We start from the raw sequence: 144179 nt of genomic DNA on the forward strand, positions 1-144179 counted from the left end.
CATTAAATTGGAACATCAAATTAGTAGTACCTCTGTAAATTTTTTGGATGTGACGATTATCAGGGAGGGAGATGCACTAATAACAAAAGTATTTTTTAAGCCAACTGATCGTAACAGTTTTTTATCTATAAGAAGTGGCCACCATCCGGCTTGGATAAAAAACATCCCCAAAGGACAGTTGCTACGTGTTCGACGTAATTGCACTAAATTAGACGACTACTATGAGCAGGCTGAAGTCCTTAATAATAAATTTTTACAAAAAGGGTATAGAGTGGAAACACTCAGCAGGGTCACTGAAGAGGTGGCTTCAACCTCCAGGGACCTGTGTCTAAATAAGCCCTCAATGGTGTCAGAGGATACTCGACACCAATATGGATTCATTTCAGGGTTTCACTGCCAATATAAAGAGGTCGAGAATATTTTTAAAAAACACTGGCACATCCTATGTAAGGATAGGCACTTGGGTGGGATACTTCCGAACCAACCGAGGTTCATATATAGGAGGGCTCCTAATTTCGGAGACCACGTGGTAAGGAAGATATTGGACCCACCAAGACGGAATGTGTTTGGTTTTGATTTCAAGGGCTTCTATTGCCGTAGGAGGTGCATCTGCTGCCGAACAACAAGAGTGAACCACAGAGGTGTCACCAGCATAACCAATAGGGAAGGGGAATCCTTTGAAATTAGAGAATTCAGTACATGCAACTCTACGCATGTGGTCTATTTAATGTGGTGTCCGTGTGGCTTGCTATATGTAGGGAGAACCAAGAGACTCTTGAGGATTAGGATCTCAGAGCATATGACCAACATAAAAAATGGATATAGGTTCCACAGTGTCTCCCTACATTTTAAAGAAAAACACCAAAAGGACCCCACACTTTTGCAATTCTGTGGGATAGATGTGGTCCACCCCTCTTGGAGAGGGTCCAATAGAGTTAGGGACCTATCCCGTAGGGAAACCAGATGGATATATCTTTTGAAGAGTCTGGCCCCGAAAGGATTGAACATAGAACTGGATCTTAACTGCTTTATTAATGATTTTTAATGTAAAGTTATCTCAGTTTTGTAGGGTTCCGATTTTCTGTAGTCTCTTTTAGTCCCACCTTTTTTAGGAACTTTTAAAGATTTTTAGTAGTTTTTATCAAAAAAAAAAAAAAAAAAAAAAATTTTTTTAGGGATCTCTTAGGGTTTGATTAGAGGAGACATCATCGTCATGATAATAGCTTGATGTGATGCCCCCATGTGGGTATGAGTGAGGGGGGGTGGTGAGGTTATATCATCATCAGCCCCCGACCCTGTTCACTCGACCTACATAGAAATTTAATAATAGATCAAATAGAGATATATAATATGGCTCTTGTTATATCCCTTGACATATTTTTGACTTTATCATATAATATGCAGGGGCAGCCAATTATAGAGACAGTTTAGCCTGTTTAGTTCACTATGTTTGTAATATATCGTTATGAGGGTATATTTCATTTTAGACCCATTCCTGAAAGGGTTGATATATTGGAATAAGATAATCTCTGAGCATGAACACTCAGAGTTTATATTCAATAGTTTTATAATATAGAGTCCATGTGATCTTATTTTTAAAAAAAGAGATCTGTAAAGATGGATAAATTTGATTGAGAGAGGTTCCCACCATGAATACTTTCACGCATGCTGAAAAATCTGCAATATGGACACTGGACACTAGGGGGCCGTTTGCCTTTTGATCACCATCCAGCATTTGATAAGGTTGGATGGGATAGGGTATGCAGTTACCACTCTTGTCCAGCGGGGGAGCCCGTGCAGGATCCCTCTATCCAACTCACCATAATTGATCTAAGGTTTGAAACAACCATTGGGAATGATATGCATATTTATCAATTAAGTGTGATTTATGTGTAATGTCCAAAAGATTTTCAATGATTTTGTTTTATGAGTGTTTTAAATGAGATATCCCATGCATAATCAGCGGAACGGGGACGCGAGGTGTGTGCATGCGCAATGCGCGGCCGAATGGGCGTCAATTAGAAGCAAATATAAGGGGTGAATGACAGCCTGCACAGCCAATCCCATGATTAAGTCTACCTATGACGAAACATGTCGGGGGCGTGGCTGTGAGACGTGACACACAGCGCAGTTGAACTACACAGGAATCAGGAAGTTTTAGCGGACGGAGGAGCGGAGGAGAGCTGAAGGGAGGGTGAGATTGCAGTGATACTGCAGCCCAGAGAAAGCACACCTCGGGTCCGCCGTGACCACCAGTTGTTTATTATTTGAGTTACACCTGTTTGAAGATTGCTTGAAGATTGATGTGACCCACAAATGATTTCTGCTGTTTTATCTTTTGTACAATGTGAGTGCATCAGTTGAAGGTTGCAGTGGTTTTAATAAATAGTTTTGCTGGTTTACACTATTGGAGCATTTTATTTTCTTACATGTGGATCCATATAACAACTATCCTCCTGGACACTTATCTTGCCATTTTTTACACCTGAGTGTGGTAAAACTTGCGTTTTTTGCCTTGCATGAAAGTGCTGGCATTGTAACTCGGTGAGTGCATTTCTGGAGGGTGTGATTCACTGAGCACAGGGGTGAGGTGGAAGACACACGAAGACACTTAAATGTATGCAGCTGATTTACACTGGATGTGATCACAAGCAGTTCCTCTTGGATGGATCTGATTCATATGGACTGTCATTTAATGTTTTGAGATGTCACAGCATGGAATGCAGTGATTTCACAGAGTGTTTCACGTGAATGTCACAATTATTCATTTAATGTGTGTTATTTGTTACGTGCAGCTCAAAGCACAGTAGGAGGGTTCCACCACTATTGTGCTATACACAAATTTTTTTGGTTACACTTTTTACGTGCAGCACTAAACACAGTAGGAGGGTTCCACCACTATTGTGCTATATACAGTTTTTTGGTTACACTTGTTACGTGCAGCACAAAACACAGTAGGAGGGTTCCACCACTATTGTGCTATACACAGTTTTTTGGTTACACTCGTTACGTGCAGCACTAAACACAGTAGGAGGGTTCCACCACTATTGTGCTATATACAGTTTTTTGGTTACACTTGTTACGTGCAGCACAAAACACAGTAGGAGGGTTCCACCACTATTGTGCTATACACAGTTTTTTGGTTACACTTGTTACGTGCAGCACAAAACACAGTAGGAGGGTTCCACCACTATTGTGCTATATACAGTTTTTTGGTTACACTTGTTACGTGCAGCACAAAACACAGTAGGAGGGTTCCACCACTATTGTGCTATACACAGTTTTTTGGTTACACTTATTTATATTTGAAGCGCCCCATATTTATTCCATGTGCCTCTAGGGGAGTATTGGGCTAGCAGTGGCATGGTGGAGTAAATATTTTGCCTGTATACTTTATAATTTAAAGGGGCAGCTGTTCCTATTTTCGCTTGTTTTTATCGATTCTCACGTTTTCATTACATTTTATACACACCATTTAACACTGGTCAACACTATTTGTGAGAGTAAGGAATTGGATGTTTTGGGTGTTCACCACCTAATATTGGTTCACACCACTATTTGAGTTTATTTGAAGGCATTGGCGCGGTGGGGGTGTCTGTTTGGTGGAAGGGCGCTCTAGTGAGGATACCCAGTGTTTATAATTTTAGCAGTAGACCTTCTCTGTAAATCAAAAGTGGTAACCTGTAAAGGCTTTTAAAAATGTATGTAGTTTGTCACCGCTGCACGTTTGTGCGCAATTTTAAAGCGTGTCGTGTTTGGTATCCATGTACTCGGCCTAAGATCATCTTTTTTATTTCATCAAACATTTGGGCAATATAGTGTGTTTTAGTGCATTAAAATTTAAAAAAGTGTGTTTTTTTTTGTTTTTTTTAAAAATGCGTTTTTGGAAAATCTCTGTGCAAATACTGTGTGAAAAAAAAATGAAACACCCACCATTTTAATCTGTAGGGCCTTTGCTTTAAAAAAAATATATAATGTTTGGGGGTTCAAAGTAATTTTCTTGCAAAAAAAAATATTTCATGTAAACAAAAAGTGTCAGAAAGGTCTTTGTCTTCAAGTGATTAGAAGAGTGGGTGATGTGTGACATAAGCTTCTAAATGTTGTGCATAAAATGCCAGGACAGTTCAAACCCCCCCCCCCCAAATGACCCCATTTTAAAAAGTAGACACCCTAAGCTATTTGCTGAGAGGCATGTCAAGTCCATGGAATATTTTATATTTTCACACAAGTTGCGGGAAAAAGACAATTTTTTTTCACAAAGTTGTCACTAAATGATATATTGCTCAAACATGCCATTGGCATATGTGAAATTACACCCCAAAATACATTCTGTTTCTTCTCCTGAGTACGGGGATACCACATGTGTGAGACTTTTTGGGAGCCTAGCCGCGTACGGGACCCCGAAAACCAAGCACTGCCTTCAGGCTTTCTAATGCCGTGTACACACAGGCGGACTTTTCAGCATCAAACGTCCGACGGTCTTTCCGACGGACTTTCAACGGAGTTACGACGGACTTTTGAACTACCGGACTTGCCCACACATGAACGGAATAAAGGCCATTTGAAAGTCCGTTCCTTTGAACGTGATGACGTACGAAGGGACTAGAATAAGGAAGTTCACAGCCAGTAACCAATAGCTGCCCTTGTGTAAATGAAGAATTAGAAGTTAACACCATCATATAACCTTCTAGCCATTATCTCCTTGTTCCCTTCCCAGTATGGATCTGTGTATATGTATTTTTGATATATTCTTTTATATATACATCTCTATAGAATTACCTGTATTTCATAAGTATATATGTATGTTGTTTAGTGCATACACATACATTATATTTTTTACATTTATTTTTATTTAGCCATTATTCCCAGTATACATAATTGTCACTAATGCCCCGTACACACGGTCGGATTTTCCAATGGAAAATGTGTGATAGGACCTTGTTGTCGGAAATTCCGACCGTGTGTAGGCTCCATCACACATTTTCCATCGGATTTTCCGACACACAAAGTTTGAGAGCAGGATATAAAATTTTCCAACAACAAAATCCGTTGTCGGAAATTCCGATCGTGTGTACACAAATCCGACGGACAAAGTGCCACGCATGCTCAGAATAAATAAAGAGATGAAAGCTATTGGCCACTGCCCCGTTTATAGTCCCGACGTATGTGTTTTACGTCACCGCGTTTAGAACGATCGGATTTTCCGACAACTTTGTGTGACCGTGTGTATGCAAGACAAGTTTGAGCCAACATCCGTCGGAAAAAATCCTAGGATTTTGTTGTCGGAATGTCCGAACAAAGTCCGACCGTGTGTACAGGGCATAAGAGTTCCTATTACCTTTAGTTATTTATCAGCTTAGCTGCAATGTACCCTTAGTTTACTGTTTTAAAATATTTCTAATAGCTAATGTCTTATCCCCATCCACCCACCATCCATCTTCAGATAGAAGTCACTGTCACGTGACATATTATCATTCTTGGTTCATTTCTGGTTTCCCTTCAGTAATATAATCATTTTTGGTTCCCCTTTAGCCATATAATTGTTATCATATATACATGTGGTTTTTTTTCATGATATATGTATATATAATTTTTATTGTAATCATACTCCCCACAACACTGTTTCATTTTTTTTCCCCCCTCTCTTTCACCTTTTATATATATATATATATATATATATATATATATATATAATTTCATATATTTTTCATTCTTTAATATTTACCATTAGGTCCACCCCCCCTTTCCCCCTCCTTCCCTGTCAGCGGTCTTTGTTTTTAATCTTATTTTTGTTTTTCAACACGTCCCTTTAATACTCTGTTTCAGTTAATTGTGTTTCCTCCATTAGCTGTTAGTGTTTTTTCCTTCTATGCGGAGCTATATAAGGTAGTGTTATTCCCCATCTGCCCTACACTTGATAAAGGAGCGCGCATGCCCAGTGGGAACTTTGCGCATGCTCAGAAACGCATTGTGGTTCTCTTCACTCCGGTGACATCACACGCCCTCGTCTTGGATTACGGGACTCCCATCCAGCGCAGCGGTCTGTCTGCTACCACCTGTGGGGGATCGAGGTCATCTCTTCTGCTCATCACTGCCGTATCCACGCCATGGATGCTGGGACCGTTACTGGAGCCGTACCCAGTTTGTAGCCGGTTTTCTCCTTACTAAGCTGTAAGTGTGGATAACCTGTTGTCAGAAATAAATACCTGCACTCAGAGGCGGTTTTCTCTTTTTTTTTTTTTTTTTTTCTCTTCCATGTTTACTAGAGAGCTGACTTTGCTCACTTAGAAAGCTTGCCCTCAGCACTGGTCACAAATTAGAGACATTTTAGCTGTTCTTAGACATTTCAACCTTTTTTTTTACCCCTTTTTGTACAAGTTTACTGCCATTCATTGGCTGTTGCCATGGACTATTGATTATATTACCCTGCAGTTGCTTTGTCCTTATTTTTTTTTTTTAGCTTATTGATTGATTTTACTCCTATCTATTTAATAGTGCATTTTCTAATCTTGTCCTGAGCGCTCGAACATATCTGTATATATACTTGCGTCTTTTTTTGTCCGTCAGACTAGCATACAGACGAACAGACTCGAGTCCGATGGAAAGATTTGAAACATGTTCCAAATCTGAAGTCCGTCTGTTTTTCAACAGAAAAAGTCTGCTGAAGGTCCGATGAAGCCCACACACGGTTGGATTTTCCGACGGATTCGTTCCGTCGGACCAGTCTGGTTGAAAAGTCCACCCGTGTGTGTGTGTACACGGCATTAGGGTGTAAATTTTTGATTTCACTACTCACTGCCTATCACAGTTTCGGAGGCCATGGAATGCCCAGATGGCACAAACCCCCCCCCCCAAATGACCCCATTTTGGAAACTAGACACCCCAAGCTATTTGCTCAGGAGAAGCAGCAGAATGTATTTTTGGGTGTAATTCCACATATGCCCATGGCATGTTTGAGCAATATATTATTTAATGACAACTTTGTGCAAAAAAAAAAAAAAGTTTGTCATTTTCCCGCAACTTGTGGCAAAATATAAAATATTCCATGGACTCAATATGCCTCTCAGCAAATAGCTTGGGGTGTCTACTTTCCAAAATGGGTTCATTTGGGGGGGGGGGGGGGGTTGTGCCATCTTGGCACTTTATGGCCTTCAAAACTGTGATCTGTAGTGAGGAGTGAAATCAAAAATTTACGCCTTTACAGTATCTCACAAAAGTGAGTACACCCCTCACATTTTTGTAAATATTTTATTGTATCTTTTCATGTGAAAACACTAAAGAAATGACAATTTGCTACAATGTAAAGTAGTGAGTGTACAGCTTGTATAACAGTGTAAATTTACTGTCCCCAACTCAACACACAGCCATTAATGTATAAACTGCTGGCAACAAAAGTGAGTACAACCCTAAATGAAAATGTCCAAATCGGGCCCAAAGTGTCAATATTTTGTATGGCCACCATTATTTCCAGCACTGCCTTAACCAGCTTGGGCATAGAGTTCACCAGAGCTTCACAGGTTGCCACTGGAGTCCTTTTCCACTCCTCCATGATGACATCACAGGGCTGGTGGATGTTAGAGACCTCCTTCACCTTTCATTTGAGGATACCCCACAGATGCTCAATAGGGTTTAGGTCAGGAGACATGCTTGGCCAGTCCATCACCTTTACCCTTGGCTTCTTTAGCAAGGCAGTGGTCATCTTGGAGGTGTGTTTGGGGTTCTTATCATGTGGGCATACTGCCATGCAGCCCACTCTCTGAAGGGAGGGAATCATGCTCTGCTTCAATGTGTCACAGTACATGTTGGCATTCATGGTTCCCTTAATGAACTGTAGCTCCCCAGTGCAGACAGTACTCATGCAGCCCCAGGCCATGACACTCCCACCACCATGCTTGACTGTAGGCAAAACACACTTGTCTTTGTACTCCTCCCCTGGTTGCCGCCACACACGCTTGACACCATCTGAACCAAATAAATGTATCTTGGTCTCATCAGACCACAGGATATGGTTCCAGTAATCCATGTCCTTAGTCTGCTTGTCTTCAGCAAACTGTTTGCAGGCTTTCTTGTGCATCATCTTTAAAAGAGGCTTCCTTCTGGGACAACAGCCATGCAGACCAATTTGATGCAGTGTGCGGCGTATGGTCTGAGCACTGACAGGCTGACTCCCCACCCCTTCAACCTCTGCAGTAATGCTGGCAGCACTCATGCGTCTATTTTACAAAGACAGCCTCTGGATATGATGCTGAGCATGTGCACTCAACTTCTTTGTTCGACCATGGCGAGGCATGTTCTGAGTGGAACCTGTCCTGTTAAACCACTGTATGGTCTTGGCCAACATGCTGCAGCTCAGTTTCAGAGTCTAGGCAATCTTCTTATAGCCTAGGCCATCTTTATGTAGAGCAACAATTTTTTTTTTTCAGATCCCCAGAGAGTTCTTTGCCATGAGGTGCCATGTTGAACTTCCAGTGACCAGTATGAGAGAGTGAGAGCGATAAAACCAAATTTAACACACCTGCTCCCCATTCACACCTGAGACTTTGTAACACTAACGAGTCACATGACATCGGGGAGGGAAAATGGCTAATTGGGCCCAATTTGGACATTTTCACTTAGGGGTGTACTGACTTTTGTTGCCAGCGGTTTAGACATTAATGGCTGTGTGAGTTATTTTGAGGGGACACCAAAGTTACACTGTTGTATGAGCGGTTCACTCACTACTTTATATTGTTGCAAAGTGTCATTTCCTCAGTGTTGTCACATGAAAAGATATAATAAAATATTTACAAAAATGTGAGGGGTGTACTCACTTTTGTGAGATACTGTAGAAACCGTGAAGGCGGTGCTTGGTTTTCGGGGCCCTGTACGCGGCTAGGCTCCCAAAAAGTCCCACAGATGTGGTATCCCCGTACTCAGGAGAAGCAGAAAAAATGTATTTTGGGGTGCAATTCCACATATAACCATGGCATGTGTGAGCAATATATCATTTAGTGACAACTTTTTGTACATTTTTTTTTTGTCATTATTCAATCACTTGGGACAAAAAATTAATTTTCAATGGGCTCAATATGCCTCTCAGCAATTTCCTTGGGGTATCTACTTTCCAAAATAGGGGCATGGGGGGGGTTGTATTGCCCTGCCATTTTAGCACCTCAAGAAATGAGATAGGCAGTCATAAACTAAAAGCTATGTAAATTCCAGAAAATGTACCCTAATTTGTAGACGCTATAATTTTTGCGCAAACCAATAAACATACGCTTATTAACTTTTTTTTTTTTTTACCAAAGACATGTGGCTGAATACATTTTGGTGTAAATTTATGACTAAAATTGAGTTTATTGGATTTTTCTTATAACAAAAGTAGAAAATATCATTTTTTTTTCAAACTTTTTTCCGTTTTATATCGCAAAAAATAAAAATCGCAGAGGCAATCAAATACCATCAAAAGAAAGCTCTATTTGTGTGAACAAAAGTACGCAAATTTCGTTTGGGTACAGCACTGCATGACTGCGCAATTACCAGTTAAAGCAGTGCAGTGCCAAATTGTAAAAAGTCCTCTGGTCTTTAGGCAGCCAAATGGTCCGGGGCTTAAGTGGTTAAAGACTGCTCTGTTACTGTCTCAACCTGTAAATTAACATTTCTAACATGTCATATTTTTTGCGTTTTTACTTTCTTTTAAAATAAGACTTGGAATAAAGAATCCACAAATCAAAGATATTATTACAAAGGGGAAGATGAAATCTGCACAAGAATTAGAGATAATATTTGGTGGGAAGTTGCGTGAGTGGGAATTTTTTCAATTGAATCACTTAGTTAACACATCATCACACATGTTTAGAGACGGGGAGGGACTAAATCAGTTGGAAAAGCTTTTTGTATAACATCAACTCCATTGAAAAAGGGTATTTTGAAAGTTTATGAAATATTGACAGACTTTGAAGGACAGGGAAGACCCTCCTTTATAGGAAAGTGGCAAAAAGAACTGGAAGTAAAACTAGAAGATCAGCAAGTTGATAGGATGATAGAAGCAGGATATAACCAAGCTTGGGATATGAATACCATCGAGATGAACTATAAATTCCTGGTAAGGTGGTACTTAACCCTGGAGAGAATCCACAAAATCAAGCAAGATGGATCGCCATGGTGCTGGAGAAACTGTGGACAAAAAGCCACAATGACACATATATGGTGGGATTGCCCGAAAATAAAAGAATTCTGGCAGGAAATAATCAGTTGTATAAAGGATATAACGGGCGAGAAGATTACTAATAACATACTGACATGTTTGTTTCACGACTCCAACATTACTAAAAAGCAATACATGAAAACAGTAATGCCAAAACTTTTGAACGCTGCAAAGGGACTGAGCCCAAAAAAGTGGTTGAATAGTGAAAGACCAGACTTAAGAGATTGGTTTAAACAAGTGGATTATTATAGTAAAATGGAATTCCTAAGCAGCAAGGACAAAGGGCAATTAGTTAAATATAATAGTATTTGGGGAGGGTGGGGAAATTATAAAACCTTGGACAATTACTGGCAGAAGATATTGGAAGTCATAGGATCTTAAGATAGAAAAGAGGGGGGGTGGGAGGAGGGAGGAGAGGTGGGATAGTAGGTGGGTAGGGTAGAAAGGGGAAAAGGGGAAAATTCTTGTAGTTTTTGTATAAATATAAATAACATTTTCTAAATAAATTCTTTTTTATCAATGATATGAAACTGAGAAGGGACAAAATTTAAACGGCAAGTTAAAATGAGTCTCTCAAAAGTGTTCACTGAAGTGGAGAAAAAAAAAAAAAAAAAAGCAGTGCAGTGCCAAACTGTAAAAAGTCCTCTGGTCTTTAGGCAGCCAAATGGTCCGGGGCTTAAGTGGTTAAAGACTGCTCTGTAACTGTCTCAACATGTAAATTAACATTTCTAACATGTCATTTTTTTTGCGCTTTTACTTTCTTTAAAAATAGACACCCCCCAGGTATGAACTTTAAAGGAATATTTCACTTTTATTGTTTCACTTTAAGCATTATTAAAATCGCTGCTCCCGAAAAAACGGCCGTTTTTTTAAAACTTTTTTGCATTGATACATGTCCCCTGGGGCAAGGCCCAGGTCCCCAAACACTTTTTATGACAATACCATGTATATAAGACTTTAAAATTAGTACTTTTGCGTTCTCCCATAGACAATTCATTATAGCGGCTAGTAGTTTTAAATGACCTTTTTTTCCTTTTGAAATGTCATTTTGTGCAGGGACTAAACACGGTAAAAATGCGCCACTTTACAGGCATACTATAGACACCCCCCAGGTACAAAATTTAAAGGAATATTTCACTTTTATTGTTTCACTTTAAGAATTATTAAAATCACTGCTCCCGAAAAAACGTCCGTTTTTAAAAAAAAAAATTTAATTGATACATGTCCCATTGGGCAGTACCCAGGTCCCCAAACACTTTTTATGACAAGAACTTTCATATAAGCCTTTAAAATGAACTGTTTTGATTTTTCATGTTAATGTCCCATAGACTTTAACGGTGTTCCGAATTTTCCCCCGAACACGGCATATTGTTCGGTGTTCGCAGAACATCCGAACAACCAAAGTTCGGCCTGAACTTATGCTCGGGCCGAACCATTCGCCCAACCCTATAAAGTGGGGCCCGGAACGGAAGAGACTGTAAGGAGGGATAGTGTAGGGCCGGGCATGACAGTGTGTCTAAGGGAGACACGTAAGGGGTTGACATGGAGAGGAGGTAATGGGAGTGTAGAGAGAGGAGGGTAAGAGAGAAGTTTAGTTCAGGGGGGAGTGGCTATATTTAAGGGAGAGGCAGAGCCAGGCTGGGCAGTGTGAGGAAGAAGCTGAAGGAGGAGGCAGTTTTTCCACTGCTCCTCCACAATTGCCGACATTGATGCAACACTAGCAAAACTGAGAGCTGCAGCGGCGAGTAAGGGACTGGAATGGCTACACAGCCAGGTCAAGGATGAAGCGGGCTGGTAAGGCGTCACATCGCGTGAGGAGGTCGCGGCCTCCGGTGCGCTTCTCCCCAGGAGCCCGCTGGAGGACCACCGGCCTAACTCGGTGGGCATGGCCAAGGGCCGTCATGGTGCCGCTTCCCCACCCGGGAATTGATGGACACCAAGAATGGCGGCATCCCCCACAGAGATCCGAGGGAGAGATGAGGAGGGACAGAGCGCTGGGCAAAGCCACAGTAGTGGAGATAAGAAAGGCCGGCAGCGCCGCAAGTGGGCGGGGCCTATCAGTGGCATGCAGCGGGTCAAGATGGCAGAGGAGGACACAAGCAGGTCGGCCAGGCGGCATTCAGCTCAGCACGGCGAGGCCATGCAGCTGGGGTCAGAGCTTCGGGGGAGAGACGTGCCACACAACGCCAGAGTGCCACAAACTCCGGGGCCACTTCACCTGGGGGGCTAACAACACCACCCGTCATGGAACGAGATGAGAGGTCGGAAGGGGAGGTGTCGGAGGATGAGGAACCGCAAGAACCAGCGAGGGAGACCAGCGCGGCAGCTGTTGGGAGAGCTCCCGGTAAGTCCACTAGTAATTTGTCATTGTCTGATGCATTGAATGATTTGTTAGGGGTTGTAAAAGCGTGTGCAGCAGGGTCAGTTGCCCCTCCGGTGCGGTCAACAGTAGAGGCGCTGGACCAACTGGCGGAGAATAGGCCCGCCAGTTCAGGGTCCAGGGCACAGTTCAAAGATTTGTTGGAGGGCCTGCGGGCCTTAGTAGGATTTGAAGGAGGGCAGGGGCAGCCGCCACAAGTGGCCCCATGGGCAGTACCGGCGAACGGGATAGGGGAGGGGGGTTATCCGGTGCCGCGGCATTCCTGATGACACCACCCCTGGGGCGACAGGGGCAGGAGCAGGGGAAAAAGGGGCCACGGTGATGGCGGGCAGGACCGTTGTGGTAAGGATTGCGGACGAGGCAAAGTGCAAGGTGTACGTGTGTTTTGAGGGCCCGTTGGGAGCACAGTTAAAACAGGAGGTACGGGATAAGATTTGCAAGGGCGAGTATGTGGAGATTTTCTCGCTACTGCCATTGGAAAAATTTAACTTGGACAGGGTGAAACCGGATGACTCCAAGAAGGAGGATGAGGAGAAGAGGAGGTATAGGTTGATCCCACGTACATTTGTCAATTGGCTATAAGCGTTCGCCATTATGGCAAGCGTTATTGGCAAGAAGAACCCTGAGCATTGCCCGGCGTTGTTCTGTTACATGGACGCTATCGGAGAGGCACCCAGGGTATATGGGGGTTCTGCTTGGCTTGGATATGAAGAGCAATTCTGACAGTGCAGATTGGTTCGTCCATCTCTTCGGTGGGACCACAAAGATATTAGCCTCTGGATGAAGCTTATGTCTTCGGCGAGGGCCCCGCCTCAGTTTTTTCAGGGGGGGCCAGGGCTACACATTCCTCAGGACTGCCAGCCGGAAAAAAGTGGGGGGTGTGCTGGCAGTACAATGAGGGCTCCTGTAAGTTCGGGGGTCCTGCAAGTTTAAGCACAAATGTTCAGGGTATGGGGGAGCCCGTACATTGTCCTGCTTTAATAGATGGAAGCGTACCGAAGAGCCTGCTCACAAAAGGGGCCATGCCGGTGAGGGGGGAAAGGATGCAGCCTTTTCGAAGTAGGTATACGGACAGGGAAGCGGCTATGCTGCTGGTTTTGGGGTTTCGGACGGTTTTAAGATCTCGTGTTCATTGGCGGTAGTTCCACCAGTATCCAGGGGTGGTGGGGGAGAAGTTGGCAAAAGAGGTGGCCATGGGTCGCATGGGGGGGCCGTTTTCAAAAAAGCCTTTGCAGGATCTGATGTTTTCACCATTAGGGGTGGTGCCAAAGAAAGAACCAAACAAGTTCTGCCTTATTCATCACTTATCATTTCCAAAAGGGGGTTCTGTCAATGATTTCATTGACCCTGAAGCGTGCACAGTGTCCTACACTTCATTTGATGCGGCACTCAGGTGGGTTAGGCGCTATGGATGGGGGGGGGGGGGGCGCTTATTGCAAAGGCAGACATAGAATCTGCATTCCGCTTGCTGCCGGTGCACCCGGATAGTTTCCGGCTGCTGGGATGCTGCTGGCAAGAGCAGTTTTATGTGGATAGATGCTTACCCATGGGTTGCTCCATTTCCTGTGCCATGTTTGAGGCGTTCAGTTCATTTCTGGAGTGGGTGGTTAGGGATGTGTCAGGCCTGGATTCAGTCATACATTATTTGGATGACTTCCTTTGCATGGGCCTCCCATGTGCGATTCTACTCTCTACATTGCAGCACATCGCAGGCAGGTTTGGAGTGCCATTGGCAGCCAAGAAAACTGAAGGCCCGACGACTGAACTTCGTTTTTTGGGAATTGTGATAGATTCAGTGGCGATGGAGTGCCGCCTGCCAAGAGGTAAGTTAGAGGACCTACAGAAAGAAATTCGGGAGATCCACGGACTGCGGAAAGTACAGTTGAGGACTTTGCAGTCATTGCTGGGTAAGTTGAATTTCGCCTGTAGGATCATCCTGATGGGGAGGGTTTTTGCCGACTCATTTTATTCGACTTACTAGGGAACACCGGGAGGATTTGAAGGTATGGTATGAGTTTCTGGCCTCATACAATGGTAGATCGGTGTGGATGTCTGGCCCGGTGAGTAATTCTAATGTGGAATTGGTCACGGATGCGGCGGGCTCCACGGGCAACAGACGTAAGGCTTTTGCGCCAGTTGGTGTTGAGGTGCTTGCGATTGAACATTTATTTATGTGGTGCATATCCCGGGGGTATAACTCGCTGGCTGACTCCTTGTCTCGATTTTAGTGGGACAAGTTCAGGGAGCTGGCTCTGGGCGCAGAGAAGGAAGGAGTTCCTTGCAGGGATTGGATTTGGGAGCTGCCCTTGGAGTCGCCGCAGGATGGATCCGGCAGTCAGTAAGTGAGTCCACATGGGCAGCTTATGCGAAGGTATGGAAAGAATGGTTGTTCCTGGTGCAGGAAGCAGTGGTTGGCACAGAGGGGTCAGAGGTAAGGTTATTGGTGTTGTATTTCATGTTTAGGAACATGGAAAGCGGGGGTTCTGTCTCTTCCATCGAGCGGAAGATGGGCGGGCCTCTCAATCCTTTTTAAATTACTGGGGGGGGAGATTGGACAAAAGATTTTTGGGTGAGGCAGGCAATAAAAAGTTATCGTAAAGGGCACAAGAAAAAAGATGCGAGACGGCCTGTCCCTTTTGTGAATCTAAGGTCCATATGTGGGATGTTGAGTTCAGTGTGCACATCCAGTTTTGAGGTTTTGCTTTTTACTGCAGCGTTCTCGCTGGCATTTTATGGGGCATTTCGTATTGGGGAATTGGTGAGCCCATCGCGGTGTTTGGCGGGTGCGCTGTTGGAGCAAGACGTTCAAGTGGATGTGGACAGGGTGTGTTTACGGCTACGTAGGTCAAAAACGGATCAGCTGGGTAAGGGGGTGGATGTGTCGTTGTTCACATTGCCGGGGTCCAAGGTATGCCCGGTGGAAGCGGTGCATGAATTTCTGCAGGTTAGAGCAGCTGGGGAAGGGCCATTCCTGAGGCATGAGGACGGGTCCTATTTGTCGAAGTTCCAGTTCATATCAGTATTCAGAAAATGTCTTACAAAGGCTGGGTTGGATGGGGCGGAATATGCTTAACACTCCTTCCGCATTGGGGCAGCTACTGAAGCTGCCAGATGTGGGTTGGATGAAGCAGCGAAGGATTGGGAGGTGGGAATCGAGGAGATTCCGTACCTACATAAGGCCTCAACTGGCGGTAGACTAAAAAAAAAGGGGGGTGGGGTAGACTGGATTCGCTGGCTGTGAGGTGGTTGTTGTTAAAAGTATGTTGTTCTGGATGATGTTACCTTAATTTTGTCATCTTTTGGTTTCAGATGGAGGTTCCGTAAGCCTCGTCTGGATCCTAGGTCACTCCTATGTTTGTTGGGGGGCCAGGAGAGGAGATGTAAGACCAGATGGCAGGCAATTGGGTATTTCAAGGAGGGAGGCTTATTTGCGCTGGTTAGGAATGCCCGGGATGCTGTGGGGCAGAGTAGTAGCGGAGGTGGAGAGGTACGCAAGGTTGGATAAACCACCTGATGTTTTAGTGATCCATGCGGGGGGGAATGATTTGGGGGTCCGACTGGTCAGGGACCTGATCGCGGACATAAAGTCCAATTTTGCACAGTTGCGCACGGATTTCCCTAGCACTCTGCTGCTGTGGTCTGACATCGCTGCTCGGACGACATGGCGCAGGGCTAGGTCCGTGGCATGAATTAATAAGACCCGCATCCAGATAAATAAAAGTTGTGGGGAGGTTTGTTGCTCAGAATGGGGGTATGGTGATCAGGCACAGAGAGTTAGAGACGAATGTTGGTCTCTATTTGAGGAGGGATGGAGTTCACCTCTCTGATGTGGGAATTGACTTATGGTCTCTGGGGTTACAGGAGGGGATCCAACTGGCCCTGCGGGTGTGGAGGTGCCCTCAAGTGTAAGGGGTCACCCTTTCGGGCTGTGGCTGTGTTTTCTGTTGGTCTTTGACGGTGGCAGTAAACGGAGGTGATGAAAAAGGGGTGGGGGGCTCATCGGTAGTATGTGCCCCTCCAGTGTATTCCAGCAAATAGGTTGATGGAATACTGTAATGGTTGCACTGTGGGAAGGGGGTTGCCTCCGTGCATTTACAGCTGGAGGCCTATCAGGTTGGAAAAGGTCCCGCAGTGCATTGGTGGTATATGTGGTGGAATGTGGGTCGCTGTCAGAGACCATCAGACTGGGGTTAACAAGTTGTGTTATGGTTGTTATATATATTTGTTATATACAGTGCCTTGCAAAAGTATTCACCCCCCTTGGCATTTTTCATGTTTTGTTGCCTCACAACCTGGAATTAACATGGATTGTTTGAGGTTTTGCATCATTTAATTTACAGAACATGCCCACAACTTTGAAGGATTTTTTTTTTTTTTTTTTATTGCGAAGCAAACAACAAATAGGACAAAATAACAGAAAAAGTCAATGTGCATAACTATTCACCCCCCTAAAGTCAATACTTTGTAGAGCCACCTGTTGCGGCTATCACAGCTCGAAGTCTCTTTGGATAAGTCTCTATGAGGTGCCACATCTTACCACTGGGATTTTTGCCCATTCCTCCTTGCAAAACGGCTCCAGCTCCTTCACGTTGGATGGTTTGCGCTTGTGAATAGCAATCTTTAAGTCTGACCACAGATTTTCTATTGGATTGAGGTCTGGGCTTTGACTAGGCCATTCCAACACATTTACATGTTTCCCCTTAAACCACTCAAGTGTTGCTTTAGCAGTGTGTTTGGGGTCATTGTCCTGCTGGTAGGTGGACCTCCATCCTAGCCTCAAATCACACACAGAGTGCTACAGGTTTTGCTCAAGAATATCCCTGTATTTAGCACCATCCATCTTTCCCTCAACTCTGACCCGTTTCCCAGTCCTGACTGGTGAAAAACATCCCCACAGCATGATGCTGCCACCACCATGTTTCACAGTGGGGATGGTGTTCTTTGGGTGATGTGATGTGTTGGGTTTGTGCCAGACATAGCGTTTTCTTTGATGGCCAAAAAGTTCAATTTTAGTCTCATCAGACCAGAGCACCTTCCTCCATACATTTTGGGAGTCTCCCACATGCCTTTTCGCAAAATCAGAACGTGCCATTTTGTTGTTTGCTGAAAGTAATGGCTTTCTTCTGGCCGCTTTGCCATAAAGCCCAACTCTATGGAGCGTACGGCTTATTGTCGTCCTATGTACAGATACTCCAGTCTCTGCTGTGGAACTCTGCAGCTCCTCCAGGGTTACCTTAGGTCTCTGTGCTGCCTCTCTGATTAATGCCCTCCTTGCCCGGTCCCTGAGTTTTGGTGTGCGGCCGTCTCTTGGCAGGTTTGCTGTTGTGCCATGTTCTTTCCATTTGGTTATGATAGATTTGATTGGGCTCCTAGGGATCATCAAAGATTTGGATGTTTTTTTTTTATAACCTAACCCTGACTTGTACTTCTCAACAACATTGTCCCTTACTTGTTTGGAGAGTTCCTTGGTCTTCATGGCAGTGTTTGGTTAGTGGTGCCTCTTGCTTAGGTGCTGCCGCCTCTGGGGCCTTTCAAAAAGGTGTGTATATGTAATGACAGATCATGTGACACTTAGATTGCAAACAGGTGAACATCATTTCACTAATTATGTGACTTCTGAAGGTAATTGGTTGCACCAGAGCTTTTTATGGGCTTCTTAACAAAGGGGGGTGAATACATACGCACATGCCAATTATCAGTTTTTTTATTTCTGAAAAATAGTTTTATGTATATATTTTACTAATTTTACTACACCAACTTAGACTATTGTGTTCTGATCCATCGCATATAATTCAGATTAAAGAAACATTGAACTAAAGGCTGTAATGTAACAAAATAGGTAAAAAGCCAAGGGGGGTGAATACTTTTGCAAGGCACTGTATATATATTTTTGATTGGAGTTATTTATTTGGATTGTTTAATAAAAGGCTGTTAATATATAAATATATATATATATATAACATTGAGCAGACTTGTAATGTTGTGTGCAGGGAGAGAGAGGAGCTTTCAGAATTCATCGGATGTCAGGGGTGGGCGGGACCGAGCAGCTATCGAACACCAGCCAATAGGATGGGGTCAGGGCGGGCCACTACGTGCATGTGGCTCTGCCCCCTTTCTTAAGAAGCCCAATAATTGGCTGGTGTTCGATAGCTGCTCGGTCCCTCCCACCCCCGACATCACTGATAAATTCTGACAGCTCCTCTCTCTCCCTGCACACATTACAAGTCTACTCAATGTTATAGGGTCTCAGCGCGGGCTACACATTATCACTATATCAAGTATATACATATAGTGATAATGTTTAGCCCGCGCTCAGACAGTATAACATTGAGCAGACTTGTAATGTGTGCAGGGAGAGAGAGGAGCTGTCAGAATTCATTGGTGATGTCGGGGGTGGGCAGGACTGAGCAGCTATTGCACAGCAGCCAATTATTGGGGTTCTTAAGAAAGGGGGCGAGCCGCATACACGTAGCGGCCCACCCTGACCCCATTCTATTAGCTGGTATTCGATAGCTGCCCGGTCCCGCTCACCCCCGACATCACCAATGAATTCTGACAGCTACTCTCCCTCCCTGCATATGGGTGATTTATGCGAATCGCCTACTGACGCAATCACCTAGGCGATCGCAAGGAGTAAGTAATGTTAAAATACAAAAAACAGGTATTTAACAAAAAAATGGCCAAAAAAATTGTGAAAACTATGAGCTAAGGGCATGCAGCACAGCCAAAGAGAAAAAATGGGTGGAACTCCGCTTTAAGGACTGGAAGGATTTTCCCCCTTAATGACCAGGCCATTTTTTGCTATACCGCACTGCTTCGCTTTAACTGAGAATCGTGCGATGCTGTACCCAAACAAAATGTATGTCTTTTTTTTTCCACAAATAGAGCTTTCTTTTGGTGGTATTTGATCACCTCTGCAGTTTTTATTTTTTTCGCTATTAACAAAAAAAGAGTTACAATTTAAAAAAAAAAGTTATATTTTTTAGTTTTTGCTATAATTAATATCCCCCCAAAAATATATCTAAAAAAGTCTTCCTCAGTTTAGGCCGATATATATTCTTCTACATATTTTTGGTTAAAAAAATTGCAATAAGCGTATATTGATTGGTTTGTGCAAAAGTTCTAGCATCTACAAAATAGGGGATTTATTTATGGCATTTTTATTATTTTTTTTTTTTACTGGTAATGGCAGCGATCTGCGATTTTTAGTGGTATTGCGGTAGACAGATCGGACACTTTTGAAACTTTTTTGGGACCATTGACATTTATACAGTGATCAGGGCTAAACATAGCCACTGATTACTGTATAAATATCACTGGCAGGGAAGGGTTTAACACTAGGGGGCCGTTTCTACTGTGGATGGATGGGACTGCCTGGGAGAGGAGACCGATCGCTGTTCCAAAACAGTAGGAACAGGAGATCGGTCCCCCCCCCCCCTCCTGACAAAGAAATCTGTCTCTTTACATTGACAGATCTTTTTGTTTCTGTCAGGAGCGATCACGGGTGGCTGGCGGGCATCGCGCCTGGCAGCCACGCACATCAGATCCGGCGCAGTGCCGTGGGCGCACGCCCCCTTCAGGTCTTAAAGCAGCCAACGTACAGTTACAGTGCTTCAGCCAACCTGCCACAGTATAACTGCAGTGGCTGGTTCTTAAGTGGTTAAGGGGAGCGTGGCAGGGGGTGTATCCTACATACTTTTGCTAATAGATGTCCGTCGTTCCCATCGAAAAAAGTTGGGAGGTATGAAACCGTAATCTGTGAAATGAGGCCTTTTGTAACTCTGGCATTTAAATTTGTACAGAAATAAATCAATAGGGTTGTTTGTATGTGTGCAATAATGGCAAAAAAAGTGGTTGTTTGTTTCTCCATCTAGTGATGTGTACGAGAGCCAAGGCTCTCTCCCTCCTCACTAGCTTAGATACACTTTTAATCAGACAGTGACAAGGGAGCAGAAGGTGGAGCTGAACACCCCTTTGTGTTTTATGGACACATAGAATGGGGCTTAGGAATAAGCATGCACAAGTGCCCCCATCGCAAGCAGCTTGCGATGGGGGCATTCAGCAGAGAAAGGAGCCAGGAGCATGGGGGACCCTAGAAAAGGAGGATCCAGGCTGCTTTGTACAAAACCATTGCACAGAGCAGGTGAGTATGACATGTTTGTTATTTTTAAAATATAACCTTTACAATCACTTTAAGATCCTAGTAAAATCCTCTGGTTTAAATAATCCTTCAAACCCTCTGCCTATAATTTGGTGTTTTATTCTCTTTAATGCCTCAAACACATGTGTGCTGAGGCCCGTACACCATGAATCAACCACTTGTTTATGCGGCTGGAGCTGCCAGGTGCTGCATTCAGGCAGCTCATGTTAAGCCTAGTTCACACTATCAGGTTCTTGGTTGAACGAAGAAAACCTGGCAGCTCAGGTTTTCACTGCTGTACTAACAATCCAATGTTAGTACAGTGATCTCCCCCTGCTGAGCTGTTGTGTTCTGACAGGGGGATGCCCCCCCTTGCCAGAACACTTCAGTCAGTACTCTCTGCCATTGGCTGAGAGCACTGATTGGGAGCCGGTTGGCTGCCGGTTTTCCAGCATGCTCATCTGACAGAAGCCGGCCAAATGGCTGGCTTCTATCTGACCAGCTGCTATGCACACCGGTCAAATGTTGTCCCTTTTTTATTGAACCTGCCCGACATTCAGCCTGTGTGTACTAGGCTTAACTCCATGGGAAGGCATTAGCCGCACAGACCCAGCCACTCATCCTAATTTGACACCTGCCGGTTGCATTTAAATGAATGACTGTGTCCATGAGGATGCGGAATCCCTGTATATTTACATGGGCTACCTGCACATAGGGTTGCCACCTTTTCTTCAAGCCAAACCCGAACACTTTAGCAGTGGCATTTTTTTGGGGGGTATACGCTACAAAAAATTGTAAAAAAAAAATTGTGGCCTGAAAGAGAGTAGTAATGTGGCACATAGCGTGCTGCGGCAAACAGTGCACGTGGCTGAACTGTGAGTGTAATGCACGGAATGCAGAGGTCAGATATGTTCTGGGGAGAGGGCTAGTGCTAGCGGGGGGGGTTGGGGAAGTTAGATATATGCTGGGGGAGTCTTTGGGAGGGGAGAGGGCTAGTGGTTACGGGGGGTTGGATGTGTGCTGGGGGGATGCTTTGGGAGGGGAGAGTGCTAGAGCTAGCAAGGGGGGCTCGGATATGTGCTGGGAGGGGAGAGGACTTGTACTAGCGGGGGGGGCAGATATGTGCTAGGGGGACACTTTGGAAGGGGAGAGAGCCAGAGATAGCAAGGGGGGTGGGTGGGGGCTTGGATATGTGCTAGGGGGACACTTTAGAGGGAAGAGGACTTGTGCTAGCGGAGGGGTCAGATATGTGCTAGGGGGATGCTTTGGGAAGGGAGAAAGCTGGCAAGGGGGGTCAGATATGTGCTGGGGGGCGCTTTGGGAGTGGAGAGGGCTAGTGCAAGATGAGGGTGGGGTTGGATTTTATTCATTAGGGGGGCACTTTGAGAGGGGTAGTGCAAGCAGGGGTAGGATATGTGCTGGGGGGCGCTTGGGGGGTCAGATATGTGCTGGGGGGTGCTTTGTAAGGGGAGAGTGTTAGTGTAAAGGGGTAGGAGGTCTGATATGTGCTGGGGGTGCTTGGAGGTTGGATATGTGCTGGGGGGTGCTTTGTGAGGGAAGAGGGCTAGTGCAAGGAGGGGTTGGGGGTCGGATATGTGCTGGGGGGGTGCTTTGTGAGGGGAGAGGGCTAGTGCAAGTGGGTGGGGGGGTTGGATATGTGCTGGGGGGTACTTTGTGAGAGGAAAGGGCTAGTGCAAGGGGGTAGGGGGGTTGGATATATGGGGGATTTGTGAGGGGAGAGGGCTAGTGCAAGGGAGGTAGGGGGTTAGATATGTACTGGGGGGTGTTTTGGGAAGGGAGAGAGATGGTGTCATGGGGGTTGTCAGATTATAAATCCGACCCACACTTCTAGCATGTCTTCCCCTGCCAAAGCCCCCCCTGCACATATCCTCCTAACCCCTCAATCACTCCATCTATTTTCTAAGTTGTTCTCATTTCCAGTCGCTCTCTCCCCCACCCGTCCATCTACAGAGCATAGAAAACTTTGTACAGACCTCGATCAGGGCTTCCCTGCTCCCCCTCCTCCTCCTGTGTGTGTATACAGAGCAGAGAAGGAGGAGGAGGGAGGAGCTTTGATTCACTGACACTCTGTTGAACCAGGCTGCCATCGGTGAGGGGAGACATATCAGATGTCACTCTCGGTGCAGTCCATGTAAATGATGTGTCCGGGTCTGAGACCGATGAAAACCCAAACACATCATTCAAAAACCAGACTGTCCAGGAGGAAACCGGACAGGTGGCAACCCTACCTGCATGCAGCACCTGGCGGCTCTAGAAGCATAAACATAGACTGATTAACACGTGTACGGGCCTCAATGCCCATGTGAATAAGGCCTAAGATTATTTTTTTAGAGTTGGAATATAAAGAGTATATATTCTGAAGCTGATAAACTATTGTCTTACAGGCAGCATTTGTATAAAATTCTTATTTTATAAATAAACTTTTAAAGTGATTGTAAAGTGTTTATTTTGAAAAAAAAACAAAAAACTTACTTGATACTTACCTGCTCTGTGCAAAGGTTTTGCACAGAGCGACCCCGATCCTCCTTTTCTGGGGTTCCCCGGTGGCACTCTTGGCTCCTCCTCTTCTGAAGTGCTCCAAAAGAAAGCCGCTTTCCATGGAGGCACTCCCGAGTCCTGCTGCTGTGTCCTTTGACACAGACAGCAAGGCTCAGCCCTGTCCCTGACTCCCGTGTCACTGGATTTGATTGACAGCAGCGGGAGTCAATGGCTCCCGCTCCTATCAATCTATCCAATGAGGACTTGAGACAGCGGCTGGAGCTGGTGTGCTCGTCCCCGTCGCTGGAATTATCAGGCTCAGGTAAGAAAAAGGGGGGCTCTGGGGGGGCAGCTGCAGCACAAAAGGTTTTTCACCTTAATGCATAGAATGCATTAAGGTGAAAAACCGTGAGGGTTTACAACTCCTTTAAAATATGCAGCTCTCATGCTTCAAAATGTGCAGGCATGCTGGGCTGACTAAGGAGGAAGATCAGAACTAACTCTGCATCTGTTGACTTCTGCAAGATTTAGAAGGTCTCGCCAAGGGAGAAGGACTGTCTGTCCGCTGAAATATTTAGCTGACTCATTCAGCTGTTTGTCTAACTCTAACCTAAATTGTGATCTTAGATCTGTAGTGGCAGCTCAGTGGTAATCCAGAAATCTGCAGGCTGAGAATACCATACTCAAACTTGTCACCTGCTGGATGAAGCCATTCATATTTTCAAATAAAAATGTTTTTTGTTTTGTGAATTATGCAATCTGTTTAGCATGATAATATGTTGAAGTGTAGGTTTAGCCAAATCCTTTGTTGTTTTGGATAGAGGAGGGAAGAGTTAAAACCACTCCCACTTTATTTTTTTTCCCCATTTGAGAAATTTCCATTAATTTCCTTTCCCAGAGATGCAGTTGCAAAGTTAGTGCAAAGTTAGTGAAATCACCCAAAGGCTCCATTCACACTAGCGCGTTTTTTGATGCATTTTGCATTTTGCAGAAATGCACGGGAATTTTTTAACATGGGTTCCTATGGAACATGTTCACATCAATGCCTTTTTGTTTCTCTGCATTTTTGGAAAGGGTCAGGGACTTTTTTTCATGCAAAATGCAGCGTTTTGCATGTAATAGAATTCAATAGACAAGCATCAAAAATGCAAGTGCACCGTTTTTGCAGCGTTTTTGGTGCGTTTTTGATGCGTTTTTGCCGTTTTTTTTTTTTTTTTTAATTTTTTTTAAGACTGTAAAAAAAAACTGTAAAAAAAAAAAAAAAAAAAAAACGCAAAACGCGGCAAAATCGCGGCAAAAACGCTGCTCAAAAACGTGGCAAGCATGAAAAAAAAACCTCCAAAAACGCTCAAAAGCAACATGCATAGGTGTGAATCGGGCCTAAGAGAGGGTAATTCCCTCATTAGACATTGGAAGATTTCTCTTACCTTTTGTTCAGGGGCAGCTCTAAGGCTTTTTTACCACAGGCATACTTTAACATACACACGTCTGAGGGCCGTATTTTGCCTGCATGGGATGCACAGGTGTTCCATGCATCACAGGCAGTTCCGTTGAAAAAGAAGTATGGGGTCTATATATAAAAAAAATATTAAACTTGCCTAGGTAGATACAGCATAGGATTGCTGCTGCATCTGTCCCCCACTGCCTCTGCATTAAGAACTGAGCAATCAAACACCGCTGATCACTCAGTTCTCACCTCTGCTCTAAGCAGAGAGCCATGACTGTCAGTCACTGATTTTCTGCTCTGCCCCTCCAGCGCTCACTGGAGTGCTTGGCCTGGGGAGGAAGCAGCTGGCTCAGTCTCCCAGCGCTGCAGTCAAGAGGCAGAGACAGCTGGTGGTCCAGGCATCTGGGTGGATCCCTAGCCTGGGCCAGTTGAGTACCAGCAGCTGTCAATGGGCTTTAGCCAGTTGTCGGCTAATAATGGGTCACAGAAGTGCAGAATAAACTGGACTCCTGTGATCCATAGGAATAGTAAGGCCAAAAAACGATTTAGCTTTACTTCTCCTTTAATGTCAATAGGGAGGCAGTGGCTGCTCCCAATTTGACATCCATGTGGGTGAATGTCACTGAATTCAGACAGCGTGAGTTTGGGGATCTGCACCCACACGGATGTCAAAATGGGAGCAGAGGCCGTGTCCATGCAGCTGCTGCTTTCCAGTTGACTTGGGTGTTCTTCGACGGTACCTAAGGTTTCAGGTAAAGTGCCAACTTTGGTGACGGGCTCATCTCTTTCTTTACCCACACAAACACATGGGGCAAGTTTTACGTCCCACCCTATTACTAGATCCCAGACCACACAGGGAGTAGACAGATCTGACCTTTCCCCTTTTGCGGAAGCACTTTTAACCAGCACAAAGTCAATACATCTATCCTAGATGCAGAACCTAGGAGGGACTCCTCTACGCCCACTATAGGCAGCGTTGGATTCCAACAGGGTCTCAATATAGTGAACCTGTCCTCATACACACTTTCTTCAGACGAAACTTAGATACTCCAGAAAGGTCTGGGTTTCTGTCCTAATGAAAATATGGACAAATCTGAATTTGTCAAGGATATGCAATTATTTGCACGTAAATTGATCCTTAGGAAAATGTATCAAAACCGGGGGGACACATAGATCTTACGCCTAGAGAAAACAGAGCATTTGACCAGTTGGTCTCCCTCCTAGAGGAGAGTGACACCACAGATCTTATCGATCATATCGATTTACTGAAGGCCCTCTCCCTCTCTAAGAAAGTCAATACTGGTCCAGTCTAGGATCCAATTCTTGGATCCAAACTTAAGAAGAAATCAGCCCAGTTCCCAGCCTCCAATTCAAACCCCAATATATCTGCTTTTTTGAGATTGATTAACCACATCAGCCCTGGAAGATTTGGCTGCTCAATGACCAGAGCTCTTTTTGAGATACGGCACTGCGTTGTTTTAACTGACAATTGCGCAGTCGTGCAACGCTGTACCCAAACATTGGCGTCCTTTTACTCCCCACAAATAGAGCTTTCTTCTGGTGGTATTTTATCATCTCTGCGGTTTTTATTTTTTGCACTATAAACAAAAAAAAGAGCGCCAATTTTGAGAAAAATACAATTGGGCTGATTTCCGAAATGTTTGCGCCATCAGTGGAGGCACACCACGACACGTAAAATAGAATTTCATATTTACGAAACATTTGCGCCAGTAACAGAGCACTAATCCCCATTTACTATAGCGATCTCGGCGCACGGGAGAATGAAATATGTGCACCATGGACATGGACATGGCGCACGGCATCTTCAATTCAATTTGTAAAGCTCAAAGTAGTAAAAAATGCCAAAATTTTAAAAAGTTGCGCAGTGGGTGATGGTAGGGGTAAATGCATTTACCCCTACCATCACCCACTGCGCAACTTCTTAAAATTTTGGCATTTTTTACTACTTTGAGCTGAGTTTTTACCGCCCAATTTTTGTAATTGATTGCAAAATTTCCTTCTATTTTAATAAACGTCGTTACGTTTGAGAAAGATTTACACTATGTGGAAGTTTTTTCCTTTCCCTTCTCTTTTTGCCCACCTACATGGCAACGGTTGCTGATGAAAACTCCCTTACCGTCTGAGGATCGAGACAGACCTGGGACACCAGCTGAGTCGTACCAAGGATATCCCTCCAGATAACATCTGACGAGCGGCTTTGAGCTGGAGGCGTGCCATCCTGCGTTGCCAGGGGAGATCCGATTCGAGACCATCTCATAAGTTTACAACCCCACACCGCTTGACGGTACAAGCTCGTTTGACTCACCGCCATGGGCCTGTGAGTCCACCTTATCTGGTAAGGGCATTGTACTCCTATTTTCTTTGAGCCAATATCACCATACTAAGGAAGGGTTGACCTATGTGCGGGGATACGGCCAATAGTTTCCGTTTTGATACATCTAAAAGGACTGCCTATACCTAGAGTGTTATGAAACAACCCAGAATTATTCCATCATTTGGTGGTGGACTTTAAAGGTCATCTTTATACTCATTATTCTGATGGACTTCTAATCTCACATTCTCTGGTCTATTTATAGGGTTGTAGGAGCAGTATTATACTTCATTGTGTTACTCTTAATTTTTAGACATTTTTTCGTTCTCTTTGGCACTTAGGTATAAGTAGAGTTATTCTATCCAATACTGCTTCATTGGATACCACCTCATTGTTTACACTTATTGTTGATACTAAGTTTTAATTCTACCACTATATATAATTTCCATTATTGTTGTTTTTTGGTTTATAAGATACTTTGGGTAGGGATTACCCCTCCATATACTACTAGGATCATCACTAAGACACTTGGTATATGTATGGGGATTACCACCTTTTAACTCTTACTTCACCATATCTTTCTTTGCACACACCTCAGGATTGTGCACATCTATTTTTCACTTTTGGTAGTAATACCTTTTCTGATTATACCACTTTTTAGCGCCACACTTTATTATTTTCTCACATCTTCAATTCAATATTAACAGAAGATGGAGGTGCCAATATTGGGTGATGTGAGGAAGTATAGTAATGACTGCCCAAGTAACAAATATGCCAAAAATAGAATGAGTAAGTAACTTTTTCTGAGCAAGCCTGCTGTGCCTGCAAGTACATTTAGAACTGCGTTAGATAAATTTAAGCACTGCGCTTGCGCAAGCGGCTCTTGCGCTCATTCAAATGCTTTTGTTAACTGCCCGGCCAAAATCTTAGTAAATGTCAAGCCATGCAAATGCAATTGCATGGGTTGAACAGGGGCAACTCTAAATTTGACATATATTTTTTTTTTTTTTACGCTGGTTAACCTCTATGTATTTTTTTTAAGGAGATTCGCACACAGGTCATACTAGCATGTTAGGTTGCTAACATGTGACATGTACCTTGTTAAAATTATGTAAAAAGACTCTCGCTCATCTAGCTCCTCCTAAAAGGGCATTTAACCTTCCGCCTCTAATGCGGATTTCCTTGGGCTAGCTTTTGCTTTTAAAGGGGAACTCCACACTCCATTCCCCAATGCTCTTGTCTCCCCCCTCTAACCCCTTGGATTTCCATGGGCTAGCTTTTGCTTTTAAAGGGAAACTCCACACTCCATTCTACAATGCTCTTGTCTCCCCCCTCTAACCCCTTGGATTTCCATGGGCTAACATTTGCTTTTAAAGGGGAACTCCACACTACACTCCATTCTCAAAAGGCTGTGAGCTGCCTTCACCAATCCAAACCACATCTTTTTTCAGAGCATACAACAGCTAGGAAAGGGGCGAGAAGCGCGATCGCCTAACTCCCTCCTGAGCCATACAAGGCCACATGCACTTAACATAGCTGGCTGCCTTTGGGGCATGTTGGGCTCAGCCCAATACCAACCACAAAGCACCTTGTACCCACTAGCTTAAAGGTGCTTTCCACATTCTGTAAAGTCCCCTGACTGCAGCCCCCCACAACCCCAGCCTAGGGTTGTGTGGAAGAGGCCCTTGTCCCCCTGAATATGGGAACAATGTGGCTGACTTTTGGGGTGCCCGAGCCCCTCTTGCCCCCAAGCATACACCCCCCTTTAATGGGCTGGCTTGCTGTGTGTTTGGCTGGGGGTTTGTTAGTGTGTGGGAGGGGCACAATATTTTTATATTTTGGAGTGGTATTTTTCACATGGAGGTTCTCATTTTAAGCCTTTACAGACCTAAATGGCCTTGTATGTATTGGGGGGGCAGGCTATTTTTGGTCTTGGGTTGGCCAAGCTTGGCAGCTGCAATGTTGATTTGTACGTTTTCTCTAAAGCCGTACATCTTTGAAGCAGCATTTTGCTACAGATGCACCACTTTACAGGCAGAGTACCCCCCCCCCCCCCAAGTTACTAGCTTTAGAGCTAGTTCATGCCATATAAGCTCAGTCCAGATGCGTTCCAGATGCTTTTCTGCATGTGCGTTTTTTATGCGTTCCAGTGCATTTATATACGTTTTTGGTGTGTTTATGAAGCGTTTTTATTGCGTTTTTGATGCAGTCCAGTACTTTTTTCCACCTTCTTTTTTCTTAACCTTAAATAAGGACATGCTGGATGATGTGCTTAATTTTGGACAGGGGGTGGCTTATTGCTAGCTGCAATTGGGTTGGTCTAGGCATGCTCAGGGACTCTGATTTTTTCCTGTGCCTTTTGGTGTGTGAAATGCATTTGGGTTGGTCTGGGCATGCTCAGGGACTTTGTTTTTTTTTTTTTTGTCCTTTTTGTGTGTGAATAGCACTTGAATGTTTCTGGGCATGCTCAGAGAGTGTGTTGTGTTTTTTTTTTTTTGGTTAGTAATTTAAGGACATCCTTAACAGGTGTACCCACTTTGAAGTTCAGTCTCTACACTGGGTGAACTTGCATTTTGTGTGTTTCATGGACTGTGCATGCGTTTATAATTGGCTCATTAGCACACAAACTGTGCCCTGAAAAGAGACAACATTACTTGATGGCCTGAATTTTCTTTGCTGAGCGCAATGGAGCGAGGGGGGATTCAGAACACCTTGCAGTTTCAGGTTATGCCTGGTCATTTGCATAAAGTGAATTTGGAGTTCTTTGTACAGGATTTGCTGGAGAAATCAGTTGGAGTGGGACCACAACACATCTATTGTATCCAGGACCATGCAGTACTATGGTACTATGATGTTTCTTTTGTGCATAGCAATTTTTGCACAGGAGTTATTGAGAAGTGTAAGAAATTGGAAAAAGCTAACCATGAGTCTATAAGGCCTTTCATAGTGGAACCTTTGTATGCTATGGAGGAGAAGCCATTGGTTGTTCACCTGTTGAACCCCTTCATGGACATTGCTTTGGTAGTGGCCTTTTTGAAGAGATACTGCTCTTCAGTGAAGGGATTCTTCACGCTGACAAATCGCCTGGGGATCTTTAATGGCAAATTTAAGTTTTTTTTGTCAAACTGAAGGTGGATTCTGAAGGGATTGTTGGAGTGCGGCATCCACCAGCTCCAATAGCTTTTCAATAGCAGGAAATGGAGGGTTTCTCTACTAGCCTGGTCAACCAACATACTGCAGCTGATGTCATAAGTTTGGGCACACCAGAGATGAATGTAATGTGGCAATGCACTGCTGGAACTGTGGGGAGGAGGGACATGAGGTTGGGGCTTGCTTGGTTAAGCAGGCCTGTGATATATGTGGACAGCGTGATCACAGACTGAAGAATTGTCCAAAAGTAAGAAGGGCCTATCTCTCTTACGCTGAAGCTGTCAGGCGCACTGCTGAGAGTGGATGACCAGTGTCCACACAGGTGCTGTCTGACTCTCCTGAAAGACAGGGCAAGGAGGTGGAGGTGGGAGGAAGAAAGTGGACACCAGGGTGTGGAGGAGAGAGAAGTGCCACCCACCACCATGGAGTCATTAACAGCGGAGTGTGGAACAGAGGTGGAGAGGGCAGTGGAGGAGGCTATGGAGGAGTTGGCAGCAGCCTTACATCGGGAGCCGGAAGTGCAGGAAATCCAAGAAGAGGAGGTGGAAAAGACGGAGACACTGGGTGCCAAGACCAAGGTGGATGCTTTGGAGAGCCCTAAGAAGAGAAGGGCTAAGAAATTGAAAGTAGAGGCAGCTGGAATTGAAACAAGTAACCCCTTTGAGGTCCTGGGGGATGTTGGAGTGGAGGTAGAATCACCAGCATGAAGTCCGGGGACTCCAGGAATTTTTCAGCCGGCCACAATGTCACCTAGTCAGGAGTTTCTGTGGCCCTGAAGAATTTGTCAGTTTTCTGGCTTAAGTGATAGGACTGGGGTGAATGATGCAGATCTCCATGTGAATGAGCATCAAGCTGGTGTCCCTCAATGTGAGGGGTTTTGGGTCTCCTGCTAGACAGAGTGCCCTTTTTGAGGACTTGAGGGTCAATGGAGGAGACATAACCTGTCTACGGGAATGTTTTTTTTTAATCGACCTCCCAAGCCTCCGGAGTGGGTGGTGGATTACATATGCTCGGCAGTTGGGGACAATAGGAATGCTGGGGTAGGCATTATCATTACAAATAGAAATATTTGCATTATGTTACATGTTGTGTTAGTGCCAGGAAGATTAATTATGGCAGATTTAGTTTTGTTTAACCAGAAGTTTAGGCTTTTTAATTTATATGCTCCTGTGAATACACATATAATTTTTTTTTTGAGTTTTTTGAAGTTTTGAAGTTACATGCAGTGGAAAGGAGACCTACTGTGATCATGGGTGATTTTAATACGATTGGTTTTGCGAAAGATTGGATAGGAGTAGCGGAGACTAAGTTAGATGTAGGTAGCACCATGCTGAATGGGGTGATTCAGTACTTACATCTCAATGATGCTCATATTGTTCTGGGATTGGTGGATCCATATTTGACTTTTTTTTTCTGCGTGTGGGCGCACCAAATCCAGAATTGATTTATGTTTTTTTTTCTGATGCGTTCAAATGTGCTAATGTTAAGCACAGGCCGGTAATTTTTCCAGACCATGTGGCAGTGTATGTTGATTTGAGTAGGGGGGATAGTATTAAGTTTGGTTTAGGAGTGTGGAGGTTAAATAGTTTATTATTGCAGGACGAGCATGTCAAAGCCAATTTTAGTAATGTATAAAGTAGCAGTGAGAAAAGGAGATATTCTAGGTTACAAGTCAGGTTGGCTACATTATATTCATTTAGGAATATGGGCTTTGACATGGCCGATGAAATAGACCATGTTAGGAAGAGGATTAAGGAGGTATTAACTGAAAGAGGAAAACAAATTATTTTTCAAGTGAGAGTAAAACATCTGGAGCAGGATGAAAAATGCTCTAGATTTTTTTTCTCAAGGTTTGTAAGGAAAAAGGAGTGTTTGAGGGTGTGTATGATGAAGAAGGGAGGGAATATAAGGGAGAGAATGTGCTGGAATGCGTGACTAATTTTATGAACAGTTGCATGAGGGAGTGTGTGTTGATGAGTCAGATACTAGAATGATTGATATGGTAGAGGATAATTTAGATGAGGATAATAAGGTCTTTTTGCAGAAAGAGGTGAACGAGGAGGAGGTGTGGGAAGCTGTGACAAGCATGGGGGCTAATAAAACCCCGGGAGGGGATGGCTTACCAAGTGAGTTTTTTTAAATTGTTTTGGGATATAATTAAGGGGGAAGTGGTTCAGTATTTAACTGCATGATGAAGGTATTATATCCGAATCTGAGAGAAGAGGTAGTGGTATTGAGTTATAAGAAGGGGGATGGGAAGGATATTCAAAATTGGAGGCCTATCTCATTGTTGTTAAATTCAGACTACAAGGTATTTGCAAAAATGGCAGTAAGGAGATTATCTAAGGTCATTAGTAGGATGGTTAGCGAGATGCAGACCTGTGCAGTGCCGGGTCGAATGATCTCAGAGAATTTAATTTTAGTTAGGGATTTAATTAATTTTTGTAAAGGTAGGAATAGTTCGATTATCCTGACATGTTTTGACCTAGAGAAGGCATATGATAAAGCAAATCATGGGTTTTTGTGGGAGGTTTTGAAGCAGGTGGGTATACCAGAGCAGCTCATTAATGTAATAAAAGGGTTGTATTGGAAGATCAGTAGTCAGGTTCTGGTTAATGGGAGTTTGGGGTGGGCTTTTTTGGTTAAATCTGGGGTGAGACAGGGGTGTCCCCTGTCCCCTATTCTTTTTTATTTGTTTTATTGATCCACTTTTAAGGATGATACAGAGGGATAAGGTGGTGAGGGGCTTTTTGGTGTCTGGGAGTGTGGGGAAAATTGTGAAATGTTTAGGTTATATGGATGAAGTGGTTGCAGTGTGTCAGTCGGTGGTGGGCGGGAATGAGCCTGTATTGGAATAAGTGTAGTTTGGGTGTGTATGGGAGGCAAGTGGAATGTGTGGATGATCAGATTGCGAAGGTTGAGGATGGAGTGAGGATTTTGGGTATTGTGTTTGACCATGGAATGAAAGGGGAAGCATGTTGGAATGGAGTGGGAGAAAAGATTGAAGTTGAGGTTTTGATGTCTAAGAAAATTGTCGATTTATGGGAAAGTTTTAGTAGTCAAGGCAGTAATCTTACCTTTAATGTTGTATGCAAGCAATATCTTCCCTCCTGGGGAGATAAGATTAAAATTAAAAAAGAGGAAAATTAACATATTGATTACTTTTTTATGGGGATTGAAAATGGAAAGAGTCAAGAGAATGTGTGTAGACGTGAATGTAATGGTGGGTTAGGTTTTCTGAATGTGAGTTTTTTGTTAATGCATTCTTAGTTTTGTGTGGTGAAAATTTTGAGGAATGGTGGAGTGTGTGCTAGGATGATATCTTTTCGGGTGGGAGGTTGTTTAGGAGATGGGGGTGGGTGGAAAGGGATTCAAGGCCTACATGGTGGCACGCGACTACTGGGTATTAGAATGGTTTAGGGTAGAGTTTAAGTTGGCAGATTTAGGAGAAGGGGAGCGGGATAAAGTGAAGGTGAGAAAGTGGTTGATAGAGAAGGAGTATGTGTGTAACCTTAAGGGAGTTAATTTGTCAGTGGCTGGGGAAGTATAGAAGAAAATGAGTGTATATGGGGTGACAAATGTGCAGAGACAGATATTATGGATGAGTTTGCATGAATGTCTAGCTAAAAGGCTATTTATGTAAAGGAGGGATTTGTGTGTGTCTGATATTTGTCCAGTAATGAATTGTGGGGGTGTAGAAGACAGTGAGCATGTGTTCTGGGGGGGTGGCGAAAGATGTGATTAATAGGAGTCAAGATCTGGTGAAAGAAATAACAGGAGTAAAGGTGAGTGAGTGGAAAATGATGATGTATGGCATGGGGAAACTGGAAAAAGATTAACAGAGAGTATTGTGGTTAGTGTTATGTGCATTAAAGGAAGTGTTGTGGGATGCACGCAACTTGTATGTATATAAAAAGGTTTCATTAGACAGTAAACAATGTATAGGATTATATCTAAGCAAGCTATACTTCTTATTCGTGTTGGATAAAAAGAAGGGTGTGGATGCTGAAGGCATCTGGAAGTTTAAAAAATGGAGGATATTGAATAAAAATTAAGTCTCTTCCACGATGATGTAAGACCTTGTTGGAGACAGTGAATGAGCGTCAAGCTGAATAGCCTCTCGATAGAGTTTTCTGAACTGGTGAAAAAAGAGTACATTTGGGTGTCCTTATCAAGTTTGTAGCACATGTATTTTACCTTTGTTATGTCTTTGCAAAACGTGTGTTTTCGAGCAAGTTTTTTTTTTTTACTTTTGTATTTTTTTAGGTGGGGATATTTTCCCCTGAAATATTTTTGATATTGTCAATTTGTGTCATTTGTAGGTTGTCCACTTTGATTTAACTGTCTGTGCTGCATTATTTAGCAAAATCTTTCTCAAGATGTTGTGACTGTTAAAATCCTTAATAGATATCCATTTATGAGAGCAGTCCTTTTAACTCCTGTTAATTTCCAATGCAAAATGGTCAGACCTCAAAAACCATATTCTGTTAGTGTCTTAAATTAACATGCATGTGAGGAGGCGCATGCGTGGCAGCTTCTAAGATGGCCACCGGCTTCTAGAGCTCCCCTCCACCGCTGCCCACAGATCGCCACCATAGCCATCAGAGCGGACCCCAGCACACCTCATAGGCATATTCGAGCGAGGGAGACCCCCGGGAACAAGCACAGCATAATGGCACACGTCCAGAGGAGCCTCTCAGGCCAGATGACCGCGGCGGCCGTCCCGGCCAGCTATGCAAAAAGGCCTGATCTCACAAGATCCATCATACCCCCAGCAGGGCAGGAATACTCCCGCTTCTACGAAACGTCCACCACCAGCGAGCCCTCTGCAACCTTCTTGGCTGAAGCAGAGTTCCAAACGCACCAAGGAAAATTTCCCAACTTGATGTTTTGGCCCCATCAGGATCAGGGCTCTGATCCGGAACTTCCCTTTTGTTTACCATGGTCCTGTGTTACTCTTTTCATTCTACTTATAACTTTCTCACCTCGAGGGTCCCTGGGCTTTGGGGACATACTACAATGGGGATCTTGACTGTGGTCATCCCCTCTGAAGAAATACACATGGAGAACGGCCTTTACTGCATGCCTTTTGGGACTGTGGGGGGGACAAAAAGCTTGTGCCCTCTGCAGGACACTGGCTCACACGAGTTGCTCAGGATAATATTGGGGGATTTATGTCTAGCTTAATATTCACATTAGTGAACATTTATGTGGGTCTTACCGGAGGGGAGGGGGGAAACAAATTTATATAATTTACCCTATCTGGATTAATCTCCCCCCAATTTAAATCATAGATATGGCAGCTTTGGCCTTCCGGACAGTGGGGAAAAGTCTAGCTCCCTGCTGCCCTGGGGGTCAGGGCTCTCGCTGTCTTGCTCTGTCCTCCAACCCCCCCCCCCCCCCGGGCTCTAGGGCGGAGGAGTGAGCCCCGGGGGGATGGTTGAGATTACAATTTCTCTGTTACGTTTCCTTTTACATTTAAGTTATTCATGTTTTTGGTTCGCTCTGACAGTTACATCATTGAAGATTTCCTTTTGACATCCGCCTTTCTTATAGATATGTACTACTGGTGGCATGGTAGAGGTGGTTCCAGTGCACCTCCATTAGGAACCAAGAGCGCAGTTAATGCCATTGGTTCTTTTACCGGTGCCCCAGGGATGGGACACCGGTCCTCTCAGGTTATAGGGTCAGGATGGGATCCCCCATCCTACCCTTGGAATTGGGGGGGCTAGGACAATATATTTGTTACTGAACGTTGACATAACACTTGTGCTTTCTCTCCTGCTCTTTCATCTCTTTTCTCTCCTTTCCCTCCCTTTTGCACTTGTACGCTCACAAGTTCCGGGTCCGGCTTCAATCTCTCCTTCCAGGTCTTGACAAGACTACTTCCACCACACTTGGGCTCTTGGGAGCCTCGACCGTCATCTGGCACGGTAAGATCTTTAACGCAATCCTGACCTCACCTCTCATATATAATGGCTAATCCTCCCACTAGGAAGCATACTCTTAAAATCATATCTCAATCACGCTCAGGGACTCCCCCGTTAAACGCAGAAAACTTTTTCAGCTTTACAAATCCATGCACACAGATGTCCTCTTCCTCCAAGAGACTCACTTCCCCACATCTTACCAACTCACATTTCTTCACCAGCACTTCCCACAATTTTTCCTCGCCTCTGCACATAACAAAACAAAGGGCATTGCCATTTGCTTCGCCAAACACATTAACATTGCTCAATCAGAAACTGTGTTGGACCCCCTGGGCCATTTCATTTTAGTCTCAGGGACCATTGATGGAGAGTTATATACTTTTGTCTCTTACTACTCTCCCAACAAGGGTCAGGAAGTTTTTTTTGACTCCTTATTGCATAAACTCCAACCGCATCTTAAGGGCACAATCTTTATTGGTGGGGACTCCAACACAGCATTTGATTTCTCCTTGGACAAGATTGGTGCTGGTATCCCTAAGCCTAAACGCCCTTCCAGACAAAGTGCTAAAATAGCGAAACTTCTTCATGAAATGGGATTAATAGACATTTTGAGGGAGACTCACCCACATTCTAAAGATTACACACATTACTCAGCTCCCCATGGTTCCTATGCCAGGATAGACCACATCTTCACTAGACCCCCTACGATCCCTTTGGTTTTGAATTCCAAGATAGTGGACACCTCCCTATCGACCACTCGATGGTCACGCTACTAACTTAAAGAGCCTCGGAACGTACTAACCCCCCATGATGGCGTCTACAGGAATCTTTATTAAGTGACCCCATACAGTGTACCATCATAGAAGGAGCCATCAAGGAATACTTTGATATAAATTCCATAAGTGATGTTTCCCCTGAGATGGTGTGGGCTGCACACAAGTCAGTAATCAGGGGGAAACTAATCCAAATTACAGCCCAGCTTAGGTCACAACACAGAGCGGACATGATTAAACTCACAGCGGATTTCAAGTCCCTCTCAAGAGCCCACAAGCTAAACCCTTCCCCAGAATTGTTAGACAAACTGGATAAAGCTCGGGCACTGCTAAACCTGAACCTCACTACAACAGCTGAAAAACAACTCAGATGGTCGGGGGCTAAATTCTAATCCCAAAAGGACAAGATTGGCTCGAAACTTGTGGTTAAGCTCAGCCCCAAACCCAGATCATTAGCCTTTCCAAAAGTGAAGCTACAATCCGGGGAACTGTCTCAGAACCCTGCTAAAATAATGGAAGCTTTCCTCCAATACTACGGGGAACTTTATAAACGGCGACCCCCTCATTTAGCGAAGCCACAGCAGGAATTCTTGAACTCCATTTTATTGCCCTCCCTCTCTAAGGAACACAGTGACTTACTTGAAAGTCCTTTCTCAGTCAGAAGTTCTAGATACGATTAATTCTCTAAAACTAGGTTCTGCTCCAGGCCCGGACGGACTCTCCATGGGGTACTATAAAAAGTTTGTACCTACACTAGCCCCACACCTTTCCAAATTCTTTAAATTCCTTAGAGAGGGTTCTCCATTAGGATCAGACCTATGTCTCAATGATCCCCAAACAAGAGAGACCCCAGTGAGGTCTTTAATCAATAATGATATTAAGATCCTAACAAAAATTTTGGCGAACAGGGTGTCAAGCTTCATTCCCTCTTATATTCATAGAGACCAGGTGGGTTTTATCCCTGGACGGCAAAGTACAGACCAGATTAGGACAATTGACATTATATCCCTTTTACAATCTCACTGGGACGGTAGCCCCCCTCAAAAAGGATTCCTCTTATCAATTGACCTACATAAGGCCTTTGATTCCATAGACTGGACATACTTGTTTGACATGCTACAAAAATGGTTTTGGTCCATACTGCCTAAATCTGATTTGCTCCCTGTACTCCAACCCGACAGCACAGGTACGTCTGCTGGGTAGATACTCGACTTCGTTCCCTATAGGCAGGGGCACCAGACAGAGGTGTCCACTATCCCCCCTCCTATTTGCAATAGCTATAGAAACCCTGTCCATAGCTATTAGATCAAACCCAGACATTAAAGGGGTACAGTGCGGAGATCAGGAACATAAATGCGCACTCTATGCTGATGACCTCATACTGTATATTACCTCCCCACTTATCTCCATTCCAGGGATATACAAAGTTCTAACCGCGTTCAGTGCAGTGTCAGGTCTGACGGTTAATATGAATAAATCCACCGCGCTAAATGTTACTGTACCTTCCGGTCTCCTTTCACAATTCACTAGTAATTTTGACTTCCCCTGGGCCCAGAGGACCATCCGATATCTTGGAACCAACCTCACAGCGGATATCAGTAGCCTCTTCAAAGCTAATTATCCCCCCATGATTTATAAATGCAGGGGGGAACTTGATAAATAGGGATGAGCTTTGAGTTCGAGTCGAACTCATGTTCGACTCGAACATTGGCTGTTCGCAAGTTCACCGAACAGCGAACAATTTGGGGTGTTCGCGGCAAATTCGAATGCCGCGGAACACCCTTTAAAAGTCTTTAAAAGTCTATGGGAGAAATCAAAAGTGCTAATTTTAAAGGCTAATATGCAAGTTATTGTCATAAAAAGTGTTTGGGGACCTGGGTCCTGCCCCAGGGGACATGGATCAATGCAAAAAAAAGTTTTAAAAACGGCCTTTTTTTCAGGAGCAGTGATTTTAATAATACTTAAAGTCAATCAATAAAAGTGTAATATCCCTTTAAATTTCGTACCTGGGGGGTGTCTATAGTGTGCCTGTAAAGGGGCGCATGTTTCCTGTGTTTAGAACAGTCTGACAGCAAAATGACATTTTGAAGGAAAAAACTCATTTAAAACTACCCGCGGCTATTGCATTGCCGACAATACACATAGAAGTTCATTGATAAAAACGGCATGGGAATTCCCCAAAGGGGAACCCCGACCCTTCAGGTCTGGTATGGATTTTAAGGGGAACCCCGCGCCAAAAAAAAAAAAAAAAAACGGCGTGGGGTCCCCCCAAAAATCCATACCAGACCCTTATCCGAGCACGCAACCTGGCAGGCCGCAGGAAAAGAGGGGGGGACAAGAGTGCGGCCCCCCCTCCCTCCTGAACCGTACCAGGCCACATGCCCTCAACATTGGGAGGGTGCTTTGGGGTAGCCCCCCAAAACACCTTGTCCCCATGTTGATGAGGACAAGGGCCTCATCCCCACAACCCTGGCCGGTGGTTGTGGGGGTCTGCGGGCGGGGGGCTTATCGGAATCTGGAAGCCCCCTTTAACAAGGTGACCCCCAGATCCTGGCCCCCCCCCTGTGTGAAATGGTAAGGGGGTACATAAGTACCCCTACCATTTCACGAAAAAAGTGTCAAAAATGTTAAAAATGACAAGAGACAGTTTTTGACAATTCCTTTATTTAAATGCTTCTTCTTTCTTCTATCTTCCTTCATCTTCTGGTTCTTCTGGCTCTTCTGGTTCTTCTGGTTCTTCCTCCGGCGTTCTCGTCCAGCATCTCCTCCGCGGCGTCTTCTGTCTTCTTCTCCTCGGGCCGCTCCGCACCCATGGCATGGGGGGGAGGCTCCCGCTCTTCTCTTCTTCTCTTCTTCTCTTCTTCTCTTCTTCTCTTCTTCTCTTCTTCTTCATTTTCTTCTCCGGGCCGCTCCGCAATCCATGCTGGCATGGAGGGAGGCTCCCGCTGTGTGACGGCGCTCCTCGTCTGACAGTTCTTAAATAACGGGGGGCGGGGCCACCCGGTGACCCCGCCCCCCTCTGACGCACGGTGACTTGACGGGACTTCCCTGTGGCATTCCCCGTGACGTCACAGGGAAGTCCCGTCAAGTCACCGTGCGTCAGAGGGGGGCGGGGTCACCGGGTGGCCCCCCCCCCTTATTTAAGAACTGTCAGACGAGGAGCGCCGTCACACAGCGGGAGCCTCCCTCCATGCCAGCATGGATTGCGGAGCGGCCCGGAGAAGAAAATGAAGAAGAAGAGAAGAAGAGAAGAAAAGAAGAAAAGAAGAAAAGAAGAAGAGAAGAAGAGAAGAGCGGGAGCCTCCCCCCCATGCCATGGGTGCAGAGCGGCCCGAGGAGAAGAAGACAGAAGACGCCGCGGAGGAGATGCTGGACGAAAACGCCGGAGGAAGAACCAGAAGAACCAGAAGAGCCAGAAGAACCAGAAGATGAAGGAAGATAGAAGAAAGAAGAAGCATTTAAATAAAGGAATTGTCAAAAACTGTCTCTTGTCATTTTTAACATTTTTGACACTTTTTTTGTGAAATGGTAGGGGTACTTATGTACCCCCTTACCATTTCACACAGGGGGGGGGCCGGGATCTGGGGGTCACCTTGTTAAAGGGGGCTTCCAGATTCCGATAAGCCCCCCGCCCGCAGACCCCCACAACCACCGGCCAGGGTTGTGGGGATGAGGCCCTTGTCCTCATCAACATGGGGACAAGGTGTTTTGGGGGGCTACCCCAAAGCACCCTCCCAATGTTGAGGGCATGTGGCCTGGTACGGTTCAGGAGGGAGGGGGGCCGCACTCTCGTCCCCCCCTCTTTTCCTGCGGCCTGCCAGGTTGCGTGCTCGGATAAGGGTCTGGTATGGATTTTTGGGGGGACCCCACGCCGTTTTTTTTTTTTTTTTTTGGCGCGGGGTTCCCCTTAAAATCCATACCAGACCTGAAGGGCCTGGTATGGAATTTAGGGGGACCCCCACGTCATTTTTTTTTTTTTATTTTGGTTCGGGGTTCCCCTTTGGGGAATTCCCATGCCGTTTTTATCAATGAACTTCTATGTGTATTGTCGGCAATGCAATAGCCGCGGGTAGTTTTAAATGAGTTTTTTCCTTCAAAATGTCATTTTGCTGTCAGACTGTTCTAAACACAGGAAACATGCGCCCCTTTACAGGCACACTATAGACACCCCCCAGGTACGAAATTTAAAGGGATATTACACTTTTATTGTTTGACTTTAAGCATTATTAAAATCACTGCTCCTGAAAAAACGGCCGTTTTTAAAACTTTTTTTTGCATTGATCCATGTCCCCTGGGGCAGGACCCAGGTCCCCAAACACTTTTTATGACAATAACTTGCATATAAGCCTTGAAAATTAGCACTTTTGATTATTCATGTTCGTGTCCCATAGACTTTAACGGTGTTCGCATGTTCGAACGAACTTTTTTCCTGTTCGCATGTTCTGGTGCGAACCGAACAGGGGGGTGTTCGGCTCATCCCTATTGATAAATGGTCTGAATGTGGTCTATCCTGGCTGGGAAGGGTACACGCTTTGAAAATGACACTTCTTCCACGCCTCCTGTATTTATTCCGCTCCCTTCCAATCCCACTCAAGAAAAGTTTCCTCCGCAAACTACAGTCGTAAATTATGCGCTTTGTCTGGGGAAAGAAGGGATACAGATGCCCGTCCAGCATCCTTCTTCGCCTTAAATCTCAGGGCGGACTGGGACTACCAGAGCTTTGGGGATACTACCAGGCTGCTCAATTGGCTCAAATATCAATGATAATGATTCTCTAAGGGTCCAAAAACCAGACTGGCTCTCTATAGAAAGAAGAGTGACGCCTCTTCACACCCTTGACTACCTTCTGTGGTGTGACCCATAAATCAGACCAGCCATAATGGCTCCCACCCTGTCACACTCCATATCACTCAGTACCAAGCTATTCAGACAAACTATCCTGACCTCTCCTCTAAAACCTCTATCACATATTTTTAATAATGCTGACTTCCCCCTGGGTGTAAACATACAAGCATTTAGATGGTGGACTGATAAAGGTCTCTATCTAATCAGTCACTTCCTTACCCTAACTGGCCCACTAACCTTATCTCACTGTAAGAAAAAACTCGACATGCTGGACTCGGTAAATTTTAGATTCACCCAAATTTCACATTTTCTACATACTATTTGGTGTAACAATTCGAAACCTCCACCGATAACCCCCTACAAACACTGGTGCTCGAATATCCAGGACCAGAAAGGGGGCATCTCCTTGATTTATACGGTGCTTATGACAAAGCCCGACACACCAGTATATGCGAAGACCTGGGAGGAGGATACAGGCCGAACGTGGACATCAGCAGAATGGTACAGATCCTGGACTCGCTCCTTCAAAGGTATCTGCAATATCTCTCTTATAGAAGCCAGCCTAAAGGTTATGTCAAGGTGGTACTATGTTCCTGCCAGATTAGCAATGATTTTCTCTGGAACATCCCCTCTATGCTTTAGAGGTTATTCGCTCCAGGGCTCAATGATTCACACTTGGTGGACCTGTCCGCGTATCAGAACTTTTTGGCAGAAAATCTTCCGAATTATCAGTAACTTATTTAAAACATCAGTAGCCCCCAACATACATATAGCTCTCCTTAATCAGAATGTTCCTGGTTTGCCTAAACACTCACAAGTACTGTCCTATTTTATTCTGTTAGGAGCTAAAATTACCATTGCTAAATGTTGGAAAAAGCCCACTGTATCCCTCAAGAGTTGTGTTAGAAAAATTTTGTGGATTATGTCTCAGGAGCATTTAGTAGCAAAACTCAATGGGCCTCACTTCAGAACATTAATCTCATGCCTGGAATGACAGCAGGAGCAGATATTAACACCTCCCTGATTCAACCTCATCCTTATTCCTCTCCCTCCTCCCCCTCTTCTTTTCCTACGTTTTCTTTCTTCCTCCTTGGGACTCTCTTGTCCCTTACATTTCTGTAGCATATAGGGTTCTGCAGTTCTCCCTCAGGGGAAGATTGTGAAGAACTTTTACGGGTTGGCCGGGGGTTCCTTGCCCCTCCCGCAACTAAGTTATCTCCCACCCTTTGGGTTGTACTACAATTTGGAGGGCACTTCCTTTATTGCCTTCCACTACTTCTCCAGTGACAGCCTCTGGGGGAATGGAAGTGGACTCTGGGGGGGTCACTGCACACACCTTCAGGAAGATCCCATTGGGCGTACCGGTTAGTCCATAACTGGCATTACGGAGGTGGTTTTGGGCCCCTAGGGCAGTTTCTTCATTAACATAGCTCTTCTTGTCAAAAAGCACATCTTGCAATATAGATTTATAGTGTACCTTAGCCTGTAGCTATACCTCAACATTCTTTTTCAGTTACTCATGATGATATTGTTTCAGTACTCGATATGTATGAATCCATTGTTTACATATATATGTGATCCTACACTGTTCATCATATAAAAATCAATAAAAATATTTAAAATAAAATTAACATGCATGTGTTTTTTTCTTACCTTGCTCTTTTCCAAGTCCTGTTTTTGTTGACCAATAAAACTTGTAGCAATTGTTTGTTTTATGTGTTTTCCTTTTCATGCAACCAATTTCCCAGCTGCAGCTTAGCTAGGCTGATTGGCATGGCAAATCAAAAAAAAGTGTGATTTGTCTAAAAGTTACTTTCCTGGTGCCTTCATGGTAGCATATGCATGGATTGTGCGTATGCTGCCATGGATACGCAACAGGAAAGGAAAATTAGAGAGGTAAGTTCAATTTTCCATTTTTAGCACAGTGGTTCTCAGCCTTAGTCCTCAAGTACCCCCGACAGGACATGTTTTGTGAATTTATCTTATCTAAAATAGCTGTTCAAAATACCAAGCCATTGACTGTGATTTAAAGCACCTGGGCAAGATGAAGGAAAACCTGCAAACATGGCCTGTTGGGGGTACTTGAGGACAGGGTTGAGAACCACTGATTTAGAGCATTGCGCTAAAATCAAGCTCCAGACAATCCTATTCTAATTGTGGGCATTTGAGGGAAACTAAGTGAGTGTTAGAACCCCTGCTTGTGTTTTTTTTTTTAGGTTGGGCTTTGTGTCCCGTTTCTTAAAATTGGCTTCACTTCCTGTCATATAGCCAAACAGGAAGTGAGGGGAAAACCCTACCAATATCTTTCCTTGGGGACACACAGGTCAATCTAACTAGTGTCCCCACTAGGCAAATTGCACTCTAGCACTTTGTTGTGTACACCCCACATTATTATAATAATATACAAATAATTCAGTTTCACCGTGCCCATAATCTCAGACTTACCATGCCCATAATCCCAGCCTCACCGTTCCCATAATGCAGTCTCACCGTGCCTATAATCACAGCCTTGCCATGCCTATAATGGCAGCCTCACCGTGCCCATAATGCAGTCTCATCCTGCCCATAATTGCAGCCTCACTGTAGTCAGTGCCTGTGCCTGGATTACACAGTCTGCGGGCATCTCCCGCTGTGTGTTTTGGAGCTGAGTGTGAAAACTTTGGCCGCTCTGTGAGAAAAGTCCCGCCCTCCTCCTAGATCAGCTTGTGTGATAGACAGAACACTGCGTCTATCACACAAGCTGATCTAGGAGGAGGGCGGGACTTTTTTACAGCGCGGCCAAAGTTTTCACTCAGCTCGGAGACACACAGCGGGAGATGCCCGCAGACTGTGTATGACATATAGTGGAGGAGGAGGAGGGAGCGGAGCGCTGTGCTGCAGCCACAGCTCGGCCCAAAGCGGCCTCAGGGCAGGCAGCCTACTGATCAAAAAAAATTAATGATTAATCGAGGAATTCATTGTTAATTTCCGCAGCCCTAATATAAATAAATATATATATATATATATATATATATATATATATATATATATATATATATATATATATATATATATATATATATATATATATATATATATACACTGCATACAGTTTAGCTATATCTCACTGCAGGCCTTTCCTGGCGTACTGTATCTAATATACTTCTGGCAGGCAGGTTATGCTGCAGTGTATTTAATATATATATCTATATATCTTATCCAATTTAGCTATATCTATATATCTTATCCAATTTAGCTATATCTATATATCTTATCCAGTTTAGCTATATCTATATCTTATCCAGTTTAGCTATATCTATATCTTATCCAGTTTAGCTATATCTATATCTTATCCAGTTTAGCTATATCTATATCGTATCCAGTTTAGCTATATCTATATCTATATCTTATCCAGTTTAGCTATATCTATATCGTATCCAGTTTAGCTATATCTATATCGTATCCAGTTTAGCTATATCTGACTGCAGGCCATTCCTGGTGTACTGTTTCTAATATACTTCAGGCAGTGTACACAGTATACAGTGCTGTGCACCCATTGTGCAGTTGCTCGAACTTTTCTGGTGGTCAATACAGTACACCCATAGTTATTACACTTCTGTTGGTGCACCCCTAGTGCAGTTGCTACTACTTTCCTGGTGGTGTACACAATACATACAGTGCACCCATAGTTATTAACTTCTGTTGGTGTACACAGTACCGTGCACCCCTAGTGCAGTTGCTACTACTTTCCTGGTGGTGTACACAATACATACAGTGCACCCATAGTTATTAACTTCTGTTGGTGTACACAGTACCGTGCACCCCTAGTGCAGTTGCTACTACTTTCCTGGTGGTGTACACAATACATACAGTGCACCCATAGTTATTAACTTCTGTTGGTGTACACAGTACCGTGCACCCCTAGTGCAGTTGCTACTACTTTCCTGGTGGTGTACACAATACATACAGTGCACCCATAGTTATTAACTTCTGTTGGTGTACACAGTACCGTGCACCCCTAGTGCAGTTGCTACTACTTTCCTGGTGGTGTACACAATACATACAGTGCACCCATAGTTATTAACTTCTGTTGGTGTACACAGTACCGTGCACCCCTAGTGCAGTTGCTACTACTTTCCTGGTGGTGTACACAATACATACAGTGCACCCATAGTTGTTGTTAAACTTCTGTTGGTGTACACAGTACTGTGCACCCCTAGTGCAGTTACTACTACTTTCCTGGTGGTGTACACAATACAGTGTAGTGTTCTTTGATAAACAAAATTTACAGCATGTCCGGAAGGCCACCAAGGTAAGGCAGACGCTCGCAGGTCACTAAAAGAGGGCAAGCAGGCTACAGTCGACAGTGCTGGTCGTGGACACGGTGCATCCTCAGCATGTGGCCGTGGGGCACGCTTGTCCTTTTTACCTGCAGCTGGCCATGTATTTGAGCCACAACATGCAGAAGAATTAGTGGAATGGATAACAAAGCCCTCCTCATCCTCCTCATCCACTGTCACCCAGGCTCATAGTAGTTTGCCTGCCAATGCAGCTGCCAAAGTGGCCTATTCCATTGGCTCCATGTCAACAGTTACTCCTTCCCTAGCACCACCATCATGCACGGAGGATTCCCCCAAACTATTCGACAACAGTGTTGGGTACATGCTGCAGGAGGATGCTCAGCGATTTGAAGGCTCCGATGATGGTACTTAGGTTGAGGAAGGGAGTAACGTCAGCCTAGAGAGAGAGGGGTGCCCAAGAAGGTCAAGAAACTGGCAGTTATGTTCCTCCACATGCAGCATACTGCCAAATTTTCTCCAGTGATGAAGAGGGAGGGGATGATGTGGTCACTGACTCAACTTGGGTCCCTAATAAAAGAGAGGAGGAGGTACATCTCCAATGAGGTAGGATGCCCTCCAGGGGGCAGCTTAAGGGCAGCCACCCTATTGCACCACACCGCAGAGCTAAGCAGGTGACTCCCCACATATTTTGAAAAGTTGGTGTGGTGTGGGCCTTTTTTGACACGTGCGCAGCAGATCGCACCATTGCTGTTTGCAACATTTGTCTGAAGCGTATCAAGCGTGGCCAAAACAGCAGCCGCTTGGGCACCACATGCTTGACCAGGCAAGGCGGACCTCTCCTTGCCCCAAATCAGCTGGGTTCTCCAACTCCACTATACCTCCAGTCCTCTCAGAAAACTGCACTGAGAGGAATGAAGGTATAGCAATAGGTGTCCCAAGTACTTGCAGCCAATCTGCTATCAGTACACCTCCATCTGATTTTAGCAGGCAAATTTCCCTACCCCAGTTGCTAAACCGTCGAAAGAAATTCGGTCCCAACCATCCACATGCTCAGCGTCTGAATGCTAGTCTGGCAAATTTGCTAGCACTGCAACTGCTGCCTTTTCAGCTGGTAGACTCTGCCCCCTTTCGTAAATTTGTGGAATGTGCAGTACCTCAGTGGCAGGTTCCCAAACACCGTTTCTTTTCACGGAAGGCCATTGCGGCTCTCTACCTGCATGTGGAAGACAATGTCTTGGCCTCGTTGGACAGGGTGCATATTACTGCTGACTCATGGTCCAGCAGGCATGGACAGGGACACCACGCCTCCAAAATGCTAGTGTTGATTCTGCTACAGCTCTCTCCTCCACCCCCTCCTCTTCTTCTTCCTCTATGGCCTCTTCCTCTGCAGATTTCTCCTCCGAACCAACGGTGCTCCATAGGCGTTTAAGGGGCTATGCAAGCACTCAGGCAAAAAGATGCCATGCAGTGCTTGAGTTGGTCTTCTTAGGGGACAGGAGCCACACTGGGGCAGAGATTCTGTCAGCTCTGCAGGGGCAGGCTCAGAGGTGGTTGATGCCACGCCAGCTTCAGCCAGGAATGGTTGTATGCAACAATGGCACCAACCTCCTCTCCACCCTCCGACAGGGACACTTGACCCATGTTCCCTGTTTGGCTCATGTCCTGAATTTGGTGCAACGGTTCTTGAGCAGGTACCCAGGCTTACAGGATCTCCTGAGGCAGGCCAGAAAAGTCTGTGGTCATTTCCACCGGTCATATAATGCCAGTGCTTGGCTGGCTGACATTCAAAGAGAATGCCACCTGCCCAAGAACTGCCTCATTTGTGACATGCCCACCAGGTGGAACTCAATGTTGGCAATGCTGCAGTGGCTGCACACGCAGCAGAGGGCCATCAATGAGTACCTGTGTGAGTATGGGACCAGGACAGGGTCAGGGGAGCTTGGTTTTTTTTTCGCCACGCCAGTGACTACTGATCAAGGATGCATGTTTAACAGGGGCGCGTAATTAGAATTTTTGATCTAATATTTCACAGTAGGGCCTGTTCCTGCGCTCAACAAAAGTATCTGTGAGGCTTTACAGTGTTGTGCCACCACCACCGCCTAAGGCCCAATTTTTCTGCCCCTGTTTAACCTCCCTGACGGTATTCCCGAGTGTGGCTCGGGTTTAAATTTCAGCACAAATAGCGGTAACCCCAAGCCACACTCGGGATTACATTGCAGGATCCTGGTGCGGCGTTACTTACCTTGTTCCCAGGATTCTGCGTTGTCCCCCGCTGTGTCTGCAGGCTCTGTCTCCTCCGAAGCCTCTCCGTGCCAGGCTCCGTTCCCTGCGAGCGTCGCGACGCACGGGGGCGGAGCCTGGCGGCAAATTCAAAAAAATTTACAAACCATAACAGTACTGTAATATTACAGTACTGTATGAAATTATTTCACATCCCATTTGTCCCCAGTGCTTTGGCCCATGCCCTGCATGCAGTTTTATGTTATATATACTGTACTTTCTGCCTGGAAACTGGAGATTGTCCATAGCAACCAAAAAGTGTCCCTTTACATCAAAAGTGGCTTTAGACCAGCTAGAAAACAGTGATAGTAAATTAGAACACTTGCAGAATTGAGTGATAGTGAATCGTGGGGAAATATATTTTATTATTATTATTTTTTTTAATTGATATTTATTTATTATATTTTAATTTATGTTTTTGTGTTTCAAACTTCATCATACCCGGGATATCTACTAGACTCTTGTTTGGACAGATTTAAGTGTGTTATTGTTAAGAATTACAGGCCTACAATATAAAACGCCAAATTTCCATGCAAAATAATTGTACCGCTTTCAGCACCTAAAATCCGAAATAATCATACCGCCAGGGAGGTTAACAGGGATGTGTAATTACAATTTTTGATCTAATATTTCACAGCAGGGCCCGTTCCTGTGCTAAACAAAAGTATCTGTGAGGCTTTACAGTGTTGCGCCACCACCACCATCGCCTAAGGCCCAATTTTTATGCCCCTGTCTAACAGGGGCATGTAATTAGAATTTTTGATCTAATATTTCACAGCAGGACCTGTTACTGTGCTCAACAAATGTATCTGTGAGGCTTTACAGTATTGTGCCACCACCACCGCCTAAGGCCCAATTTTTATGCCACTGTTTAACAGGGGGGCGTAATTACAATTTTTGATCTAATATTTCACAGCAGGACCTGTTCCTGTGCTCAACAAAAGTATCTGTGAGGCATTACAGTGTTGTGCCACCACCACCACCACAGCAGGGCCCGTTCCAGCGCCCACCAAGAGTAACTGTGAGGGCTTACAGTGTTCTGGTACCACCAACACCTAAGGCCCAATTTTCCGCAGAGTGTATAGGGCAGGCCGTATAGTATATACAGGCGGTTCCCTAGTTTCAAACATCCGACTTACAAACGACTCCTACTTACAAACGGAGGGAGACAACAGGAAGTGAGAGGAAATCTACCCCTAGGAAGGGAAATTCTCTCCTGTAAGAGTTAATATGGGAAAAAGGTGTCTCCACTGATGCTTTATCACCAATCCTTGTTTCTACAACAACCCAAAATTTTCAAAATCCAATTCTCATTGGGACAGAAAGTGAGGTGAAATCTTCTGAACAGGGGCACAGACAGCAAAACAAATGTTACAGGGGTGATGATAACCTTTCCCTATGTTATCCAAAAAGCTTAAAAATAGTTTTTTTGGCTGGAGCTATACTTAGAAAATGTACCTGTTCCAAATTACAAACAGATTCAACTTAAGAACAAATCTACAGTCCCTATCTTGTTTGTAACCCGGGGACCGCCTGTATACTGCTGCTGTTCAGAGTATATATGGCCTGGGGGCCCCACGCCTTTTTTTTAAATTTGGGTGCGGGGTTCACCTTAATATCCATACCAGACCCAAAGGGCCTGGTAATGAGCTTATAGCCGCAAGCAGTTTTAGATGACTTTTTTTTCCCTTAAAAATGTCATTTTGTGCAGGGACTGTTCTAAACAGGGGAAAATGTGCCACTTTACAGGCATACTATAGACACCCCCCAGGCACGATATTTAAAGGAATATTTAACTTTTATTGTTTCACTTTAAGCATTATTAAAATCACTGCTCCCGAAAAAACGTCCTTTTTAAAACTTTTTTTGCATTGATTCATGTGTTCTGGGGCAGGACCCGGTCCCCAATACTTTTTATGACAATAACTTGCATATTAGACATTAAAATTAGCACTTTTGATTTTTCACGTTCGAGTCCCATAGACTTTAACGGGGTTCGCGTGTTCGCACAAATTTTTGGTCTGTTCGCATGTTCTGCCGCAAACCGAACCGGGGGTGGGGGGTATTCGGCTCATCCCTACTAGAGAGTAGAATTTTTTATCAAATCTCTCAATAGTGCTTTTTGGAATTTTTCTATACCAGGCTTGGTTCTGGAGGATTTTATAGCCTTATATTGATCATTGGTCATTATGACTATATTACCCCCCATCTGATGGCTTTATAGTTAATCCATATTGATCCTTGAGAGATTGTAATGCAATCTTCTCTTCTCTAGTTAGATTACTTTTAAGTCCGTACTTCTTTTTCAAACTTTTTTAATGTCTGCACTTACTAGATTGACAAAGGTTGCAAGGTTTGGATTATCAGAGAATGAGGGGAATTTATCAGATTGTTTTTTAAAAGTAAGTGAGCGAATTTCTGGTACAACTTTAGTTTCAACATGCTGCACTAACAGCGCCTCAATATGCGCAGTGTCAATGAGATCCGTTGGATCCGAGTCCTCCAAGAGTCTCAGTAAATTATCAAGTGCCTCATCAGTTTGTGCAGTGTCAGATGTTTGTGGTACGGTATTCTAATGCCGCGTACACATGGTCCGACTTTTTGACTGGACTTGTCCGACGGACGCCGACGGACCAAATCCGGCAGACAATCCGATTGTGTGTGGGCTTCACCGGGCTTTCAGCTGACTTTTCCAGCAGCAAATCTGACGGACTTTAGATTTGGAACTTGCTTCAAATCTTTATGTCGTAACTCCGCCGGACCCAGAAATCTGCTCGTCTGTATGCTAGTTTGGCGGACAAAAAAAACAACGCATGCTCAGAAGCAAATACTAAACGGAAGCACTCGGTCTAGTAAAACTAGTGTTCGTATTGTAGGTAGCACATTCCTCACGCTGCAAATTCTGTGATCGTTGAATGCAGCACATTAATTGTCTTCTTTAATAATGCTATAAGAACGAAGATGTTTTGCTGTTCCTATTCACACAGAGTTATCCCAAACTGATTTCTGGATTATTTCTCTTGATCTCATGAATGATATTGTGTTTCTTTTCAAAGCCATATCTCCATACTAATGTTTACACAATTTTTTTTTTTTTTTTTGAGTCATCTTTTATTTTTGATTTCATCAAGATTTTTTGTTATGATTATTGGCAAAATTATTTTATCTTTATCTCCATATTTTTTGGTTTGTAAAGTTACCACAAAGAGCCATTTAGTATTTTGTTGTTTTTTTTGTAGTTCTTAAATTTACCACAAATAGTTTTTTTTTTTTAATGTTTTTTTGGTAAAGTTACCACAAAGAACCATTACTTTTGGAAATGTTTAATTTTTGTTTGTATATAAAGTTCACACACAGAACCATTTTTGGTTATCTATTTTTTTTATTTATTTTGGTAAAGTTACCACAAGAACATTATATTTTTGTTAAGTGTTTTTGCAACCTCAAGGAGGTTTTTGTCCCTTGTTAATGTGACATTGTCTCTAAATAAATGATGTTAATTAAAACACATAAAGACTTTTCATAAACTAAAATATCCATTTATTCATGGTAAAGAAAATAAAGAGGAAGTCAACGCTGGCAAAAGTCTGTGGAAAAGAAAATTGGGATCTGGAGGAGTCCATATAAGAGGGAGCACAATCTGGTCCAGGAATCCCAGAGATCAAGAGCAGCAGCAGATGACATAGATGTCCCCAGACTGTGGTACTACAACAGCCTGCGTCTTCTGTCAGACCAGACTGAAGCCAGGTCATCACTTTCTTCTATTCCCTGCAGCCTTCCCTCCACGCTGCCTGCACCCTTCCCTGCAGCTTTCCCTGCAGCCTTCCTTGTAGGCTGTGGCTCTGGTGGTTGAGTTGTGGCAGGAGGAAAAGGAGGGTGAGGAGGAGGAGGGGCTGACTCATTTATTTGGGTGTTGGCAGTTAGTTCGCCGTTCAGCCCCTTGTGTATAGTATCAGCAAAAAGTTTTTCACAAATGAGGCGTTGGCCCCACTCCATGTGAAACAGCCTGCTGGCTAAATAACACCCATAGGCCTCTTCAGCTCTGGGGGGGCTTTTCAGAAAATTTGTTGCCTCTCTCATTAGGCGCAGTGATGCCTCCTGTGTCACTGTCCCCCTTCCTGGCCCTTTTTGTAGGAAGGCGTAGGGGAGCCACTTGTGATTGTGTCAGGCTCCTACTGGGCCTGGCCAACTCCTGCCTGACACTGGGCCCAGTCTCCTCCTGGATGACACTGGGCCTGGCCTCCTCCTGGATGACACAGGGTACTGCCTCCTCCTGGCTGTCCCTGGGCCTGACCACCTCCTGCCTGCCACTTTCCCCACTTTCCTCCTGGCTGACCTCATCCTGTGTATAAAAAAGGGACATAGTTTTATATTTTTGTTTTTGGTTCATCAATGACACACAATTTTCTTCTCATCACTTGCAAATTAAATGTTAATACATATATTAATAAGAGTATTGAAATCTGACACCATCGTTTTTTTAAAGCAGGTGAAAAACATTTTTGGCCACTACTCTCAATTGATATGTATACATCATTTTGAGGATAAAATTCTTAATCAATTATAACATCTAGTTAACATCATTAAAATATTAGGACACTAAATATTTATAAAATTAATTTACCTGACTCCAGATGGTCACATCCGGTTCTTCCAGGATGGAAGACACAGCTTGGTCCTCATCAGCCTCTGCTGGGGTGCATGGAAGGGTGCATGGAAAGGTAGAGGGAAGGGTGGAGGAAAGGGTTGAAAGTGATGCCCTGGCTTCAGTCTGGTCATCAAGAAAATGTAGTTTATTGTAGTACCACAGCCTGGGTAGATATACATCATCTGCTGATGCTCCTGATCTCAGGGAATTCTGGATCTTGTTATGCTCCCTCTTATACATATTTCTCAAGATCCCAATTTTCTGTAACAAAATCACCATGGTTGCTTCTGGGATGAACATCTGGACAAATGTCAGAAGTCTCTCCAGCGTTGACTTCCTTACGTGTTTTAGGTAATATTGAGGGTGTTTCACCTCCCACAAAAATTCAGGCTCTTTAAATTTTGCATTCATGTTTTCTGTAAAAGATAAAGACACAAGACAAAAACATTATTGTTTCAGCTAAACCCTCATCATCTTATCCCAACATAGGCCTCATTAATCTGTAAAAAATTAAAATTAAAAATTCAAATTACCTTCGTTTATGGCATTCCAGTCCTCTATCATCTACGCACAGAACGTACGTACGACACAATACGTAATAACCTTTTTTTTACACTGCGCATGCGTGAAACTCCGCCTGCTTTGCCCGCCCTGGACGTTCTTCTTTTAAGCATATTTTCAGCCCCCTTGTCTCTACGCACAGAACGTATGTACGACACATTCGTAATAACTATTTTTTGACACTGCGCATGTGTGAAACTCCGCCTGCGTCGCCCACCTCTGACGTTCTATTTTAACGCATATTCTCCGCCCTTGTCTCTACGCACAGAATGTACGTACGACACATGCGTAATACCTCTTTTTTTTACACTGCGCATGGGTGAAACTCCGCCTGCGTCGCCTGCTCCTGACGTTCTTTTTTACCGAATATCCTCTGCCCTTTCTCTCTACGGTGCGTAATGGGAGGAACAATGACGGAGACACATCAGGTGTGTACTACCTCAGGTAGCGACGAAAGCCCAGAGCCCGGAACGTCCCGATCTGGGAAGCAGAGATTTAAGGCCTCCAATATGGCCTTTAAAGAGATGGTGGAGATGGTGGCAATTTTAAGAAAAAATGACTATGATGGGAAGTATGGACCGTACACCCGGCCTAATTTCCGAAAAGCAAAAAATAATGGAGAAGGTGGTGAAGACATTGCATCTTACTTTTGGGGTACGGCGCTCGAAAGATCAGATTCGAAAAAGATGGTCCGACCTCAAACTCCGGGAGCCGGATCAGTACAGACGGATCCATAAAGTGCTTAAAAAAGAAAGTACTTGTCTTGTGTTCATATTTTGTTTATTACCTTGTATACTGCTCCATGTGCTTTTCTTTAACGTATGAGTTTAGATCGTTTAAAATGATCTTACTAAACATCGTTACATATATACTCACACCTATATCTTTATATATCTAGATATATATCTATATAGATATGTATATTTTATATATAGATAGATAGATAGATAGATATGTCTCTCTATATATATATCTAGATATTTCAAACTAATTTTTATTATGTCTTCAACTAGGAACTCTGCCCAAACAGACAATTTGTACACCACTTCACTACAATGTTTAAGATTACTATTCCTGGACTCAAACATCTGTGTGCTAAGTATATCTTTTGTTTCATTCACATAGGGGAGAAAAAACTCAGACAAGATGAACCCAGTGACCCCTGACCGCAACACCCGAATTGGAAAATCAGCCCAAGCCCCACAGACGAAGTTGAAGAAGGAGAGGTGGGCGACATAGGCACCCCACCAGGTGAGTGTCTGACACACCATCTTACGGTAATCTATGTACGGCTGCATATTTTTCAATACATTTTTAACATCTATTTTAGGTGATCTGTTTGTGCAAGAATCAAGCACCAACGCCACCCCACCAGGTGAGTGTCTGACACACCAGCTTATGGTAAGGTAATCTATGTATCGCTGCATATTTCTGCACATCTTTTTTTACTTCAATTTTAGGTCTGGTTGAACCTTTTAGCACAGACAGTGCACAACGCCTAATTGGTCAGATAATGGCCTGGAATGGGGATATTGATTTAATGCGTAATCGGCTGGAACATATGCAGCAGGAAATGAAGAACATGATCGATGTTTTGGGTAGAATATAAATGCCCTTTTTCACCCAAAAAAAACATTGATCATGTTCTTCATTTCCTTGTTTGCTGACCCCATTCTGGGCCTTTTCTTTTTTCTTTTTAAAAATATAGAGGCCTGTTTGTAAAAAAATAAAAATAAAATAAAAATATTTGAGGCCTGTTTGTTTTTCAAAAAAAAAAAAAAAATATATAGAGGCCTGTTTGTTTTTTTAAATAAAAATACAAAAAAATATATAGAGGCCTGTTTGTAAAATATAAAAATAAAAATTTTAAGATTGAGGCCTGTTTGTTAAAACCCAAAAATATAAAATAATGTAAAAAAATAAAACATAATTCTATTGTTAAAAACTTCTAAATATATATATATTTTTGACAATCAACATTTTTTACAAACGCACAAGTGAATGTGCACAGATTATTAAAAAATCTGTTAAGTAATGAACAAGATGTGTGGCTTCTTCTTTCAATGCTCAATATCAGTTTGTTAAGTTATTAGTTATTTACAGTGACAATTGTGCTTATTTACTAAAGGAAAATACACTTGGCACTACAAGTGCTCTAGGATAACCTAGGAGAAAGCCAAAAAGAAAGGCAAGCAATAAATATAATTCAAGATTTGATCTGATCAAGATTTTTTATTGTAAAAAATTAAATATTCTGTGGCATTGCAATGGCCCCCCTACCCATAAAATAATCTACATATTGATCCGAACTTGATGGGCACTTTGGGGGGCCAAGCCAGTACGGACAGTATCCAGGCCCGTCAGAGGATTGTCACTAATAAGTCCGGCCTCAGGCCCAACTGGTAAAATATAATTGGTGGAATGTTTTTTCAAAAAGTTGTGCAGGATGCAGCACGCTAGTATAATGTAACCCAGTTTGTATTCCGCCATGTTTATAGATGTCTGAAACGGGCGGAACCGGCTGGCCAGAATCCCAAAGCATTCTCCACAACTCTTCTCGCTCTGGCCAGCCGGAAATTAAAAACCCTCCTCTCCGGGGTGAGGGTCCTTTGGGGGAATGGCCTCATGAGGTGCTTGCTCAGACCGAAGGCTTCATCTGCTATGAAGACAAAGGGGAGTCCTTCCACATTATCCGCATCAGTTGGCAATCCCAGGCCACCACTCTGGAGATGCTGGTAGAACTCTGGGCAAATACTCCTCCATCTGACATCCGGCCATTCTTCCCCACGTCCACATACAGAAAGTCATATTGTGCCGACACCACCGCCATTAACCACTTGCCAACCGCCTCACGCATATATACGTGAGCAGAATGGCACGGGCAGGCAAAATCACGTACCCATACGTGATTGCCTCCCCCCGGTGCCAGCGGCAGTCGGCATTTGGCTAGGAGCGATGAGAGACGAGGGGGAGACCATCCGATTGTGGCCCCCCCTTCGCGATCGCTCCCAGCCAATGAGGAACATCCCCTGCCTGTGTATAGTACACACAGGCAGAGGATGTGATGTCATCTCTCCTCGGCTCGGCAGTTTCCGTTCTAGCGCCGAGGAGAGAAGACATGTAAGTGCACCAGCACACACACACACAGTAGAACATGCCAGACACACAAAACACCCCCGATCGCCCCCCGATCCCCCCCAATCACCCCTCCCCCCTCCCTGTAACACTGACACCAAGCAGTATTTTTTTTTTTTTTTCTGATTACTGCAGGGTGTCAGTTTGTGACAGTTACTGTGGTAGGACAGTGAGTGTTACCCCCCTTTAGGTCTAGGGTACCCCCCTAACCCCCTCTAATAAAGTTTTAACCCCTTGATCACCCCCTGTCACCAGTGTCGCTAAGTGATCATTTTTCTGATCGCTGTATTAGTGTCACTGGTGACGCTAGTTAGGAACGTAAATATTTAGGTTCGCCGTCAGCATTTTATAGCGACAGGGACCCCCATATACTATCTAATGAATGTTTTAACCCCTTGATTGCCCCCTAGTTACCTTTCACCACTGATCACCGTATAACCGTTACGGGTGACGCTGGTTAGTTCGTTTATTTTTCATAGTGTCAGGGCACCCGCCGTTTATTACCCAATAAAGGTTTAGCCCCCTGATCGCCCGGCGGTGATATGCGCCGCCCCAGGCAGCGTAAGATTAGCGCCAGTACCGCTAACACCCACGCACGCAGCATACGCCTCCCTTAGTGGTATACTATCTGAACGCATCAATATCTGATCCGATCAGATCTATACTAGCGTCCCCAGCAGTTTAGGGTTCCCAAAAACGAAGTGTTAGCGGGATCAGCCCAGATACCCGCTAGCACCTGCGTTTTGCCCCTCCGCCCGGCCCAGCCCACCCAAGTGCAGTATCGATCGATCACTGTCACTTACAAAACGCTAAAAGCATAACTGCAGCGTTCGCAGAGTCAGGCCTGATCCCTGCAATCGCTAACAGTTTTTTTGGTAGCGTTTTGGTGAACTGGCAAGCACCAGCCCCAGGCAGCGTCAGGTTAGCGCCAGTCGCGCTAACATCCACGCACACACCGTACACCTTCCTTAGTGGTATAGTATCTGAACGCATCAATATCTGATCCGATCAGATCTATACTAGTGTCCCCAGCAGTTTAGGGTTCCCAAAAACGCAGTGTTAGCGGGATCAGCCCAGATACCTGCTAGCACCTGCGCTTTGCCCCTCCGCCCAGCCCAGCCCACCCAAGTGCAGTATCGATCGATCACTGTCACTTACAAAACACTAAACACATAACTGCAGCGTTCGCAGAGTCAGGCCTGATCCCTGCGATCGCTAACAGTTTTTTTGGTAGCGTTTTGGTGAACTGGCAAGCACCAGCGGCCTAGTACACCCCGGTCATAGTCAAACCAGCACTGCAGTAACACTTGGTGACGTGGCGAGTCCCATAAGTGCAGTTCAAGCTGGTGAGGTGGCAAGCACAAGTAGTGTCCCGCTGCCACCAAAAAGACAAACACAGGCCGTCGTGCCCATAGTGCCCTTCCTGCTGCATTCGCCAATCCTAATTGGGAACCGACCACTTCTGCAGCGCCCATACTTCCCCCATTCACATCCCCAACCAAATGCAGTCGGCTGCATGAGAGGCATTTTCTTTATGTCCTCCCGAATACCCCTACCCAACGAACTCCCCCAAAAAAGATGTTGTGTCTGCAGCAAGCGCGGATATAGGCGTGACACCCGCTATTATTGTCCCTCCTGTCCTGACAATCCTGGTCTTTGCATTGGTGAATGTTTTGAACGCTACCATTCACTAGTTGAGTATTAGCGTAGGGTACAGCATTGCACAGACTAGGCACACTTTCACAGGGTCTCCCAAGATGCCATCACACTTTGAGAGACCCGAACCTGGAACCGGTTACAGTTATAAAAGTTAGTTACAAAAAAAAGTGTAAAAAAACAAAAAAACAAAAAAAAAAACACATACAAAAATATAAAATAAAAAAAAATAGTTGTCGTTTTATTGTTCTCTCTCTCTCTATTCTCTCTCTACTGTTCTGCTCTTTTTTACTGTATTCTATTCTACAATGTTTTATTGTTATTATGTTTTATCATGTTTGTTTTTCAGGTCTGCAATTTTTTATACTTTACCGTTTACTGTGCTATATTGTTAACCATTTTTTTGTCTTCAGGTACGCCATTCACGACTTTGAGTGGTTATACCAGAATGATGCCTGCAGGTTTAGGTATCATCTTGGTATCATTCTTTTCAGCCAGCGGTTGGCTTTCATGTAAAAGCAATCCTAGCGGCTAATTAGCCTCTAGACTGCTTTTACAAGCAGTGGGAGGGAATGTCCCCCCCCCATCTTCCGTGTTTTTCTCTGGCTCTCCTGTCTCAACAGGGAACCTGAGAATGCAGCCGGTGATTCAGCCAGCTGACCATAGAGCTGATCAGAGACCAGAGTGGCTCCAAACATCTCTATGGCCTAAGAAACCGGAAGCTACGAGCATTTTATGACTTAGATTTTGCCGGATGTAAACAGCGCCATTGGGAAATTGGGAAAGCATTTTATCACACCGATCTTGGTGTGGTCAGATGCTTTGAGGGCAGAGGAAAAATCTAGGGTCTAATAGACCCCAATTTTTTCAAAAAAGAGTACCTGTCACCACCTATTGCTATGATAGGGGATATTTACATTCCCTGAGATAACAATAAAAATGATTTAAAAAAAAAAATATGAAAGGAACAGTTTAAAAATAAGATAAAAAAGCAAAAAAATAATAAAGGAAAAAAAAAAAAAAAAGCACCCCTGTCCCCCCTGCTCTCGCGCTAAGGCGAACGCAAGCGTCGGTCTGGCGTCAAATGTAAACAGCAATTGCACCATGCATGTGAGGTATCACCGCAAAGGTCAGATCGAGGGCAGTAATTTTAGCAGTAGACCTCCTCTGTAAATCTAAAGTGGTAACCTGTAAAGGCTTTTAAAGGCTTTTAAAAATGTATTTAGTTTGTCGCCACTGCACGTTTGTGTGCAATTTTAAAGCATGTCATGTTTGGTATCCATGTACTCGGCCTAAGGTCATATTTTTTATTTCATCAAACATTTGGGCAATATAGTGTGTTTTAGTGTGTTTTCCCCAAAAAATGCGTTTGAAAAATCGCTGCGCAAATACTGTGTGAAAAAAAAAAATGAAACACCCACCATTTTAATCTGTAGGGCATTTGCTTTAAAAAAATATATAATGTGTGGGGGTTCAAAGTAATTTTCTTGCAAAAAAAAATAATTTTTTCATGTAATCAAAAAGTGTCAGAAAGGGCTTTGTATTCAAGTGGTTAGAAGAGTGGGTTATGTGTGACATAAGCTTCTAAATGTTGTGCATAAAATGCCAGGACAGTTCAAAACCCCCCCAAATGACCCCATTTTGGAAAGTAGACACCCCAAGCTATTTGCTGAGAGGCATGTCGAGTCCATGGAATATTTTATATTGTGACACAAGTTGCGGGAAAGAGACAATTTTTTTTTTTTTTTTTTTGCACAAAGTTGTCACTAAATGATATATTGCTCAAATATGCCATGGGAATATGTGAAATTACACCCCAAAATACATTCTGCTGCTTCTCCTGAGTACGGGGATACCACATGTGTGGGACTTTTTGGGAGCCTAGCCGCGCACGGGACCCCGAAAACCAAGCACCGCCTTCAGGCTTTCTAAGGGCGTAAATTTTTGATTTCACTCTTCACTGCCTATCAGTTTCGGAGGCCATGGAATGCCCAGGTGGCAACCCCCCCCCCCCCCAAATGACCCCATTTTGGAAAGTAGACATCCTAAGCTATTTGCTGAGAGGTATAGTGAGTATTTTGCAGACCTCACTTTTTGTCACAAAGTTTTGAAAATTGAAAAAAGAAGAAAAAAAAAATTTTTTCTTGTCTTTCTTTATTTTCAAAAACAAATGAGAGCTGCAAAATACTCACCATGCCTCTCAGCAAATAGCTTGGGGTGTCTACTTTCCAAAATGGGGTCATTTGGGGGGGTTTGTGCCACCTGGGCATTCCATGGCCTCCGAAACTGTGATAGGCAGTGAAGAGTGAAATCAAAAATTCACGCCCTTAGAAATCCTGAAGGCAGTGATTGGTTTTCGGGGCCCCGTACGCGGCTAGGCTCCTAAAAAGTCCCACACATGTGGTATCCCCATACTCAGGAGAAGCAGCTAAATGTATTTTGGGGTGCAATTCCACATATGCCCATGGCCTGTGTGAGCAATATATCATTTAGTGACAACTTTGTGCAAAAAAAAAAAAAAAAAAATTTGTCACTTTCCCGCAACTTGTGTCAAAATATAAAACATTCCATGGACTCACCATGCCTCAAAGCAAATAGCTTGGGGTGTCTACTTTCCAAAATGGGGTCATTTGGGGGGGTTTATGCCATCTGGGCATTTTATGGCATTCAAAACTGTGATAGGTAGTGAGGAGTAAAATCAAAAATGTACGCCCTTAGAAATCCTAAAGGCAGTGATTGGTTTTCGGGGCCCCGTACGCGGCTAGGCTCCCAAAAAGTCCCACACATGTGGTATCCCCATACTCAGGAGAAGCAGCTAAATGTATTTTGGGGTGCAATTCCACATATGCCCATGGCCTGTGTGAGCAATATATCATTTAGTGACAACTTTTTGTAATTTTTTTTTTTTTTTTTTTGTCATTATTCAATCACTTGGGAGAAAAAAAATTAATATTCAATGGGCTCAACATGCCTCTCAGCAATTTCCTTGGGGTGTCTACTTTCCAAAATGGGGTCATTTGTGGGGGTTTTGTACTGCCCTGCCATTTTAGCACCTCAAGAAACGACATAGGCAGTCATAAATTAAAGGCTGTGTAAATTCCAGAAAATGTACCCTAGTTTGTAGGCGCTATAACTTTTGCGCAAACCAATACACTTATTGACATTTTTTTTACCAAAGACATGTGGCCGAATACATTTTGGCCTAAATGTACGACTAAAATTGAGTTTATTGGATTTTTTTTAGAACAAAAAGTAGAAAATATCAATTTTTTTCAAAATGTTTGGTCTTTTTCCGTGTATAGCGCAAAAAATAAAAACGGCATAGGTGATCAAATACCATCAAAAGAAAGCTCTATTTGTGGGAAGAAAAGGACGCAAATTTTGTTTGGGTACAGCATTGCATGACCGCGCAATTAGCAGTTAAAGCGACGCAGTGCCAAATTGTAAAAAGTGCTCTGGTCAGGAAGGGGGTAAATCCTTCCGGGGCTGAAGTGGTTAAGACAATACTATGGAACCCCTTATAATTAAAATAGTATGACCCCGAATGGGGTGGTGGCATGATGTGGACGTGTTTCCCATCTATAGCCCCTCCACAGTTGGGAAAGTCCCAACGGGTGGCAAAATGGGATGCCACAGTCTGCCATTCCTGTGGCGTTGAAGGAAACTGGGGAATCAAACAAGAAAACAAAAATCAGTAATTTGGAAAAGAACATTGCAAGAACATTACTCTTAAAACATTATTGCCCAGCATCAGTATAACATTAATAGTTGAAATATTATTTAATAAATAATATCTAAAGGCCCACTTATCAGATTGCTCACCCCTTCTGATGGCACATTGTAAAATTTTAGGGGGGGTGAAATTATAAATCAAGTTTAAGGACACGCGGGGTTTGATTTACTAAAGGCTACAAGACTGTGCACTTTGAAAAGTGCAGTTGTTGCACTCTGGAAGTGCAGTTGCTCCAGAGCTTAGTAAATGAGGTAAGGTAAAGGCTTCATTTGCAAGGAGTACACAATCGCATGCAAGGGCAATTAATCCCAAAACTTTGTGGCTTGCACATGATTGGATGATGGAAATCAGCAGAGCTTCTGCTCATTTACTAAAGCCCTGGAGAAAATGCACTTGCAGAGTGCAAATGCATTTTGCAAAGTGCAACATATATTTGCTTTTTGCTAATCAACACCACAGAACATTATACCAAATTATTGGGGGGGGGGGATTGTAAAACGAGTTAATGACACACACGCTATTTGGATGGATTTTAGGGGGGGGGATTGTAAACCGAGTTGACACACACACTATTTGGATGGATTTCAGGGGGGGGATTGTAAATCAAGTTGACACACACTATTTGGATGGATTTTAGAGAGGAGGGGATTGTAAATCGAGTTAATGACACACACACTATTTGGATGGATTTTAGGGGAAAATAAGTACAATGCAGCTGACAAAATACATTCAAAGTGAGTAGACTAGGTGGATATGGGCCCAGCATTGCATGCTGAGGAGATTAGTGAAGGCAAATATGCATGCAGGACAAAAAAGAGCATTAAAAGATTACAGCATGCATGAGGACAAAAAGGGGACATTCACACTATATTGCAATGATGGTAAGTAGTGTTTGAGTAAAGAAATACATTACATTATCAAACATTAAATAAAATAACATGTGATGCTAATAAAGGATAACCTTCTTAACTTAATATAGTCCTTCTGCAGGACCTGAATGATGGCAGAACAGGTCTCCGGGATAATGATCCCCAGAGCCTGGGGGGAGATGCCTGTCGAGAACTTAAGGTCCTGCAGGCTTCTCCCCATCGCCAAGTAATGCAACGTGGCGACTAGCCTCTGCTCTGGAGTGATGGCTTGCCTCATGCAGGTATCCTGCCTGCTGATATAAGGGGTGAGCAAAGCCAACAAATGGTCAAAAACGGGGTTCGTCATCCGGAGAAAGTTCCTGAAATCCTCAGGATTATTCTCACGGATCTCACGGAGCAATGGCATGTGACAGAATTGGTCACGCTGGAGCAACCGATTCTTCGTCCATGAACTGCTCCTCGCCCTGTTCATGGACTGGTCTTGGGCTGAAGAATGAACTACAGCACCAAGCACATACAATGCACGAGCTCTACGACGAGTATGTACACGTAACATGGCTTCAAAACGGTTGGCTGGTCAGAACGCACTTAACAGAACGCACTGAAGAACAGCAAGGCCTGTGAAGAGCGACCTGAAAATCAGCAATGAGCGGACAATAAAACACTGATTGCTCAATGCGAACTGACCACATGCACTGAAAAGCAGATACAAACCTCACAAGCACAGACTGAACAACAGTTAAAACGAACTGAAAAATACGAGTCTCACAATCGCGAATCGTCTCTCACCAAACTTCTACTAACACGAGATAAACACGAGATTAGCAGAAGGAGCCCAAAGGGTGTCGTGCGGGCTATTCAACTTCCGTTTTATAGTCTCGTCGGACTTGGTGTACGTCACCGTGTACTAGGCTGTCAGACTTTTGTGTGATCGTATGTAGGCAAGTCTGTTCATTAGAAGGTCCAGCAAAAGTCAGTCGAAAGTCTGTCGGATGGGCTGTCGGACTTTTGCAGTCAAAGTCGACCATGTGTACGCGGCATTAGAGTATAGGCTTTTAAAATAGACTCCTAGCAAAGAGCTGAACATCTCTGATAGTGTCAAAGACGTTCAGATCTGAATCTGGGCAAAAATTTAGTCCCTTGGAAAGAAAAGCAGTTTGTGCTGGTAATAGTGCGTAGTTGGATAGATTTATGACACTGAGGGTGTCACTATTCTCTGATACTTCCTCAGCACCCCCAGAGCTGGCTATGTATCGTGTGAGTGTTCTGAGCGGTGTACTAAAAAATTATCATCGTGTGTAGTAGTAGTGGTAAGTGTGTCATGAGCATGAGACGCACCCATGTGAATAGAAGTAAATAAGCCATCACCCATAGGCCCTTCCGGGCGAAAACTTGGTACACCACATGGATTACCTTTACCCAGATCAAGATGAGTTCCAGCAGTAGAAGGTGTAGAATGTTGCTGTGATGGTATGGGTTCAACCAGATGTTTCTTTGGTGCTAGATCATCACCGGAACGTGAACGTTTGGTTTTATGACTTTTTCTGTAAGTACATTGATAGTTCTGTGAAAAGGAAGAAGAAGCTGATGAATTCAAAGTTGGGTTAGTGTCAGGGCTGGGCTCAGCCCTTCCTTCTCTGAGTTGGCCGCTCAGCTGTCGGCTAATTGCAGCTCCTATCTCTCCACAGTTAATCAGCTGTTGATGATATCCTGCTTGTCAGTCCTGCCTACTTAAGCCGTCTAGTCCAGTGGAACTTTGCCTTCACCTTAGTCAACATCACAGAGACGTTCTCCTGCAATTCCTGTTAAAAGACTTGCTTGGCTGACATCCCTTCTGGCTCCAGATCCTGCTTACTGTTTTACTACGCTCATCTTGTAATGGAAATTTGTAAGTTCTGTATATAATTGTATTCTATTTTGTATGTATTGCACACTGCCCTCACTGTGCACACAGCACTAATAATGTTTTCAGTACATGTTTAAATTCTTTCAAGTCCTGATTAGAATTAGTCTGCCTATGTAGCGCCCCTTATTACCATAAACGTACAATTGTAATATTAATGTGATACCTACGTAATCATGTGTATAAAAACCTTCAATTGCATCATAATAAAGCAGAACAGTTATTTGGAAAGATGCTGAGCGTATCTTTTGTGTCTGTTCCCTACTGCAGTATCCGAAACGAGGAGCTTGAGATGATCCGGGAATTTCTGATAATCAGCCGGCTGAGGTAAGCCTTTTGCTTACATTTGAGTTATGAGACTTCCTTGATCGATAAGGCATTTTGGGACAAAGGGTACCTATTTTACTCCCCTTAATCGAACTGTATTGATTGGTGGTTATATGTTATGTTGTCCCTGTCTATTGTCCATCAGAGTGTTATAGATAAGAAAGGGAAGAATATTGCTGTTCACAGGTATATGTAGTACATCTGCTAGATAAAGTAGTTTAGAGGCAAGAGGGTATAGGCAAATGTAGAGAAGACTGGCCAGCCATTATGGGCATTAAATTAAGTAAGGGAATGAAGGGTAAGAGACCCTCAAAAATGCCCAGCGTAAGAGGAGCGCTATATATGAACTGAAGGTGCGGTTCCGCCTATACCGAGCCCCTAGATTAATGGTTAAAGTGGACAGGGATCCACAATGGGTAACTGGGTTACCACCAAAGTCCACAGGGACTAAGAATCATGCAGAGTAAACAGCTAGAGAAACAGCTATCTATGTGAGCAGGATGGATCAAGGGTAACAATAACACTAGACAGGGACATTTTCATGTTAAGTTGTGGGATGAATTTGGGGTCAGGCACTACAACTAGTAAAGTCAGAAACAGAAATGAGAATTAAAACAGAATACTTTATATGTTGTCAGAGAGAGAAGATGGGATGAGCACTCTGGCTGCCCGTCTGATCATAGAAGCTAGATATAAAGGATGTCTGAACAAAATAAAAGAAAATGAGAGAATGATATGCATGTGTAGTGTACAAATGGGAAAAAGTAAGCGATTTAAGAGAAATATATTTGTGTATGTGTGAATGCTGGGAGCTTTAGTTCTATCCCTTGTGTGTGTCATATACGCAGATGTGACCCCCTCCTTTGTGCTCTCATGAAAGAATGTGGCTGGGATGAGAGGTCAGTGATAAGCTGAAAGGACACCATGCCAATTTCAGTTTTTTAGACAAAACATTTATAACAAAATGTGCCGGGTTAACAAATCTAATGATAAATAATGTGATCACAATTATTTTGAATCTGTTTTCCAAACATGGTAAAATGAAGGTTACATTTAACCGTGTATAACACAAATTTGAATATCCTTTGATAGTGGAAACAGTGCATTTAAAAAAGGGAAATTAAGTAAAATTAAGTAATAATGAGTATTCATTTCTAAAATGAGTTTAACAATTTTATTAATAATATAGATATATTGAAACTGGTTTAGACAACCTTTGGTTGGAAATGAAATCCAGGTTATTGGGGAAATTTGTAAAAATGGGATTAGTTTAGATTAAGATAACAACAATTTTGTAATTTTACATTTACACAATAAGCCCTTATTGAGAGAAAAAAAGATTAAGATGAGGTTGTTATTTGAAATACAGCTGCCATAATATTTAACAAAGCCAAGATGGATGGGATACATAAGAAGTTTTTCTACAAAAATGAAATTTTAAGGTTCTTGATGATAACTTGATGTGCGGTCCATGATGTGAGAGTTATAATAAATACAATTTAAATATAACAGACCCATCACATCAAGTCCACACACCCTGTTAGGATAGATGCCACCTGCAGCCAGTTGTTTTATAGTTTTTGATGCTTTCTGGTCCATCATACAGATTGTTGGTCCTTTTGTTTTTATTTATTTTTATTTTTGAAATCCAAAACAGAATGTGTGGATTGTGAAATGATGTGCCCCTTTGCCTTGTAAGTACAGTGGTATAAGCAGAAGAATATTTTGGATTTATGGACATCTCTCCATGACCGCAGGGTATTGTTATCATTTATTATAATATTGCCAGGAAAAAGTTGTCTTTTAAAACATGAAACTGGAGTTCTTACACAAACAGAATGATAGAAATCAAGCCATTGGAATATATTTATGCAAGCTGGACCCAGCAATGAAGGGTTCATCCCGATATATCAGAGTTGTAGCTTTATGCAAAGGTGCTATTAGACAAAGTTAGACATTATTTTGGTCAAATATTTAATTTTTAATGGTCCCACATTCTGCGCAGCAAATATACAGCTAACTAAATGTTTGTCTAATGAAAGGTTTAAAATATGAGTTTGTTTATGTACAAATCTAAAAATGAAAAATGCGTACATTTGATTTCAGCCACCTTATTGCCTCTATTGGAGGAAGCTGGAGACAAAGGAAGACACGTATTAAATTGATGACGTAGGAATCAGCTGCTGTGAGCCCAGTGCAGGACACACTCCCTGAAGACCCAGATATTACATTTTTTGTAGATTTGAGTATGCAGTAGATCACTCAGAAGGATACTCTATATGCTGACTTGGTTAAATTGATGATAGGCAACTCCTATCCTCATATTGATTAGTGGTTCCAAATTAATAACTACTGCAGTAGGGAACAGACACAAAAGATACGCTCAGCATTTTTCCAAATTACTGTTCTGCTTTATTATGACGCAATTGAAGGTTTTTATACACATGATTACATAGGCATCACATTAATATTACAATTGTACTTTTATGGTAACAAGGGGCGTTACATAGGCAGGCTAATTCTAATCAGGACTCGAAAGAATGTAAACGTGTACTGAAAACATTATTAGTGCTGTGTGTACAGTGAGGACAATGTGCAATACACACAAAATAGAATACAATTATATACAGAACTTCTAAATTTCCATTACAGTCTCCCCTCTTTTGATCAATATTTTGATCACTAACCATACCTGCTATCACCTTTAACCTGGAACCTCCACACGCTTAGGTGAAGGCAGTCCTGGCCAAAGAGGCAAAAAACTCCATTGTGGAGAAAATAATAGCTGAGCAACTTTTTCATTACAAAATGACTTTTCATTGTGAAAAACAAATGATTAATGATTAATAAGACATATTTACATAGTACTGGCTGTACACTCCTCTGGCCAGAATGACCTTCTAGCTGAATTGTGGGCATGCTGACTTATCAGCATATGTAAACAAAGACAATTCTACATAAAATGATAAATATGACTTCAACATGGCTAAACTACTTTTCAAATATATATATCCCTTACAATGAAAGTATTAAAGTAATTGAATCAAAAAGTACCCTAGACTGTGATCACAAGAGGGAAACAAATCAAACACAGAGATTTCTTTAATTTAGTTATTTTTGCAGTGTCTGGTGTGGATCCAGGCGACTTTTCCTTCAAGTTTTGCAAAAACTGTACATGAAATAGATGCTGTATTGAGTCTCCAAACATTTCCTTATATATAAATGTCTCTTAACAATCCAAAAGTCACCTGGCTTTAGTTTTAGATCCTTCCAAACTTTTAGGATCTGGAATTGGGGAGAAAACCCATAAATGAGTTTGTCAAAAACCTTAAAAGATCAGGAACATTCTCTGTGAGATCCGAATGGAGGACTTCAGCTGCTGAGACAAAATATAAGCAAGTGAGTAACACACTCCCAAACCAAATCCCATAGGGAGAGAGTCCAACATTCCCCTTAGGGGCTTGATAAAATATAAGATAACGTTCAGGCAAAAGTTTTCTAGTTTCTTACTCTACTTTGTCCGCTACATTGTAGACAGTAGGGAGTGTAAAAATAAAACCTCAAAACTTCTAGTAAGGGCTCCACTATAAAAATGATTTCCTCTGTTACTCTCTGTACTTTATGCACGCTATATTTACAAACTACTTCTGATAACACTTTTTAATGTGGCCTTTGCAGTAGCATTTGCCACTGGACATCCAAAAAACATGTCCATACAGACAAAATGCATACTCCTAAGATCCTGACTTGGGCATCTGGATATATCTTTTTTGTAATCTCTGGAAGGGATGTTCAGCTTTTGGTAACACCTTTGGTACCAGGTAAAACAAGAAGTGGTATGTTATAAAAACAACTGTGGAGAACCCTGGCTCTATCCCATGCTCATTTACTAAGGCAGCCATAACTGCTTGTGACTGATGGCATGGTCCATGTGTCAACCTGGAGGGCAAAGAGTGGCTGGCAGACATAAATGATCACCTTTTCCAAAGTCCTGTTTCATAAGAAGTTGTCCCCTGTGGACCACTTGTTCTTCTCGTTCTGGGGTCCTTAAAGTTGAATTATTAATCCCAGCTATACTGGGCCAGAACTAGGGTGGAATCTGTGAGTTGCACAGACCCATCAAGTGTCCGGGGCTGTAGTGCAGCATCCTTAGTCACCTGGTCTGCTTCCATGTGTGAAAGTTAATATGGAGAGTACAAAGAAGGGCAACAAAGCTAATAAAGGGTCTGGAGGATCTTAGTTATGAGGAAAGGTTGCGAGCACTGAACTTATTCTCTCTGGAGAAGAGACACTTGAGAGGGGATATGATTTCAATTTACAAATACTGTACTGGTGACCCCACAATAGGGATAAAACTTTTTCGCAGAAGAGAGTTTAATAAGACTTGTGGCCACTCATTACAATTAGAAGAAAAGAGGTTTAACCTTAAACTACGTAGAGGGTTCTTTACTGTAAGAGCAGCAAGGATGTGAAATTCCCTTCCACAGGCGGTGGTCTCAGCGGGGAGCATTGATAGCTTCAAGAAACTATTAGATAATCACGTGAATGACCGCAACATACAGGGATATGTAATGAAATACTGACACATAATCACACACATAGGTTGGACTTGATGGACTTGTGTCTTTTTTCAACCTCACCTACTATGTAACTATGTAAGAACCTGGAAGGCTGAAAACAGCCAATCAAATTAACTTGGCATGCTTGATTGGTTTACCTGCCGAAGTAAAAACAAACTTCTGGCCCTTCAAATGGAACCAAAAGCTCTCTATATCTCGACTATCTATATAAATATACATTCTTTTTATAGCTCACAGGCTTTGCTAAAACATGGAGCTCTGCTTCTTGAGCTGGGGAAAAAGGATCCAATGACTTTGAATACAGAGTATCCTTCTGGGTGATATACTGCATACTCAAATCTACAAAAAATTTAATATCTGGGTCTTCAGGGAGTGTGTCCTGCACTGGGCTCACAGCAGCCGATTCCTACGTCATCAATTTAACACGTGTCTTCCTTTGTCTCCAGCCTCCTCCAATAGAGGCAATAAGGTGGCTAGATTGAAATGTACGCATTTTTCATTGTTAGATTTGTACATAAACAAACTCATATTTTAAACCTTTCATTAGACAAACATTTAGTTAGCTGTATATTTGCTGCGCAGAATGTGGGACCATTACAAATTAAATATTTGACCAAAATAATGTCTAACTTTGTCTAATAGCACCTTTGCATAAAGCTACAGCTCTGATTATATCGGGATAAACCCTTCATTACTGGGTCCAACTTGCATAAATATATTCCAATGGCTTGATTTTTATCATTCTGTTTGTGTAAGAACTCCAGCTTCATGTTTCAAAAGACAACTTTTTCCTGGCAATATTATAATAAATGATAACAATACCCTGCGGTCATGGAGAGATGTCCATAAATCCAAAATATTCTTCTGCTTGTACCATTGTACTTACAAGGCAAAGGGGCACATCATTTCACAATCCACACATTCTGTTTTGGATTTCAAAAATAAAAATAAATAAAAACAAAAGGACCAACAATCTGTATGATGGACCAGAAAGCATCAAAAACTATAAAACAACTGGCTGCTAGTGGCATCCATCCTAACAGGGTGTGTGGACTTGATGTGATGGGTCTGTTATATTTAAGAAAAATGAGGGGAATAACTGCGCTACAGTGAAATACATAAACAATAACAATTATAGCCGAGATTCATCTATGTAACACAAACACAGTGAAATTAAATAAGAAAAAAAGGGGGGTGGAATCGCGCTAAAACAGATTGGTGATCATAAACATCATCACCAAACCAAATATTTAGAACTAAGTGAAGAGTTCCCCTTTAGTGTATACATAATATATAAAACACATGTCAAATGAATAATCAATCCAAAAATAAAATGTTCAAAGTGATAATAAAAAGTCCATGTATAAAAAATAAATCACCCAAGTGATATGAAAGTATCTTAAAAAAGTTCCAAAAAACATAAATTCTTGCTGCGAGAAAAAAAAAGCGTGCTTGCTCCACCACCGTGAAATCAGACTGGCCGCTTACCAGAAACTCATGATCCCCCGTTACAGAGGATCAGAGAAAGCTGTTTGTTAATATTGCTTCGAACCACCACCAATGGATCAGAGACCTTATACCGAGATGGGACATCAAAGACTGCAGGGTCAGGCTAAAGATGTTCACACTGACAGGTACTCAGACATCAGCCCACAGCATTGCACATACGGTCATAAAAGGAAAAAAAAGCTCCATATAGTGTAAAATCATTGACTTTATTGGATAAGTAAAAAGTTAAACTCACATCTTAGTAGACAATAGTAGGCATGTAGTGTAGTCTGGAGCGCCGTCCGGAAGCTCACAGACAGCCCGTCCTACTGGAAACAACAGCAGCAATGGGAGGTGACGAGAACGGCCAGTCTGATTTCACGGTGGTGAGTAAGCATGCTTTTTTCTTCTCACAGCAAGAATTTGTTTTTTGGAACTTTTTTAAGATACTTTCATATCACTTGGGTGATTTATTTTTTATTATCACTTTGAACATTTTATTTTTGGACTGATTATTCATTTGACATGTGTTTTGTATATTATGTATACACTAAAGGGGAACTCTTCACTTAGTTCTAAATATTTGGTTTGGTGATGATGTGTATGATCACCTAGGTGTGGGGCAGGGAAGGAAAGGAAGGGAACGGGAATGAAAGGCTCCTGCAAACAGGTATGGACCGTCCACTGCCAAAAAGGGGATGTGGGGAAATGGCCAGTGATCAGACAGTGAAGTGAAAAAAAGTTGTAAAGTGAAAAAAGGATCAGCCCAAGTGGCTGAAGAGATTAGACGGGAAAAAAGTGATGGGAGAAGGGGGAGGCCAGGAATGTGATGATGTAAGAGTGACAAAGCAGGGTGAACAAACAAATGATAGGTGACAAACAAAAACGTGATGAGTGTGAGTGCTAAAAAGAAAAAGTGTAGTGAGAGCAGTCAGAATTACCTTAAATAAGGAGCAATGATAAAGTGGGAATGCCAGCAACTCTGAAAAATTATAGGCATGACGGCATTGGTAAATGAGTAAGTCAAAATAGCAGATGAAAAATAACCATCATATAAGGTAGCAGGGAATCAGTAGAACACAATATGAAGTTACTCACCAATCAGTCTATACCAATAGTGTGCAAGTGTTCGGTGGCAAGTGGAGGTCGAAATGAACCTCCTCTGCTGCCTAATTTATCTAAGTGCTGATTGGTAATCATTGCTTGCAAGTGCGGACATTAACCCACTCCTTCACTATCCCCCCAGCCAGAGGAAGGGGTGGCGCCAATAGGCGCCTGCTGTGTGACCCCCCCAGTGTTCCGGAGAAAGATTCTTTCAGGGAACACCCAACGCCTCCGCCGCAACTGCGGGGCGCCGTGACGTCATGCGCATAGCATGCTGCGTACGGGATCACTGCGCCCAGAGGGGATCCGGGATGCCACTGGCAGGGAAGAGGAGAGCATCCACAATGGGTGCCGCCACCCGGTGGACGCATCAAGGAGGCGCAGGGCCCTTGCGCCAACCCTCTTACACTGCCAGGAAGGCGAGTGTGACTGGAGCCCGCCCCCCGGGACAGGGACACCGCCTAACGCATCCCAAAACCACCTGAACATCTTCCCACCAGGGGGATGGACAGATGGCGGGAGGCTGTAGGAGGAGAGAGGAGAGGAAGGGGGAAAGGAGAACCATCTACATGTCCTGCTTCATAGACAATAACAGAGATCCATTTCCATACAAATAGTAAAACATCCCTGTTGCTTCTAGAGCATGCACTGTCTGCCAGTCGCTGCTGCCGACAAGCATATATTATTGCATAGATGATAAAACATAACAATTTATTATAATAAACATAAAAATCAAAACGTAAGACACGAACGGTAAACTAGCTTTTCGTTTAAGGAATAATACTCCTATGGGGATGTAGAAATGATTATTGATTATTGAACGGCAGACATAGACTCCTCTCCAGTTTATATCATTAGAATTAAAGAAGAGAAAATGTGACTGGAACATTAAAGGTGATCCAATCTCATTATCATCATCAATACAAATATGGAGCAGGGATATGCCATGGGGAACATTATTTAAACAGATTTCCTCGGGCTGACTTCAGGGCTACATAAAGAAATAGCTGAGACTGAGAACCAATCCCAAATTAGGTATTTCCAGGGTTTCTGTACCAACCCAAAATTCAATGAGGGGTAGAATTCCTCCTGGTGTATAACACCATTGGGTGATGTACTTATCAACATTGGACCAAAATCCAGAGTATATTTGGGATGGATTCCCAGCCCCCACATTATTTGATTCATTTAATGTGTCTTGCCAGAGGAAAACCCCTGCAAGAAGGGAGCAAATGAGATCGATTCGTTTAGGCCTGGAGGAGAGGTGGCCTGTAACTGAAATATCCATCTCTGCTCTTTCTGTAGCAAGGCTTTGTTCCAATCGCTGCCTCTATGAGGGATGTGCATTCTACTGAGAGCCATGAAGGTCACTTTAGGAACTCTATAGTTGTGTGCTGAGATTACATGTCTCCCAATCGGGAGATATGGGTTTCCCACCTGCATACTGTATATGTGTTGGGAGATGCGTTTCCAGAATTCCTGCCTCGTTTTCCCCACATAGTAGGAACCACATTCACATTCCATGAGGTAAACCACTCCGCGTGTGACAGTTTACGAAGTGTGTGGGTGTGAATGTGTTTCCATTGGGGAGGACGGGAGTTTTTTCTTAATGACTGGACAGTAAGAGCAGTATCCACATGGGAAGGAGCCAACTGCGGGGCAGTGTTTGTGTCTAATAGTTTCATTCTTATATGCACTCTGGACCAATCTGTCCTTTAGTGACACTGCTCTTTTGTATGTAATGGCTGGTTGTTCAGAAACAAAGTTTCTCAATTTAGGATCATCTGTGAGGATGCTCCAATGACGTTTAATGATCTTTTTAATGGCTGGATGTTGTCGTGAATATCGCATTATTATGCGAGTGAGACTACACTCAGGACTTTTGGAGGGTTTCTGTTGGAATAACACCTGAGATCTTGGTTGTCTAATTGCTTGATTATAAGCTTTTTTAAGACAAGATCGACTGTATCCCCTTTCTAGTAGTCGGGACTGAAGCTCTCCAGCTTCTTTTTTAAAAAAAAACATAATTTGAACAGTTACGGCGGAGGCGTAGGTATTGCCCATAAAGAATCGAATTTTTGAGTGATGTAGGGTGGAAGCTATCCGCGTGAAGAACCGTGTTTCCGGCGGTTGTTTTCCGGAATAGAGTACTGGATAGTCTCCTTTCCACAGTGACAAGGATGGAAACATCCAAAAACGTGACACTGTGGGTATCATAACTCGCTGTGAACTTGAGGTTTCGGTCATTCAAGTTGATCAAACTTAAAAATTCCAGCAATTTGGCCTCAGATCCCTCCCAGACGACGAAGACGTCGTCCATGTACCTCAGCCACTTGGATATGTGGCTGGTGTACATGACGAGGTCCTCGTCATCTAGGAGGGATTTCTCCCACTCCCCCAGGTACAGGTTGGCATATGAGGGGGCACAACATGTGCCCATAGCCACCTCCTGTACCTGGAGGTAGTGGGAGTTATTGAAGCAGAAGTGGTTGTAGTTCAGTATGTACAGTAGGCCCCTTAGTATAAAATCATTCAATGCTGAGTCATAATGTAGATGTTGCTGAAGAGCCCTCTGTACAGCAGCTAAGCCAAGAGAGTGGGGAATACTGCTGTACAGGGCCTCAACATCAATCGTGACCAACATGGCACCATCTGGTATTTGTAGATCGTTAATTGTAGAAATTGTATTGTGTCCTTGACAAATGATGGCAAGGACACCACGAGAGGTTGGAGATGGGCATCTATAACACGGCTTAGGTTTTCAGATATGGCCCCGTTGCCGGAGACAATGGGGCGGCCTGTCAATTTGGTAGAGTTTTTATGAATCTTGGGCAGACTGTAAAAGGTGGCTATCCTGGGATGTGGAGTCCTAATGAATTCATAAGTGTTCTTAGGGATTGCGCCAGTGAAGAATGCGCAAGCAACCATGTTGTAAAAGATCGAATTATATTGGTTGATACTTAGGACCGAGATTGGTTTGTACCACTCCCTATTCTCAAGGATGTCCAGACACATTGCAGTGTAGTCATCATTGTTCATGACAACTACATTGCCCCCTTTGTCTGAAGGTTTTATTACAACTTTAGAGTTTTTTGCAAGATGGTGGAGAGCTTTGTTTTCATCGAATGATAGATTAAGGGGCTTAGATTTGGAATAAGATAATTTGCATATATCGCGGATGGTCTGCTTCAAAAATACAGCTACATTGGGGTTGATGCTAGAGGAAGGGAATGTAGCAGAGGCCTTTTTAAACATTACCAGCGAATTTGGAATTGACTCGTCAGCCTCCTGCAGTAAGGCATCTAGGTCAATTTGATCGATTAAATCAACTGTATTATTTTCTTCATAAAGAAGGGTTAGATCGCGTAGGGCCTTGCATTCCTTCATAGAATATGCAGGACCCTCCACAGTGTCAAGATGGGGATCATCCTTGGCATGCAAGTATTTCAATAATAGCTTGCGTGCAAAGAGCTGTATGTCTGTAATGATTTCAAAAGTATCGAAATTCTGTTCAGGGCAGAATGTTAGCCCACGAGATAGAAGTTGTGTTCCGCTCGTGTTAGTTTTAGAGAGGATAGATTAATTGCGCTTAAGTGGTTTGTTGAATCCGAACTACGAAGGGGTCCAGGCCCTTGCCTATTTTGTTGGTTTTCGGGGACCCTGGTCCCCGAACCAGGTTTAAAGCCTTTTGTGGAGCTGCTTTGATGGAATTGGACGATGAGCGAGGGTCTTTAGAAGTCTCCTGCGGTAGAGAGGTATCAGTATTGACCGCAGTGATGGGTGCCTGGTCTGTATCAACAGAGGAATTATTGGACATTACAGGATCAAATTGGGCAACATGGGAAACTGATAAAGAATCAATGTCCATTGTCCATTTTTTGGGGTCTTGTTCAGGTGAGTTTCTATGGCTACAATCTCTTTTTTGTTGTTTATTACGTCCTTGACCACGTTGGGAGGTTTTTTGATCGTTCAGGATCAGAGGTAGAGGGGATCCTAGACTTCAAGGTTTTAAGTTGGGTATTTTTCGATTCTTGACGCGAATGGTTATTCAATTGGGTCATATGGGGTGTTCCATCGATAGGCTCATCCCTCCGAAAAGGCATGTTTGTCTCTCCAGAATTGGATTTCTTTGTTCTGTAATAGGTTTTTATTGAAGGCTGATAGCTTCTCATGTAGGAGGGTCTGGGATTCACTGAATAAGGGGTGTTGGGCATAGGGGACCAACGCCTGTTCTAAATTGTTGATTACTATGTCCAAAAGGGCAATCTGCCTATTGTATTCCCTGGATAGGATCGACATCATCTCCCGGGAGCATAATTGGAGATTGGCTTCCCATTCTGCTTTGAACTCCTTGCTTATTGGGTCATCGTTGGGAAAAATTTGGACACGTAGTCCAAAGGGATTGATCTGCTCCTGAATGTATCTACCAAAAGATTTGACGTGCCAAAAGAGGGCAGGCTTTCTTTCAAGTACTTTAGTTAACTTCTGAAATAATGATGAAATGGATAGGGTTTTTTGGTCTCCCTGTTCAAAAGAATTCTCATATTGGGACATCAAAGTCGCCCAATCTTCACCTGTAAATTTACTCATCCTACGTGAGGCAATCAAAACCTTAGTACAGTTGGAATAAAGTCAACAGGACAGATGCCAGAGTTATGGACAAAACATAGGGAATAGTTCACAGTTCATGTCTGTTACTCGAGTGTCAGCAAACAGCGGGGGAAGGGTGTTTAACCACCCAAATTACAAAATGAGAAAAGGGAACACACGGGGGACAACAAATAGCAAGGCTGCGCACCCCATGCGATGCATTAGAAAAAAAAGGAAAAAAAACCCCTGAGTGGGGCTTTAATGCAGCCAATGATGAAAAAGAATAAGATAATCAAATTGATTTATTGGTACAAAGATTATTAAATAGGATCGATGACTTCTGACATTGAAAGTCAAGACATGAACTGTAGTACAAAATTTTTTTTTTTTTTTCCTTAAAAAGCCAGCAACAATATATAGTACAATATATCCAAAGCAACAAGATCAAATTTTACTATTGATGTCCTGACGCATTTCAACCCTGGAGGGTCATCTTCAGAGGACAGATGATTAACAACTGTGGAAATGTAAGCATATATCACAAGATTTTTACAAACCAACAACATACAACTCAATGTGACATTGGCAGTCAAAGAGTGGTAAAAAATATATACATATGATAGTATACAATAAATACATGGCATTTATGTTTGTACATGTTACATCACTGTGTATTGTATATATTTACCAATTAGATTGCTTCTGATGGTTGGCCGTGGTGTGGAGGAGTCAACACCTCCCCCCCTCCTTTTCTCTGTCCACCAGACGGTGAACTGACCCCCCCGGGGAGAGCGAGCGCCGAGTCACCGCACCTTACAAGGGATCACACAGAAACTCCCCTAAAAAAGACCGGAGGAGGAGAGTGAAGCGGCGTCCCGGATCCCCCCTGGGCGCCATGATCACGTACGCAGCACTCTATGCGCATGACATCACAGCGCCCCGCAGTTGGGGCGGAGGCGTCGGGTGTTCCCGGAAAGAATCTTTCTCCGGAATGCTGGGGGGGTCACACAGCAGATGCCTATTGGCGCCACCCCTTCCTCTGGCTGGGGGGATAGTGAAGGAGTGGGTTAATGTCCGCACTTGCAAGCAATGATTACCAATCAGCACTTAGATAAATTAGGCAGCAGAGGAGGTTCATTTCAACCTCCACTTGCCGCCGAACACTCGCACACTATTGGTATAGACTGATTGGTGAGTAACTTCACATTGTGTTCTACTGATTCCCTGCTACCTTATATGATGGTTATTTTTCATCTGCTATTTTGACTTATTCATTTACCAATGCCATCATACCCATAATTTTTCAGAGTTGCTGGCATTCCCACTTTATCATTGCTCCTCATTTAAGGTAATTCTGACTGCTCTCACTACACTTTTTCTTTTTAGCACTCATACTCATCACGTTTTTGTTTGTCACCTATCATTTGTTTGTTCTCCCTGCTGTGTCACTCTTACATCATCACATTCCTGGCCTCCCCCTTCTCCCATCACTTTTTTCCTTCACTTTTTCTCCATCTAATCTCTTCAGCCACTTGGGCTGATCCTTTTTTCACTTTACAACTTTTTTTTCACTTCACTGTCTGATCACTGGCCATTTCCCCACATCCACTTTTTGGCAGTGGACGGTCCATACCTGTTTGCAGGAGCCTTTCATTCCCGTCCCCTTCCTTTCCTTCCCTGCCCCACACCTATCCCCTCACTCGTTTCCCCCCCTTTCGTTTCCCCCCCTTTCCTTCCCCCCTTTCCTCCCCCCCCTTTCCTTCCCCCCCCCTTTCCTTTCCCCCCCCCCTTTCCTTTCCCCTCTCCCCCCCTTTTTTTTTTTTTTCCCCCTGCACATTTATGGACCTGTCCACTGACCCCTATGCACATTTATTTTACTTATTGCCAACTCAATACCTGTTCATTTATTTTGGGAATAGGAAATCCCCGTTACGTTCCTGTTCCCAACCCAGTACTATCATTATTTGACTACAGGTGCAGTGCGGACATTCCCTCTTCTCCCCCAGTCTTTTTTAGGGGAGTTTCTGTGTGATCCCTTGTAAGGTGCGGTGACTCGACGCTCGCTCTCCCCGGGGGGTCAGTTCACCGTCTGGTGGACAGAGAAAAGGAGGGGGGGGGGGAGGTGTTGACTCCTCCACACCACGGCCAACCATCAGAAGCAATCTAATTGGTAAATATATACAATACACAGTGATGTAACATGTACAAATATAAATGCCATGTATTTATTGTATACTATCATATGTATATATTTTTTACCACTCTTTGACTGCCAATGTCACATTGAGTTGTATGTTGTTGGTTTGTAAAAATCTTGTGATATATGCTTACATTTCCACAGTTGTTAATCATCTGTCCTCTGAAGATGACCCTCCAGGGTCAAAACGCGTCAGGACATCAATAGTAAAATTTGATCTTGTTGCTTTGGATATATTGTACTATATATTGTTGCTGGCTTTTTAAGGAAAAAAAAAAAATTTTGTACTACAGTTCATGTCTTGACTTTCAATGTCAGAAGTCATCGATCCTATTTAATAATCTTTGTACCAATAAATCAATTTGATTATCTTATTATTCATTTTCATCATTGGCTGCATTAAAACCCCACTCAGGGTTTTTTTTCTGTTTTTTTCTAAGACAATAAAAGTATATCAAACAATCAAATGAATCTTCATAGAACAGTGATAGGACTTTATCCATATGGTGTGCAAATACAGTGAAAAAAACAGTGCTCAAAAGAAGGTGCACTACAACTGCAATAAATCCTGAAGGAATAGGTAAAATCCTAAACGGCATATAAAAGCATACAAAAGAGTTTCCTCCACATAGGTATATGCTGCAAATGTTCTTATAGGTGAAAGCAAAAAAGATAGGTAGTGTCCATATAAAGTGCAAGGTAGGTAAGTGGCTGTATATTAGCAGTGTCAGCATAAAATGACAAAGTGCTGGTGACAATCCTCTGGCATAAAGTGCTGATGATAAGTAACTTCCTGGTTCCTGTGCAGAGTAATGTATAGATGTACCCTTACCTTACCGCTGTAAGGTAACAGCATGTGGGTATATCTCAATGTGTTTCTTGGCAGCCTCCCAGTATGGGCATCAAATGGGAAACCTAGTGCCAAAGTACCTCAATAAGCAGGGTGACTCTGCAGGTACTCAGTAACGGTTTGTGCCAACGTCCCCAAAAATCGGATTATAGATAAAAGAAAAACTCTAGGCATGGGACTTTGGAGGCACAATAGTGTTAGACTACAAAAAATAAATTAGATAAAGGTATTTTATTGGAAAATTATAAAAGACAATGGACACACATAGATTAATTAAAAACAATTCAGGCTAGATGTGGACCCTAATAATCATACACCGTGAGAGTCCTAACCTGCATATTTGTATAACATAAAGAAGGTTATAAATGTATACATATATCACTTAGTCCATATATAGAGGAATACTTCCCCTGGGTATTGAACAGTAGATAGGTACACAATTGTGGCAGACAAAGTGCAGCAGGTTTGGTAATCCACGGTGAGATATTCTCTAGTTGCTCTACATGTTTCGTGTTACGCAGAACGCTTCCTCAGGAGCTAGAGATTCTAAAGTTTAAAATACATAAAAGAAACAACAACAAAAACAAAATCAAAAGACATGAAATATTAAGCACAGTACACATATAGGTATCAATATTGAAGGTATAACCAATGCCAGGTGAAATGGATAATGGGACAAGCCCTATGAAAGATTATGGTCTCCAGACAGAACATGGTAAGGCCTGATGGTTGGAGTCAGCAAGGACAGGGGAAACAAAGAATACACACTGAGTTAGAAAGTTTTTGTGGGGTCTCACTGTATCTGTATTTTTTAAAAAGATTTAAAGCATTAAAGCCAAACACAAAAGGGAAGGAAATGACAGAAAGGGGGGGGGGGGAGGGAAAGGGGGAGAAGAAAAGGGGAAAGGGGGGGGGGGAAAGAAGGGAAGAGAGAAGGGGAGGGGGAAGGGAGAAAGAGGGAAGGAGGGAAAAGGAAAGAAAAGGAAAATAGGGGAGGGGGGGGGAAGAAAACAAGGGGAGGGGGGGAAAAGGGGGAGAAAGAGGGAAAGGGGAAAGGGAAAAAGGAAAAAAGAAGAAGTAGTAAAAAATATATATATAGGGGGGCAGAGTTCACTTACCAATTGGGTAAGGTAAGGTTGCATAAACCTATCAGTAGTGATTGTAATGCAAATGATCACAATTTGATCATGGGTATAAGATATCTGAATTGAGTTGGAGACAGCAGTCGGCCACAGCCTGGAACCTCTCAAAGAAATGTAGCATCAAGTATCCATAAGAGGGAAAGCATAGGCTTTGTCATTGTAGTGCTGGTATATGAGAAAAGAGAAGGGGGAATAAGCAATCATAGTAATAGTGCCATATAACGTAATCAGAGAAGCGCTGCAGGCAAAGAGGTATTTTGCCTGCGGATCAAAAGGCATTAGTGAGACAGGTATGATCTTACCCTTAGATGGATGAGAGGGAGCACAGGAATGCGCCGTCCGATCTGGCAGGGACCGGTGCTGTGGCCACATAGGAGCAGGATGGATAGCATCCTTATATATGGTAACTCCAGCCGGAAACAGGTGGCTCGAAAGGCATCACGTGTTCCGGGCCCGCTAGAGGCTGCTGCGCAAGCGCCGCATCACGTCATCCCCACGCTGAAACGGCGCGGCGCCGGGGATATTCCGCGCATGCGCCGAGAAGCAGTGCGAGGAGGGACGGGACCGAGCGGATGACGCAGACACCAAAGGCGGAGCTAGAGGGGAGGGAAGTCCCCGTGTCTCCGACAATCGCCGCACATCCGGTCAAGAGATCAGATCGGGTGTGCGGCGCTGGGTAGCGGAACTCATCAAGACAGGAACCATGCCAATTAGAAAGGAGACCAACACTAAGGGATAGTCCCAGAACCATCACTCTGGCGTGCATAGAAATAAAAATTAAATATGCAATGTACACAAAAAAATTTTTATATCAATGATTTATAGAATCCCATATGGGAACATTAAAGACAAATAGGTAATATCAATAACCTGCAATTTATTACAGAGAGGAGGAGAACATGTGAACACATTGATCTGGGGACTTGAATAGAATTGATTCGGCTATGATGTGTCATAACATGTAGTCAACAGTTATTTTCACTCAATAGACACTTCTCAGGGCAGAAGATAACACATGCTAGAAGGGGCTTAGTATGAATCAGAGAAAGGGTTTATATGAATGAAATTCATTCAAGCCAGGTGCCCTGGTGGCGTTCAAACGCTCGATCCAGAGGGTCAGTATGGCGTATCCAGCTCCACTGGTGTGTGTCTCTAGTAGGGATGAGCCGAACACCCCCCTGTTCGGTTCGCACCAGAACATGCGAACAGGAAAAAAGTTCGTTCGAACACGCGAACACCGTTAAAGTCTATGGGACACGAACATGAATAATCAAAAGTGCTAATTTTAAAGGCTAATATGCAAGTTATTGTCATAAAAAGTGTTTGGGGACCTGGGTCCTGCCCCAGGGGACATGGATCAATGCAAAAAAAAGTTTTAAAAACGGCCGTTTTTTCAGGAGCAGTGATTTTAATAATGCTTAAAGTCACACAAAAAAAGTGTAATATCCCTTTAAATTTCGTACCTGGGGGGTGTCTATAGTATGCCTGTAAAGGGGCGCATGTTTCCTGTGTTTAGAACAGTCTGACAGCAAAATGACATTTTGAAGGAAAAAACTCATTTAAAACTACCCGCGGCTATTGCATTGCCGACAATACACATAGAAGTTCATTGATAAAAACGGCATGGGAATTCCCCAAAGGGGAACCCCGAACCAAAATTTAAAAAAAAAAATGACGTGGGGGTCACCCTAAATTCCATATCAGGCCCTTCAGGTCTGGTATGGATATTAAGGGGAACCCCGGCCAAAATTTAAAAAAAAAATGACGTGGGGTTCCCCCTAAATTCCATACCAGACCCTTCAGGTCTGGTATGGATTTTAAGGGAACCCCGCGTCAAAAAAAAAAAAAACGGCGTGGGGTCCCCCCAAAAATCCATACCAGACCCTTATCCGAGCACGCAACCTGGCAGGCCGCAGGAAAAGAGGGGGGGACGAGAGTGCAGCCCCCCCTCCCTCCTGAACCGTACCAGGCCACATGCCCTCAACATTGGGAGGGTGCTTTGGGGTAGCCCCCCAAAACACCTTGTCCCCATGTTGATGAGGACAAGGGCCTCATCCCCACAACCCTGGCCGGTGGTTGTGGAGGTCTGCGGGCGGGGGGCTTATCGGAATCTGGAAGCCCCCTTTAACAAGGTGACCCCCAGATCCCGGCCCCCCCCCTGTGTGAAATGGTAAGGGGGTACATAAGTACCCCTACCATTTCACAAAAAAAGTGTCAAAAATGTTAAAAATGACAAGAGACAGTTTTTGACAATTCCTTTATTTAAATGCTTCTTCTTTCTTCTATCTTCCTTCATCTTCTGGTTCTTCTGGCTCTTCTGGTTCTTCCTCCGGCGTTCTCGTCCAGCATCTCCTCCGTGGCATCTTCTATCTTCTTCTCCTCGGGCCGCTCCGCACCCATGGCATGGGGGGAGGCTCCCGCTCTTCTCTTCTTCTTTTCTTCTCCTCTTCTCTTCTTCATTTTCTTCTCCGGGCCACTCCGCAATCCATGCTGGCATGGAGGGAGGCTCCCGCTGTGTGACGGCGCTCCTCGTCTGACAGTTCTTAAATAACGGGGGGGGGGCCTCCCGGTGACCCCGCCCCCCTCTGACGCACGGTGACTTGACGGGACTTCCGTGTGATGTCACGGGGAATGCCACAGGGAAGTCCCGTCATGTCCCGTGCGTCAGAGGGGGGCGGGGTCACCGGGTGGCCCCGCCCCCGTTATTTAAGAACTGTCAGACGAGGAGCGCCGTCACACAGCGGGAGCCTCCCTCCATGCCAGCATGGGTTGCGGAGCGGCCCGGAGAAGAAAATGAAGAAGAGAAGAAGATGAAGAAGATGAAGAGAAGAGCGGGAGCCTCCCCCCATGCCATGGGTGCGGAGCGGCCCGAGGAGAAGAAGATAGAAGACGCCGCGGAGGAGATGCTGGATGAGAACGCCGGAGGAAGAACCAGAAGAGCCAGAAGAACCAGAAGATGAAGGAAGATAGAAGAAAGAAGAAGCATTTAAATAAAGGAATTGTCAAAAACTGTCTCTTGTCATTTTTAACATTTTTGACAGTTTTTTAGTGAAATGGTAGGGGTAAGAACCCCCTTACCATTTCACACAGGGGGGGGGCCGGGATCTGGGGGTCCCCTTGTTAAAGGGGGCTTCCAGATTCCGATAAGCCCCCCGCCCGCAGACCCCCACAACCACCGGCCAGGGTTGTGGGGATGAGGCCCTTGTCCTCATCAACACGGGGACAAGGTGTTTTGGGGGGCTACCCCAAAGCACCCTCCCAATGTTGAGGGCATGTGGCCTGGTACGGTTCAGGAGGGGGGGGGCCGCACTCTCGTCCCCCCTCTTTTCCTGCGGCCTGCCAGGTTGCGTGCTCGGATAAGGGTCTGGTATGGATTTTTGGGGGGACCCCACGCCGTTTTTTTTTTTTTTTTTGGCGCGGGGTTCCCCTTAAAATCCATACCAGACCTGAAGGGTCTGGTATGGAATTTAGGGGGAACCCGTCATTTTTTTTTTTAAATTTTGGCCGGGGTTCCCCTTAATATCCATATCAGACCTGAAGGGCCTGGTATGGAATTTAGGGGGACTCCCACGTCATTTTTTTTTTTTAATTTTGGTTCGGGGTTCCCCTTTGGGGAATTCCCATGCCGTTTTTATCAATGAACTTCTATGTGTATTGTCGGCAATGCAATAGCCGCGGGTAGTTTTAAATGAGTTTTTTCCTTCAAAATGTCATTTTGCTGTCAGACTGTTCTAAACACAGGAAACATGCGCCCCTTTACAGGCATACTATAGACACCCCCCAGGTACGAAATTTAAAGGGATATTACACTTTTATTGATTGACTTTAAGCATTATTAAAATCACTGCTCCTGAAAAAACGGCCGTTTTTAAAACTTTTTTTTGCATTGATCCATGTCCCCTGGGGCAGGACCTGGGTCCCCAAACACTTTTTATGACAATAACTTGCATATTAGCCTTTAAAATTAGCACTTTTGATTTCTCCCATAGACTTTTAAAGGGTGTTCCGCGGCATTCGAATTTGCCACGAACACCCCAAATTGTTCGCTGTTCGGCGAACTTGCGAACAGCCAATGTTCGAGTCGAACATGAGTTCGACTCGAACTCGAAGCTCATCCCTAGTCTCTAGTCTGGAATCAGAGCCCCCCTATTGTCCCTGGTGTGTCCGCATCCAATGAACCTCGCAATGGGGCATGGGGTGATGTAAAGAGGAATGCACGATAGCCTAGTATTTCCAAATGTTTATTGACAAAACAGTAAAAGTAAAATCAAGGTACTCACAATAAGATGTATCAAACAGGCATATAACAAACGAGCTGCGAGCTTGCTCAAGTCACTTCCGGTGCCTCGTGTTCCTGCACGTGTTCGTCACTGTCACATGACTTCATGACATCCCCGATGAAGTCATAAAGTGAAGGCATAAAGTTTTTTATCCATTTGCACTAGCTAGCACTGCTATTTTTTAACTTATACTTTGTGACCTATAAACGGAGTACACTTATGCCCTGTACACACGGTCGGACATTGGTCGGACATTGATCAGACATTCCGACAACAAAATCCATGGATTTTTTCTGACGGATGTTGGCTCAAACTTGTTTTGCATACACACGGTTGCACAAAGTTGTCGGAATTTCTGATCGTCAAGAACGCGGTGACGTACACCACGTATGACGAGACTAGAAAAGGACAGGTCCAAACCAAGCGCGGCATCCTTTGGGCTCCTTTTGCTAATCTCGTGTTAGTAAAGGTTTGAGAGATGATTCGCGCTTTTTCAGACTCGTGGTTTTCAGATCGTTTTCTGCTGTTCGGTTTGTGCTTGTGGGTTTGTATCTGCTCTTCAGTGCGTGCAGTGAGTTCGTATTGGAGTTTTCTGTGCGATCTTGTCCGCTCGTTGCTGTTTTTCAGGTCGCTCTTCACAGGCCTTGCTGTTCTTCAGTGCGTTCTGTTACTTCGTTCTGAGCAGCCGACTGTTTTCTAGCCATGTTGCGCATACGTACTCCTCGTAGAGTTCGTGCTGTGCGAGGGCTTGGTGTTGGGGTCCTTACCTTGACACAAGTCCAGTCCATGAACAGGGTGGGGAGGAGTTCATGGACTAAGAATTGGTTGCTCCACCGTGACCAGTTCTGTCATATGCCTTTGCTCCGTGAGATCCGTGAGAATAATCCTGATGATTTTAGGAACTTTCTCCGGATGACGGACCCCGTATTTCACCGTTTGTTGGCTTTGCTGACCCCTTATATTAGCAGGCAGGATACCTGCATGAGGCAAGCCATCACTCCGGAGCAGAGGCTAGTCGCCACCCTGCGGTACTTGGCGACGGAGAGAAGCCTGCAGGACTTCAAGTTCTCGACAGGCATCTCCCCCAGGCTCTGGGGATCATTATCCCAGAGACCTGTTCTGCCATCATCCAGGTCCTGCAGAAGGAGTATATTAAGGTAAGATTTTTATCCTTTAACATCACATTTTATTGTATTTAATGTTTGATAATATGTTGTATTTCTTTCCTCATTCCCTAATTACCATGTTTGTAATATGTTGTGAATGTTCCCTTTGTCCTCATGCATCCTGGATTTTTATGTAATTATTTTTTTTGTCCTTCATACATATTTGCCCTCACTTACCTCCCCAGCATCGTCTCCTGGCCCTATATTCACCTCATGTAGTCACTTAACAATGTATTTTATTAGCTCCATAGTAGTGCTTTACCCCAAACACCCCCTAAAATGTTTTAAAATGTGATTTGTGCTTAAAATTCAGGAGAGTGCCATAGGCTTTTTTTTAGGGTCCCCAAATCATTTGGAACCCTCCCTCCCCCCAACTGCTAAGTCAGCTGATACCAATTCTCTATCTATCCTCAATCATCTATCTGCTGACTTTGCCAAACCCATACACACTATACCCATCTCTTTTGTGCTCAGATGTATGGATGAATTCCCCAAAGCATGTAGTGCAAGGGCCTGCCTGTATACTTTCAAATGGTACTGTTTCAAGTTTTTGTATCCTATTATTATCTTTATAGGTAATAGCAGAATGTCCAAATGTGCTCAAATGTGTACAATGTGTATTTATATCTTTGTATTATGACACTTCTTACCTGTCCAGTGGGCTGCCAATAGTGTAACTAAGGAGGTGCTGGCGGGGCGTGTCCAAGATGGCGACGGGAGAGGACACTCAGTAACGGAGCTCCTGGAGACTGATTCTTTATCCTCAATATAACCCCGGAACCGGTGCCAAAACTGAGTGGAGCGAGAGCCCAGGTGATCGGCAGTGACTCCGGGTCATGCCCAGCGGCAAACCTAGAAGGTCAAAGTCGGCAGCGGCACACTTAGACGGAGCAAGGACAAGGAGCCAGGCCGCCATTACATCACACATTGCTTCCCAGACGGAGGCAACAGACTCTCCTCCAGCCACGGCTGCTGATCTGGCTGCAGCCATACAAACAATTGCCTCGGGACAAGCCGCCCTGATGGATAAAATAGACCATGTCCAGACTAATGTGGACTTTATCCGTAGAGACCTGGACTCCTTCTGCGGCCGCATGGCGGAGGTGGAGCAGCGGGTCTCGGGGACTGAGGATATAGTGAGAGACCACTCTGGAGACCTGCACACATTAAAGGCGAGGGTGAAGGCCCTGGAGAGCAGGGCAGAGGACGCCGAGAATCAGAACAGGCGTAACAACCTCCGAATCGTCGGCCTCCCGGAGGGAGCTGAAGGTATGGATCCCACCGCCTGCTCCCTGGGGCGCGATTCTCTCCTTTCTTTACTATTGAAAGGGCTCATCGCATGCCGACGACGCGAGGGCCACAGGGCTCCCCCCTCGCACATTTATCTTCAAAATGCTTCATTTTAAAGATAGGGACATGGTACTGAGAGAAGCCAGAGCAATACAAAATTTGAAATATGAGAACACGTGGCTGATGATATTCCCTGACTTCTCCATGGAGACCCAAAGGCAGCGTAAGTCGTTCGACGCAGTCCGAGCCAAATTGCGGGCTAAGGGAATAAAGTATAGCATGCTTTTTTTGGCACGACTCCGGGTGGAAGATGGAGAGACAACCCGCTTTTTCACCTCACCAGCGGAAGCCTCATCCTGGATAGAGACGGTGCGCAGACACTGAGAATGACTGTGTCTACTTCAATGTTTCTGCATCTCTACAATGATGCAATAGAGTAATCCCAGTATTATAAAGAAATCAGGATGGCAGCGCAGACTAGCCCCATAGGCCCAGTTGGAGGCAGAGTCCCTTACTCCTGAAATGACCCCTGACAGGGCTGCACTTGGTTTGCCTTTGTTTCACTTGACCACGGACAGAGTTATGCAGGGGGCATCCTGACCAATGCGGCCTCCCCCTCTTCTTCTACTAGCCCTCCCTGCTTTGATGTAACCTATGTCCCTATTCGGGTTACCTTAATGGGAGCTCTCAAGGAGCGGACTTATAAGAGGGTTAGTGTTAAATGGGATCTGAAATGTGGGCCCTGTCCATAATCCTGACTGCAAGAGGGTCTCACCTCTCCCCACCTTCCTACTACTTTGTCCGAAAGACAAGACTCCTTTATACAGGGGGAGGTTGAGAGACTGTGCCGCATGTCCCATCCTATCTAGCTCTACGACACAGGACTGCGATCCTTGGAAACACTGTGGATTACTTTACAAGTTACGATTTTTGGGTTTGCAACTAAGTTTTTCTTACCCCCAGCCTAGGCTGGGAGACTGCACTGGTCCCCTATAGTCCGGTCTCCATTACCCGGTCCATGTACTGTATTCCAGAGGACGGGACTCCGGTTCCTTCTTGCACACTATACCTCCACAGAGGCCTGTTGCCTCCAGTTATTTCGGGAAAGAGGCTCCCTTCGGTTGGGGAGGGGGATGGGGGGTGGCGGGGAGGGGGGTGGGTTGGGGGGGGGGTTGGATTTTTTGTTTGGTTTGTATGCAAGTTTACCAATAGAAGTCAGTTCAATCAATGTATTCATTACTGGATATTACATGCTGAGAAGGTTGTGCAAATTGGCAAGAATAGTGTGACGGTGGGCGGCTCACTGGCGGAGGTGGTGTCCCCTCCTGCTTTTAATGTGCTATGGTGGCTGAATGTCTATGTGTAAAATTGTGTCCTGGAACACCAGGGGTCTAAATTCCAAAATCAAACGATCATTGGTGTTCCAGTTTTTGCAGAGACAGTCCCCCCATATATGTATACTCCAAGAGACTCATCTAGTGGGAGGAAAAATGATGAGCCTACGTAGACCGTGGGTGGGCCACGCGTATCATTCTACTTATTCCAACCTGGCAAGAGGGGTGAGTGTCCTAGTACGCAAGTCCCTTCTCTTTCATTTGTTAGCACTAGATATAGATCCCGGGGGGTGATATATAATTATCCACGCTATTTAAATGAACTTGGAGTTGGTGGTGGTAGGACTGTATGTTCCCCCCCGCCTCAATCTCTTTCCTATACCAGCTGATCTCTAAAGTTTCACAATATGCCACTGATAATGTCCTGCTGTTGGGAGACTTCAACATGGTCCCGGATCCTGAGGTAGATAGGATGTCTCGATCATCGAGTTCCGTGTCCGACCTTAACGCGTGGGCAGAGGCATTTAATCTCACTGATGTTTGGCGGTGGAGAAACCCTCAGGTGCAGGCATTTACCTGCCACTCAGCCACTTACAAAACTTTTTCTAGGATAGACCTGGTCTACTCTGGGGGAATGGTCCTGTCCAGTATAAAAGACATTACCATCCTCCCTAGAGGGATTTTGGATCATGCTCCTGTCTCCCTGCAGCTTGAACTGACAAACTGTGCTTCAGAGGGGTTGTGGCGTCTTTCCAGATTTTGGCTATCTGACTCAAGGGTGGATGTCCCAAGTAGAACTGATATGACAAAATTTTGGAACGCTTGGGAAAGATCTATCCCTGTCCCCGTTGTCTGGGATGCATTTAAGGTTTGTATGAGAGGTAAGTTCCAGGAACACATTGGAAACGTTTGCAGGGGGGCCCATAGGGAGCTTGAGAGGGCGGAGGCTAGGGTGGGAGGGCTAGAGGCTGCCTACATTAGAGATCGTACCTCTCAGGCGTATGCATCCTTCCAGGAAGCACTGAGAGATGTCTCCCTCATACACACATCAATCACAAAACTGCATCTCCTGCATCAGAGTCAGAGGATTTTTGAGCAGGGGGAGAGAAGTGTTCGCCTATTGGCCTGGTTGTCAAGGGAATACTCCTCCCCAGTGTCCATACCCCGTATCCGGTCTTCTGATGGAGAAGTCCTAACGAATTCCTCTCAAATGAATGAACAATTTGGAGCTATAAAGTTATTGATAGTAAGCCACAGAGTGCGATTCACTGAATCTGAATTACAGGCGTATCTTGAGGGGATAGATTTACCATGCCTGACCGACGCTACCAGGGAGAGACTGGATGGTCCTCTTACTCTCAAGGAACTCCAGATGGCAGTTAAATCCCTGCAGGGCGGGAAGATGGGCCCGGATGGCTACCTGGCGGAGTTCTATAAGCAATACACAGACGACATCTTACCCATATATAGGGAGGTGTTGCTGAAAATGCTTGAGAGTGGGGCTTTCCCCCCCTCTATGTCCGAGGCGGTGATTGTCATCCTCCCTAAGCCTGGCAAGGATTCGGAGCTGTGTTCCTCATACCGACCAATCTCGCTTTTAAACGTGGATCTAAAAATACTTGCTAAAGCCTTGGCTGGTCACCTGAATTCAGTAATCACGGCTTTGATCCACCCGGACCAATCGGGGTTCATACCAGGCAGAGGGACAGACATAAACATACGTAGACTTCTAATGCACTTGGATGTTGCATCGGAGGACAGACCAGGGGTGGTGGTGTCATTAGATGCCGAAAAAGCGTTTGATTCTGTTGAATGGGAATACCTCTGGGCTGTCCTCCGGAAATTTGGGTTTGGACCAACGTTTATTGGGTGGCTACGCCTGATGTATGCCTCACCCAAGGTCAAAGTACGTACTAATAATTCACTCTCGAGGGAATTCCCACTATGCCGGGGTACCAGGCAGGGGTGCCCGCTGTCACCTGGGCTGTTTGCCCTGGCAGTGGAACCTCTGGCAGCAAAGATTCGGGCAGAATCTATGATACGGGGGAATCAAATGGGAGTGGTGGAGAAGAAAATATCCTTGTATGCAGATGACACTATCCTGTACTTGAATGACGTCTCCTCCTCACTCCCAGTGGCTTTGAAAATGGTTGACGAGTTCGGATTTTTCTCAGGAGTTAGGGTTAACTGGGGTAAATCCCTGATTTATCCTCTAAGCCCCACCAGGCCTAGACCACCCATTCGGAGTCAATTGGTTTGGGTCGACAGGTTTAAATATTTGGGGATTCATCTAGGGGGACCAGTGGCCAAATATATGGATCTTAACCTAAACCCCTTATTGGCGCAGTTCTCCAAGAAGTGTGCAGAATGGAGGTGGCTCCCTCTGATGCCTGTGGGGAGAGTGAATTTAATCAAGATGGTCTTCCTCCCAAAGTTCCTCTACCTGTTTAGGAATAGCCCAATACTGATCCCAGCCTCCTACTTTGCTTAAATAAAAGCTATAGTTAGCTCCTTTCTGTGGCTGGGGAAAGTGCCCAGACTGGCGCTGACCACACTACAGTTGACAATGGGCCAGGGGGGTTGGCTCTCCTGGATTTCCAGGTATATTACTGGGCAGCCATATTGGTGACGGCCAGATGGTGGTTCTCCCAGCCCAGAGACAACCCCGCAGTAACCCTAGAGGCTGCGATTTTGGGCTCATATGCCGCCCTCAGTAACCTGGTGTTCCAGGGACCTAAGGCCTATCCAAACTTGCCAACCCTAATGCGCACTACCATCACGGTCTGGCATAGGGCCAGGGCAAGTTATCACTCCGAAGGTAAAGTCTCCCCTTATACACCTCTTTGGGGTAACCCCAATCTTCCTCACCTACGTAGTGTGCCGGACCCACAGGTCTGGGCAACTAGAGGTATAGTGGCTCTCAAACATTTGGTAGTGGGGGGTAGGCTGATGACATTCCTGGAACTGAAAGAAAAATATAGGCTGCCCAACTGGATGTTTGTCCGCTTCCTGCAGGTGCGGCATGTGTTTCAACATCAGTTTCCCGGGGGTATCACCCTTGAGTCGGATCCGGTGGAGAGGTAACTTTCCACAAAAATCTTGACAGCCCCCCTCTCAACAATTTACTTTCACATAACAGCTTCCAAGCCCACAAAACTTGATAAAACATTTATGAAGTGGAAGAGGGACTTGCCGTCCCTCGAGGAAGAAGAATGGGAGACATTTGTCTCTTCATATGTTTCTAACATGATCTCTGCCAGGGACCGATTCCTGCAACTAAAATTCCTGCACAGGGCTTATTACACGCCGCGCAGACTGGCTGCTATTTATCCCGACAGATCTCCGGCATGCCCAAGATGCCGAGACCAGGAGGCCTCCTTCCTACACATGACATGGTCGTGCCCTCTGTTGCGGCTGTTCTGGGAGTGGGTTTTGCAGACATCAACCAGACAGCGGAAACTATGATCCCAATGTGTCCCCGTGCATTATTGTTAAACGTATTGGCAGACTCTGGTGTGGGGAAATATACCAAATTGTTTATAGCATTCGCTACGTATTATGCCCGAAGGGAGATAATGCTGAGGTGGAAGTTGGGTGAGCCGCCTACCGTCAATGCCTGGAGGAATACCCTAAATGCTGTTTTGCCACTATATAAGATAACATATATCAACAGGAATTGTCCGTCTAAATTTGATAAAATATGGTCCTCGTGGATTGACTCCTGGGGATCCCTCTCGCTGGAGGTCTCTCCACCTAGCCCAGGACTAGATCCATAGATCACTCCAGTAGAGATTTATTGTATACTGATTTGCAAAAATTACTGATGGGCTCCCGCTCCCCCCCTTCCCCTCCTGGTCCTCCCCCCCCTTCCGATCCTGTCGGGTTCCCCCCTTCCCCTGAGCCATCTTCAACTTTCTTTTAGTACTCCAATCCCCTTTCCTTTAGGGGATCGGTTTTCAATATGCCCATTCGGAAGTCGTTGGTTGTCATTCGGATCCCCCTGGTAATGAACCACTACAAGATCTCGTATAACTCAACAGCTACATAATCCTCAAATGATTAAATACTGGAAATGCAAGTACCTGTGCGATCATTTCTGTAACTGTACTACATTAATGCCCCTTCTCTTTTCCATGTATGATATATTGTAAACTGACGTGTTTGTTTTGATTGCAATAAAATTTACCTTTGTTAAAAAAAAAAAAGGAGGTACTGGCAAAAGTAATACACATTATTTAGGATTCATCTCTCAATGAAGTGGAGAGGGTTACCTGTCCAAGAGCTCCCCCCCTATAATGTTAGAAATGGCCCATGAGAGGGGGGGATCTGATAGGTGGACCTTATACCTTGGTTTTTCCAAACTCCATAAACTAAATGTTATACTGATGTTGGGCAAGAATGTTTGTGTCTAATCTGCTTTCCCAGTTTATGTGCAAAATGATTAATAATATTTTTTTCTTGTTTGTCTCCACATTTTCCTTCCAGCCCACAGGAATGGCAGACTGTGGCCTCCCACTTTGCCCATCGGTGGGACTTTCCTAACTGCGGAGGGGCAATTGATGGGAAACATGTCCATATCGTCCCACCACCCAACTCGGGGTCATACTATTACAACTATAAGGGGTTCAATAGTATTGTGATGTTGGCAGTGGTGTCGGCTACTTACGAGTTCCTGTATGTGGATGTGGGGAAGAATGGCCGGATGTCCGATGGTGGAGTTATCGCCCAGACGGAGTGTGGAAGGACTCCCATTCGTCTTTGTTGCTGATGAAGCGTTTGCGCTGGGGGACCATCTTATGCGGTCATTCCTGATGAGGACCCTCACCCCGGACCAGAGGGTTTTTAAATTACCAGCTGGCCAGAGCCAGAAGAGTGGTGGAGAACACATTTGGAATCATGGCCAGCCGGTTCCACCTATTTCTTACACCCATACACATGACGGAGTACAAACTGAATCACATCATCCTGGCGTGCTGTGTTCTACACAACTTTTTACGGCAAAATTCTGCCAACTATGCTGCCTCAGTTGGGCCTGAGGCTGGAATTCCTAATGAACCAACCCTGAAGGTGCTTGAAAGTGGCCGTCCTGGCTTGTCCCCCCTGAGTGCCCGTGGGGTCCATCTTAGATACCTTGAATACTTTGCGGGTAGGGGGGCCATCAATATGCCAGACAATGTCTGAAACATTTTACAAATAAAAAATAATTTTAACTACTCAAATCTTTGGTGACATTTCCTGCTTGTGTTTCTTTTAACTGACCCTGACAGAAATGTGTGGAGTCCTGAAAATGGTGTGATGGTGTAACCTTACAAAGCACTGTTGGGTGTTATTTACTAAAGGCAAAGACACTTTGCACTACAAGTGCACTTGAAACTGCACTTGTAGTGCAAAGAGGATTTGCCCTTAGGAAATAACCCCCATTGTCACAGTAAACACCAATTAGAGCACAACAAAAGTTTTGGAGCGTTGAAACAATAATCCACACATTCTTGATTGTCAATCTTTTTAATACCAGCACAATCACATGTGCATTTGTAAAAGGTTTTAAAGGTTTTTAAAACAAAACAACATGTTTGTTGTATAACAATTTTTGGGGTCACATTAGAAAAAGTAGAAATGTCCATTTAAGATAAAACAGGCATGTTTAAAAACATCAAGAAAGACACAAATCTGGAACTTACAAAGTTCAACTTTTGTTGAACTTGAAGGCAATATCAGACATGAGTATTTACAAACTGTTTGATATTGCGTTCAGATGGGGTGAAGTCACCCCAGGAAAAGCTAAATTTTGAAGATGCACACAAATTGACGAATGTCAACATGTGCTACCTGCCATCACGGGGGATCAAGGGACGTGTTTTGGGGGTGCAACCCCTTCCTCCCAGCTACTTTATTATTGAGGAAGAGGTTGCATCCCCAAAACGCGTCCATTGATCTCCCGTGATGGCAGATAGCACATGTTGACACACTGTGTGCATCTTCAAAATTTGGCTTTTCGCGAATGTGTCAAAAAATGTTAGAAATTTTTAGATCACAAAAAGCACAAAAAAAGGAAAGGAATTTGGAGGGGTTTTAAACTCTCCCTAAAACATCCCTAAAACATCAATGATGTTCTTTTTTTTTTTTAACATCATTGATGTTTTTCTGGATGTTTTCCAAGTCCCTATTACACCCCATGGTCTCCCCAATCAGGATCTGTGCACTTTCAGAGGTGAAATGATCTGGATCCACAACATCATGATCACCTAAAAAGATAGAAACAAAAACACACCATGTATTATAAATATGACGGCATCCATCTCTTACCTGAGCCTGTGGTCGCAGACACTCACCTGTTGTGGTGACAATTTCCACCACGTCTTCCTCCTCCTGCTCTGCTTGGCTTGGGTGGATTTCCCCTTCTTCCAGAGGTGGGGGGTCTGTGGTCTCCTCGGATGAGGGGTGTCCTCCGAGTCTTTTCTCCCCTATGTAAAGAAAAAATAGGTATAGTTAGCACACAGATATTTGATGGCAGAACTAGGAATATGAAACATTGTTTTGAAGTGGGATACAATTGTCTGTTTTTGGCAGAGTTCCAAGATGAAGACATATTTTTATAAAATTTTTTTTTTTTTTTACTTTTATTGCTGTCACAAGGAATGTAAACATCCCTTGTGACAGTAATAGGTGGTGACAGGTACTCTTTATGGAGGGATCGGGGGTCTAAAAGACCCCCGATCCCTCCTTTGCACATCAAAGTATTCAGATCGCCGAAAACGGCGATTCTGAATACTGTATTTTTTTTTAAAAACGGCGCCATTGGCAGCCAAGTAAACGGGAAGTGACGTCATGACGTCGCTTCCGCGTTTACATTGAGAAGGCTGGAACGAAGCCGCCCACAGCTTCGTTCCAGCCCGCCCACAGCCGCCGGAGGCAGCCGATTGGACACCGGGCCTCCCGATCGCACGGGAGGCCCGGTAAGAGCGGCGGGAGGCAGCGGGAGGGGGGATGTCCCCTCCCACTCCTCCGGCTTTTAGCCGCATCAGTTGTTATACTCGGGTAGCCTATCGCCCGCTGTAAACAACGGTACCAGGATGATGCCTGCAGCTGCGGGCATCATCCCGGTATAACCCCGGAAAGCTGAGTACGCATATCTGCGTATGGTTGGCGGGAAGGGGTTAAACTGTACAACAGTAAAGAAAAGCACATGGAGCAGCACGAACGTAATAAACATGAAGAATAGGAACACAGGACAACTACTTACTTTTTTGCAGGACTCTCCTGATCCTTCTATACTGCTCATGCTCCCTTAATTTGAGGTCCAACCACCACTTCCTGAGCTGATCCTTGGATCGCCGTACCCCGAAATTCCGGTGCACACTCTTGACTACTTTCGCCATGATCTTGGCCTTTCGGACATTGGGGTTGGGGTAAGGTCCATACTTCCCATCATAGTCGGCCCTCTTCAGGATGTCGACCATCCCCAACATCTCCCCAAAGGACATATTTGATGCCTTAAATCGTCTCTTCTGGGATGGTGACGTTTCAGGCTCTGGGCTTTCCTCCTCCTCCTCATTGATGTAATTAGCACGCACCTGCTGTGTCTCCACCATGTGCTCTTCCCCTACTGCGCCGAACGAGAAGGGGCGGGGCATAGACTAGAAAGAACGTCAGGGTGGGCAGAGTTTCACGCATGCAAAGTGTATATAAAGCGTAACATGCGTGCGTAGTACGTGCGATCTGTGAGCGGAGGAAGGAGTATCAGAGGTGCCGATCATGATAACGAAGGTAAGATCTAAATTTGGGCCTATACTGCTTCTAGATTGAGGCCTATATTGTAACAAGATTAGGAGAGTTTCACCTGACATTAGGGTTTGTCTTGTGGTGTGTCTTGCAGAGAAAATGGATGGCTTCAATGACCACAACTTCCTCCCCCGTTCATAAACAAATACAGGGAACTGCCCTGTCTGTGGCAGGTGAAACATCCTCATTATAATCATAAACAAAAGAGGCAGACAGCGCTGGAGATACTTCTGGAGTTGGTGAAGCCGGTGGTCCCCACAGCAACCATCCCCTATTTAAAAGCCAAAATTGGTGGCCTGAGGAGCACTTATCTTAGGGAGCGCAAGAAGGTCACGGATTCCCAGAGATCCGGAGCAGCAGCAGATGAAATTTATGTCCCCAGGCTATGAGAGGCTGCGATTTCTGTCAGACCAGACTGGAGTCAGGGAATCCCTCTCAACCCTTCCTTCCACTCTTCCTTCCACCCCAGCTGAGGCTTCCGATGTCAAACCTGGGACTTCCAGCCAGGAAGAAGTGGAGGCAATAAATAAATGATGTTTACTAGATTATTGATCACTAATTGCTAATTTAAGAAAGTGTTTTACATATCAATAGACAGTAGTGGGCAAAAATAATTAGGACAAGAATGAAAAATGCTGGCCTCAGAATGATAATCTATTATATTTGTTAACATTCAATTTGCAACAGTCATGAGGTGAAAATTGTATGTGATTGATGAATGAAAAGCTAAAACTATGTCCCTTTTTCATACACAGGAAGACCTCAGCCAGGAGGAGGAGGCTGCGGAATGTGGTACACAGGAGGAGGCTGTGGAATGTGGCAGTCAGGAGGAGGCGGGGGTTAGTGGCAGCCAGGAGGAGGCAGGGCTAAGTGGCAGCCAGGAGAAGCCTGGGCCCAGTAGGAGCCTGACCGGATCGCAGGTTCCTCCCCTGCACCTTCCAACCAAAAGACCCAGGAAGGGGAGTCACGTGCAGGATTCAGCGCTCATTCAGGAGGTTTCTGCGTCCCTCACAGCCACCCCCACTCCTGAAGAGGCCTTTGCTGCATGGCTGCCACCAAACTGAAGGGCATGCAGGAGGGCCAACGCCTCATGTGGGAGGACCTTCTTTATAAAGTCTTAACCAAGGGGGTGAGGGGCGAAATCACACCCAATACCCACCTGAGTGAGTTGGACCATCCTCCTCCTCCTCCTCCTCCTCCTGCCACAATTACACCACCAGAGCCACAGCGTGGAAGGAAGACCACAGAGTGATGGCCTGGGTTCAGTCTGGTCTGGCAAAAGATGCAGTCTCTTTTATGACCACAGCCTGGGGACACAGATGTCATCTGCTGCTTTACGGATCTCTGGGACTTCTGGACCAGACTGCACTCCCTTAGATAAGGACTCCTTAGGCCACCAATTTTGCTGTAAAATAATTGATGTGTGCCCTGGGGGTCAAAGGCTTCACCAATTTCTACTGTTTGTCCAGCGTTGCCTCCCTCTTTGTTTGGTTGTGAGCCCTTAATAAAGGTTTTTTTGTTTCAATTATACTTGCCTATGTGTGTTTTCCATCAAAAAGGACAGTTTGTTTGTGAGGAGGTAGGTACATTTGTAAACTACAATGTGAAATTAACAAGAGACACCAACACCAAGCAATCTCCTTGAGATTAAAGATTAAATAATACAAGATAATAATGGTGTTGTGGTAACTTGACAAACAAAACACACACACACACACAAATATTCAGGATGAAAAATAAATAAAAATAAAAAATGAACAACAAGATCAGGCTTGAAAAAAATACAAACCCCCCAAAAAAATTATATAGATTTTTTGTCAGATGTGACAAATCAAAATATATTGAGGGAATCACGATAAATAATAAAGAAATATGTCTGTGAGAAGTCTGTGTGAATATGAGCAGCAAAACTACTTCATTCTTCTAGCATTATAAAGAAGAAGAGAGTGCGCTGTATTAAACAATTTTAAACATTGCAGCCTGACGAAAGTGCTCTATCTATTCTGAACGCTAATTTTACCAGACCAAGCTGTTCCGTCTTGGAATTTCTTCTGAGCATGTGTGGCACTTTGTGCGTCGGAATTGTCCACACACGGTCAGAATTGACGCGATTGGATTTTGTTGTCGGAAAATTTTATAGCCTGCTCTCAAACTTTGTGTGTTGGAAAATCAGATGGAAAATGTCCGACGGAGCCCACACGCGGTTTGAATTTCCGACAACACGCTCCGATTGCACATTTTCCGTCGGAAAATCTGACCGTGTATACGGGGCATTAGAGTGTTCCCTTTGCCTTTTTTGGAGCGCTGTACACCATTATTTCATCTGCTTCTGGAGGCTAATTGGAGGTCCCCCCTGCTTGACTGGAAGTCCTTGCTGGACAGTTCCACACACTGGGATTGAGGACCGCACAAACCTGGGAGGTTTGTAACATCCCTGTGGGGATACATGCACTTTTGACTTTCTGTGGCAGGGAGGTTCACCATTTCTGGTAAGCGTATTTGGGCTTTTTTGGTGAAAGATACTGTCACTGCACACCAGAAGGACTTCTTTCTTCCCCCTTTTTCACATGAGCGATCCTGCCATTCCTTTTGTCGGGTGCTTGGAACCTCAATCCTGATTGGACTTTTCTTTTTTCTTTTGTTCTTTTATTTAGTTTTTTTGCGCTGCACTTACCTTGATTGTATTGTATTTCTGCTAGATATTTTGTGATTGCCTATAGTGTTCAGCTTGCAATTTTTATGTTTATTTCATTGTGTTTGCGCTGATTGTCCTTTTGGTTTTTATATTAGGATTGGATATATATTGACCTTTGAACATTGCCTCTTTCAACCCTATCTTTCATTGAGCACCTTGCACTTTATTACGCACAGTATTTAGGTTCATAGCGCAGCACTACCTTCACTTTATATATTTTCTGGGTTCTGATATTTCCTTCAGTGTTGCAGCATATTGTTAAAAAATGCACACATTTGGTAGTGCTGGAATATCATTGTATTATAATTTATAGGCTTTACACTCTTGGAAGGCTCTATGGTCTCTCCAAAACTTTTTTTCTTTTGTTACAAGCGTGTCATTAGTGAATACATCTAGATGATTTTTAACCCTATCCTCTTGTTCATTAAACACAGCTAATTTTTTGAAAGGCTGCAACTTATTGTAAATCATATCAATTTCTTTATCCATGTTGATGATGCATTTTTGATATTCCTCAATGAGGAGTCTTATCATCACCGTGGTACAGCTTTGTAAGTTATTTTCCCATTTTTGTTTAAAAGCTGTGTCGATGTCTTCCAAGATAGGGAAAATTTGTATCCTGAGACCGTAAGGATTCACATTCTCTCTAATGTACCTCTCAAAACTTACCACATGCCAAAAACATGCCGCCTTTTTCTCCACCACTTTTCTCAATTGCCCGAAAAGTGAGAGAATCTCCATTTGTGAACACTCCCTTTGATCATGGATTTATACACACCAAGTTTGCTAGAATCCTGACTTTCTACAGCTTACCCAAAATACACAAAGATCTACAAACACCACCCGGTAGACCAATCATCTCGGGGGGTGGGTGGCATCGATGCCCTATATTAAGGACACTATCCACCTTCTTAAAAATTTGGAGGGTATCCATCTTACCCCTGATACATTACTCATTGCTGTGGACATTGAGGCGCTCTATAGCTCAATCCCCCACCATTTGGGGATTTCAGCTATAAAGCATATACTTTCACAATCACATAAGAATGATTGGAAAATCTGGAAATGTATTATCTCATCCTTTAGTGTTCATCCTGTTGCATATCATGCTTCTGTTTTGCTCTGTCATGTGCTCTAATTGCTCTTGCTGGATATGATCATTCAGTGCTGGCCCCAGTGATATTCATGGCTTTGTCTCTGAATGGCTTTGGAGGTATATGTTTGACCTTTACATCTTTAACAGTTATCACCTGCTGACACCTACGGCCTTATGAATCACTCGGTTCTCCGCTGAAAGTTACCAATTCATCCATCAATCAAGTTGGTTTTCTGGGTTCAGCTGAGGTTTAGCTTTCCTAAGGAGACATCTGCCTTGTTTGGTTTGACATCTAGTAAGGAGGCCCTCTATGTGGTGATGGCACACTCATGCTTGTTCTATCCACTGGGTGGTTATCTGTTTGTGTAATCCTTGGTTGTTCACACTGTGAGTGCATTCGTATCTATTGTGCACAAATTTAATAATTTTTGTCAGTATAACGCTATATATATTTTTGTTTTATTGGTCAAAACAAAATAATTATCTGTGGAATCAACGCCAACCCATGCTAAGAGGCTTGCAAATGCCTACATTTCATCCTGCAAAACCAGCAGCCTGGGCTGGGGTAATAGCCACCTGCTTATTTGGCTTACAACCTGGTAAGCATGTTTTCCACTAGGTGATGGTACACTTTTTGTGATATTTTCACTGTTGAACATCTATCAAATTTCCAGTTGGTCAAAATATTTGGAACATTTAAATTTTTAATCAATATTTTTTTAACTTTATTAGCGCAATTTTCTTGTTTGCACCTGTCGTTATGGCTATCGCTGTGGCTGTTGCCACCCCCTTTGCTTAGTGACACCGCCGAGCCTCAAGTACTTTGGTGTACTATGTGACGGCAGTATTCCCTGCCCATATCTGCTCCCAACCTACCCCTTATTGGGTAATCCGTGACCTCTGGCCAATGACGCGGCACACGACGTACGCTGCCTGGTGCGCATGTGCAGGCGTCGCCTCCGTGGCCATTTAAGGAGGAAGCTATCTTCCTCTTACCTGCTGCCACTCTTTCTGCACCGTACACGGTGCCCTGCTCCAGACCGGACCGTTTGTTTTGCCAAGCCCTAGCAAGGTCAGTATAGCGCCACTCTGCACACTCTAAATAAGTTTGGGATGCATTGCTGCATCCTAAGCAAAAATGAGCTGCTACATTTAGTGCCGGTTCACACTTGTGCGAGTTGATAATGAATGTGATGCGTTAAACAAAAACTAAATTCGCATGTCCTCCAAAAAGTAATTGTTTTCTATGATGGTCGTTCACATATATGCGTTGCAATTCCTCTCCGAATGAGATAAAAAAAGGGTCTTGTGCGAGTTTACAGCTTTGCGTTATGAATTAAGTCTCCATAGACATTAATGTAAATCGTTCTGGAAGCGCGTTGTTGGTTCAGATACGTGCAAATTCTTCACCTCCAGCTCCTCCTTACAGTTCTGCCCCCTCACTTCCTGTTTCCTTTCTCATGTCCATCTGTGAGCAGTCAAGATGGCCCCCAGGCATCGGAACAGCATCGATAATGAGGAGCTCATCAGACTTGTCCTTGACAGGCCATATATATGGGACAGCCGGATTGAAGAATACAAAAATAATGCCAGGAAGAGCAGAGGCTGGGATGAAATTTGTAAAAGTCTGTATGCAGACTGGGATGACTTTACACCTCAGGTTCGCAAACATAATCATAAGTATATTTCTATTTATTCATCCCACTGAGCACCAATCACACTGACCACCAATGCAAGGCATGCATCCCACTGACCACCAATCCCACTGACCTCCAATGTAGGGCATGCATCTCACTTACCTCCAATCCCACTGACCACTAGGGATGAGCCGAACACCCCCCTGTTCGGTTCGCACCAGAACATGCGAACAGGAAAAAAGTTCGCTCGAACACGCGAACACCGTTAAAGTCTATGGGACACGAACATGAATAATCAAAAGTGCTAATTTTAAAGGCTTATATGCAAGTTATTGTCATAAAAAGTGTTTGGGGACCCGGGTCCTGCCCCAGGGGACATGGATCAATGCAAAAAAAAGTTTTAAAAACGGCCGTTTTTTCAGGAGCAGTGATTTTAATAATGCTTAAAGTCAAACAATAAAAGTGTAATATCCCTTTAAATTTCGTAGCTGGGGGGTGTCTATAGTATGCCTGTAAAGGGGCGCATGTTTCCCGTGTTTAGAACAGTCTGACAGCAAAATGACATTTGGAAGGAAAAAACCCATTTAAAACTACCTGCGGCTATTGCATTACCGACAATACACATAGAAGTTCATTGATAAAAACGGCATGGGAATTCCCCACAGGGAAACCCTGAACCAAAATTAAAAAAAAAAAAAAAAAGACGTGGGAGTCCCCCTAAATTCCATACCAGGCCCTTCAGGTCTGGTATGGATATTAAGGGGAACCCCGGCCAAAATAAAAAAAAAACGGTGTGGGGTCCCCCCAAAAATCCATACCAGACCCTTATCCGAGCACGCAACCTGGCAGGCCGCAGGAAAAGGGGGGGGACGAGAGTGCGGCGCCCCCCCTCCTGAACTGTACCAGGCCACATGCCCTCAACATTGGGAGGGTGCTTTGGGGTAGCCCCCCAAAACACCTTGTCCCCATGTTGATGAGGACAAGGGCCTCATCCCCACAACCCTGGCCGGTGGTTGTGGGGGTCTGCGGGCGGGTGGCTTATCGGAATCTGGAAGCCCCCTTTAACAAGGGGACCCCCAGATCCCGCCCCCCCCTGTGTGAAATGGTAAGGGGGTACTTACCCCTACCATTTCACTAAAAAACTGTCAAAAATGTCGAGACAGTTTTTGACAATTCCTTTATTTAAATGCTTCTTCTTTCTTCATCTTCTTCTTCTGGTTCTTGTGGCTCTTCTGGTTCTTCCTCCAGCGTTCTCGTCCAGCATCTTCTCCGCGGCGTCTTCTTTCTTCTTTCTTCTTTCTTCTTTTCCTGTGACTTTACAGGGAAGTCCCGTGCGTCAGAGGGGGTGGGGTCACCGGGTGGCCCCGCCCCCCGTTATTTAAGAACCGTCAGACTAGGAGACGCCGTCACACAGCGGGAGCCTCCCTCCATGCCAGCATGGATGCGGAGCAGCCCAGAGAAGAAGAAGATAGAAGACGCCACGGAGGAGATGATGGACGAGAACGCCGGAGGAAGAACCAGAAGAGCAAGAAGATGAAGGAAGATAGAAGAAAGAAGAAGCATTTAAATAAAGGAATTGTCAAAAACTGTCTCTTGTCATTTTTAAAATTTTTGACAGTTTTTTAGTGAAATGGTAGGGGTAAGTACCCCCTTACCACTTCACACAGGGGGGGCGGGATCTGGGGGCCCCCCTTGTTAAAGGGGGCTTCCATATTCCGATAAGCCACCCGCCCGCAGACCCCCACAACCACCGGCCAGGGTTGTGGGGATGAGGCCCTTGTCCTCATCAACATGGGGACAAGGTGTTTTGGGGGGCTACCCCAAAGCACCCTCCCAATGTTGAGGGCATGTGGCCTGGTACGGTTCAGGAGGGGGGGCCGCACTCTCGTCCCCCCTCTTTTCCTGCGGCCTGCCAGGTTGCGTGTTCGGATAAGGGTCTGGTATGGATTTTTGGGGGGACCCCACGCCGTTTTTTTTTTTTTGGCACAGGGTTCCCCTTAAAATCCATACCAGACCTGAAGGGCCTGGTATGGAATTTAGGGGGACTCCCACGTCTTTTTTTTTTTTTTTAATTTTTGTTCGGGGTTTCCCTGTGGGGAATTCCCATGCCGTTTTTATCAATGAACTTCTATGTATATTGTCGGCAATGCAATAGCCGCGGGTAGTTTTAAATGGGTTTTTACCTTCCAAATGTCATTTTGCTGTCAGACTGTTCTAAACACGGGAAACATGCGCCCCTTTACAGGCATACTATAGACACCCCCCAGCTACGAAATTTAAAGGGATATTACACTTTTATTGTTTGACTTTAAGCATTATTAAAATCACTGCTCCTGAAAAAACGGCCGTTTTTAAAACTTTTTTTTGCATTGATCCATGTCCCCTGGGGCAGGACCCGGGTCCCCAAACACTTTTTATGACAATAACTTGCATATAAGCCTTTAAAATTAGCACTTTTGATTTCTCCCATAGACTTTTAAAGGGTGTTCTGCGGCATTCGAATTTGCCGCGAACACCCCAAATTGTTCGCTGTTCGGCGAACTTGCGAACAGCTAATGTTCGAGTCGAACATAAGTTCGACTCGAACTCGAAGCTCATCCCTACTGACCACCAATGTAAGGGCATGCATCCCACTGATGCACCAATCCCACTGATCACCAATCCCACTGATCACCAATCCCACTGATCACTCATCCCATTGACCACCAATCCCATTGACCACCAATGTAAGGGCATGCATCCCACTTACCACCAATCCCACTGACCACCAATGTAAGGGCATGCATCCCACTGACCACCAATCCCACTGACCACCAATGTAATGTTGTGGAATGATATTGCATGCTCAGTATGTTGACACAGAAAGTGCAAAAAATAGATGGACGCACTGTTGAACAATAAAACTTTATCACATTTATTGAAAAAAGTAACAGATAGTAGATGATACAGCATTGACAGGAAAGAAGTTCTTGGTCTTTATTCAATGGCATCAAGCTGCCATGAGACCTGACCGGCAGGACTCATAAATAAGTCAGTAAATTGCTGGCCCCTCTGTAATTGCCCCTTGTATGTGTCCAATCTGCGGCTTCCATCTCATCCATTAAAGAGTCCTCAAAAAGGTATCCATCTCTTTCCCGGACAAATTTGTGGAGTGCACAGGCAGCTTTTACGGCAATTATGGCATTTTCCATGCTTAGAGTTATTGGGGTGTGAAGAAATCGCCATTTGTTTGCCAGGATTCCAAAAGTACACTCCACAACTCTTCGTGCTCTTGTTAGCTGATAATTAAAGACCCTTTTCTCCACAGACAGTGACAGGTTAGCATATAGCCTGAGCATTTTTTCTGAAAGAGCGAAAGCCTCATCACCGACAAATATTAAAGGGAGAGAGGGTTCATATGTTCCAGGGAGTTGTCGTTCGTTTTGGAGGTCTAGTGTGTTCTCCTGAATCATTCTTCCAAAACTTGAGTAGGAAAAAATGCTTGAGTCAGAACTGCTCCCATAAGAACCAATGTCTATGTAGGTGAACGAGTAGCAGTTTGCATCAGCCACTGCCAGAAGAATGAAAGAGAAATATTTTTTATATATATATTATTTTTTATTATTAAAAAAATTTGTACCACTACCGACTGGCCTCACAATTCTGATGTGCTTACCGTCTATGGCACCAACACAGTTAGGGGAGTTGCAGCACTCCCAAAACAACTCAGCTTTGGTGTTCCATTCCTCTTTCTTTGGTTTTCTCATGACCGCATCTCTTAGGACCTACCAGATGGCCATACAGGTGTCCCGCACAATTATGCTCACCGTAGATTTTCCCAATTTGAACTCGTGGTGTAAGCTGGAAAATGAATTTCCAGTTGCTAGGTACCTGAAAAAAAATAGAAAATGAATTGGTTATGTTTTTTTTATTACAGAAGGACTCATACGCACTAGGTGGCAGAGCCTCAAGGACACACTTCAGTGACACCAGAGACTGCAGCATGAAGCAAGCAGTGGGTCTGGTGCCCCCCCAAAGCGTCCCTATGCCTTCGCCAGATACATGGATTTTTTGAAGCCAGTTCTAGAATTGAGGAAGTTATCATACATGAATCGGTCACTCTATCATCTCTATCTAATAAACCTGTCCTACCCCTAACCTTTACTTCTCCCCCTATCAGCTTTATACTTTGTATTTCTTAACAGAGTTTCAATTCAATTTTTTTGTATTGCAGCACGGAAGCAAGTTGGGAGGAACCGGAAGAGGAGGAGGAGGAGGGGGAGGAGGAGCATGCTCCTAGTGTTGACGATAATGAAGGAGTATCATTTGCTTGCACAAATCAGGAGGATTCATCTATGGAGGTCCAGGGTGAGCTGATCGAGGTACATGAGTCCTCTGCTCAGGAGCCGGATAATGAGGATACTGATGTTTCTACACCTTCCAGCAGAAGGCAAAGGCAAGCATCTACTTCCCACAGGAAGAAAAGCAGCAGGGCAGCAGAACAGGTTGAAGACCAAGACCAGACCAATAAATTACTACACATAGTGTCAGGGATCACTGAACAAAATCGATGCCTAGCGATGCCCTCACACTATATTTGCCTATAGTTTGGTGCCTCTTCCCAAAGAGGTTTTGCCAGACCATTACTTTAGGATCGTGTAGAAGGATCTGGACAGCCACACACCGGGATAGGCAGATAAAATTCTTCTTTATTAAATGAATATAAGGTACATAAGACATTGCTGGAATTATACAGCTTAGCCGCTAACGCGTTTCACACTCATACGGAGCGCTTACTCATAGCTAACTAACATAAGAGTGATAACCACGATTTGGCGCGCCTGGCTCGCAGTTGTAGTAATAAAAGGTTGGTACATGATAACCTGACTGTGAAGGAGAGACAAGCATTTAAAGACTTATCAGCAGACGATAGTACTGTCATCAGAAATGCGGATAAAGGTGGGATGGTGATAGTATTGGATTCAGAAATCTATAAAGAAGAGGCTTTACGCCAATTATCTGATACACACACATATCAACTACTTACATCTAATCCCACCATTCCCTAAAAAAAAGAACTCTTACTGGATAGAGCAGTACAGGCAGGTCTATTTACATCAAAAGACAAAGAATCATTAATTCCAGAACATCCTATAATGCCAGTGTTTCATCATTTACCTAAAGTCCATAAGGGGTTAAATCCCCTTTACAGGATGACCGATTGTCAGTGTGGGAGTGGGTAGATTCCCAATTACAACCTTTTAATAACCAGCCTGCCAGGTTATCTAAGAGATACCAACCATTTACTCAGTAAACTCTAGAATTTTCAATGGGAAGACAGTTTTAGTTGGATTAGCTGTGATGTTACCAACCTATATTCCAGCATCCCACATCATTTGGGTATTCAAGCGGTCTCCTATTTTCTTAAAAAGTCAGGTAAATTCTCTTTGGTTCTTCAGTTTATCCTACAAGCCTTAGAATATCTTTGAACTCATAACTTCTTTATGTTTGACGGGGGCTATTACCCCCAAAGATGCGGGGCCTCTATGGGAGCAAAATTTTTGCCCTCACTGGCCAACCTATACATGGGTTGGTGGGAAAGGTCCCGCATCTTTGAACCAGATAGCCCCCGCCGTGTAGACATGATTTTCTTTTGTCGTTTCATTGACGATCCCTTGTTTATCACATCAGATGAAAGTGCGGATTTAGATATCTGGCTTTCATACTTCAATGACAACAATTTGAATTTGAAGTTCACAGGGGTTCTTCAAACCAACTCCATTGACTTTCTAGGCGTGAATGTAGTAGGCATTGAAGGTATGATTCATACTAGTCTTTACAGAAAACCTATTGCAGGCAACACTTTACTCAGAGCAGATTCTGCACACCCCAGCCATACTATTAGAGGGGTACCATTAACATTGAAGCTAACAGCATGGAATTCAGATTCAAAGCCCGTTACTCAGACACACTTATTCAAAAAGCGCTTGATACAGTGAGAGCCATTCCTAGACTTTCAATTTTAAAAGAGAAAACAAATAAAAAAGCTATACAAAAAACACATAAACCTTTCCATGCTCCAGTGTTTTCAACACCATATAGCTCAGAGTTTACTAAAATCAAAAAGATCATTACCAAGCATCTCCCCATTTTATATAATGACTCCATTTACAATAACATTCTCTTTGAAGGAATAAAGGTGGTCTCTCACCGAGCACCCACCTTGGGTCGTTCCCTTTCACCCAGTTTGTTTTGCACCAATCAACCAAAATCCAACTGGCTTAGTTTCACAGGTGGTTTCAAATGCGGGATTAAAAGTTGCAATTATTGTGGTTACATTAAAACAGGCAAACAAATAACGTCCTGTAGTAACAATAGAGAGTTTCAAATCTCCTCTTTCATTAATTGCAATACCAAGTATGTGATATGTTATTACCTGTGAGATTTGCCAGATTCAATATGTGGGTCGTACAACACGTCGTCTTAGGGACCGTTTGTACGACCACTTGCATGACATTGAAAAAGATAACCTGACTGATGTAGCTAAACATTGGATTTTTGAACATCATAAAGACACATCAAGCCTCTTTATTCAGGGTATTGAAAGAGTCACAGTACCAACAAAGGGAGGTGATAGATTCCAACTACTGTGCAAGCGTGAAGTTCTTTGGATTTTTCTTTTGGACACTAGAATTCCGTCAGGTTTAAATTATGAATGGGATGTTTCCCATTTTTATGATTAACTTTCCTGACTAACAATAATTCTCCTTGTGCCCAATAGGCTTTTCCATTCTGTTTTTAAGTCCATAAATATATATACTCACATTTGTCCATATATTGATTGGATCATTGTTTCAATCATTTATTTATTTTTATTTTTATACATGACAATGGTTCGGTTCTTTTTTTCTTGTCCTCTTCTTTGTTCTTTTTTCACTGGTTTTGTTTTGCCATTTAGGTAGGTGTTGTTCAGATATTTAGGTTTGTCATTAATGTTTGTATTTATTTTTAAATGCATTATGACATTTATTATATTGACTGTACCATCAAAACCATTCAAGAGAGTTCCTTTCATGGAGTATAGGATGATTTCATTTATGATTTATTATTTACATATTCATTCTAATGCTCCAAACATATTTTTGGATCCAAGTTTTGGACGATCTTACATACATTTAGTGTAGTCTACAATATAGCAATTTTTATTGGTATGATTGCAACAACGTTTTTGGTTAGATGTGTGGATACTATCAATCCTTTTTCATATTTTCTCTGAAGTATTTGTTTGTGATACGTTCATGTTTTCTTTTTAGATCCCTGGACAAGTGACTATGGATTATATACATCAATTTTTTTTATGTGTTGCTCTGTGTCTATGTTTATACAAACTGCTTGAGATCTTGACACTGTTTGCGGGGTATTATTGTGACAATCAAAGAATATTTATACCAGTTCATTATTTATCTACTATGTCCCTCGCTAACTAGTTCTCTGCTGCAACCTTCATAATGATAGCAGTATAGCAACACTGCACGTTAAACGTGTGTCCTCCGTTTTCCACTTTTTCTCTTGTCCCGGCTTTCATTTAATTCCAACATACTTCATAAATAGTCCACACATTTATTCTATAAAGCATTAATTGTTATTAAATATATACATATCACCTTTATTGTTTAATTGGGCATCTGGTGAATTTCACGTGTGAATTTATATTCATATTTTATATGAATAAAGTTTTTGAATGAATATTTTATACATCCGTGCATCACATCACTAGTTCCATATATATACATTATATAATTTTATATTTCATCTTTCACAATTTGCATCGGTACTTTATACACATCTTACCAACATTTTTACATTCCACCTTTCACGATTTTAATCAGCACTTTATTCTTAACAAATATTTTTTCATATATACCTTAGTTTACTATTTTATACATTTAACAATCATACTAACACATAAACTATATAGTTTATCTATATTTATTCATATCTTTATTCACTCTAGGTATTCAACCTTTTTGCTAAACAATTAGATTTTTTGTTTTTTTGTTTTTTCCTTTTTCTTTTTTCTTTTTGTCTGTTCTTTCCATTTTCACTACACTAGGGGTGTTTCCACTCTATGCTTGTTACCTAGTAATGAGTGCTGAGATCTCATGTGGCCGGTCTTCAGCTGTTTGGCATTATCTCATTTTCATTTGGTTACGTGTTTTTTATATTTCAAGTATAAATGTGGTTATCACTCTTATGTTAGTTAGCTAGGAGTAAGCGCTCTGTATGAGTGTGAAACGCGTTAGCGGCTAAGCTGTATCATTCTAGCGGTGTCTTATGTACCTTATATTCATTTAATAAAGAAGCATTTTATCTGCCTATCCCGGTGTGTGGCTGTCCAGATCCTTCTACACGATCCTATCTGTACCAGCAATTGCCAGCACCTGGGGCTCTCTCCCCTTTTTGCCTTGGAGGAAAGGAGACTTCAGTTTGGTTTGTCCAGAGCGGTGGTAACTATCCTCATCTTATTCAAAGTATCTGACCATTACTTTAATATGAGGATTGCAGTGCAACATTGCATCCATTCCTTCACTGTGCCACACCATGTTTCTGTGCCAACGCACGAGAGTCCTAGTACACAAATATTTACTCCCATGTCTTCTGCCTCAAACACTGCACCAAACCCTTATCCCTCTAGTTTTGAGGAAAACACTATAGCATGTATGAGACCCCAAGATCACGAATCCCATATCCCATTCCTTCACCAGTTGCCTCAGTAATTTCACCCCCAAGTAGAACCACGGATATTACCAGACAAATGGATATGAGACCACTTGACTCAACATCTTACCATGTCCCGACACAAAACAGACCACCACAGCTCTACGACCAAATACCATCCATGCCAAATCAATTTCCACCTGTAGCAAGACCAATGGAACAGCACAAACCGACAATTCCAAGTCATTATCCATATCGCAATCAATCGCATGACGTTGCCTCAAACATGCCTACACCCTATCGACAATTTTGGCCCCCAAGTGTACCACCGGATATCGAGATATCACCACCTGTGCTGTTGCAGAAATATCCCTCAACACAAGGTGAATCCTTGCAGTTAGCACCACCGAGCTCTTCAACAGCAACACAACGGCATGATTTAACCAAGCCTGATGTACCTAGTTCACCAAGTTTTTTGAATTTGTAGAGGAATACCTGCTAATGCCGCTACCAACTTTATGGTGAAAATCTATACTTTTTTTGTTAGTGTTATGTTTTTGTTAAATTGTTTTTTGTAACTTTGAATAGTTCATTTCAAAATGCTATCATATTTTGAATAGCTCAGGGAAATAGAGATGGATAGAAAAAAGATTAGGGGGAAAATGGAGATGAAGATGTGAGGGAGGGAGGATATGAGAGTGGGAGATGACAGGGAGGATGAGGTGGAGAGGTAGAGTTTCAGTTACTAAAGTTTTGTAAGTTAGAATTAAACTTCAGTTAATTTAAAGCGAGACAGTCAGAGGAAGTAAGAGGGTCATAGGGAGTTAGAGAGTCAGAGGGAGTTAGAGAGTCAGAAGAAGTGAGAGAGTCAGAGGGAGTTAGAAAGTCAGTGGAAGTGAGAGAGTCAGAGGGAGTTAGAGAATCAGAGGAAGTGAGAGAGTCAGAGGGAGTGAGAGAGTCAGAGGAAGTGAGAGAGTCAGAGGGAGTTAGAGAATCAGAGGAAGTGAGAGAGTCAGAGGGAGTAAGAGAGTCAGAGGGAGTTAGAGAGTCAGAGGAAGTAAAAGTCAGAGGGAGTAAGAGAGTCAGAGGGAGTAAGAGAGTCAGAAGAAGTGAGAGAGTCAGAGGGCGTTAGAAAGTCAGTGGAAGTGAGAGAGTCAGAGGGAGTTAGAGAATCAGAGGAAGTGAGAGAGTCAGAGGGAGTGAGAGAGTCAGAGGGAGTGAGAGAGTCAGAGGGAGTGAGAGAGTCAGAGGAAGTGAGAGAGTCAGAGGAAGTGAGAGAGTCAGAGGGAGTTAGAGAGTCAGAAGAAGTGAGAGAGTCAGAGGGAGTTAGAAAGTCAGTGGAAGTGAGAGAATCAGAGGAAGTGAGAGAGTCAGAGGGAGTGAGAGAGTCAGAGGAAGTGAGAGAGTCAGAGGAAGTGAGAGAGTCAGAGGGAGTGAGAGAGTCAGAGGGAGTGAGAGAGTCAGAGGGAGTGAGAGAGTCAGAGGGAGTGAGAGAGTCAGAGGGAGTGAGAGAGTCAGAGGGAGTGAGAGAGTCAGAGGGAGTGAGAGAGTCAGAGGAAGTGAGAGAGTCAGAGGAAGTAAGAGAGTCAGAGGGAGTAAGAGAGTCAGAGGGAGTAAGAGAGTCAGAGGGAGTAAGAGAGTCAGAGGGAGTTAGAGAGTCAGAGGGAGTTAGAGAGTCATGGGGATTTAGATTGTTTGTACAATATTTCATGCAAAGTATGTAATCACAAACTAATTACAAGTTTTTGAAAAAAAAAATATTTTTTTTTGGAAGACAATTTTGTTGTGATATCTGTCTGCATTATTTGCATTCCTTACTATGGCTTACTATGGTGCATAGCATAACATTTCACAAAGTATATCTATGAAATTTACCTTAATGTAACAAGCAACCTTTCCGGTGGCTCCACACTATTCCAAAAGGTGGTGTTCTGATACTCCAAACGTGTACCAAGCAGCAAAAGTAATTCATCGAAAATAAGAAATAAAACCACAAAACCAATGTAAGTGACAGGCTAAAGCCCATACACAAAATCAAATTGAATGGTAAGAGGCAAGAGTTCTAGTAAAAGGAGAAAAGAAATAGAAAGTGGGATTGGTGGTCAGTGGGATTGCTGTTCAATGGGATTGGTGGTCAGTGGGATTGCTGTTCAATGGGATTGCTGTTCAATGGGATTGGTGGTCAGTGGGATTGGTGGTCAATGGGATTGGTGGTCAGTGGGATGCATGCCCTTACATTGGTGGTCAGTGGGATTGGTGGTCAATGGGATTGGTGGTCAGTGGGATTGGTGGTCAGTGGGATGCATGCCCTTACATTGGTGGTCAGTGGGATTGGTGGTTAGTGGGATGCATGCCCTTACATTGGTGGTCAGTGGGATTGGTGGTTAGTGGGATGCATGCCCTTACATTGGTGGTCAGTGGGATGCAAGCCCTTACATTGGTGGTCAGTGGGATTGGTGGCCAGTGGGATGCATGTCAGTGATAGATAGAAAGAAGGAGGGAGGAGGAGAAGGAAAAGGGGTACGGGTACTAACCTATTTACTGACATCCGGGAATAATTGAAGAACTTCTCATGCTGCCTGAGATCATTGTAGAGGATCCTGAACTGGCCTCTCTCTTCCCTATTTTGAACAATTGGATGGACCCAAAATCTTCGTGTACTCATCAGTCTCTTCCTCCTCCTGTTCCTCCTGGCTTTGTCCATCAGGACTGCAGCAGTAGCAGTAACAACTGCTGCCACGATCAACGGCATATGATGAAACATAATGACCAAAAATCAAAATCCTCACTTTACTCACAAAGACACCACACTCCTCAACAACAATACTCTCCCCACAAAAGAAAACAGGAAGAGCACAGGAAGTTAACACCCATTTTTTACTGCCTTTTCAAATGGCCTGAGCACAAAACGCATCTGTGCCTAATTTACATTCTAAGCGCATTAAATTCACATTGAATTTGCAATACAATCGCGCTGGTAATAACCAAACATGCAATGAAAAAATTTGAATCACAATCGCATCGCACAAGTGTGACCCGGCACTTAGGGCTTCTGCCTGAATACCTACAAAGGGGAACTTTCATCCTCTATATGATATTTGAGGACCATATATACCATTTGGATTTATTAACCTTGACTTTATATTTAATATGCATGGTGCTTTTAACATGTATTACCAATACTTAGTACCAAATGTGTTTTTGTATGTTAATATTGTTTTGTTTTTTGTATGGCCACATATCTACAAGCACTGTATTTATGAAATATATTTGTTCTCTCTTAGGGTCTCTGCTTACCCCTAAGGGCATTGTTTCACACCAGCATTATACAGCAGCACTGTTTCTGGTCTCCGTTGTGGGTGCACTAGCGGCTTACCTGCCTATCGTTGCCTCAGATGTTCTTTCCTCTTCTCTTTTGGTAATAGCATCTTCTTAGGCCCTGCACCCCTGTGGACCTTTCTGCAGCAGCCGTGTTCTTTTCCATCTTCGGCCACGCCACATGTGGCAGTTCTTATTGCATCTCTTTTTTCTGACTGGTATGTTTGTTTTTACTTGACTTCAAAGATGCTCATTTCTCTGACCCCGAACATACTTTTGATGTATGATTTTGTCTCATTATAGAATACCAATATAGCAGCATTACTTCGTATGAAATGCCCCTGAAGAAAGGACTCTACACAGGTCCAGAAATGCGTTGGGCTTAACATTGAAGGATTTGCATTTTTATATTTGTTTGATTCTGTCTATATACCATATGCAATTTATTATTGATGTTGTTTGCACCACATATTTTATATTAATACATTTATATTTTTTCTATTAATTTGTTCATTAGTTGCCCATAAAGTCCCTTAGTATTTCCCTGGGGGGGTACTCCTTATATAATATTGCTCAAACTAGGATGTTGGTAACTTGTGTCTTCTCGGTGGGATTCTTATAAAATATATTATCCCTTATGATCCTAACCCTACTTAGTGGCCCCCTACTTTATGTTGCACAATGCAGTGATGGATCCTACTATGGACTGCATGGGAGGGCAGTGGTAAACTATATCAGATATTTCTTGACTGGGTACAGGTGTACAATCTTACTGAAGCATGGAAGTGGAAGCATCCAGATACTCGACAATACTCATGCCATTCTGATTCTTTTCACAGAATGTCTCGTATATATTTGGCCTTTGCCACTGCTACTACACTGCCCCTTATCTCTGATATTTCTGACCATGCGCCCCTCTCTTTGGCTCTCCTCCTACTTCTACATTCATGTTCCATCATATGATGTTTGAACTCACTTAAGGGTGAGTGGCTGGAGGGCGATGTAGTGCAGTGGCAAAGTAAATAAGATATTGCAGATTATTGGAACATGCATTTAAACTCTGTTAACCCTTCTATGGAGTGGGAGGTGTTTAAGCCTACCTTCCATGGCACCTTTATGTCTGTTACTGGTGTACAGTAGTGATGGGCCTAACACTCTATAGCACGGTTCGCCACCAGAACACCCGAACATGGAAAAAGTTCGGACCCAAACCCAAAACCCTAGCAAAGTCTATGGGACCCAAACTCCAAAAATCAAGACTCCATTTTGAAGGCTTACATGCAAGTTATTGGCCATAAAAGGGTATGGGGGCCCGGGTACTGCCCTAGGGGATATGTATCAATGCAAAAAAAGATTTTTTTTTAACCACTTGCAGACCGGCTCATGACGATATATGACGGCAATGTGGCACGGGTGCGCAAAATGCGGGAGCGTGCCCCCAGGTCCCACAGACTATATGTCGATCGTGGTATGGAGAGGCAAAACGGGTAGATGCCTATGTAAACAAGGCATTTCCCTGTTCTGCCTAGCAACATGAAAGGGATCTACTGCTCCCAGTGATCGCGAGCAGTGATCTCTGTCATGTTCTAGTGAGCCCAGCCCCCCTACAATTAGAACATGCTGAGGGAACACACTTAACCCCTTGATCGCCCCCTAGTGTTCAACCCCTTCCCTGCCAGTAGGTATGAGCTTCGTGTTTGAGTCAAACCCATGTTCGACTCGAACATCGTCTGTTCAATCATTCGCCGAATTGTGAATGATATGGGCCGTTCGCACCAAATTCGAGTGGTGCGTCATGGCCCATAATTCACTGCGGCATCGCAGTGTATTGCTGGCTGATGATTGGCCAAGCATGCACTATGACCTGCATGCTTGGCCAATCACAGCGCCATCTGCACAGAGAGCTGTAATTGGCAAAAGCCAGGGTGACTTTGGCCAATTATGGCTCAAGGGGTTTAGTACACGCCCCACACTATATAAGGCAGCCTGCACGTCGGCCCTGTGTAGTGTGTTCCGGCGTTGAGAGACAGAGACAGAGAAACAGTGTCATTTGATTTAAGTTAGATAGATTAGGCAGTCAGATTAGATTAAGTTAGATTAGATTAGTCAGTCAGTTAGCTGCACTTACAGTGTATTGTGTATATGCATCCCAGGTGTTGTGTGTGTGTGTGTGTATATATATATATATATATATATATATATATATATATATATATATATACACTGTATTCAGTTTAGCTAGATCCATTCCTGTTATTATTTTCCTACTGACAGGCAGGTGTTGTGACAGTATTTGAAGAAAATTGCTGGTGTTCTTCTGATCCTATTAGTCCTATTAGCTACAGTATTTGCTGTTAGTGTAGTGCGTCCTCTGCACAGTGTGCACCTAAAGCTACCTGTAGATGATTGGTGGTGTTTTTCTGATCCTATCACTACCGCAGGCAGCTACATTATTTAAACATTAGTGTAGTGCAACCTCTGCACAGTGTTCAGCTAAAGCTACCTGTAGAAGGTTGGTGTTGTTTTCTTGATCCTATCACTACCGCAGGCAGCTACATTATTTACACATTAGTATAGTGCGACCTCTGCACAGTGTTAAGCTAAATTTACAAGTTAGTGTAGTGCGACCTCTGCACAGTGTTCAGCTAAAGCTCCAAGTTAGTGTAATGCGACCTCTGCATAGTGTTCAGCTATAGCTCCAAGTTAGTGTAGTGCGACCTCTGCACAGTGTTCAGCTAAAGTTCCAAGTTAGTGTAGTGCGACCTCTGCTCAGTGTTCAGCTAAATCTTCAAGTTAGTGTAGTGCGACCTCTGCACAGTGTTCAGCTAAAGCTCCAAGTTAGTGTAATGCGACCTCTGCATAGTGTTCAGCTATAGCTCCAAGTTAGTGTAGTGCGACCTCTGCACAGTGTTCAGCTAAAGTTCCAAGTTAGTGTAGTGCGACCTCTGCTCAGTGTTCAGCTAAATCTTCAAGTTAGTGTATTGAGACCTCTGCACAGTGTTCAGCTAAAGCTACCTGTAGAAGATTGGTGGTGTTTTCCTGATCCTATCACTACCGCAGGCAGCTACATTATTTACGCGTTAGTGTAGTGCGACCTCTGCACAGTGTTCAGCTAAAGCTACCTGTAGAAGGTTGGTGTTGTTTTCCTGATCCTATCACTACTGCAGGCAGCTACATTATTTACATGTTAGCGTAGTGTGACCTCTGCACAGTGTTCAGCTAAAGCTATCTGTAGAAGGTTAGTGTTGTTTTCCTGATCCTATCACTACCACAGGCAGCTACATTATTTACACGTTAGTGTAGTGCGACCTCTGCACAGTGTTCAGCTAAAGCTACAAGTTAGTGTAGTGCGATCTCTGCACAGTGTTCAGCTAAGCTCCAAGTTAGTGTAGTGCGACCTCTGCACAGTGTTAAGCTAAAGCTCAAAGTTAGTGTGTGTGACCTCTGCACAGTGTTCAGCTAAAGCTCCAAGTTAGTGTAGTGCGACCTCTGCACAGTGTTCAGCTAAAGCTACAAGTTAGTGTAGTGCGACCTCTGCACAGTGTTCAGCTAAAGCTACCTGTAGAAGGTTGGTGGTGTTTTCCTGATCCTATCACTACCGCAGGCAGCTACATTATTTACGCGTTAGTGTAGTGCGACCTCTGCACAGTGTTCAGCTAAAGCTACCTGTAGAAGGTTGGTGTTGTTTTCCTGATCCTATCACTATGGCAGGCAGCTACATTATTTACACGTTAGTGTAGTGTGACCTCTGCACAGTGTTCAGCTAAAGCTACCTGTAGAAGGTTGGTGTTGTTTTCCTGATCCTATCACTACCGCAGGCAGCTACATTATTTACACGTTAGTGTAGTGCGACCTCTGCACAGTGTTCAGCTAAAGCTTCAAGTTAGTGTAGTGCGACCTCTGCACAGTGTTCAGCTAAAGCTTCAAGTTAGTGTAGTGCGACCTCTGCACAGTGTTCAGCTAAAGCTCCAAGTTAGTGTAGTGCGACCTCTGCACAGTGTTCAGCTAAAGCTACAAGTTAGTGTAGTGCGACCTCTGCACAGTGTTCAGCTAAAGCTACCTGTAGAAGGTTGGTGTTGTTTTCCTGATCCTATCACTACCGCAGGCAGCTACATTATTTAAACGTTAGTGTAGTGTGTCCTCTGCACAGTGTTCAGCTAAAGCTACAAGTTAGTGTAGTGCGACCTCTGCACAGTGTTCAGCTAAAGCTACCTGTAGAAGGTTGGTGTTGTTTTCATGATCCTATCACTACCGCAGGCAGCTACATTATTTACACGTTAGTGTAGTTCGACCTCTGCACAGTGTTCAGCTAAAGCTACCTGTAGAAGGTTGGTGGTGTTTTCCTGATCCTATCACTACCGCAGGCAGCTACATTATTTAAACATTAGTGTAGTGCGTCCTCTGTACAGTGTTCAGCTAAAGTTACAAGTTAGTGTAGTGCGACCTCTGCACAGTGTTTAGCTAAAGCTACAAGTTAGTGTAGTGCGACCTCTGCACAGTGTTCAGCTAAAGCTACCTGTAGAAGGTTGGTGTTGCTTTCCTGATCCTATCACTACCGCAGGCAGCTACATTATTTAAAGGTTAGTGTAGTGCGTCCTCTGCACAGTGTTCAGCTAAAGCTACAATTTAGTGTTTGTTCGACCTCTGCGCAGTGTTCAGCTAAAGCTACCTGTAGAAGGTTGGTGGTGTTTTCCTGATCCTATCACTACCACAGGCAGCTACATTATTTAAACGTTAGTGTAGTGCATCCTCTGTACAGTGTTCAGCTAAATCTACAAGTTAGTGTAGTGCGACCTCTGCACAGTGTTCAGCTAAAGCTACCTGTAGAAGGTTGGTGGTGTTTTCCTGATCCTATCCCTACCGCAAGCAGCTACATTATTTACACGTTAGTGTAGTGCGACCCCTGCACAGTGTTCAGCTAAAGATACCTGTAGAAGGTTGGTGGTGTTTTCCTGATCCTATCACTACTGCAGACAGCTACATTATTTACACGTTAGTGTATTGCGACCTCTATACCGTTGTCAACTAAAGCTACCTGTAGAAGGTTGGTGGTATTTTCCTGATCCTATCACTACCGCAGGCAGCTATATTATTTCCACGTTAGTGTAGTGCGACCTCTGCACAGTTGTCAGCTAAAGCTACCTGTAGAAGGTTGGTGTTGTTTTCCTGATCCTATCACTACCGCAGGCAGCTACGTTATTTCCATGTTAGTGTAGTGCGACCTCTGCACAGTTGTCAGCTAAAGCTACCTGTAGAAGGTTGATGTTGTTTTCCTTATCCTATCACTACCACAGGCAGCTACCTTATTTACACGTTAGTGTAGTGCGACCTCTGCACAGTGTTCAGCTAAAGCTACAAGTTAGTGTAGTGCGACCTCTGCACAGTGTTCAGCTAAAGCTACAAGTTAGTGTAGTGCGACCTCTGCACAGTGTTCAGCTAAAGCTACAAGTTAGTGTAGTGCGACCTCTGCACAGTGTTCAGCTAAAGCTTCAAGTTAGTGTAGTGCGACCTCTGCACAGTGTTCAGCTAAAGCTACCTGTAGAAGGTTGATGTTGTTTTCCTTATCCTATCACTACCACAGGCAGCTACCTTATTTACACGTTAGTGTAGTGCGACCTCTGCACAGTGTTCAGCTAAAGCTACAAGTTAGTGTAGTGCGACCTCTGCACAGTGTTCAGCTAAAGCTACAAGTTAGTGTAGTGCGACCTCTGCACAGTGTTCAGCTAAAGCTACAAGTTAGTGTAGTGCAACCTCTGCACAGTGTTCAGCTAAAGCTTCAAGTTAGTGTAGTGCGACCTCTGCACAGTGTTCAGCTAAAGCTACCTATAGAAGGTTGGTGGTGTTTTCCTGATCCTATCACTACCGCAGGCAGCTACATTATTTACACGTTAGTGTAGTTCGACTTCTGCACAGTGTTCAGCTAAAGCTACCTGTAGAAGGTTGGTGGTGTTTTCCTGATCCTATCATTACCGCAGGCAGCTACATTATTTAAACGTTAGTGTAGTGCGTCCTCTGCACAGTGTTCAGCTAAAGCTACAAGTTAGTGTAGTGCGACCTCTGCACAGTGTTCAGCTAAAGCTACCTGTAGAAGGTTGGTGTTGTTTTTCTGATCCTATCACTACCGCAGGCAGCTACATTATTTACATATTAGTGTAGTGCGACCTCTGCACAGTGTTCAGCTAAAGCTACCTGTAGAAGGTTGGTGTTGTTTTCCTGATCCTATCACTACCGCAGGCACCTACATTATTTAAACGTTAGTGTATTGTGTCCTCTGCACAGTGTTCAGCTAAAGCTACAAGTTAGTGTAGTGCGACCTCTGCACAGTGTTCAGCTAAAGCTACCTGTAGAAGGTTGGTGTTGTTTTTCTGATCCTATCACTACCGCAGGCAGCTACATTATTTACATATTAGTGTAGTGCGACCTCTGCACAGTGTTCAGCTAAAGCTACCTGTAGAAGGTTGGTGTTGTTTTCCTGATCCTATCACTACCGCAGGCAGCTACATTATTTACACGTTAGTGTAGTTCGACCTCTGCACAGTGTTCAGCTAAAGCTACCTGTAGAAGGTTGGTGGTGTTTTCCTGATCCTATCACTACCGCAGGCAGCTACATTATTTAAACATTAGTGTAGTGCGTCCTCTGTACAGTGTTCAGCTAAAGTTACAAGTTAGTGTAGTGCGACCTCTGCACAGTGTTTAGCTAAAGCTACAAGTTAGTGTAGTGCGACCTCTGCACAGTGTTCAGCTAAAGCTACCTGTAGAAGGTTGGTGTTGCTTTCCTGATCCTATCACTACTGCAGGCAGCTACATTATTTAAAGGTTAGTGTAGTGCGTCCTCTGCACAGTGTTCAGCTAAAGCTACAAGTTAGTGTTTGTTCGACCTCTGCACAGTGTTCAGCTAAAGCTACCTGTAGAAGGTTGGTGGTGTTTTCCTGATCCTATCACTACCACAGGCAGCTACATTATTTACACGTTAGTGTAGTGCGACCTCTGCACAGTTGTCAGCTAAAGCTACCTGTAGAAGGTTGGTGTTGTTTTCCTGATCCTATCACTACCCCAGGCAGCTACATTATTTACACATTAGTGTAGTGCGACCTCTGCACAGTGTTCAGCTAAAGCTACCTGTAGAAGGTTGGTGGTGTTTTCCTGATCCTATCACTACCGCAGGCAGCTACATTATTTAAACATTAGTGTAGTGCATCCTCTGCACAGTGTTCAGCTTAAGCTACAAGTTAGTGTAGTGCAACCTCTGCACAGTGTTCAGCTAAAGCTACAAGTTAGTGTAGTGCGACCTCTGCACAGTGTTCAGCTAAAGCTACCTGTAGAAGGTTGGTGGTGTTTTCCTGATCCTATCCCTACCACAAGCATCTACATTATTTACACGTTAGTGTAGTGCGACCCCTGCACAGTGTTCAGCTAAAGCTACCTGTAGAAGGTTGGTGGTGTTTTCCTGATCCTATCACTACTGCAGACAGCTACATTATTTACACGTTAGTGTATTGCGACCTCTATACCGTTGTCAACTAAAGCTACCTGTAGAAGGTTGGTAGTGTTTTCCTGATACTATCACTACCGCAGGCAGCTACGTTATTTCCATGTTAGTGTAGTGCGACCTCTGCACAGTTGTCAGCTAAAGCTACCTGTAGAAGGTTGGTGTTGTTTTCCTGATCCTTTCACTACCGCAGACAGCTACATTATTTACACGTTAGTGTAGTGCGACCTCTGCACAGTGTTCAGCTAAAGCTACCTGTAGAAGGTTGGTGGTGTCTTCCTGATCCTATTACTACCGCAGGCAGCTACATTATTTAAACGTTAGTGTAGTGCATCCTCTGCACAGTGTTCAGCTAAAGCTACAAGTTAGTGTATTGCGACCTCTGCTCAGTGTTCATCTAAAACTACAAGTTAGTGTAGTGTGATCTCTGCACAGTGTTCAGCTAAATCTACCTGTAGAAGGTTGGTGTTACTTTCCTGATCCTATCACTACCGCAGGCAGCTACATTATTTAAACGTTAGTGTAGTGCGTCCTCTGCACAGTGTTCAGCTAAAGCTACAAGTTAGTGTAGTTCGACCTCTGCACAGTGTTCAGCTAAAGCTACCTGTAGAAGGTTGGTGGTGTTTTCCTGATCCTATCACTACTGCAGACAGCTACATTATTTACACGTTAGTGTATTGCGACCTCTATACCGTTGTCAACTAAAGTTACCTGTAGAAGGTTGGTGGTGTTTTCCTGATCCTATCACTACCGCAGGCAGCTACATTATTTACACGTTAGTGTAGTGCGACCTCTGCACAGTTGTCAGCTAAAGCTACCTGTAGAAGGTTGGTGTTGTTTTCCTGATCCTATCACTACCACAGGCAGCTACATTATTTACACGTTAGTGTAGTGCGACCTCTGCACAGTGTTCAGCGAAAGCTACCTGTAGAAGTTTGGTGGTGTTTTCCTGATCCTATCACTACCGCAGGCAGCTACATTATTTAAACATTAGTGTAGTGCATCCTCTGCACAGTGTTCAGCTTAAGCTACAAGTTAGTGTAGTGCAACCTCTGCACAGTGTTCAGCTAAAGCTTCAAGTTAGTGTAGTGCGACCTCTGCACAGTGTTCAGCTAAAGCTACCTATAGAAGGTTGGTGGTGTTTTCCTGATCCTATCACTACCACAGGCAGCTACATTATTTACACGTTAGTGTATTGCAAGCTCTGTACAGTGTTCAACTAAAGCTACCTGTAGAAGGTTGGTGGTGTTTTTCTGATCCTATCACTACCGCAGGCAGCTACATTATTTAAACGTTAGTGTAGTGCGTCCTCTGCACAGTGTTCAGCTAAAGCTACAAGTAAGTGTATTGCGACCTCTGCACAGTGTTCAGCTAAAGCTACCTGTAGAAGATTGGTGGTGTTCTCATATTAATAATACTACATGCAGGCAGTTCATTTTGCTAGCTGCAGTATATCTATATCTATATATCTATCTATCTATCTATCTATCTATATATATATATATCCCAGCTTAGTGCAGCTACGTCTCACTGCAGGCCATTGGTATGTCTGGAAGGCCAACAAGGAGAGGCAGACAGTCACAAGCCAATAAAAGAGGGCAAGCAGGCTTTGTGTCTAGAGGCAACAGTGCTGGTCGTGGACATGGTGCATCCTCATCAGCACATGGCCATGGGACACGCTTGGCCTTTTTTTCGGCAGCTGGCCGTGTTGAGCAGCAACATGCGGAAGACTTGGTCGAGTGGATGACCAAGCCATCATCATCCTCCTCATCCTCTCTCACCCATGCTCAGGGTACTTTGTCTGGCAAAGCAGCTGCCAACGCGCCCTTTTCTCTCGGCTCAATGGCATCAGTGACTCCTTCCCTTATGAATTACAATTTTTGATGCAATTCTTTGCAGCAGGGCTAGTTCCTGTGCTCCAACTAGAGTATCTGTGAGGGGTTGCAGTGTTGTGGCACCAGCACCAGTGCCTAAGGCCCAATTTTTCAGCCCCTGTTCAACAGGGACATGTAATTAGAATTCTTGATCTAATATTTCACAGCAGGGCCCGTTTCTGCGCCCACCAAGAGTAACTGTGAGGACTTACCGTGTTGTGGCACCAGCACCACCACCACCACCAAAGGCCCAATTTTTCTGCCCCTGTTCAACAGGGGCATGTAATTACAATTCTTGATCTAATATTTCACAGCAGGGCCTCTGTGAGGGCTTACAGTTTTGTGGCCACAACAACACCTAAGGCCCAAATTTCTGCTGAGCAGGCCCCTACTTTCAAACATCCAACTTACAAATGACTCCTACTTGCAAACGGAAGGTGACAACAGGAAATGAGATTAAATCTAGCCCTAGGAAGGGAAATTCTCTCCTGTAAGAGTTAAGATGGGAAAAACTTTTCTCCTTTACACTGATGCTTTATCACCAATCCTTGTTTCACTAAAAACCCCAAATTTTCAAAAAACATTTGTCATTGGGACAAAAAGTGAGGTGAAATCTTCTGAAGAGGAGCACAGACAGCAAAACAAATGTCACAGGGGTGATAACCCTTCCCTATGTTTTCCAAAAAGTTTAAAATAGATTTTTTGCTGGCGCTAAACACGTTAAAAATGTACCAGTTCAAAATTACAAACAGATTCTACTTAACAACAAACCTACAGTCCCTGTCTTGTTTGCACCGCCTGTATACTGCTGTTCAGAGTATATTGGGCCTGGGGGCCCCACACCTTTCCTTTTTTAATTTGAGTGCGGGGTTCCCCTTAATATCCATACAAGACCCAAAGGGCCTGGTAATGGACTGGGGGGTACCCATGCCGTTTGTCTCACTAATTTTCTTTTCTTTTTTTTTTTTTTTTTCCTTTTCAAAAAATGTATTGAGAATACAACAATACAATTTTACAGTACTGGTTTTAAATTTATGTAAGGTTACAAAATATGAGGAAAAGGAACTTCTCAATAATAATACTTAATTTATCTTGTAGAAATCAGTAAGAAAATCTATTTTCCAGTGTACATAACTGAATTATATGGTTATAACAATTATAACAATTAATAGAGCTTTTGTAGTTGGAAAAATAAATAAGTAAGTAGATAAATATATGTATAAAAAAATACAATATGTCACAATAGTGAGACATAAAATGCAACTAAATTAGATAAATCGGGTATTAATGAGATGACCTAGAGAGACACCCAAACAACCAGGGCCAAGGCCCGGCTATTTGGCCCGGCATATCCCGGGTGCATGAGTGCCCCTCCAAAGCATCCCCATCAAAGGTATAGTTAGTTTGCATCCGAAAAAGACATAGTTTGCTTAACCAAATAATAATTTAATAGAAATAGATAATGACATATTTTATTATAATACATCACTAAAAATAAAATTTAATAAGTGGGAATATGTGGTGGGATCAGAAAGGGTTATGGAGGGAATTTGGGGTCTCCAGAGAGAAGCGAGTGTTAAATATTTATGAGAACATGTAATAATATAGACCGTGAAGGTGGTAGATCTCATTAGGGTAAAAGAAGTGAATAGTTCAAATCTGGTGGTAGTATGTGTGTTATCCATGGAAGCCAAAGAGATTCAAATTTGTCCAGTTTATAAAGTATGATTGCCTCCATTTTAGCATGGATCATAGCTTGAGTTACACGTTGTTTTACAGATATGTCACAAAGCTTATTGGTTTTCCAGTCTTTTGCTATGGATTGTTTTGCAGCTGTTGTGACGTATAGTAAAAGTTTAAATTGACGTTGAGTTATGTTTCGTGGCTTATTATTTAGGAAGGCTACCAATGGATCCAGTTGTAATGTGGTTTCAAACATTGTAGAGAGAATTTGAAATACTTTTGATCAATATGTTTGGACTATTGGACAAGTCCACCAAATATGCAGATGTGTACCAATGTCGCTGCATCCGCGAAAACAGTGAGGGGGTATGGGGGAAGGTATTTTGATATACGTGCTGGCACTAAATACCACCTGGTAAGAACTTTATAATTTGTTTCTAGGGCAACTATGTTGGGTGTAGCTGATTTTGTAGATTGCCAGATTTGTGACCAATCCAGTGAGTCTGGAGGAAGGTTTAAATCAGCTTCCCATTTGGTAGAATAAGATGAGGGAGAGGAATTTATTTGTGAAAGTAGTTGAGCATATATGTCAGAGATAAGTCCTCGTCTGTGTGGATCTGACATACATGATCGTTCATATGAAGTATATTCTGGAGTTGTCAAGTTTGTGGGGATGTTTTGGGATAAAAAGTTTTTCATTTGTAAGAATCTAAATGTTTCATTACTGGGTATGTTGTGTGTCTTGCTTATTGTAGGAAATGAAATAAGTTTATCAGAGTCGTAGAAGTGATGAACTCATGTAAGACCCACATTTATCCAAGCTTTAAAAGAAGAAGGTAAAGTCCAAGCTGGGTAGAAGGAGTGGTTGTTTAGAAAGGAGAGGAGAGGGTTTGGTGGAGTTTGGAGACCAAAACGGAATTTATGTCTATCCCATATTGAGAGGCTATGTTTTGTGACTAGATTTGTTATTGAATGTCGTTGGGGTGGTGAAAGCCATAACAGATTTGATATAGAAAGTGGATCACATTCCACCGATTCTATAGTTACCCAAAGAGGGATTTCTTTAGTGGCATGGTATTTAATAATTTGTGCTAATTGAGAAGCATAATAGTATTTTGAGAAATTTGGAACACCCAAACCTCCACAGGTTTGGGGCATATGTAGGGTATTTTGTGGTAATCGTGGTTTAATTTTACCCCAAATAAATTGGGCTGATTTGCGTTGTAGTATTCGGAAAAAATAAGCTGGAACATTTATAGGAAGTACACGGAACAGGTATAGGATTTTAGGCAATATGGACATTTTTACTACTGTGATTCTACCCATCCATGCTAACGGTAAAGAAGACCATTTTCTCAGTAAGGCTGATAATTGAGTTAGCATGGGAGGATAATTTGCAGAGTATAGGTCAGCTGGATTAGCCGTTAGTGAGATCCCTAAATATGGTATATGTGTTGTTGACCATGTAAATGGAAGGGAGTCTTGTAACTGTTTCTGTAAATCAAGTGATAACGATATATTTAGGGCTTTTGATTTTTGCTGATGTATCTTAAGACCAGATATTTTACCGAATTTTGTAAGAATTTCAATGAGGTTTGGAGCTGATAGTAGGGGCGAAGTAAGAAATACTAAGACGTCATCGGCAAATAAACATAACTTATGTTGGTGACCACCTAATTCAAGTCCTTTTATATTTATATTGGATCTAATAAGTTGAGCTAGGGGCTCAATAGCCAAGGAGAATAGAAGAGGGGATAATGGACATCCCTGCCTGGTTCCTCTTTCAATATTAAAGGGGTCTGAGCGGTAACCTGAATAGGTTATATACGCTTTTGGATTATGATAAAGAGAGGAAATCCATCCCTGGAACCGCTCACCAAATCCCCATTTATGAAGAATGGCTTTAAGATAAGACCATGACAGAGTGTCAAACGCCTTTTGTATATCGATAGAGAGGAAACAGGCAGGGATTTTGCAAGACCTGGCTATATGAGCCAGTAGGGTAGCACACCGTATGTTATCACCTGCTTGTCTGAAAGATATGAAACCCGTTTGGTCTTTATGAATTAATGTGCCAATAATTGGATTAAGTCTATTAGATAGAATCTTTGCTAATATTTTTGTGTCTATATTAAGGATTGAGATTGGTCTGTAATTGGACCATGACGTGTCATCTGCATGCTGTTTTGGAATCATGGATATTGAAACTAGTAGGGATTCCGTGTTAAAGGAATATCCTTCTAATAGAGAATTAAATGCGTTTGTCGTAAGTGGGGCTAGTAGTGTAGTAAAGTGTTTATAAAATGTGGCTGAGTATCCATCAGGGCCTGGGCGTTTATGTAATTTTAGTGATTTTATTGCTGATATGACTTCCATATTAGTGATTTGCTTATCTAAAATTTCTTGTTGGGTAACAGAAAGGGTTGGGAGAAGAATAGAAGATAACAGTGCGTCTAAGTTTGTTGAGTCGAATGTTTGTGTATTTTGGTATAAATCTTTGAGTTTCCTATGGAACTCATTGATAATTTTCTGTGGATTACTAGAAAAATTATTTTTTGGTGATTTGTAGCCGAATTGGTTTTGGAATGTGGTCTGCTCTGCGTAGAGTTAATGCTAAAAATGTGGTTGGCTTATTCGCTTTCATATATATTGTAAGTTTAGTTTTGTGAAGAATCTGTATAGCTGAGTCTGTTAAAAAAAGATCCAGCTCCAACTTTGCTTTATCATAGTCTAGCTTTGTAGTTTGAGAGGGCAAATTTTGGAACATTTCAGAGGCTTTATAATAAGCTTCCTCTAATTTGTTTTGCATTTGCTGTTTCAATTTACGTCGGTAAGACGACTGGCTGATACAGACTCCTCTAATGGAAGGTTTAAGAGCTTCCCATAGATTCAGTGGATTAGTATCTGTTGGTAAATTGTTAGCGATGTAATCTTGTATGGCGGTTTCTATTTTTAGACGGTATGTTGGGTCAACTAATAAATTATCATTTATAGTCCAGGATCTATGGCTAGGCCTCGGGATCAAGGATGAGAAGGACGTCATGACCACATTGTGGACTGACCATGCACATGGGATGATTAAGGAATTATGTATTTGTGGTAAGGTGCCAATGTGGACGAATTGGTGGTCTATACGAGAAAACGTTTTGTGGGGATGGGAATAGTAATTGTATTGTTTTCTTCTGGGTTTTGTTCACGCCAAGAGTCAATAAGAGAATGTTGTTCAAGGAGTTGTCTGAAATGAAGGCGTTGAGGTTGTAGTGGTGTAGGGGATTTGTCTAAGATTGGGTATAAAACTTGATTTGAGTCTCCACACATCATGAGGGTACCTTTTTTTATGAGATTCAACTACTGAGAACAAGTGTGAGAGGAACGAAAGAGGATTTCTGTTGGGAGCATAGTAAGAAACTATAGTTATTTCATTATCTAACAGGAGACCTGTAAGGATTATATAGCGACCCTCAGGATCTTTTATTTCTCTATGTAAAGTGAAGGGGGTTGTGTTATGAAATGCAATCAGCACTCCTCTTTGTTTTGTAGTGGCCGAGGCCATATAGACTTGTGGGTATTGGCGACTTATAAATTTAGGGGAAGAAGAATAAGTAAAATTCCTGTTTTAGAGCTGTAGATGAGAAGTTGTTTTTAAATAAAGAGGAAAATAGCTCCTATATGGAGCTAGTATCCAAGGGGTGGTGAAATATCACCAACCGGTGGGTACAAATGGTCCAAAGAGAGTCCGGTCAGTAAGTCCAGCTACTCGAGGATCTATTGAGAGGCACAGTGGATTGTCCCGGGGACAAAGGCAGCCTCTTCAAAGGCTATACAAACAATAATAAATTAATACAAGTCACTAATAATATAATAGCTATTATTAGGATAATGTAATAGAGATATGTTTCTATAACTTTGCATTACATCATGCACTTATAAAAAAAGGGCATTGCATTTACTAAACTAAACCTAAATAATGATATTGGAGTAATAAAGTTTGGTAACAATTATTATTTTACAAAAGATTGATTAACTTCTGCTTAAATGAAATTATAAGGATAAAGGTAATGACAGAGGAAGGATTATTTGATCCCTACTCTGAATCTACCTGAAATTGGTTACCGTTATAATAGGAACACTAGGTAAAAGGTTTCAATTAAATAAAAGAATCATAGTGGCTTTCAGTCCATTTGATCTTCAGAATTAGGAGGTGGTGATGCAAAACGACTCCTTTTACTGGTACTGGAGTGAGCTAGTTGAGTTGGGTTGTCTTGCTGAGCCTTGGGTGAGTTTGATGATGCTCTGCGTTTGGAGCCTTCAGTCGAATTATCTGGAATTGACAAACGAAGCTCCTGGATCGCAGTCAGTAGGTCGTCCAATTTCTTGCAGGTATATGTTGTACCTTTTATAGGTGAATCGCAGGGCAAATGGAAAACTCCAACGATAGGGATGTGGTGGTATTGGAGTATTTGTAGGTGAGGTTTCATCTCTTTTCTTCTGTAGAGAGTTTGCTGCGAGAGATCCTGGAATACTTGGTAGCGATGGCCTTGAAAGGTTAATGTATCTTTATTACGTGCCGCTTCCATCAGTTGTTCCTTTGTTCTAAAATAGTGTAATTTTATTACAATGTCCCTAGGGGGGCCATCTTCTTTTTTAGGGGCAAGAGTTCTATGAATTCTGTCCATCTCCAATCGTTCAATGGGGATTGATGGGGCTAACTCCTGAAAAAGCGCTGTAATGGTTGATTGAAGATCTATTATAGTTTCAGGTATACCACGGAGTCGCAGCTTGGATCTCCTCGCTCTGTTTTCGCAATCTTCCAGACATGCGTGTAGAATAAAATTTTCTTCTTTGAAGGCTTCTAGCTCGTCAGTATGAGTATTAGTGATATCATTTTTAACCTCCATTTTGTGTTCTCAGATAGATGTGCGACGCCCTACCTCATGAATTTCCCTTGTCAGTTTTTCTGTTATTGTGTCTGAGGTATTTTGGAGGGCTTTTTGTAAAACACGTTCAAACTGACTAAGAATATCCGAGTTATTAGGAATATTCTGTAGAGATATTGGTGTTAAACCATAATCAAGGTCAGAGTCAGCAAGTTGTGAGGAAGAATAGGTAGAGTTCCCCCTTTGTGACTGTCTCTGAGGTAATGCAGAGCGGGAAGATTGCACTGCTGTCATATTAGGAGCGTTTCTTGTCAGCTTTTCTTTGCCTGCTGGCTGTTTAAGTTTTGTCTTTTTCCCACTAAACATTATATGTAGTTGTGCCCCGTAGTCTCAGTAATAAGTGGGTTACCGTATTAATGTGGTATTCGACCGTGACTTGTCGATAGAAGGCCTTTTTTGTCCCAGTGACAGCGGAGCTCTAAGAATTCATGACTGCTCAGCAGCTTCGCGCATGCGCTCCCCCGTCTCACTGATTTTCATCCATATTGCCAGGACCCGACATTACATTAAAGCTGCAAGCAGTTTTAAATTACTTTTAATCCTTTCAAAATGTAATTTTGTGCAGGGACTGTTCTAAGCACAGGAAACACGCGCCACTTTACAGGCATACTATAGACACCCCCCAGGTACGATATTTAAAGGAATATTTCACTTTTTTTTTTACTTTAAGCATCATCATTAAAATCACTGCTCCCGAAAAAACGGCAGTTTTTAAAACTTTTTTTACATTGATACATGTCCCCTGGGGCAGGACCCAGGTCCCCAAACCCTTTTTAGGACAATACCATGCAAATTAGCCTTTAAAATGAGCACTTTTGATTTCGAACGTTCGAGTCCCATAGACGTCAATGGGGTTCTAACGTTCATGCAAATTTTCGGTCCGTTCGCAGGTTCTGGTGCGAACCGAACCGGGGGTGTTCGACTCATCCCTACCTGCCAGTGACATTTACACAGTAATCAGTGCATTTTTATAGCACTGATCACGGTATAAATTTCAGTGGTCCCAAAATATGGCAGATCGCCATCATTAACAATAAAAAAATAATAATAAAAATGCCATAAATCTATCCCCTATTAGGAGACGCGATAACTTTGCGCAAACCAAACAATATACGCTTATTGTGATTTTTTTTTCCCCAAAAAATATGTAGAAGAATACATATTGGCCTAAACTGAGGAAGAAATTAGTTTTTTATATGTTTTTTTGGGATATTTATTATAGCAAAAAGGTAAAAATTCGCTTTTTTTTCGAAATTGTCGCTTTTTTTTGTTTATAGCGCAAAAAATAAAAAATGGAGAGGTGATCAAATACCACCAAAAAAAGCTCTATTTGTGGGAAAAAAGGATGTCAATTTTGTTTGGGTACACAAAATTGCACGACCGCACAATTGTCAGTTAAAGAGACACAGTGCCATATTGCAAAGAGGGCTTGGTCAGGATGGAGGTAAATCCTTCCGGGGCTGAAGTGATTAAGGAAAAGTAATTTTAACCGCTTCAGCCCCAGAAGATTTTACCCCCTTCCTGACCAAAGCACTTTTTCGATTCGGCACTGCGTTGCTTTATTAACTGACAATTGCACAGTCGTGCGACGCTTCACCCAAACAAAATTGACGTCCTTTTTTTCCCCACAAATAGAGCTTTCTTTTGGTGGTATTTGATCGCCTTTGCGGTTTTTATTTTTTGTGCTATAAGCAAAAAAATAGCGACAATTTTGAAAAAAAAAAGCAATATTTTTTACATTTTGCTATAATAGATATCCCCAAAAATATATATATAAAAAAATTTTTTCCTCAGTTTAGGCCGATATGTATTCTTCTACATATTTTTGGTAAAAAAAAAAATCGCAATAAGCATATATTCATTGGATTGCGCAAAATTTATAAAATAGGGGATAGATTTATGGCATTTTTATTTTATTTTTTTTTATTAGCAATAGTGGCGATCTGCGATTTTTATCAGGACTGCGACATTATGGTGGACTGATCAGACACTTTTGACACTATTTTGGGACCATTGTCATTTATACAGTGATCAGTGCTATAAAAATGCATTGATTACTGTGTAAATGACACTGGCAGTGAAGGGGTTAACCACTAGGGGATGGTGAAGGGGTTAAGTGTGTCCTAGGGAGTGATTCTAACTGTGAGGGGGCTAGGCTTCAACACACAGGACAGTGATCACTGCTCCTGATGACAGAGAGCAGTGATCTCTGTCCTGTCACTAGGCAGAACGGGAAATGCTTTGTTTACAAAAGCATCTCCCCATTCTTCCTCTCCGTGACACGATTGCAAGACCCGTGACACCGCTTCTTAAAGGGGATGTACCTGTATGCCCTTTTGCCTACCGGTGCCATTCTGCCGACGTAAATCAGCGTGCGCTGGTTGGCAAGTGGTTAATAATGCTTAAAGTAGGGGTGTGGCTTGACCTGCAGTGGGGTTGCTGTGTAACTCCGGAGCTCCGGCAAGCGGCCAAAGGAACAGCAGCTAACAGCAGCACAGGGCACTGAATCTGAGACATCACACTGCGGACTGTATCTCCCACACCCAGGCACCATGCCCAGGAGACGCCAGGCGGAACACCACCCAAAAAAGCTGACGGTGTACTTCACACAGCCTCGGCAGCCTCGTGGGCAAGATGACGCAGACTCCTCATCTCCACCGCGGTCGGCACATAGAGACTCCCTGAGCCACAATGATCAGGAATGCTCAGGCACAGCGGGGACAACACAAGCTCCTTCACCTTTTGATAGAAGCCCAACAAAGGCACGCTTCAGAATGGATGAACAGGAGATGCAGCAGTGTGAGGTAAGGTCGAATGCTGATTCACAGGAGGATACCAGGGAGCTTCCTGACTCCATAGTAGCATTCCCCACACTGAACCAGCCAGTCCTGGACACTACCTTAAAAGATATGCTCATCTCGTTAAGAAGAACCATCCATACTGACATGATGGCATTTATGAGGAAATTTAGCTCTGAGCTGCAGTAGGGGACAGAGTTGACTATATTGAAACCAAAATGGGGGAATATGCAACAAAAATTTATGACCTGGTTGATGCGCACGATACAGCTGAGGAAGAACAGATTTGGATCAAACCAAAGCTGGCAGATTTAGAAGACAGGTCCAGGAGAAATAATGTAAAAATAAGAGGCATATCAGAATCAGTTCAACCATCTGAGCTCTGTTCTTATGCTAATACAATGCTTTCAACCACTTCCAGACCGGCGCATGCCGATGTACATCAGCAGAATGGTACGGCTGGGCTAATGGGCATACAGGTACGTCCCTTTGAATTTGCCACTGTGCCATCGCGTGCACGCCGCCGGTCAGGAGCTCCATGAGTCGGGTCGCGGGTCCCATGGACTCGATCACCGCGGGGATACCCGCAATCACCTCATGGAGAGGACGAATGGGGAGATGCTGTTGTAAACAGCATCTCCCCGTTCTGCCTAGTGACATTGTAACTGATCTCTGCTCCCTATCATCGGGAGCAGAGATCAGTGACATGTCACAGCTAGCCCATCCCCCCTACAGTTAGAAAACACTCCCTAGTACTGACTTAACCCCTCTCCGGCCCCCAACAGTTAACCCCTTCACTGCCAGTGTCATTTACACAGGAATCAGTGCATTTTTATAGCACTGATTGCTGTATAAATGACAATGGTCCCAAAAATGTGTCAAAAATGTCCCATGTGTCCGCCATAATGTCGCAGTCATGATAAAAATAGCTGATCACCGCCATTACTAGTAAAAAAAAAAAATATTAATAAAAATGCCATAAAACTATCCCCTATTTTGTAAACGCTAGAACTTTTGCACAAACCAAACGCTTTTTGGGATTTTTTTTTTACCAAAAATATGTAGAAGAATACGGATCGGCCTAAACTGAGGGAAAAAAATAGTTTTTTTATATATTTTTGGGGGATATATATTATAGCAAAATGTAAAAAATAATGCATTTTTTTCAAAATTGTCGCTCTTATTTTGTTTATAGCGCAAAAAATAAAAAATCGCAGAGGTGATCAAATACCACCAAAAGAAAGCTCTATTTATGGGGAAAAAAGGACGTTTGTTTGGGAGCAATGTCGCACGAACGCGCAATTGTCAGTTAACCGCTTGCCATCCGCCGGCTGTCATATGACGGCCAGGTGGCGCGGCTCTCGTTCTGGGAGGGAGTCATATGACACCCTCGCCTTCCCAGCCCACCAGGGGGCACGCGCGCGCCACCAGCGACAACTGCGCGTGCCCGCCATGTCACTGGGCACCCGATGCCCGTGCCCGGCGGCCACGATGTCCGCCGGGCACCGGCGATTGCCCAGTAACACAGCAGGACCATGGATCTGTGTGTGTAAACACACAGATCCACGTCCTGTCAGAGGAGAGGAGACCGATGTGTGTTCTCAGTATAGAGCAACACCGATCGGTCTCCTCCCCTTCAGTTAGAAATACTCCCTAGCAACATGATAACCCCTCAATCACCCCCTAATAATAAATACAAATGCTATAAATCTATCCCCTATTTTGTAGACGCTATAACATTTGTGCAAACCAATCAATATACGCTTATTGCGATTTTTTTTTACCAAAAATATGTAGAAGAATACGTATCAGCCCAAACTGAGGAAAAAATTTGTTTAAAAAAAAAATTGGATATTTATTATAGCAAAAAGTAAAAAAAAAATGCGTTTTTTCAAACTTGTCACTCTTCTTTTGTTTATAGCGCAAAAAATAAAAACTGCAGAGGTGATCAAATACCACCAAAAGAAAGCTCTATTTGTGTGGAAAAAAGAATAAAAATTTCATCTGGGTACAGTGTTGCATGACCGCGCAATTGTCATTTAAAATGTGACAACGCTGAAAGCTGAAAAATGGCTTGGGCAGGAAGGGAGTGAAATTGCACTGTATTGAGATGGTTAAAGCGATGAGATGGTTAAAGCGACGCAGTGCCGAATCGCAAAAAGTGCTCTGGTCAGGGAGGCGGGAAAAATTTTCCGGGGCTGAAGCGGTTAATGCCAGACCTTCCTCCTATTGAGTTATCTATAGACAGAATTCACCGCATCCCAAAGCCCTCATTCATCCAGGAACATGGGCCTAGGGATGTCCTCTTTCGTTTGCACTTTTACCAAACCAAAGAGCATATAATGCAAATTACCTATAAAGGGGAGCACCACATTACAGATTACTCTGACCTGCAGTTCTATGCGGACCTATCACAATTTACACTGCAACTTCGCAAAAACCTAAACAGCATCACAAAAGCGTTAGCTACAGATGGGGTTACCCGACTAAACTAATCGTCACCAAAGATGGCACCACACATGTGATTACTTCTTCTACAAAAGGCTTCCGACTCCTTCAAAAATGGAAGATTATCCAGGATGAACCTCCCTCATCTCCTACTGCAAACAGGATCCCTGCAGAGTGGCAGCAAGTCTCCAACTCCTGATGCTTTAACATGCACTACAGGGCCCTAATACTACCATAAGTAGCCCTATTATTGGGCCTCGCCCCTTAGAGCTCTAGCCCGCAATTAAAGCTCCCACCTACCTGAGCAGAGATGTTCTGCACTTGGGTTTTGAATACCCTCTTTTTAAGGTTATGTTGTTTATTTCTTTGTTACCCGTTCTTTTTTCAGACACTGTTCATGTTACCAGACTTGGGACTCTTTTTCGGTGACCTTTCAGTTATACACAATTCTCGAACTGATTCCCGGAACAACTTTGCTTCAGAGACGCGAACACCCGCCAGATACAGGACAACCACGACTCGGCATCCTTGTAAGTACAATCCACACTTGACACCCAGCACACCACCTAAACCGTCTTATGCCAGTTAAAATACTCTCCATAAACGCTCATGGACTAAACCACCCGGCCAAGAGGGCATCCCTCTGGAGAGAGGCGGACTCATCTCATTGTGATATCATATGCGTCCAAGAGACACATTTTCACCACAATGCCCCACCTAGATGTACCCATAGAGGTTTCCAACATTACTTCTCCTCCAGCATAGCGGCAAAAAAAAAGAGGGGTCCTAACCGCATTCAAAGATTCGATCTCCTTCCAACTGCACACGGAAATATCTGACTTCTCTGGACGCTCTCATCATAGTGTGCGACATTAGCTCTACACGGTATACCCTAGTGAACGTCTATGTTCCCAATAGGCATCAAGTTAGATTCCTAAATGGACTGATGAAAAAAGTCCAGAAGATCAAACAAGGATCTCTTATAATATATGGAGATTTTAATGTAACACCTGACCCTCGGATCAACTCCACATCTTTGCCCTCTAAAAGGACACCTTCCCTGATGCTCTTTTTTCAGTCGCACGATCTGTACGACCCTTGGTGATGTACCCACGCCAGTGAAAGAGACTTTTTGTTCTACTCTCATAGACACTGCACGTATACGAGGATTGATCTGTTTTTTACGGACAAGTGGCTGCTACAAAAGGTGTCTCAAACCAAATTAAAATGTATAATGTGCTAATATTAACCTCCCAATATAACACTTGTGATCTCTTAATGATTAATCAGTGAATCATGTGCAAAATAATCAAATGGAGCCTATTATAAATAACATAACATCCATCACCATAACAAAATCCTATAACTAAATATCAATGTGATAATAAATTATTGAACACAATTAAAAAGAGAAAAATAAAGATAAGATATATTAATGTGATGAACCACAGTGCACAGGTATCTCAATAGGACAGCATACTGCTGTGAAAAAATATAACGTCTTTGGTGATTTGATGAATATAGACTGGTTTCAATGAGTAATCCCCAGTGAAGGTAGGGTAGGGTCGGGAGGAGCCAGTGACGAGCAGTGCTGTGTGTGTACACTGTTGGCGTGTGAGGAGATCCCAGCTGTTAGCTGATGCAACCGCTACCATATGCGATTTATTCTGCTGAAAAGTGTGAGTGAATTTTTTACCCTTATTATATATAGGGATTACATATCCCACTGCCTGCGCAATGGTCTTTCTTTCTTTGTTATTTCATACTGCGGAAGTTCTTTGAAAGCCAGAAGCCAGCCCATGCTAATGAGCAGCTGAATATATGAGCAAGCCAGCTATCATTGGGGATTTCTCTTTGAAACCTGTCTATAAAAATATAACGTCTTTGGTGATTTGATGAATATAGACAGGTTTCAATGAGTAATCCCCAGTGATAGCTGGCTTGCTCATATATTCAGCTGCTCATTTTTGTTTATGGTGAAGGATGTTATGTTATTTATAATAGGCTCCATTTGATTATTTTGCACATGATTCACTGATTAAACATTAAGAGATCACACCGTGTTATATTGGGAGGTTAATATTAGCGCATTATACATTTTGAATATATACAACACTTTTTGTGTGATATCAGTTCACATACACAATATATGCAGCTATATTATTTGGTCATCTTCTAGTATTTGTCACTTATTTATTTATTTACTAGTTCATATCAGCGCTTTAGTATACTTTTTACTCAAACCAAATTAAACAACATAACATGGTCAGACCATGCCTCAGTCCTATTCACGCTGAAGGACTCATACCCTGACAACAGTGCCTACATTTGGCGCTCCAACTCTCAAATAATCCAAAACCCTGCCACTAAAGAAATCTTAGAAGGTCACTTGTTTAATTATTTTCAGATCAATTCCTCTTCTACTGACAATCCATTTGTTTTGTGGAACGCTCCTAAGGCGTACATTAGAGGTATGTTTATCCAATTAGCGACAAGGATAAAAAAGCAGAGGCTGCAACGGCTTAACACCATACTTTCAGAAATCAGTACTTTAGAAGCCCAAAACAAACTTCACCCTATCCTTTCACTTAGTGCAAAACTTACTTCCTTGAGACATGACCTTAGACTGGCTCTCCTTCAATCCTTTGAACAATCAGAAAAGAGGATGAAAATGTCCTTTTACTCCACAGGCAATAAGGCAGGGAAAACTCTAGCTGGCAAACTACAGGGGCAATGCTTCAAAAACAAAATACCACATCTTATTAACCCTAAATCTAAACAAAAGGTATTTGATCCCCGGAGCTTTGCAGACGCCTTTAGTGGTTGTTATGGATCTCTATACATTCGAACCAAGATAGTCTTTCCACGCAACCGTCTATATCAGATGTAGAACATTTTTTAAAAGGCATCAATCTGCCCTATATCTCCCCCTTACAACTCCAAGAGCTGAATTCTCCCTTCCCTCTAACCGAAGTCCTAAAAGTTATAGATACTCTTCCATGCAATAAATCCCCTGGGCCGGACGGCCTCAGAGGGGAATATTACAGAAATTTCAAATTGCTTCTAGGACCACACCTCTTAAAGGCATTTGAGATAAAAAATTACCCCCAAGGAGGAGTTATAGGACTTTACCGGCAAGCACATAGTATAAAAATATAATTTTATTCAGTAGAAAACAATATTATACAAAACGTAAGTATTAACACAAATACATGACAAAAAAATCACAAATGACAAATAAAAAACTAAAAAAGCTATACTGATATGCAAGGGATGAAGTTGCGTTGTATAGTCTTCCACGAAGGCCTTACGCATTTCAGGACTGAACAGACCGTCCCTTCATCAGGGACAACTCGTGGGACAAAATCCTACTGTACAAATTAGGAAAGAATATAAATACAAAAATGTTTTAAACAAAATTACATTTGCCTAGTATTACATAAAGAACATCAGGTCCTGTAATCACAAACAGAAGAGACAGCCTACCCAAGCATATCAGTGTTGGAGTACCCATCGCCAGAGTCACGGCGGCAAAAATGTCAGAAAACACCCACGGATCCAAAAAAGCAAAGGGAGCCCGGGTGTGTGGCTGGCCCAGCTCTATCCACACTGATCCACCCCGAAAAACAAGACACCAGATAGCATAGCCCGTTCAAAGGGAAACTGCACCAAAGCGCAGATACGAATGGATATCTAAAGAAAAGTAAACATGTATATAATTAAATTGAGAATATCTGTGTCAGACAGTCAGCCCAGCAATCATAGTCTAATAAATTGCTGGTGTCATACCTGGGTATCCACAGATGTACAGTAATGGATCCAGGGGGAGTAGGGGAGAGGAAAGGTCACAAAGATGTAGAATATGATGGTAAGAGGTCATTAAGTGGCTCTCATAAAAACATTCATCTTCACACCAGCAGAGTCTACGAATGAAAAGAGACAGTGCTGTGTAAGCAAGCGTTGGTCAATGTGGTATGCAGTGAGAGCAAAAAGTTTCTATAAGAAAGCAAGGAGGGCACTTACATAAGGATGTGGAGCTTCTTCCTACTGAGCACTAGGTACTAGTGCCGATTTGTCCAGACAGTCCACCACCGTGCGGAGCAATGGCAAAGTGACACCGATCAGCACGGCACTTTAAAAGGGCTTTAGGGGCGGAGCCAGACGTGGCGCCGTATTGAACGGACGGCGTCATCACGTCATTCAATGCAATAGACAGGGGAGAAAGGGAAGGAACCTCGAGGTGAGGGTGATTGCGCAGCGACACAGAGGAACAGGGCAGACAAGACTGACAGGAGGCTCCACCCACTGAGACGTGAGAGGAGGCTAAGAGTCACTAATGGTCTCCTAGCAACCAGGGCAATGAAACAAAGCAATGACGGGCCAGCAGGACACAGGCTCATGATGTAAGTATCATGTGATGCAGCTATGACCGATTCTCCACGGTATTATATAGATAAAAATAAAACAGGCAGAAAGAAATCCCATCATATATCCTAGCTGGGAACGGGGGCAACATGTCACGAGTGCCAAGATTAGAAGGGGGGACCCCGAGCCACCACTGCACTGCACCCCCCACAGGAAAAAACCTGAGAGGGGAGTCATGCAGCAACGGCCCACCGACGCAGAAAGGCAGCCAAGCAAACGTCTGAGGTCGTGGTCATGCTGGACCAGCATCAAAGACGCTCACAAGGACGCCAAGAATGGAAGCCCCCCAAGGGACAAAAAAGTCCCGGAGGGTCCCCCTGCGCCGGGCAGGACAGGACGGGGTCAGCAGATGTACCCAGACATTGGTACGTCCAACACCAGACACGGCAAGGGAAGCTCCAACACTAACAGGGCACAGAAACAGGCAGGATATACATCATATTAAAAGCTGAGCATGACAGGCAAGCAAGGAGTGAATGCTACCAGGAGGTAGTTGCAGCATGACACTACGCATGAAAGGCAGAGAAAAAAATAAAAGGGTTCAAAATGCATATTTAAAAGACATATCCAAAAACAAGGGGAAGGCGGAGGGGGGGTTTGAGGAGAAAAGGAGGGGAGACCACTGAGGGGGCTATAAATCCTTCTCGTATCCTCCTGATTCCTCTAGGAATGGCCTATAACTCAGCTGGTCATTTAAGACCGGGGGCGAGGTGGCAACAAGGTCGGCAATTCAACGAGCTTCCCGCTGTAGAAGGACTTTGTTCCAATCCCCGCCCCTGGGGTTAGGGTGGATTCTGTCCAGGATCAGAAATTGGATTCCTGGGAAAATCCCATGATGTTCGTTGATAACGTGCCTTCCCAGAGGGAGATCTGGGTTTGCTTTTTTCATAGAAGTGATGTGCCTAGAGGCTCGCAAGGAAAACTTTAATTTGGTCTTGCCAACATAGAATCGTTGACACTGGCAGGTAATAAGGTATATTACCCCCTCGGTCTTGCAGTTAAAGAAGTGATGGGGTTTATATGGTCGTCCATTTGGGAGAATGATGTTTTGACTCGTATTCATGTATCTGCATATAGGACAGCCCCCACAGGTGAACGTCCCAAACCTTTTACATGGATCGTTCTGAAAATTGCCCACAAATTCACTGTGGACTAATTGGTCCCTTAGTGAACTGGTGCGTTGGTAGGTAATAGCAGGTCGTGAGAATTGATTTAATAGATTCATGTTGATTACTGAACCTCGTAATCATACTGACTGTGGCGCAGTCGTCAATTTTCCTTCGATGGCTAAATAGTAGTTCGCGTCTGGTTTGTCCATTGGCTCTCTTGAATGCCTTTTTCGAGGTGGAATGCGAATATCCCCTAAGGAGAAGTCTATCTCTCAGTGTGGATGCTTCACGTAGATATGATTCTTGATCAGAGCAATTCCGCTTCAACCTAAGATACTGGCTGTAGGGGATTGAGCGGAGAACGGGCTGAGGGTGGGCACTGGAGGCGTGCAAGATGGTATTGCCTGCCGTGGGTTTAGGAAAAAGACTACTGGATAGGCTGCCATCTTCGTTTTTCGTGATAATGGTGTCCAGGAAAGTGACACTAGTCTCACTGTAAGTAAAAGTAAACTTTAAGTTGAGGGTATTCTGTTGCATGAGATTGATGCATTCCTCCAGCTCCTTCTCCGAGCCTTCCCACAACACCAGGATATCATCGATATATCGGAACCAAGCCGCTACATGTAGTGTATGGGATCTGAAGGACTCAGACACAAAAGACTCCTCCCACTCCCCCAGGTACAGGTTGGCGTACGATGGGGCACAAGAGGTCCCCATCGCAACGCCCTCTACCTGGAGGAAGTGGGAGCCATTGAAGGAAAAGATGTTGTGATGGAGAATGAACTCCAATGCCATGATAATAAATTCACATAGTTTTTTATCATCTCTATGTGTCTGCGCAATGACACGTCTGATTACAGCCAAGCCTAACTGGTGAGGGATGGAACTGTATAGAGCTTCTATGTCGATAGCCACCAACAGAGACCGCTGTGAAACATGAAGCCCTTCTAAACTTTGTAAAAGGTGAATAGTGTCCCATACAAAAGAGGGTAGATTCTCAACAAAAGGTTTGAGGTAAGTATCGACATACAGGCTAAGGTGTTCAGCAATAGCCCCATTGCCCGATACGATTGGTCTCCCTGGTGGGACCAACAAATTTTTGTGGACCTTGGGTAAACAATAAAAGGTTGGGGTCCTGGGGTATTTTATACGCAAGAATTCCCAGGTATCCTGATTTATAATGCCTTGAGAAAAAGCTCCATCCACGAGGGCATAAAACTGAGTTTCGAATCTGATAATGATCGCTCTGGGAATAGGTTTATACCAGTCTCGATTTGCCAAGACTTTATTGCACATTGTCCTATATTGATCATTGGACAATATGACAATGTTGCCCCCCTTATCGGAGGGCTTGATCATCAAAGAATGGCATTTTTTTAAATTTTCGAGCGCAAGTGGTTCAGAAGAGGACAAATTATCAACCTTTTTCTGTATTTTTAATTTCTCAATCTCAGCTGTCACCGAAGAGACAAAGGACATTAAATTCAGATTAGAGCTGAGAGGGGGAAATTTGTCTGACTTATTTTTCAACTTTTTAGACCGAGGGGGAGGTGCTTCAACTGTCAGTTGTTCCTGGAGCAGTGACTCTATATCAATAGAATCGATTCGATCTATTGGATCCTGTTCGTCAAGTAACAACAACAGTACATCAAGGTCCTTTTCATGCTGGGTGGCCGGTATTAAGGGTTTGTCTTTATTCTTGGAGTACATACTTTTAAACAGCAATTTTCTTGCAAAGAGGTTCAAATCTTTAATGACCTTGAAAGTATCGAGGTTAGAGTTTGGGCAGAAACTTAGCCCTTTAGATAGTAGTGTCCTCTCTTCTGCGGATAGGCTGTTACAGCCATCGCTGGAAAATTGACGACTGCACCACAGTCAGGATGATTACGAGGTTCAGTAATCAACATGAATCTATTAAATCAGTTCTCAATAGGTTTTGGCATATTTTGTATGCTGATCCTACCTTACGCCCACACTTATCTGCACGACCTGCTATTACCTACCGACGCACCAGTTCACTAAGGGACCAATTAGTCCACAGTGAATTTGTGGGCGATTTTCAGAACGATCCATGTAAAAGGTTTGGGACGTTCACCTGTGGGGGCTGTCCTATATGCAGATACATGAATATGAGTCAAAACATCATTCTCCCTAATGGATGACCATATAAACGCCATCACTTCTTTAACTGCAAGACCGAGGGGGTAATATACCTTCTTACCTGTCAGTGCTAACAATTCTATGTTGGCAAGACCAAATTAAAGTTTTCCTTGCGAGCCTCTAGGCACTTCACTTCTATGAAAAAAGCAAACCCAGATCTCCCTCTGGGAAGGCACGTTATCAACGAACATCATGGGATTTTCCCAGGAATCCAATTTCTGATCCTGGACAGAATCCACCCTAACCCCAGGGACGGGGATTGGAACAAGGTCCTTCTACAGCTGGAAGCCCCTTGGATTGCCGACCTTGTTGCCACCTCGCCCCAGGCTTAAATGAGCAGCTGAGTTATAGGCCATTCCTAGAGGGATATACATCAGGAGGATGAGAGATGGATTTATAGCCCCCTCAGTGGCCTCCCCTCCTTTTCTCCTCAAACCCCCCCTCCCCCTTCCCCTTGTTTTTGGATATGTCTTTTGGATATGCATTTTGAACGCTTATATTTTTTTCTCTGCCTTTCATGCGTAGTGTCATGCTGCAACTACCTCCTGGTAGCATTCACTCCTTGCTTGCCTGTCATGCTCAGCTTTTAATATGATGTATATCCTGCCTGTTTCTGTGCCCTGTTAGTGTTGGAGCTCCCCTTGCCGTGTCTGGTGTTGGATGTACCAATGACTGGGTACATCTGCTGACCCCACTCTATCCCGCCCGGTGCAGGAGGGCCCTCCGGGACTTTTTTGTCCCTTGGGGGGCTTCCATTCTTGGCGTCCTTGTGAGCATCTTTGATGCTGGTCCAGCATCGGCCGTTCGCTTGGCTGCCTTTCTGCGTCGGTGGGCCGTTGCTGCATGACTCCCCTCTCAGGTTTTTTCCTGTGGGGGGTGCCGTGCAGTGGTGGCTCGGGGTCCCCCCCTCTTATCTTGTCACCCATGACATGTTGC

The 144179-nt window shown here is 43.6% G+C and overlaps 1 long non-coding RNA gene across 1 annotated transcript; it reads left to right on the plus strand.

Annotated features, from left to right (window-relative positions):
• The first annotated feature begins 32163 nt into the window (after positions 1–32163).
• LOC141103285 (uncharacterized) lies at positions 32164–98173 on the plus strand. Its single transcript, XR_012235288.1, has 5 exons — positions 32164–32260; positions 54577–54702; positions 54782–54826; positions 65018–65074; positions 97633–98173. It is a non-coding gene; the product is annotated as an uncharacterized lncRNA (long non-coding RNA).
• The last annotated feature ends 46006 nt before the right edge of the window (positions 98174–144179 follow it).

Source organism: Aquarana catesbeiana, linkage group LG07, assembly GCF_042186555.1.
Source record: "Aquarana catesbeiana isolate 2022-GZ linkage group LG07, ASM4218655v1, whole genome shotgun sequence".
NCBI lineage: Eukaryota > Metazoa > Chordata > Amphibia > Anura > Ranidae > Aquarana > Aquarana catesbeiana.